This window comes from Budorcas taxicolor, chromosome 7 (genome assembly GCF_023091745.1).
Source record: "Budorcas taxicolor isolate Tak-1 chromosome 7, Takin1.1, whole genome shotgun sequence".
Classification (NCBI taxonomy): Eukaryota; Metazoa; Chordata; class Mammalia; order Artiodactyla; family Bovidae; genus Budorcas; species Budorcas taxicolor.
Genome location: NC_068916.1, coordinates 12,073,892 through 12,185,053, shown reverse-complemented (window position 1 = coordinate 12,185,053; position 111,162 = coordinate 12,073,892). Strand labels below are relative to the sequence as shown.

Below are 111,162 nucleotides of genomic sequence, written 5' to 3'. Positions count from 1 at the left end.
GCATCGGGCTAAGAATAAAGGGGTGGGGTCTGTGAGGTCGGGATTGGTTTGCTGCCTTAAAGCCTGTCCTCTGGTTAGACTAAAGTGATGTCAATCTAACCCAAAGGTTTGCCGCGCTCTCTAGCTGGCACCTATACGCATGCGCGCCACGCAGAGCCCCCTGGGAGTGGTAGTCCGTTCTTGCGTACTTTAAACGCCTTACCAAATGTAAAGAGCGAGAAAGGAAAGATCTCTTCCTTCAGACTTCTACCTTTCCCGGTGGGCCAGTTCTTGGTCTCGCGCGCTGACGTCAGGGGAGGAATACGGTGACGCAGCGCTGCTTGTCTGTGACGTTGGTGGCGGAGGCCGGGCTCCGGGTTCGATGACGTCACCGGGTGCTCTCTTCCGCCCCCCACGCCGTTGCCCTACGGCGGTGGGATGAAGGTGGGGACCCGAGACCAGGGTTCGATCCCGGGCCCCAGTCACAGAGCGACCCCCGCCACCGCTTCCGCTTAGGCTCGTCCGGCTATCTCCCGCCTCCCCGCCCCCTCGGGCCGGGAAAGGTTACGGCTGCCGGGGCGACCGCGGCTATCTCCGCCCCGCAGGAGGTGCGGGCTGCCCTTCGAAAGGTCTCCCACAGGCGGGGGACTTAATTAGCTGCTTCCACCGTGAGCGATAAGCAAAGGTCAGCGTCCAGCCCTTCCCGGGGCAGCTCGGATTGCTCAACCAAGCTCCACACGCTCTCCTGTCCCTCCGCCGTTCCTGCCCCACTCCCGACCTCCTACGTGCCTCAGTTTCTCTAGGGAAGGAGAAGAGACAGAAGCGGGGTCTGTATTAGGTTGAGCGTGTTTGGTACAAAAATTCATCAAGATGAATAATATTCTAATGCAATATTGCAGTTATGTTTTAAATATCAAATTTAATGGGGAAAAAATAAATCCATAGTGAACAAAATAGCAAAATTTTAAATAAACACAGAATCCGTCAGGACTGGGATTAGGGAGAAGTGAAATCATGCAAGTATAGGGTAGAATCTTACCTTTTATTTTTTTTTTTTTGGCATGAGTTTTGACCTTTAAAAATATCTTGATGACAGTTTTTTAACACTTTAAATTTTGTGCTCCAACTCCCACCAGAGAGCAAGGAAAAAGGAAAAAGAAAGCATAGACTCAGAACTTGACGTTCTAATTCAGATTCTGCTGTGTGACACTGAGAAAGTGGCTCCACCTCTCTGAGCTGCTGTTTCCTAGTTCGGCCAACATTACACTTCTTCTGCAAGGCCCTGGTAGAAAAAGTGAAAAAAGAAGACAAATCCCTAGATTCTGTGGTCTACTACAAATAAGAGACATGATAAGAGAATTACCTGGTGGTCCAGTGGTTGGGACTCTGAGCTCCCACTGCCTGGGGCCTAAGTTCTATCTCTGCAAAGGGCATTAAAATAACTTCCTGCAGGGTGTGGAATGTAGTCCCCCTTCCCCACTAAATGACAGTAAGCAGAGACATTAACACTTAAGAGTCTAGGATGGGACTTCGCCTTCCAATGCAGGGGATGCAGACTCCATCCCTGGTCAAGATCCCACATGCCTCTGCCAAAAAACCCAAAACATAAGATAGAGACAATATTGTAACAAATTCATTGAAATTCAAAGACTTTAAAAATGGTCTGCATTTAAAAAAAAAAAAAAACACCTTTAAAAAAGGTTCATAAGAGCTGTGAGGTGCTACTAACTGTAAAATAGATAATCAGCAAGGACTGATTATATAACACAGGAAACTGCATTCAACATTTTGTAATAACCTATAAGGGGAAATAATCTGAGAAAGAATATGTAGGTGGCTGAGTAGTAGTGAATCTGCCTGCTAATGCAGGAGACACACGTTCAATCCCTTGGTCAGGAAGATCTCCTCAATGAGGAACTGGCAACCTACTCTGGAATTCTTGCCTGGAAAAATCCCACGGACAGAGAAGCCTGGCAGGGGATCCCAGTCCATGGGATCGCAGAGTCAGACATGATTGAGCGACTGAGCATGAACGCACACACATAAATTTTAGAGAGAGAGGGAGAGAGAGATCTGGAATACATAGAGATATATCTGAATCACTCTGTCGCACACCTGAAACAGACACAACATTGTCAATCAACTATACTTTAAAAAACAGCAACAGAGACTCAAGAAAAAATGAAAAGCTGCGAGAGCAACATTAGACTGTGTGATAAGAGTGATGCTGGAACCCATGTAACCTGAGGAGTTCCATGGGTTACATTTGAACCGAGCCTGAGTGGTGAGAAGAAGCAAGCAAGCCCCCAAAAAACAGAGATGCAGGGAACTGCAAGAGCAGACATCTGAGGACAGGACCACACATCTGGCTGGAGTGGGATGAGCAGAGAGGAAAGCGCCGGGAGGTGAGTTCAGAAATGTAAAGGTAGTCAGATTCTGTGGAAATCCTCCCCAAGAACCCAGCAAAGTGGCATATTCCCCCCACTTGCCAGGTGAGCAAACAAAGGCTCAGGAGGGAAAGGAGAATCCTCTGGGATCATGTAACGGAAGGCAGCAGCGGGCAGACAGGCTGTCTTCTTTTCTGGGACTTCCCAGCGTGCTTTGCTGCCCCTGGGTGTGACCCTAGATGGAAGACAAGAAGCAGCAGTCTGCTTGGAAATGTTCACTGAGCCCCAAGAATTATTGAGACTTCCAGGAAGGAGTGCCCAGAATAAGTCCTGGTTGGCAAAGCAAGTCACTCAACCCGTTCAGCTAATTCTGTGAGACAGTTTTGGGTGTCAGAGCCAGCCATGTTGAGTGGTGGGGTGCAAGAAGCCCTATTTTTACTTCCCACCCATTTCCCCACCTTCCTGAAGTCCTGAACCCCAAGTTGGGTCCAACCAAACCTGGAACTCATTTCTTCAATCAAAACTACTCATTATATAACTTAATGGGAGTGGGCAGGGGTTGGGGTGGGGGGGCTTCCCTGGTGGTTTAGTGGTAAAGAATCCACCTCCCGGTGCAGGAGACATGGGTTCAGTCCTTGATCCAGGAAGATCTCACGTGCGAGGGAGTGACTAAGCCTGCGCGTCACAACTACTGAGCCCACGTGCTGCAACTACTGAAGCCCGTGCACCTGGAGCCTGTGCTCCACAGCTAGTGAAGCCACCACCACAAGAAGCATGCACGCACACACACACACACAAAAAGAAGCATGCACGCTGCAACTAGAGCAGCCCCTACTTGCTGCAACGAGAGAAAGGCTGCTCATAGCAACAAAGACCCAGCACAACAAGAAAAAAAAAGACAAATATCCTTCAATTAAAAAAAAAAAAAGCTGGCAAGGAAGGCAGTGGGATTAGAAATGCTCTATATTTTTATCCGGTGGCAGTTGCACAGATATATAGACGTCAAAATTCCCTGAGCTCTCTATTTAAGATCTGTGCACTTTGGGAATTCCCTGGCAGTCCAGTGGTTAGGACTCAACACTTTCACCGCCAGGCTGAGTTCAGTCCCTGGTCAGGGAACTAAGACCCTGCTGCTGAGCCAAAAAAAGAAAAAGGTCTGAGCACTTCATATACATTATACCTCACTTTGGAAGTTAAAACACACACACACATTAACCCATTGGAAGTAGCTTTTAACTAACTCCTTCCTGGAAACATTACTTATGAAAAGTAAGGAATTACCATGATCTGGCCGTCCCAGTAGTAGCTTTCCTTGATCACCAAAGAGCCCAAGAATGCCAGCTAAAAAATGTGGAAGGAAGGAGAGAATTAGAGAAAAAAAAAAAATCACCATTTTTCAAAAGCCAATGCAGTAATTAATTGGTGTTACCAAATATCAGGTGAGGACTTTCCTGGTGGCACAGTGGATTACAATCTGCCTACCTGGTGCAGGGAGCAAGGGTTTGATCCTTGGTCCAGGAAGATCCACATGCCTTTGGAGCAGCTGAGACTGTACATCAAAACTACTGAGCCCACGCTCTAGAGACCTACGAGCCGCAACTACTGAGCCCACATGCTGCAGCTACTGGAGCCCGTGAGCCTTAGAACCTGTGCTCCGCACCAAGAGAAGTCACTGCAATGAGAAGCCCGCTCACTGCAAGGAAGAGTAGAAAGTGGAGAAAGCACCCCCTCGCCCCCCACCTCAACACACACACACACACACACACACACACACACACACACGCACAAGCTGTGAAGACCCAGCACAGGCAAAACAAAAAATAATTACTTTTAAAAAGCCTCAGGTGAGAAGATGATGGAGCGAGAGTTTCAGAGGCTTCACTAGGTGTGTGGGTGCAGACTTCATCACGGAGGCCAGATTGTTACCAGCATTAGCTGCAGTGAAGCTCACAGGAGAGGGACCCTCCGGCCTCCTGGGCCTCCTGATTCGCTACCAAAGGAAGTTGATAGCTTCTCCCAGGACACCCCTTGTCAAAACATTAAACTTGACTCTGATCAAATCTCTCCACCCAACATCCAGTTTGCAGGAAATTGGAAGCATAGAGGAACAAGCTAAACGACATTAGGAAACAGCTGAGAGTGGCGTGTGCTGCAGGACAACTGTCCCGGTCTCTTCCACATGTCAGTCATGACAAAACGGAGTGGAGACTATTCTAGGGCAGGTGACGTCATTTACATTTGAAGCCAAATTGTTCTTTGTCCCCCCGGGTACGTTCTGTGCACCGTGGAGAACTGAGCAGCATTCCTGGCCACCACTCACTACTGCCAGTAGTACACGACCCTTCTCCATTCGCCAGGTGTGACAACCAAAGATTCCGGGTGTGTGTGCGTGCATGCGTGCTAAGTCACTTCAGCTGTGTCCAACTCTTTTCGACCCTTTGGACCATAGCCCACGAGGCGCCTCTGTCCATAGGATTCTCCAGGCAAGAGTACTGAAGTGGGTTGCCATTTCCTCCTCCTGGGGATCCTCCCGATCCAGGGATCGAACCCGTGTCTCTTACATCTCCTGCACTGGCAGACAGGTTCTTTAACACTAGCACCACCTGGGAAGCCCCAAAGATGTCTCCAGACACAGGCAAGTGTCCTTGAAGAGACAGCCCTAGAGGACGGTGAAGCAACTGACCAAAGGACCCAGGATCGCTAGACTGTCTGCCAGCAGAGACAGTCTCTCGTTTAAACTAGCCATTGTATTGAGAGCTGTTAACCTGAGAGAACTACAACTGTGCTAGCTCTGTTCCAAGTTCTATTTTACTTTATTTTTGGCTCTGCAGGGTTTTTGTTGCTTCTGAGGCTTTTTCTCTAGTTGCAATGAGCAGGGGCTACTCTCGTGCAGCGCACAGGCTTCTCACTGCGGTGGCTTCTCTCGCTGTGGAGCACACGCTCCAGGGCACCTGGGTTTCAGAAGTTGCTGCGCATGGGCTTAGCAGTCGTGCTTCCCGGGCTCTAGAGCACAGGCTCAATAGTTGTGGTGCACAGGCTTAGTTGCTTTCCCGTATGTGGGATCTTCCTGGACCAGGGGTTGAACCCATGTCTCCTGCATTGGCAGGCGGGTTCTATACCACGGAGCCATCAGGAAAGCTCAGTGGTAAAGAAACTGTCCCAGGTGTTTATGTTCACTGAGTTTTGCGCCAGATAAGAATGCACACTGAAATAGGAAGTTGGAAGCAATGAAGGTGTTCATCCCTAGGGGACCAGAAAGATGAAATAAGAACTGCATGATACAGAATACTAAGCCAACACTGAAAGCAATGAAGTAGCTCTCTAAAATCGTGGTGCTGAAACTCAGACACTACAGCATTTTAAAATAAAGCAACATCTGACCCAAGTGGCAAGAGTGAGAAGTCTCCATCAAATTTTGCTAAAAAAGAGAGAGAGAGAAAAAAAAAAAAATTAAGAGCCATCCACTAAAGTGCCAGCAATAATGAAATAAGAATCTGCCACTTGGTACATTGAAATACAAACAAGGTGTCCTTCTGTTACACTGGAAATTCATCTCAAACGCATGAGCATTTCTGTTTGTTAAACATGAGGTATAGTGAATGATTAGCAAGCTGGTTCTTCTAACTTTCCAAACTATGCACACAATAGGTATGTATGAATATATATATATACTTGATATATAAACAATAGGTATATATGAATATATATATATTTGATATATAAACACTGTGCAGATATATGCATGAATACAATGGAGTCTAATGTCAGGAACAGTGAACAGTGAAAGTTGCTCAGTCGTGTCCGACTCTTTTCGACCCCATGGACTATTAGCCTGTCAGGCTCTTCAATCCATGGAATTCTCCAAGCAAGAATACTGGAGGAGGTTGCTGTTTCCTTCTCCAGGGGATCTTCCCAACCTGGGATCAAAACCAGGTCTCCTGCATTGCAGGCAGATTCTTTACTGAGTCACCAGGGAAGCCCAGTGTCAGGAACACACACTTAATCAGGTTTGGGGAAACATATTGGAAGCAGGATTTTGATACACGAAGACAATCTTGTGACTCTGAAAGGAAGAAAGACCTGTGAAATGGACTGAGCTTTGAGAATAAAAACATGCTCTAAATCTACATGAACCAGTGTCAACCTATCGCCCACCCCTCCGTACTCCCACTCCCAGCAGAATTACATCTTTTTGTGGGGAGGAAGCTGAAGGAAAGAAGTTAGTAAAAAATGCTTTCTGTGTGCTTTTTTTTAAAAAAAGACAAAACAAAATAAACAAAAAAATCCCACAATATATCACTGAAAAAGATACAGGAGGAGATCTAGTAGACACCATCACTGTGCAAATCACAACACACTTGTATAAACATGCAAAATAAACTGTAGAAACGTACAAACTGATCCATCCTATTAATTTAAGAATATTTACCAGTGCTTCCCTGGTGGCTCAGAGGTTAAAGCGTCTGCCTCCAATGCAGGAGACCCGGGTTCCATCCCTGCGTCGGGGAGATCCCCTGGAGAAGGAAATGGCAACCTACTCTAATATTCTTGCCTGGAGAATCCCATGGATGGAGAAGCCTGGTAGATTACAGTCCATGGGGTCGCAAAGAGACGGACATGACTGAGCGACTTCACTTCACTTCGCCAGTTCAAGAACATGTAGCAAATGCCTTGCAGATGCTGGCAGTGGTTTGGAAAGGGCAAGGAACGGGGCATCTGGGATGGAAGTGAAAGTCGCTCGGTGGTGTCAGACTCTTTGCAACCATGGACTGTATAGTCCATGGAACTCTCCAGGCCAGAATACTGGAGTGGGTAGCCTTTCCCATCTCTAGGCGATCTTCCCAACCCAGCGATCGAACCAGGTCTCCCTCGTTGCAGACAGATTCTTTACCAGCTGAGCCACAGGGGAAGCCCTCTGGGATGGAGGAGGCAGAAATAAAACGAGTGAAAGCTTTGCGTGATGAAGGCATGACAGAGTTTAGGAAGAGGCAGAGATGGCTGAGAACTGGGTTCAGTGACATTTGTAGAGGCAGGGGCACAGTTGTCACACTGGGCCAAGTGGGAGGGGAGGAATGGAGACAGTGCCTACAGTTGAGATATATTTGGGTGAGGAAGTCAGATTCTAAACCTGCACTGTCTCACATGGTAGTTGCTAGTCCTGGGTGGCTATTTTTACAGGGGGGGGATGCCTTTTATTTCTTTTTTCCTGCTTAATTGCTCTGGCTAGGGCTTTCAGTGCTATATTGAATAAAAGCAGCAAGAGTGGGCCCCCTTGTCTTGCTCCTAATCTCAGAGGAAAAGTTTTCAGCGTTGAATATATTAGCTGTGGGTTTGTCACATATGGCCTTTGTTACATTAAGTGCGTTTCCTCTAAGTAACAGTTTGTTGAGAGGTTTTTTTTTCATCATGAAAGGATGTTGAAATTTGTCAGACGTTTTTTTCTGCGTCTATTGATCTCTTATTCCGGGTTTCAGTGTTTTAATCAAAGTTAGCAAGGTTTTGGGTGGGGGTGGGGTTACAAAAACAAAGTCAGCATTTTCTGTAGACCATCAAGGTTACAAGGTTCTTGATTTTTCATCATGATTGGAAGATTGTTTTGATGTGATTTTTGATATGACTTTTGCCCATCATTTTATTAATGTGGTATATCAAATTGATTAATTTGCAGATGTTGAACTTGCTTGCATCCTTAGACTAAATCCCACTTGATCATACTGTGTGATCCTTTTAATGTACTGTTGAGTTTGATCTGCTAATTTTTTTTTTTTTTTGACTGTGCCGCAGAGCATGTGGGATCTTAGTTCCCCAGGCAGGATCAAACCAAGCCACCTGCAGCAGTCTTAACCACAAAGTCCCTGATTTGCTAATATTTTGTTTACACTTCACATTTAGCTTCATCTGGGATATTGGCCTGTAATTTTCCAAGTAGCTATTAAAACTTAAAGAACTAAAATAAAATACAACGAAGAATTCTGTTCTCAGTCTCACTGGACACATTTTTTTTTGGCTGTGCTGGGTCTTCGTTGCTGTGCTGGGTCTTCGTTGCTGTGCTGGGCGTTCACTGGCTGCAGAGAGCGGGGGCTACTCTGTAGCTTTGCGAGGCTTCTTATTGCAGTGGCTTCTCTTGTAGAGCGTGCTGTATGGCATGTGGGCTTCAGTAGTTGTGACACGAAGGCTCAGGGGCTTAGTTGCCCGCAGCATGTGGGATCTTCCCAGACCCAGGGCTGAATCAGCGTCCCCTGCCTTGCAAGGCAGATTCTTAACCACTGGACCACCAGGGAAGCTCTCACTGGACACATTTAAAGCACTCAATAGCCAAATGTATTAATAACTAGTGGCTACTGTATTGGAAAACACATTCTTATCAGAGAAAGTTCAATTGGCCATCATTGCTCTAAAGTATCTCTAAAAAGACATTTCAGAGATTTGGGGAAATGTTGGTATTTGCTCTGGTGTTAGATGATACTGACAAATGGTCAAATATTTTGTTAGGTGTGAAAATGTCCTTATATAGGAAAACGTCCTTATTTTTCAGAACTTTGTGTTGTAGTATTTAGAGATGAAAAACAGTGGTAGTAAGATTGAAAAGAGATGATGTGGGGACTCACGTGGTGGTCCAGTGGCTAGGACTTTACATTCCCAATGCAGGGGGCCTGGGTTCAAACTCTGGTCAGGGAACTAGCTCCCACGTGCCATGAATAAGACCTGATGCAGCCAAATAAATAAATATTTTTTAAAAAGGAAAGAAAAAAGGGAGATAGTGTCTTTAAAGTATGTAAGACAAAACCAGACTGAACAGCAAATCCTCAATAATTGTTAGTGGTCAGTAACTTAAAAGTTTGGAGGAAGGACAAATTGGGAAAAAATATTTGGTACACATTTTGTAACCATATGGTAAGCTTCCTTAGTATGTAAAGAGCTCCTAGGGGAGTTCCCTGGAGAAGGAAATGGCAACCCACTCCAGTGTTCTTGCCTGGAGAATCCCAGGGACAGGGGAGCCTGGTGGGCTGCTGTCTATGGGGTCGCACAGAGTCGGACACGACTGACGCGACTTAGCAGCAGCAGCAGCGGGGGAGTTTCCAGGTGATCTAGTAGTTAGTGTCCAGTCCTGTCCCCAAGGCCACAGGTACAAGGCCTTGCACCAAGGCCGTAAAAACGGAGCCCAGAACCGAGGTCACCTTTGAAGCTGATTGAGCCCCTTTGTAACCATTGCCAAAAGCCCCCCGATATCACTAACAAGCTGCTATCAGTTAAGCAAAGATGCCCCCTGCAGTTAACACCCTATAGCACCCTGACCAGTCATCTAACACCACCCTTCCAGCAGGAATTCTCTTTGCCTTGAGTCTATTAACTCATGAAAGCTGTCAACTCTCCCTGGTCTGTCAGGAGGTTGGCCCCCTGTGCTCGCAGTGCCCACGTTTTCTCTGCTCTTTGTTCTTAATAAAAGCTCACTCCCTTCTGAAATGCTCTGTGTCTGGAAATTCTTTCCCAACCTGCTCTCGGACTGCCTCGACAGTTGGGATTCTGCGCCTTCACTGTCACGGCTCAGGTTCAGTCCCCGAGAAGGGTCTCAGATCCTGCAAGCCATGTGGAGCAGCCAAACAGACATTTTTAAATGAATAGCACAACAACAACAATTTATTTTTTTTTTATTTTTTTTTTTTTAACAACAACAATTTAAAAAAAACAAAAAGCCCTCCTATAAATCAGGAAAGAAAAGATCAGCAAAGAATAATGGGCAAGGAAGGTGGCCAGAATGGAAAAAGAAAACTATAAATAGCTCTTAACTACATGGGACTATGAAAATATGTTCTGCCTCGCTTGTGGTAAGGGAAATGCAAATTTTCTCTGTTCTGAGATAACATTCTTTGCTGGTCCTATTGGCAAACATCCAAGGTTTGATGATACTCTCTTGGTAAAGCTGAAGGGAAACAGGACTCTTACCTGTGTCTGGAGGGAGTACGAGTTAACCTAACCCTCAAAGGGGGAAATTTGGTAATATCTGTGAAAATTACAAATGCACATAGTCTTCGAGCCAGAAATCTCACTTTGTGGAATTTATCTACAGCTACACTCGCATGTGTGTGAAATGATGTTTGTGTAAGAGTCTTCACTGCAGTGTTAATCTAAGAACAAATGATGAAAATATGTTTGTCTCCAGCTGTGAAATTAACTATGGGGCGAGGAAGTGGCAGAATACTTTGTGGTTACAGAAAATGACGAGTGCATAAAGGCAGCTTTGGAAAGGAGAGATGGCCAGCATTTGTTGTTAAGTGTGTGGGGAGGTGGGGGAGGAAGAAGGTCTCGAAGAATATGTAAAACCTGCTACCTTCAACTGAAATTCTGACACATTCTACCACATGGATGAACCTTGAACTATTATGCTAAATGCAGGAAGCTACACACAAAAGGGCAAATATTGCTTGGTTTTAATTTGTAAAGTACCTAGAATAAGCAAATTCACAGAGACAAAAGGTAGAATGGTGGTGACCAGAAGCCGGGAGAGGGGCAGGGAATCGCTGTTTAATCCGGTACAGAGTGTCGGCTGGGGAAAGTTGAAAAGTCCTGGAGCTGGATGATGGTGAAAGTTACACCACAATGTAAATGTGCTTAATGTTGCTGAACTGTATACTTTAAAATGGCTAACATGGTAAATTTTTATGTTATATATATATATATATATATATAAAACCACAATAAAAAGAAACCTTTTAATGCTACCTTTAACATAAAAGCAGGTGTGTGGGAGGAGGGACTTCCCTGGTGATCCTGTGGCTAAGACTCTGTGTTTCCAATGCAAAGGGCCTGAGGAACTGGATTCCACATGCCTGCTGCAACTAAAGACCCCACTTTGCAACAAAGATCAAAGATTCTGAATGCATCTACTAAGACCTGGAGCAACCAAATAAATAAATAAAAGCAGGTGTGTGTGAGTGGGTGGGGGGATAAGGACTCACATTTGGATTTCTTTTTATGTGCCCAGAAATTCTAAAAAGATACTCAGGAAATCAAGAGCAGTAGTTACCTGTCAGGGAAGGGAGGGTAACTAAGACTTGAGAGGAAGATCCTGCAACATAACCTTACACTCTTTGTTGAAGCATGAGAATGTGTTAACTGTTCAAAAATAAAATTAGTTTACAAATCTGGAGAATGGATCTATTTAGGATTGGTAAGATTTTATTTTATTTATTTTTTTAAAAGTCTTTATTGAATTTGTTACAATGTTTTGTTTTTTTTTTTTAATTTTTTTGGCCACGATGCACGTGGGGTCTTAGCTCCCTGTTGTTGTTCAGTGACTCAGTCGTGTTCGACTCTGCGACGCCTGGACAGCAGCACAGCAGGCTTCCCTGTCCTTCACTATCTCCCCGATCAGGTATCCACTGCTTTGGAAGGCTAAATCTTATCCACTGGACCACCAGGGAACTCCCTGTTTTACTTTATTAATTTATTTTTTACTTTACATCCTCATGGCATGTGAGATCTTAGTATTCTGACCAGGGATTGAACCCTTGACCCCTGCATTGGAGGTGTGGAGTCTTAGCCACCAGACCACTAGGATTGGAAAGGATTTGAGTGCATTTTTATGCTGACCATGATAATGATGATGATGATAACAATAATGATATTGGTGTGTGCATGCCCAGTCTCTCAGTTGTGTCCGACTCTTTTGCGACCCCACACACCATAGCCCACCAGCCTCCTCTGTCCTTGGGATTTCCCAGGCAAGAATCCTGGAGCGGGTTGCCCTTTCCTCCTCCAGGGGATCTTCCCAACCCAGGGATCAAACCCGCATCTCCTGGGTCTCCCACACTGCAGGCAGATTCTTGCCTGGTGAGCCACCAGGGAAGCCTACAGTGAGATATGAGCAGATTACCTTTTGAAATTCTTCTGTAATTTCCTGTGGCTGCTGTAACCGTTCATCATAACCAGATGCCTCCAACAATGCAGATTTATTCCCTCACAGCTCTGGAGGCCAGAAGTTCAAAATCAGCAAGGTGTCAGCAGAGCCGTGGCTCTCTCCAAAGCCTCTTTTGTTTGCCGTTTTAGTCACTGAGTTGTGTCTGACTCTTTCAGGGATTTCGCAGGCAGGAATACTGGAGTGGGTTGCCATGTCCTTCTCCAGGGGATCTTCCCAGCTCACGGGTCGAACCTGGGTGTCCTGCACTGGCAGGTGAGTTCCTTACCGATAAGCCATCAGGGGGGCCCAAAGGGCCTAGGGAGGATCTTTCCTTGTCTCTTCCAGCTTCTGTGCCTCCTGGCATGACTTGGGCCTCTGTTGACTACATCACTCCAATCTCTGCCTCTAGCTCCACTTGGCCTAATCTCTTCTGTCTGTGTCGGATTTAGGGCCCACCCAGATGATCCAGGATGATGTCATTTCAAAGTCCTTTACAAGGTAAAGACCCTTTTTTTCCTGGGACTTCCCCCGGGGGCTAAGACTCCGAGTTCCCGATGCAGGGAGCACCGGTTCCATCCCTGATCAGGAAACCAGGTTCCACAAGCCACAGCTAAGAGTTCAAATGCTGCAGCTGAAGATCCTGAGTGCTGCAAGAAGACTGAAGGTCTTGTGTAATGCGACTGGGCTTCCCAGGTGGCGATAGTGGTAAAGAACCCGCCTGCCAATTCAGGAGACATAAAACTGTCACAAACCTAGACAGCGTGTTAAAAAGCAGAGACATCACTTTGCCAACAAAGGTCGGTGTAGTCAAAGCTATGATTTTTCCAGTAGTCATGTATGGATGTGAGAGTTGGACCATAAAGAAGGCTGAGTGCCAAAAAATTGATGCTTTCAAACTGTGGTGTTGAAGAGGAGATCAAACCAGTCAATCCTAAAGGAAATCAGTTCTAAATATTCATTGGAAGGACTGATGCTGAAACTGAAGCTCCAATACTTTGGCTACCTGATGGAAGGACCTGACTCATGGGTAAAGACCCTGGTGCTTGCGAAGATCGAAGGCAAGAAGAGAAAGGGGCAGCAAAGGATGAGTTGGTTGGATGGCATCACCGACTCAATGGACAGGAGTTTGAACAAATTCTGGGAGATAGTGAAGGACTGAGAAGCCTGGTGTGCTGCAATTCATGGTGTCACAGAGTTAGACAACAACAACAAAGTTAGACCGATTGAACAACAACAACAAAGAGGCAAGTGTTCGATCCCTGGGTCAGGAAGATCCCCTGGAGGAGGGCATGGCAACCCATTCCAGTGTTCTTGCCTGGAAAATTCTATGGACAGAGAAGCCTGGCATGCTACGACTGACTTAGCATGCATGCACATACGGCAACCTGGCACAGCCAAATAAATAATACTTTTTAAAAAACCCCCTTTTACCCAAATAAGATCACGTTACAAGTCCTGGGGGTTAGGGCGTGGATATATCTTTCTGCAGTTCAGCATTCAACCTGCTTCCCTTACTGGTTGCTATGCCCGGTGGTAAGCATTTACATCACTTCACCACAGCCCCATAAGGTAACACATGCTAATTATCTCCATCTTCCCAGTGAACTCAGAGAGGCGCCGTACCTTGCTCTCGGGAAGTGGGATCTGAACCCAGCTCTGTTGGGCTCAAAACTCTGATTCTGTGTGAGGCACAGAAAGAGGCTTCTGGTCTTGGGACAGTCCATTAAAGGCAAACAGTCAGAGAGCAAATATTTTCTGGTGTGTTTGTTCATCAGCAACCCCTGGGCCAAGATCAGGGATATGTAGAAAAGGGCAGAAGGGTGTGGCCCTGGAGAGTAGCCGGGAACAGAAGGGGCAGAGGAGGGGTGAGGATTATTCATCAGGCCTTTGGAAGGAGTACAGTCAGCTCTGACTCCTGCCTTCTGGAGTGTTGCCCTTGGCTTTGGGGGCAACTGAGGCCAGGAGTTTGTCATGAAAAAAGGACAAAGGAACAAAGTTAGAATCCAAAGAGGATGTGTCAAGTAGAAATAACATTTAATTAAGCAGCACTTACTGCGTGCCACAGAGTTTTACGAGAATTTGACGCACTCATTGGATCTTCCTCGTTTTGCCGATGAGGAAACTGAGGCCCAGAAAGGTTAAGTGACTTGTCAAAGTAGGACCTAGGACTTGTCACACAGCAGGACCTAGGCAGAGATGGGATTCAAACTCAGCTCTGCCCGTCACCAGAGCCCCTATGGATGATTTTTTTTTAAATAGAGGTGAAATTAAAAATAAATCAATTGAGGTGAAACTGCCATAATATAAAATTAACAGTGTTAAAGGGAACAATTCAGTGGTATTTAGTAGAATCCTAATGTTGTGAAACAATCACCTCTGTCTAGTTCCAAAATGGTTTCATCATCCTAAGATATACCTGGTAACAATCACTCTCGATTCCTGCCTCCTCCCAACCCTTGGCAACCACAGTCTGCCTTCTGCCTCTGTGGGTGTGCCTCTTCTGGACATTTTCTATCCACGGGGTCATACATGATGCGACCTCTGATATCTGTCTTCTTTCGCTCAGCGTTACGTTCTCAAGGTTCATCCACACCGTGGTGTGGGTCATTGCTTCCTTCCTTTTTATGACTGTGTGATATTCCATTGTTTGGGATGGACCACAGTTTGTTTATCCATTAATCTCTTGATTGGAATCTGGGTTGTTTTCACTCTGGCTGTTGTGACCAGTGAGACTCTGAACATGTGTGTACATGTAACACTAAAATGGTCAATGTGGAAACTTCCCTAGTGGTCCGGTGGCTAAGACTCCATGCTCCCACTTCAGGGGGCCCCGGTTCAATCCCTGGTCGGGGAAGTAGACACCACGTGTGGCGACTAAAGATCCCAGATGCCGCGACAAAGATCAAAGATCTCGAATGGTCCAACTAAGACTCAGTGCAGCCAAATAAGTATTTTTTGCGAAAGGTGGTCCATTTTATGTCATAGGAATTGTACCTCAGTGCTTATTTATTTTTGGCTCTGCTGGGTCCTCACTGCTGTGCGGGCTTTGTCCAGCTGTGACGAGCGGGGGCTACTTTCTAGATTCTGTGGGTGGGCTTCTCTCACTGCGGGCTCTAGGGCGTGTGGGCTTCAGTAGTTTAGCTCCCGGGCTCTAGGGCACAGGCTCAGTAGCTGTGGCCCACGGATTTAGTTGTCCCATGGCATGTGCAATCTTCCAGGACCAGAGTTTATATCTGTGGCCCCTGCACTGGCAGGTGAATTCTTAACCACTAGACCACCTAGGAAGTCCAATATTTCTCTTGTTTTTAAGTAATGATATCAGCTGAGAGGGCCCAGAAGCAGCAACGTCAACCTCTACTCCCAGTAACCACAAGCAGACTCAACATCCTGATCTTGACTTCTCAATCTTGCCACCACTCTCCAGTAAAGGAAACCCAGGAAAGGAATTCCCAAATCTTTGGGAAAACGGCTGATTCTAGGACTGCGGCAGGGAAAATGTAAGATGAGCCTGGAACATCGTGTGATGCCAGAAAGTAAGGAAGTACTCAAAAAGAAATATGGAATCATGTCCAAAGAGCAGGGCCTGAGAGAAAATGCTCAGAGCAGGGGCCAACTGAAAGAGCTCCCCATGGCCAAAGCTGGAACAATTTGGGTGGAGAAATAAACAATAGTAGTATTTGATTTTCACCCAAAGAATAAAAAAACTCTTCATGAGTCCATATTGGTATAAATAAATGATGGCGCAAGTAAATAAATGGAAATGAATCAGCTCTTCCTTACAGAAGAATTCCAAAGAATAAATAATAACAAATGCAGAAGGAGAGAGGTAAATGGAAACTTACGAGTAAACAGATAGCACAGTAATAATTTCTGCACACACCATCCACCAACGAAGGCTAAACTCAGTGGATGGAATGGGAAGCAGGATCTATGCATCGCCCCAAAGCGTGTCACTCAAAGTATTTCTTGGCTAGTATGGTTTTGACATTGTAGATGTTCAGTCACTAAGTCGTGTCCGACTCCTTGTGACCCCACGGACTGCAGCACGCCAGGCTCTGCTGTCCATCATCTCCCAAAGTTTGCTTGAATTCATGTCCACTGAGTCAGTGATGCTGTCTAACCACCTCATCCTCTGTTTAACATACGTCCACAAATTTTACCCTACTCCTCCTCCAGATAGCGGAACTTAACTCCCTCACTCTGGGTGAAGACTGGGAATGTTCTGCTTCTGGACCTAAGTAATGGATGCAGAAGTGTGTTCTGTTTGTGAAAATCCTTCTGATATCCACTGATGGTCTGGGCACTTTTCTGTATGCATATCACTCTTTGATAGAAAGTGCAACTTGGTGGAATGGAGGGGAAAAAAAGGAAAAAAAAAAAGAAACAGATTCAGTTTTGATTCAAAGATTCAGTTATCTTTTTCAGAGATGCCCTGTTGGTGTAAAAACTAATGAAAACCAGGACTTCCCTGTGGTCCAGCAGTTAAAAATCCTCCTGCCTATGTAGGGGACACAGGTTAGATCCCTCGTCCTGGAAGATTCTATATGCTGAGGGGCAACTCTAGAACTACTGAGCTGTTGTTCCGCAACAAGAAAAGCTACCACGATGAGAAGCCGTGCACCGCAAGTAGAGAGTAGCCCCGACTTGCTGCAACTAGAGAAAGCCCAAGAGCAGCAACGAAGACTCAGCACAGCCAAAAATAAAATAAAAAATAAACTAATGAAAAGCAGGGAATTCCCTGGCAGGCCAGTGGTTAGTACTCACTGCCAAGGGTCTGGGTTCAGTCCCTGGTTGGGGATTGAAGAGTCCAGAAGCCAGCAGCCAGGGGAAAAACCAAGCAAATGAAAGGCAGAGAAATGATGACAGCTGAAGTCAAGATGATGGTTACCTGGGCTTGGAAGAAGGACTTGTGATGGGGGGGGGTGGGGCGGGGGATATCAGTGGAGCCGGCACCATCCTCCTAATCTGGGTAATGATGACACGAGTGTTAAAAAATCATGACTTAATATATCCACTTATTTGGTTGTGCAAGGTCTTAGTCACAGCATGCGGAATCTTTCAGTTTCAGCATGCGACTTCTTAGTTGCAACAGCTGGGATCTCTTTCCCTGACCAGGGATCGAACCCAGGCCCTCTGCATCCGGAGGCTGGAGTTCTAGCCACTGGACCACCAGGAAAGTCTTTGAATCATTATTATTTTTTTAATTGCACAAATTGAGATTTTCTTTTTCATATTTCGGTGCTGTCCTAGAGCCGGTTTATACTGACTCATGAGAACTGATTAATAACTTTTCAGGAAATTGGCTATATCACACTAACATCATGTTGGTAGCTTGAAATTGGCCAGAAACCTGTAACTGCTACAAATCAGTACCTTTTTATTTCTGGAGAGGCCCTTGAGTTGTTTTTTCCTTCTTTTTTTTGCCTTGTTATTTTTTCATATTTTTAAAAATTGAACAATAGTTGATGTACAGCGTTGTGTTAGTTTCAGGGGTACATTCATATATACACATGTGCATATACATATGTGTGCTGTGCTTAGTCGCTCAGTCGTGTCCGACCCTTTGCGACCCCTTGGACTGTAGCCTGCCAGGCTCCTCTGTCCATGGGGATTCTCCAGGCAAGAACACTGGAGTGGGTTGCCATGCTCTCCTCCAGGGAATCTTCCTGACCCAGGATCGAACCCAGATCTCTGGCACTGGAAGCGGATTCTTTACCATCTAAGCCACGAGGGAAGCCCATATATAATATACATTCTTTTTCAGATTCTTTTCCCTTGTAGGTTATTACAAAATATTGAGCATTGTTCCCTATATGTAGTAGGTCCTTGTTGGTTATCTATTTTATGTACAATAGTGTATATATGTTCCCCTGGAGGAGGGCATGGCAACCCTCTCCAGTATTCCTGCCTAGAGAATCCCATGGACCGAGGAGCCTGGCGGGCCACAGTCCATGGGGTCGCAAAGAGTCGGACATGACTGAAGTGATTTAGCACGCATGCATTCAGGCTGTATATATTAACCCCAACCTCCCAATTTATCTCTCCCCTACTCCTTGGATGACCGTAAGTTTGTCTTCTATTTATGTGTGTCTATTTCCATTTTGTAAGTAAGTTCCTTTGTATCTGGAGAGCCCACTGCTAAGCATTGCCCCGCACAAGACAGTTCGTCTCTGAATGGAGTGGGTAGCCTTTCCCTTCTCCAGGGTATCTTCCTGACCCATGGTTCAAATCTGGGTCTCCTGCGTTGCAGGCAGATTCTTTACCATCTGAGCCACCAGGGAAGCCCATGTATGATATTAGTTAAACATATAAAAATTATTTTTAAAATTATGGTAACCTACACATAACATGACATGTATCATAGTAACCATTTTAAGTGTCCAGTTCAATGAACAGTTCATTCACATGGCGGTGTAACCATCACTGCCATCTATCTTCAGAACTCTTCATCCTGTGAAACTGAAACTCTGTCCCCATTATTTTTAAAAAATTCTTTACAAATTTTCCCTGGAGGGAGAGAGAAACTAGGAGGTTGGGACTGACATAAACACACCACCCTAAATAAAAGAGATAACTAGTAAGGACCTGCTGTATGGCACAGGGAACTCTGCTCAATGCTCTGTCGTGACCTGTATGATGAAAGAATCCAAAACAAGCAGTGGATATATACATATATATGTATATCTGATGCACTTTGCTATACACCTGAAACTAACGCAACATTGTAAATCAACTATACTCCAATAAAGACTTTTTAAAAACTTTTTTTTCCCCTTTGGAGAGCATGGGCTCTGGAGCCAGAGGCTCTGTTTAAACTTCAATCTCCACTTTCACCTACTAGCTAACCTTGGACACCTTACGTCACTGTTGTTTCCGTAACGTAGAGACAATCTTAGTCCTGATCTCATAGTCCAGTGATTATCTAAAGTGTGGTTTCTGGAGACTTCCCTGGTGGTCCAGGGGATACAACTCCACACGCGCAAGGCAGGGGTCCCAGGTTCAATCCCTGGTCAGGGAACTAGATCCCATATTCACAACTAAGAGTTCAGAGGCCACAACTATTAGTAAAAAAATCCTGCATGCTGCAGCTAAGACCCAGGGCAGCCAAATAAATAAACTTTTTTAAAAAGTGTGCTTTCTGGACCAGCAGCATCTGCACGGCCCAGAAACGTGTTGCCAATGCAGATTCTCAACGGGGTTTCCCCAGTGGCTCAGTGGTGAAGAACCCACCTGCCAACGCAGGACAGGCAGGACATGTGAGTTCGATTCCTTGGTTTGCGAAGATCCCCTGGAGGAGGAGATGGCAACCCACTCTGAAGGAAAGCTACACGGCTCAAAATAGCCTGGAGTTAAAACTTCCCTCCAGGTCCTCCCCACCATTCTATACAGAATAAAGAGCATTCTCCCCCCAAAGAAAGGAATGGACATTAATATTGATTACGTTCAGCTCCCAGCTGATCCCAGTCTCCGGCCCGTCTCAGGAATTCCTTACCCCAGTTGCTGAAAGCTAACTAATCAAAAATAATCATGAGGAAAAACAGACCCCCTCAGAACGATGCATCTCCGCATATATATGTTTCCTATATATACCTACTCTCTTCTCCACTAAGTACAGCAGCCCACTAATCTGACTGCTGCCCCTTCTCGCCTCAATAAGGTGATCTGTTCCTGTAGAGTGCCGGTCTTGTTTGTTTTATTTTTTTCTCGAATCTCGTCTTCTCTAACTCCCTTTCCTTACACACTCCAGTATTCTTGCCTGGAGAATCCCATGGACAGAGAAACCTGGCCGGCTGCAGTCCATGGGGTCGCAAAAGGGTCAGACGCAACTGAGCACGCACACACACACAGATTCTCAGATGCTCTGCAAATGGTGCCCAGCGATCTGTATTTTCACAAGCCCTCCAGATTCTGAGGCTGGCTCAGATTTCGAGAACCATTATCATAGGTTATGGAGAGGATTAAATTAATTAAACAATATCTGAAATATTTAGAGCAGTGCCTGGCCCCATACCCACACAGTGTAAGCGCTCACTATTGTTATTACAGAAGAGGCCCAGGACCCTAGCAGTAGGGGGGTAATGAGGGGCTGGTCGTGCCCTCCCTCCTGGTCTGGTGGGGGTCTGGTTCCTGCTGATAGCTTAACGGTGAACGGTGTCAGATTCATGATCTCCGAAGATTTAGTTTCGGGACCAGGTACCAGCTTTGTCACTGGGAGCTGTTGCATAGCAGAGTTTTATTAAAGTGAAAAAGAGACAGAGAAAGCTTCTGACATAGACATCAGAAGGGGGACAGAGACTGCCCCACTCGCTAGTCTTAGCAAGGGAGCTATATGCTTTTCAGTTGGTTATTAACAATAAATCAAAAGAATGTCTCAAGGTTGTAAAGGTCTTACCAGACCCACTCCCACAATATACATTTTATAAAATGATAGGATTAGTCAGAAGGTTCTCAAGAAGGAGAAACATGTCCTCAAGCAGGATACATTGTTGTTATATAGTCATTGGTACAGAATTAGAGGAAAAACATATCCTTGAGCAAGATGAGTTGTTTTGTTGTGCAATCTTCGGCTCAGGAAATGGCAACCCACTCCAGTGTTCTTGCCTGGAGAATCCTGTGGACAGAGGAGCCTGGTGGGCTGCTGTCCATGGCATCGCACAGAGTCAAACACGACTGAAGCGACTTAGCATGCATGCATGCATGCATTGGAGAAGGAAATGGCAACCCACTCCAGTATTCTTGCCTGGAGAATCCCAGGGACAGAGGAGCCTGGTGGGCTGCCTTCTATGGGGTCGCACAGAGTCAGACACAACTGAAGCGGCAGTTCAGTTCACAACTTAGCAGCAGCAGCAGCAGCAGCAGCAGCTCAGGGCTTAAAGAAAAAAATGTTTGTCTTTTTCTCCTCCTTGAGAACTCCAGACCCCTATCTCACCTTTAAAAACTCAAGACCCCTTTCTCCTCCTTGAGGACCCCGGACTTCTTATCAACCTACCTAAGAATTGATTCCCTCACTGGTCTCTGCTGAGCGGAGGCCTTCTCACCTCTCTCTGTTGAAGATGACGGCCGATGATGACAGCTGGGCCACGTCACCCTATTCCTTCTAAAGGTTATCGCTTGGTCCAGAAAACAGGAAAGGTCAGGATTGGGGGGGGCATGCCCGCCTCCCCTCTGCTGATGGAGATAAAGGAGGTCATTCAGGTCCTACAGGACAGGCGGGGGAAGCTAAGATGTATAAATGAGGGGCCAGGAGGTGGTAGAAGTACCAATCACCAGGAAGCTGCCTTGGCGTGCCCACTCTCGCCTCTCAGGCAGCCCAGTCCAGCATGGTCAGACATCTGGTCCTGCTGTTGCTGGCCCTGGGGGTGCTGGCCGGGGAGCTGTTGCCGAGGACCGAGGCCCGGGCAACACCCTACGGAGTGAAACTTTGCGGCCGTGAATTCATCCGAGCGGTCATCTTCACCTGTGGGGGCTCCCGGTGGAGACGTGCCCGCGACGCTGTGGGTAAGGCTGGGGAGGTAGTGTGTGTGGCCACGGGATTGATGGGACATGAGGTGGGTCCCAGAAACCAGAGACGGAGGTGAGATGAGGGGCTGGGACAGGAAGATCCCTCCTTCACCACATGCAGCCGGGGAGATGGGCCAGGCCCTTGAAGCTGTGCCAAGGCTGAGGGAGCTGGTTGGCAGAGCTGCAGAGCTGAGATGGGGTGGGGTGGGTGGCAAGCCATTTGAACCAGCTAGAAGGCTGGGACACTTACTACGTGTGAGCCCTGTGTTACGCAAGGCTGTTGTTTGCCCAACCCTGGTCAGTACCATTCAGAAGCAAAAACTAAAGTGCTTTCCAAGCCTCAGGGAAGGGAGTTAAAGGAGTGTGGTGAGGACAAGGCTAGATTTACCACCTAATAGGTGACCCTCCGTATATGGGGTTGCACAGTCGGACACGACTGAAGCAACTTAGCAGCAGCAGCAGCAGGTGACCCTCTACCAAGTTGCTTTTCTTCTCTGATCAGCTTTATCTACAAATAGGAGGCACAGCTCCTGTATCTTGCACATTTGTTAGGTGGCAAAATTGAGTCTAAACTGATTAGGACAAAACTGAGTGCTTACCGTATATCAGATGCTATTTTAAGTTTGTTTTTTTTTTTAATGCATATTAGTTAAGTCATCTACTCTGTATAAAACTCTACAAGGTAGAAGCTTTTAAAAAATTTTTGATGTAGACCATTTTTAAAGTCTTTATTGAATTTGTTACAATACGGCTTCTGTTTCAAGAAGCATGTGGGATCTTAGCTTTCCAACCAGGGATCAAACCTGCATTCCCTGCATTGGAAGGCAAAGTCTTAACCACTGGACTGCCAGGGAAGTCCCAGGAGTTATTATTACCCCCACTTTGCAGGCAAGGAAACTGCAGCTCAAGGATGGTAACTGGACTAGGGCTCAGTCAGTTCAGCTCCCAGACACGTGTTTTTCACCGTCAGGTCCTCAATAACTAAGTAGGAGGGGAAAGCTGGGCTTCCCAGGTGGCGCTAGTGGTACCCAAACTTGCCTGACAAGATGTGGGTTCCATCCCTGGGTCATGAATGTCCTCTGGAGGAGGGCATGGTAACCCACTCCAGTATTCTTGCTTGGGGAATTCCATGGACTGAGGAGCCTGGTGGGCTATGGTCTATAAGGTTGAAAAGAGTCGGACACAACTGAAATGACTTAGCACGCGGGGCAAAACCTATGACGGAAGAGGAAAGTCAAGCTCAGTGGGGTTAAGCTGCTCATCAAAGAAGGAACCCACGTCTGAGCAGAATCAAAGTCTATACTCACGAGGCTTATTCACACTCAAGAACAGAGAAGTAGCTGGGCCAGCCCAGAGCTGGGACTCTGGGTGTGACACAGTCCCAGGCACTAACTCTTCTCATCTTTTGCAGAAGATGCCTTCCCAGAGGTGGACACTGACTCAGAGAGTGAGCTGGATGAGGCAGTGGCCTCCAGCGAGTGGCTGGCCCTGACCAAGTCCCCTCAGGCCTTCTACGGGGCCGGACAGGGCTGGCAGGGAACCCCAGGGTCTCTGCGGGGCAGACGTGACGTCCTGACTGGCCTATCAAGCAACTGCTGCAAGCGGGGGTGCAGCAAGAGCGAAATTGGCAGACTCTGCTAGAAGCAGAACTGGGTGGCAGGGGGCCACCAGGGTGAATGCCCCAGCCCTGCCATCCACCTGACCGGCGTCCGGCTAGGCACTTGTTTCTGGTCCCTCACGCATTCATTCATCAGCAATTCACAGAGGTCCGGCACTGTGGGCTCAGAGTCCCCCCACCCAACCCCGATCTTTGAGCAGTCCATCCCACCCCTGAGCAAGCTATGCCGCAATCTGGCCAGATGGGGACCCTCACGTCTGAGCAGCCCATACGATGCCTTTCCTGGCCTGTTCTGTCTCCTATTGTCCCTACTTACCCAAGCTGGCCACACTCAGACCCTTGCCCAAGCTGTGACTCTCTCCTGTCCCAACTGTGACTCTCTCCTGTCCCACCTGTGGCCGTTCAACCCAAATTATGCCCCCACCCCATTCCAGCCTTCCTGCCTGCCTGCCAGCCCCTCTCCCTCCAACCCAGCCCGCTGTGAGGGGTTCTAAAGCTGTAGACCCCAGGGTCGGTGGAAGGACTCCTGGGTTTTTTTCATATCCTGGGGTGGGAAGCTCAGTGTGTGTGTGGTGGGAACGGATCAGAACCTTCTCTAGCCCCTCAAAATAAAAAGTTGCAAAAGACTTGGCAGTGTGTGATGTTTGGGGAGGGAACGGGCAGGTTTCAAGGGAGCTTCGGCCACGCCCTCAGCGCAGCCCCCACCCCCTCCCCAGCCCCTGCGAGTTCTGCCGGGAACTTTCCGGTGCAGATAAGGGGCGGGGACCCGCAGCGCAAGGTGCGGAGGCGGCCGGGAGGGGTGGCTCTGCTTCCCGTCGCCGCTCAGGCGTTGGTCCCCGAGAGCGCGGCGGGCGGCCCGGCCGCGCTGGGCCGGGAAAGGCCGGGCCGGACTGGGGGGGCGCGGGAGTGCCATGCGGGGGACCCCGGCCGCCCTCTTCCCACCGCGGCCGAAGCCGATGCTGCTGCTGCTGCTGCTGCTGGTTCTATGGTTGCTGTTCAGCCGGACTCGGCCCCAGGGTGAGTTCTGGAGCGAGCTCGTGTCTCACGCTCGCGAACGCGCCCATCACCCTCCAGCGTGACCCTCAAGTTTGCGGAATGAATGGCAGAGGTCCAGAAGTCACTTTGCTCTCCCAGGCCCCGGAGTAGGGGCCGGGCGATGCGAGGGGTTGGGGAATGGGCGGTAGCGAGGTGGGTAGCGAGGCCGGGGTTGGAGGCGCGGGGTAGGGTAAGGGCTTTTGTCCGGGAGTGGGGGGGTAGTTAACAGGATGTGGCTGGTGGGAGGGGAGGAGTTATGCCGAAAGCCTGGGGAGCGGTGGCCAGCGCCCCCTTTCTGCTGCTCGCTTTAGTAAGGGACCCTGAATCGCCCTCCACAGTTGTCAGAAGTTCTGGGGTGTGCCCGAGGCTGGGGGAACTGACCCCCTTCCTTGGAACCCTCCTGCCTCCCTCTCCAGGCAGCCCGGGGCCACTGCAGTGCTATGGAGTTGGACCCTTGGGGGACCTGAACTGCTCCTGGGAGCCTCATGGGGACCTGGGAGCCCCCTCCGTGCTGTATGTCCAGAGCCAGAAGTAGTGAGTACCGTAGGGTAACGGGGACACTGAAGCCGCTCAGGTTCTAGCCTTCTCAGAGGACCCATTGGTCCTGCCCACCCTCACCTCCCAGCCTGACCCCACTCTCTAGCCCTTCAGTTCCAGATTGCCTCATTTCCTTGCTGGTTAACATGAACCAGTCACTTTCCCTCTCTGAGCCTCTGTTTCTTCCTTTATCAAACGCTGATAATAATGGAACCTGGTTCCCAGCGTTGGTTCTGAGAATTCAGTGAGTTTAGGCACTTGGAAAAGAGAAAATGCTTAATGATTAGAAGTTGTTTTTTTATTGCTGTGTGACCTTAGGCAAGTAGCTTAACCTCTCTGAGAAACATGGAAAGATCATTTGAGGGAGTGACTGATATTGCTTCATGATGAATCACGCTTGGAAACTCAAATTCATTTCAAATTTGGCTGTGAGAGGAGAGGAAAAGGAGCATTTGAAGATGGGAACTGGCATGGGAGGTTGTATTTTTTTTTTAATGGTGGTAAAGTACACATAAAATTTACCCCCTTTTTTCTCAATCGTTTTCTTTTGGCTGTGCTGGATTTTCTTCGCAGCTCCGACTCTCTAGTTGCGGCTTGAAGGATTCTCACTAGTTACGGTGCATGGGCTTAGTTGCCTTAGGGCATGTAGGATCCCAGTTCCTTGACCAGGAATCCATCCTGCATCCCCTGCTCTGACAGGTAGATTCTTAACCAGTGGACCACCAGGGAAGTCCCCTCAATCTTTTCAAAAGTGTCCAGTTCAGTGGCATTAAGTACAGTCACACTGTTGTGCAGCCATCACCACCATCCATGTCCAGAAGGGTTTTAATTTGTAGAGAACGAGAAAGTTAGAGGGCTTTCCAGGTGGCGCTGATGGTAAAGAACCCACGTGCCAGTGCAGGAGATGTAAGAGACATGGGTTCCATCCCTGGGTTGGGGCAATCCCATGGAGGAGGGCATAGCAACCCACTCCAGTATTCTTTCACTCCCGTATTCTTGCCTGGAGTGTCCCAGGAACAGAAGAGCCTGGCAGGCTGCAGTACATAGGGCTGCAAATCAACTTAGCGTGCATGCTTGCACGAGGGAATAAGAGAAAGTCGCTTTTTGTTTGTTTGTTTCTGAAGAATAAACAGTCAGGTTTATTGGGGTCAGACTAGGACCCCGTGAGTCTTGAGGACCTCTGAATCTCTCAGTTTTCTTCTCGATGTTCTTTCCTGCCCGCTTTGGTAGCCTCATGAGCAGCTGCTCTCTCCGACCGATCGTGGATCTTGGCTTTCTTCTTTCTCTTCTCGTCCAGGGTGGCCATTACTGCCTGGTCCTTCCAGCCAACCTCATGAACCAGGTGCCCTAGGCAGGGAAACTTCCGAGTAGGCTTCAGACGCTCAACTTTGAGGGCAGCGGGGACCACCATTCGCTTCCTCTTGTTATAGGTTGGTGGGATCCCATCAAACACTTCGAGGTGCTCCAGAGCAGCCTGACCTTGCTTGGTCTTGTGGGGCAAGATGTCTCACACTGTCTGCCAGAAGATGCGGCTGGGGGCTCGGAAGGGGTAGGGGTCACGGGAGGGGTTGGTATTCATCCACTTGCAGAAAAAGGCCAGGTACTTCAACTTATTTCTGTAGAAATTGCCAGAAATGTTAATGCCCTCACAGCGCATGACCACACCCTTCCGGCCTAGAAGCAACTGCTTGGCCACGATGGCCGCCAGGCGGCCCAGGAGATGGCCTTGGCTGTGGAGCACCAGGACCTGCCCCTCCATCATTGGCAGCCCCAGGGAAAGCTTTTTTGTTTTTTTAATGAGGTGAAATTCACATAAGGTGAAATTAACCATTTGCAAGTGAACAGTTCAGTAGCTGTTAGTACTTCACCCTGTTGTGCGACCAGTGCCTCTATTTCATTCCAGAACATGTCCATTACCCCCGAAAGGAAGTTTCGTCCCTAACAGCACCTGACAGCTACTGATCTACTTTCCATCCCTTTGATTTGCCTGTCCTGGACCTTTCTCATAAGTGGAGTCATGCCTTATGTGGTCTTTGATATCTATTTTAGCATGGTTTTCAGGTTCATTATGTTGTAGCATGAACCAGAACGTCATTCCTTTTTTCGCAGCTGAGCAATATTCTACTGAAACGGATATACCGTGTTCATCTACTCACCTGTTGATGGACTCATCTGTTTCCACCGTTGAGCAATTGCAGCGGGTGGTTGTGACCAGCGCTACTGAGAATGTGTGTGTGCCCGTTTTTGAGTCCTTCTTTTCAGTTCTTTGGGGGTATATGCCTAGGAGTAAAATTGCTGGGTCATGCGGCAATTCTGTTTAACTTTTTGAGGAACCAACTGTTTTCTGCAACAGCTGCACCGTTTTATGTGCCTACCAGCAATGTAAGAGGGCCCCAATTTCTCCACATCTTCGTCAGCATATGTGGTTTTGTCTCTGTTTTAATGAAGGCCTTGATTTGAACCTTTGAAATCCAGTCCTTTGGGACATCCTCAACTCTTCTCTCTCTAGCCCGCGTTTGATCCATCAGTAGGCCTTGCCAACATTATCTAGAATCTGGCACTCCTTACTTCCTGAGCACCCCCTCGCATGATCCTGTCCCCATCATCGCTGGCCTGGACCCCACAGTCACCTCCTCCCAGGACTCAGGTTCCCATCCTCAGCCCCACAGTCTCTTCTCTACCATGGCATCCAGTGGGCGCCTGTGAACTTCTGCGTCAGAGCACTTCCCTCCCCTGCGCATAGCACTCCAGAGCTCCCTGCTCACTCCGGGTAAAAGCCAGAACCCTTCCTGCTGTCATCTGATCAATCTGCTATCACCTCCCTGTCCTCGCCTCCTCCGACCTCCGCCGTACTCACTCTATTCCAGGGTGCAAGCCTCTTCCTCACGGTATCTCAGAAAACACCGGGCACAGGGGCTTCCCTGCGGTCGTTGTTGTTCAGTCGCTAAGTCACGTCCAACTCTTTGCAACCCCGTGGACTGCAGCACGCCAGGCTTCCCTGTCCTTCGCTATCTCCCAGAGTTTGCATGTCCATTGAGTCAGGAGTGGGTGATGTTATCTAACCATCTCTTGCCTGGTGGCTCAGTGCTAAAGAATCCACCTGCCAATGCAGGAGACTCGGGTTTGATCCCTGGTCTGGGAAGATCCCACATGCCACAAAGCTACCAGGCCTGTGTGCCGCAGCTATTGAGCCTGTGCTTGCATGTGCTAAGTTGCTTCAGTCGTGTCCGACTCTTTGCGACCCCATGGACGGTAGCCTGCCAGGCTCCTCTATCCTTGGGATTCTCCAGGCAAGAATACTGGAGTGGGGTGCCATGCCCTCCTCCAGCGGATCTGCTCAACCCAGGGATGAAACCTGCATCTCTTATGTCTCCTGCATTGGCAGGCAGGTTCTTTACCACTAGCGCCACCTGGGAAGCCCCACTGAGCCTGTGCTCTGGAGCAACTGCTGAGCCCACACACCACAGCTACTGAAGCCGGCGCCCCTAGAGCCCGTGCTCCACAGCAAGAGGAGCCACGACAATGAGAAGCCCGCACACCGCAACTCGAGAGCAGCCCCCACTTGCTGCAACTAGAAAAGAGCCCGTGTGCAGCAACAAAGACCCAGCACAGCCAAAAATAAATAAATAAAATTATAAAAGAAAAAAAAAGAAAAAGCACCAGGCACAGTTTCGCCTCGGGACCCTTGCCTTGGCTGCTGTTCCTTCTTAAAATGTTCTTCGTTTAGGAAGATCCTTCACAAACTGCACCCACCTCCTTCAGGCCTTTATTCACGTGTCTCACCAGAGAGCTCTCCTGACCACGTTTACTAAAACAGCACTGTCACTGTTCATCTCAGCACGCCTCATCTTCCTCATCCCGCTTGATCTGTTTTTTTAAAAAAAGTTAATTATTTCCCTATTTTTGGCCTCACTGGGAGGCTTGTGGGATCTTAGTTCCCCTATCAGGGATTGAACCCCGTGCCCCCTGCAATAGAAATGTGGAGTCCTAACCTCTGGACAGCCAGGGAACTCCCTTGATCGTTCTTTATATTGCTTGTACCACCATCAATTATATATTTATATGTGTTTCATCTGCCGCCTCCACTGAAATACCAGCTCTGGAGAGTGGATCCTTCCCTGCTTTGGTCATAGTCCTTTTCTCAGCCTCTACAGCAGGGGCTGGCACACAGCATGTATTAGCTGACTGAATAGTTGTTTTTGTTGTTCAGTTACTAGGATGGGTTCGGATCTTGTTAACCCCATGGACGCCAGGCTCCTCTGTCTTCCACTACCTCCTGGAGTTCGCTCAGATTCATGTCCATTGAGTAGGTGATGCTTTCGAACCGTCTCATCCTCTGCTGCCCTCTTCTTCTCTTGCCCTCAGTTTTTTCCAGCATCAGGGTCTTTTCCAATGAGTTGGCTCTTTGCATCAGGTGGCCAAAATATTGTGGCTTCAGCTTCAGCACCAGTCCTTCCAGTGGGTATTCAGGATTTCCTTTAGGATTGACTGGTTTGATCTCTTTGCTGTCCAGAGGACTCTGAAGAGTCTTCTTCACCGCCGCATTTGAAAGGGTCAATTCTTTGGCACTCCATCTTCTTTATGGTCCAACCCTCACAGCCGCACATGTTAGTACTGGAAAAACCATAGCTTTGACTGTAGGGACCTTTGTCAGCAAAGTGATGTCTGCTTTTTAAACACGGTCTAGGTTTGTGGTAGCTGTCATTCTTTTCTTACGAAAAGCAAGCATCTTTTAAATTCATAGCTGAATCACTGCAGTGATTTTGGAGCCCAAGAAAATACAGAAGTAAATGTAGATATATATAATAGGTGCTCAATAAATAAAATAACCAATGCTTATATAATATGTATGTGCCCCTGATGCTTCCTATTATTTTCTTTAATGTTTTAATTTGGTTGCATGGGATCTTAGTTGTGGCATGAGGGACCTTCATTGCAGTGCATGGACTCTCTAGTTGTGGCACAAGAGCTCAGTAGTTGCTGTGCTCGGGCTGAGTTGCTCCACAGCACTTGGGATCTTAGTTCCCCATCCAGGGATGGAACCTGCCTCCCTTGCATTGCAAGGTGGATTTTTAATCATTTGACCAGAGGGGCTTCCCAGGTGGCTCAGCGGTAAAGAAATCCACCTGCCCATGCAGAAGACACAACAGACTCAGATTTGACCCTGGATCGGGAAGTTCCTCTGGAGGAGGAAATGGCAACCCACTCCTGTCTTCTTGCTTGGAAAATCCCATGGACAGAGCAGCCTGGCGGGCTACAGTCCACGGGGGCGCAAAGAATCAGACAGGACGGAGCAGCTGAACACGCGTGCATGGACCATCAGGGAAGTCCTGCTGGCTGTTCTAAATGCATTTCATATCTCATCTCATTGATTCCCCTCCCCTATTCAGCCCTTTGCGCAGGCACTTTTATCACTCTCATTTTGTAGGTCAAGAAACTGAGGCACAGAGAAGTTGCTTGCTCAAGGTCACACAGTTCTTAAGCAGAACTAGGACTTGAACCCAGGCAGAGCAGATGTTATCATTAAAGACTCGGGGCCCAGCCTGTTGTCTATCGCCTCTATTTCCCCATCTCTCTTCGCAGCCATTCCAACAAAACCTGGACCGTGGCGGTGCCCACCGGACAGAACTGGGTGACCATCCCACGGGAACAGCTCACCACGTCTGACGAACTCCTTGTCTGGGTGGCCAAGGCCGACCAGCCTCTCTGGCCCCCAGTCTTTGTGAACCTCGAGACCCGAAGTAATGGGCGGGAGTGTTGGGGATGCGCTGTATGTGGGGTGGGTGGTCCTGGAGGCCCCTGCTCAATGCATTTCCCCTTCTTCAGTGAAGCCAGATGCCCCCCACCTATACCCTGACGTGGACTTCTCAGAAGATGACCCCCTGGAGGCCATTATCCAGTGGGCCCCTCCTACATGGCCACCCCATAAGGTCTTGGTCTGCCAGTTTTACTACCGAAGGTGCCAGAAGCCCTGGGTGCTGGTGAGTGTCAGGGAACCTTTCCCCCGACCCTACTCCGGTGGGGCCTGGGACATCATTCCCAAATCAGAGATCCAGCCCAGAACTCGTTCCTCACCTGCCCCTGGAGTCTGTCCACATCGCTCACAAAAGGTCTGTACGTGCATCTTGCTCAGCTAAAAAATGTACCCCCACAAGATAATCTATAAATTCCATGCAGTCCCACTTGGGATTTTTTTTTTTGGCCATGCCATGCGCGGTGCAGGATCTTAGTTCCCTGAACAGGGATTGAACCCTGGCTGTCAGCAGTGAAGTCATGGAGTCCTAACCATTGGGCAGCCGGGGAATTAATTCCCTTCACTTGGAATTCTTGAGAAACTCAGTGAACTTCCTCAAACACTTTCATTTAATGAATTGTTGTTGTTCAGTCACTAAGTTGTATCCAACTCTTTTCGACTCCATGGACTGCAGCACCCCGGGTTTCCCTGTCCTTCACCATCTCCCAGAGTTTGCTCAAACTCATGTCCATTGACTTGATGACGCCATCCAACAATCTCATCCTCTGTCATTCCCTTCCCCTCCTGCCTTCAATCTTTCCCAGCATCAGGGTCTTTTCCAATGAGTTGGCTCTTCACATCAGGTGGCCCAAGTATTGGAGCTTCAGCTTCAGCATCAGTCCTTCCAATGGGTATTCATGGTTGATTTCCTTTAGAATGGACTGGTTTGATCTCCTTGCTGTCTCCTCAAATAACTTACATGAACCTTAAAGTAAGAGGTTAACAGCAGGGGACTTCCCTGGTGGTCCAATGGCTAAGATTCCATGCTCCTGATACAGTGTTTAATCTCTGGGCAGGGAATTAGATCCTACATATTGCAACTAAGACACAGTGCAGCCAAATAAATAAATAAACACTAAAAAAAAAAAAAAGGTTTATAGCAGATACTACTTAGCACTTACTGTGTGCCACACAGTGTTGGAGACTCTTTATCAAATCCTTATAAGAACTCTTTGAGGTAGATGTGTTTTGTGCCTACCCATTTTACAGATGAGGAAAAGAGCCTGGTTTTCAATAAACACTTGAAAGTGTTAATAATAAAAGAAGCTCATATTTCCAAGTACCAGCCACACATCAGGTACCAAGCTAAGCAATCTGCATGGATGATCTTAATGAGGACTCCCGACTTCCCTATCTATAGATTATTTTATGATCTCTCTTTCATAGTTGGGGAAACTGAATCTCAGAGAGGTTAAGCAACTTTCCCAAGCTCACACACAGCAAAAAAAAAAAAAAGGACAAAAGCTCCAGAGCAATGGGACCCCAGGAGTTGGGGAGCCTGCCCAAACACGTTAAGAGCACAACCCCAAAGTTGCATGTATCTTTCATCTCATATCTCATTGGTCAAAACGTAGTCACATTGTCTCACCTGATTGCAAGGGAGACTGAAATGTGGTCTTTATTCTTGATACACGGTCCTGACAGACACTCAGGTTTCCAAAAGAAGCAGCCGAGAATGGGTATTGGGGATAACCAACTATCTCAGTCACAGCTTGGGATGCAAAACACCACAAGGTAGGGTAGACTTGTTTTCATTGGGAATATTCATGCAGTTCAGAACGGTGCTAAGATACAGACGTTGAAATCCTACTGCCTGGGAATGAATCTCAGCTGTAGTACTCACCAGCTCTGTGACCTTGGGTATGTCACTTTCCCTCACTTGACCTTAGTCTTCCTCATCTGTAAAATGAGAACAATAATAGAATTTCCCACCTACTGCTATAGCTGGCGCAAAGGATAATCAAATTGTCTCATTTTGCCAGGGATTATCCCAATTTTAAAACTGAAAGCCCTGTGTCCTGAGAACCCACTCTGTCTCCCAGGCAAAGCAAGACAGTACTGGTCATCCGATTGGCAGCTAAGGGCTTCCCAGCTGGCTCAGTGGTAAAGAACGCAGGAGTTGCAGGAGACATGGGTTCTATCCCTGGGTCAGGAAGATTCCCTGGAGAAGGGCATGGCAACCCACTCCAGTCTTCTTGCCAGAAAAATCACATGGACAGAGGAACCTGGTGGGCTACAGTCCAGGAAATCCCAAAGAGTCGGACAGGACTGAAGTGACTGAGCACACACATTGACATATAAAAGGTCAACTTTCAATTCAGCCTTCAGCCTCATCGCTCACATGTCACTCCCCCAGCTGGAACCGGAAGTGAAGTCTATACCTCTGATGCCCATTGAGATCCAGGACCTGGAACTGGCCACTGGCTACGAGATGTTCGGCCGCTGCCAAGTGGACAAAGAGGAGGATCTTTGGGGCGAGTGGAGCCCCATTCTGCCCTTCCAGACACCACCCTCTGGTGAGGATCTCTGGGCTTCCCATCTTTTCCTCTCCTGGAATTCTGGCCATCACGCCATTCCCATTTATCTCTTCTTTCTCCATCCTTACCAGCTCCAAAAGATGTGTGGATCATGGGGAACATCTGCGGGGCACCGGGTAGACAGGAACCCCTGCTTCTGTGGAAGGTGAGTTGTGAAGACCCGTTTCTCTGCCTATGCCAGGAAACCCTGGATAACAATGCTGCGGTGACTTACTTGGTGGTCCAGCGGTTAGGACTCCGAGATTTCACCCCCAAGGTCGTGGGTTCAATCCCTGATCGGGGAACTAAGATCCCACGAGCTGCCCACTGCTGCAAAATCAAAAACACCCCAAAACCAAAAAATAATGATGTAAACAAAACGGAGGCTGCTATGCTGCCCTCTTGAGGCTGCTTCAGGGCTTCAAGGAGGGGGATCATCAGGGAGGTCCTGGCATGGCGCTGGGCTCAGAGCAAGACTCCACCAATGGCGACTGAAAGTAGGGGATCTGAACTGAGACATGAAGATGGCTACGAGTGTTCCAGGCAGGGGGGGACGCTGGGTGCAAAGATTTAGAAGCAATACAGGCTCAGCTCCACAAAGTATAGCTGGGTATGCTAAGGGCTTTGATGTTAGTATCAAAAGGGCATTGTAGGGACTTGTCTCATGGTCCAGTAGCTAAGAATCTGCCTATCAATGCAGGACATGAGTTCAGTCCCTGGGCTGAAGGTCCCACATACCCTGGGGCAACTAAGCCCAGGTGTCACAACTACTGAAGCCTTCATGCCCTTGATCCTGTGCTCTGCAATAAAAGAAGCCACCACAGTGAGGAACCCGAGCACCGCAGCTAGAGTAGTCCCCGCTCGCAGCAACTAGGAAAAGCCAGAGTCCAGGAACAAAGGTCCAGAACAGCCAAAAACAAAATAGATAAGGTGAAGGTAAGGTGAAGTCGCTCAGTCGTGTCCGACTCTTTGTGACCCTGTGGACTGTAACCTACTAGGCTTCTCCGTCCATGGGATTCTCCAGGCAAGAGTACTGGAGTGGACTGCCATTTCCTTCTCCAGGGGGTCTTCCCGACCCAGGGATCGAACCCGGGTCTCCCGCATTGGAAGCAGACGCTTTAACCTCTGAGCCACCAGGGAAGCCCCAAAATAGATAAATAATTTTAAAAGGTGGGGGGAGGGGGCATTGTAGGGATTTCCTGGTGGTCCAGTGGCTAAGACTCTGAGCTCCCAATGCAAGACAGCTGGGTTTGATCCCTGGTCAGGGAACTAGATGCTGTATGCTAAAAGACCCCACTTATTGCAATGAAAATTGAAGATTTCGTGTGCCTCAACTAAGACCTGGTGCAGCCAAATAAATAAATAAATATTTTTAAAAAACCAAAACAAAAACAGGGCTTGTGAGATGACAGACAGGAATGAAACAGTTCTCACTGACCCAAGTCTGTTAAGCCCCCAGTCGGTTCCATGCATTGCATGGCCCTGACTCACAGTAAACGTGGCGAGAAACCAAATAACAGGGCTCTCACTTTCTTGGGCCACACGATCTGATAATATCACTAACTTTAACCATGCATAATATTTCCAGAGCTCTTACTGTGTGCCAGGTCCTAGCCTATACACTTATTTATATTGACAAACTTTACAGATGAGAAAATGAGATATAGAGAGTTTGCCCCAAACCATAACTGGTACATGGCAGAGCTGATGTTTATTGGCTTTCAAAGCATAATTCACAGTTTCACTACCTTTATTTCATGTATTTAAAATTTTTTTTTCACTTTTTTTGGCCATGCTCCAGGGCCTGTGGGGTCTTAGTGCCCTGACGAAGGATCACACCTATGCTCCTTGCATTGTAAACACGGAATCTTAATCACTGGGCCACCAGCAAGGCCCCTCAGTGTCCCTGTTTTGTGACACATACCTTGTAATGCCCCTTTACTATACTGAACTGAAGTACAGAGCTCAGGGCTTCCCTGGGGGCTCAGTGGGAAAGACTCTGTCTGCCAGTGCAGGAGAAAGGGATTCAGTCCCCGATCTGGGAAGATCCCACGTGCAACTGAGCAACTAAGCCTGTGTGCCGCAACCGTTCAGCCTTACTCTAGAGCCCGGGAGCCACAGCTGAGCCCATGTGCCGCAGCTGCTGAAGCCTGTGTGCCTAGAGCCTGTGCTCCACGAGGGCAGCCACCGCAGTGAGGCGCCCGAGTGCCGCAACTAGTAGGCCCCACTGTCTGCAGCTAGAGAAAAGCCCATGAGGCAGCGAAGCGCCGTTACAGCCCCAGACAAATGACACACAAATAGAACTATAAAAAAGAAATAGAGTTCTTATAACCCATATATATATATATGCATTTTAAAATGGATACAGTGTATTGTGTTATAACATACAGTATACAGTGTATTGTAGCATTCAGTAGAAAATAAAGGGGAAACAAGGCTACTACATAATGGCAAAAGTGGTGTCCGACTCTTTGTGGGCCCACGGACTGTAGTCCGCCAGGCATCTCTGTCCATGGTATTCTCCAGGCAAGAATACTGAAACGGGTTGCCATGCCCTCCTCTGGGGAATCTTCTCACCCAAGGATCGAACCCGGGTCTCCTGCATTGCAGGCAGATTCTTTACCGTCTGAGCTACCAGGGACGCTCCATGTACCTCATAACATAGCTTTAAAAGACATAAAGTAAAAGTTGACAGAACTACAAGGAGAACTCTATGAATTCACAACCATTGTGGGAGATTTTTCATATGCTCCTCTAAGGAATTCCATAACAAGCAGATGGAAAACAAGTCAAGATCTAGCGGATCTGAGCATGTGACCAGCAGACAGCCGAGTGGACTCACATAGGAAACATTCGAACATGCATTCTTTCCATTCCAAACAGGACATTTACCAGAGTCATCCACATGCCAGGCTATTGAGCCACTTTCCCAGGACTTCAAAGGGATGAGACAAGGCAAGACACGTTGAGAAACTCTCTGATCAGAACACAGATCATGCTGGAAATTGATAATCACAACTGCCTGGAGAGTCCCTATATGTTCAGAATATTTTAACATTCAGTGAATATTAAAACCAGGTCCCCAAAGATTTTGTTTTTATACATCAAATGGTGTTTGGTCTTAGGATCAGCTAAAATTGCTAGATTTTTGTATCTACAGAAGTTTCCAGTTGGGATGACATTCTAAAGTCACAGGGAGGTAAGACAACTTTTTGTTTCTAGGAGAGGGTAGCGTCCCTGGCTCTTGAGCATCAAATACCAATCATTGAGGCAACCAGATATTCTCACAAGTTTCCCCAAAGGACTCTGGAAGGTACCATCCTCTTTGCTACACATAACCACTCCTTTGTACAACAGTGGGAAATTTGCAGTCCCTAAGAACCACACAGGACAGAATGGGGTAAGGTGAGTGAGGCAGGGTTATATAAGTGCGTGGCCAGATTTTATCTTTACTTAAAATATTTTTTTAGAAATCACTTTATTTTCTCTTGTTTTTGAAAATTTACTTTTGGCTGCACTGGGTCTTTGTTGCTGCATGTGGGCTTTGTCTGGTTGCAGAGAGCAGGGGCTGCTCTCTAGTTGCCGTGCAGGAGCTTCTTCCTGCAGTGGCTTCTCTTCTGGTGGCGCACAGGCTACAGACAGCTTGAGTGGCTGCAGCTCGTGAGCTCAGCAGCTGGCAGCTTGCTGGCTCTAGAGTGAACAGGCTTCAGTAGTTTTGGCCCATGGGTTTAGTTGCTTCGCGGCATGTGGAATTGCCCCGGACTAGGAATCGAATCCATGTTCCCCGTATTGGCAGGCGGATTCTTACTGCACCACCAGGGAAGTCCCTTACTTAAAATCTTGATAATTTGTTTGTCACGGTTTGCTTTTTTTTTGCATTAATTTTGATTGATTAAAATACTATGTTACAACAAAGTTCTGTAGAACAGAGAACTATATTCAATATTCCGTGATAAACCATTATGGAAAAGAGTATGAAAAAGAATGTGTGTATGTATATATGTGTGTGTGGGGGGGTCACTTTGCTTACAGAAGCAATTAACACAGCTTCATAAATCAACTATACTTCAGTAAAAATAAAATTTAAAAATATTGCATTAAACTATAATTTATCTTGATTGGATTTTTGGGATCCTTTCTTGTTTTGCACCCTCGTTCTGGCTCACGAGCTGTATTCTAATCTCACTTCTGCTGTTGAGCCACTCTGAGACTTGGTTTCCTCACTCGCACCGTGAAAAAAAAGAACCCACCTGCCAGTGCAGGAGATGCAGGTTCGATCCCTGGGTCAGGAGGATTGGCCTGGAGAAGGAAATGGCAACCCACTCCAGTATTCTTGCCTGGAAAAACCCCCTGGACAGAGGAACCTGGCTGGCTACACTCTCTGGGGTCACAAAAGAATCGGACACGACTTCAGGACCAAACAGCGGTGAAACCAACAAAAATGTTTCACTGATGGGTTTATCCAGTGACCTCACTGAGATGCACAGTGTGTGCCTGATAAGGAGAGAGATTCACCCCTCCTTCCCCGCATCCTTCAGGCTTCAGGGCTCTGCATGCAGGTGACCTACAGAGTCTGGATCCAGGTTAAAGATCAGGAGGTGATCCAGGAGGAGACCCCCTACTGCAACTTCTCCATCCCCACCCAAGCGGAGTGGGTAGGGGTGTCTGCCGTGAACGCCACAAGCTGGGAGTCTCCTACCAACCTCTCTTTGACCTGCTTGGGTAAGAGGCTGTGAACTTCCTTTGTGAGATGCCCTGGAGGCGCAAGTGGAGACTGCCCAAGCAGACAGGTGAGATTTCTCCTCCCCATCCTCCAGGTCCAGACTTTGCCCCCCATGGCGTGGTGGTCAAGAGCATCTCTGGAAACACAGAGCTGCTGGTGACTTGGCAACAGGAGCCTGGGGAGCTGCAGGAGCACGTGGTGGACTGGATCCGAGACGGCGACCCCTCGGAGGACCTCAGTTGGGTCCGGCTTCCTCCTGGGAACCTCAGTGCAGTGTTGCCAGGTGAGGCCGAAGGGCACCTGGATTCCCATTTCAGCTGCTGGAGAACAGGAGAGGCCAGATTTGCAGAGGAGGGCCAAGTATTATTAATTCATGCAAGAACTATTCATTGACTACCCACTGTGTGCCAGGCCCTGTTCTAGACACTGGTACACAACGATGGGCTTCCCCGGTGGCTCAGAAGTAAAGAATCGCCTGCAGTGCAGGAGATGCAGGCTCAGTCCCCAGGTTGGGACGATCTTCTGGAGAAGGAAGTGGTACCCATTCCAATATTCTTGCCTGGGAAATCCCCTGGGCAGAGGAGCCTGGAGAGCTACAGTCCGTGGGGTCACAAGAGTTGGACACGACTTAGCAACTAAACGACAATAAACACAGGGATGGCAGCTGATGTGTATTGGCCTTTCCGTCAGCATGAAATCATTCAGTCTTCCTTATAAAGCAGGTTTCTGCTATTATCATGAAGATAAAGAAAAAGGCTCAGAGAGGTTAAGCAACTCCCCTGAGGCCATACAGCAAGTATGTGGGGAACCAAGATTTGAACCACGTAGTCAGGTTCCTAAAGCCAAACCCTGAACTGTAACACTCTACTCTCCTCTCAACAGCATCCCTACCCTCATCCCCACCAACATCTCCATCCTCGTCTTGTAGGACCGGCAACCATTGGAACAAAACCCAAATGCCTCTGTGATGCAATTTGTTGTTGAGTTGCTAAGTTGTGTCCGACTCTGCCAGGCTCCTCTGTCCACGGGATTTTCCAGGCCAGAATACTGGCGTGGGTTGCCATTTCCTTCTCTAGGGGATCTTCCTGACGCAGGGATCGAACTTGCGTCTCCTGCATTGCAGGAGGGTTCTTTATCGCTCGCTGAGCCACCAGGGAAACCCCTGTAATGTAATTGGGGCAAAGTAAATCAGGGTAAGGGGGAGGAGGGAAGAATTTATTTTAGGGAAAAAAAAGAAGTCTCTCTGGGAAAGTGGCGTTTAAACTAAGACCTGAAGGATCCATGAGGATGTCTAAGGGAACACCAAGAGGGGACAAACAGTCCAAAGGCTCTGAGGCAGAAATGTGCCTTATGTGTTGGCGTGACAGTGGGGAGGCCAGTGTGGCTGGAGTAGAATGAGCAAAGGGGAAAGTGGGAGGAGGTGAGGGCAGGGAGGGGACAGGGCAGAATGTGCAAAGCCTTGTGGCTCATGGAGAAGACTGATTTTTTCTGCTGGTGAGGCGGGAGCCACACAGGGTTCTAAGCAGAGGAAGGGTGTGTCCTGACTTGGTTGCTCACAGGTGCCCCCTGGCTGCTGTGGGAGGTGAGGGCTGGAATTGAGGAACCCAGAAGAGACTGTGGGCTTCCTGGGTGGCTTAAACAGTGAAGAATCTGCCTGCACTGCAGGAGACCTGGGTTTAGTCTCTGGGTCTGGAAGATTCCCTGGAGAAGGAAATGCTGACCCACTCCAGGATTCTACCCTGGAGAATTCCGTGGACAGAGAAGCCTGGCGGGTTACAGTTCATGGGGTTGCAAAGAGTTGGACACGACTGAGGGAGTAACACTTTCCCTTTCAGAAAGGACTGTATTTGCTCCTCCGGGGAGGGAACAGAGGAAGGGAGAGAAGCAGGCAGGTTCTTGTTGGGGAGTCTTACAGCAGAATTTTGGGGACCTATTTGGATTTGTGGCACCAGACATGCTCCTCCAAGTCGGATTGTCCATGGGACTGTCAGATACTCAAGTCTCAAATCTAGCAATAAGTTCTAGGCTGAGATTTAACACTGGGGAGTCCGTCCTTGGTGTAAAGAATTTGGGATAGCCTAAGAAGGTGTCAAGGGAGAGACTTAGGATAGAGTCCCAAGACTATAAGTATATATGGACAGAAGAAGAGGAGCCCCAGTTCTGGAAAATTCCCAGTTGAGGAAGGCTATAGGGCACCACAGGTTTTGAGAAGGGATTTCAGGAGCCTTATTTACTGTGATGGATGATGTCAGGGCCCCACTCAGAGCCCAGAGTTTATCTCCCAGTCTCTGGCAGCTGCGTTCCTGGCCTGAGGGCTTTTTCTGGCCCAAAGCATCTTGCCTGCCTAGACAGCTGAAGTGCCTGGGAATCAAGGCCCCTCAGATGCTGCCCTTCACCAATGACTGATAATGGTCAATGGATAAATACCCCAACTCCCTCCCTCCTTGGGTGGGATGAAGTTCAGGATTGTCAGCTCTTCTGCCACCCACAGGGCACCAGTGGGACTGAGCCTTGGTTGGTCATGTTGGGATCTTGTTCTCTAACGCAGTTGCCTGGGAGTCTTTCCTTCCCTGCTTCACTTCCCCACTGCCCTATTGGTGTTCTCTATGGTTACCTCCCAGATAAATTACTTTTCCTCAAACCCTTGTAGCACAGTGTCCCTCTGGAGACACAAATGAAGATTCCTTACAAAATAAGAAACGCGTTGGGGAGGGGAGCCAGCTCTAACTGGTCTTTGCTTCTGCCCTACTCAGTGGATTTCAAGGAAGGGGTCCCTTACCGAATCACGGTGACCGCGATCTCTCCTCGGGGCTTGGCCCCGGCCCCCTCCGTCTGGAAGTTCAGAGAGGAGCTAGGTAAGTGGTGGGCTTGGAGGACGGAGGGTTCTGAAATCCTGGCAGAACTTGACCCACTGAACTTTCTCTCTCCAGTACCGTTATCGGGGCCAGTGGTCTGGCGAATCCAGGATTCCCCCTCAGGGACCCCTGCTATAGCGTGGGAAGAGGTCCCAAGGCAGCAACTTCGGGGCCATCTCACCCACTACACCCTGTGCACACAGAGTGGAACCAGGCCTTCTGTCTGCAAGAATGGTGAGCTCCACTGCCTCTGCCCCAGCCCCCATCAGACCCACCCATCAGTCTACCCCTCCCCTTGCCCCCAGACGGGAACTTTTGGCTCCTTCTCAGCCCCTACGAGAAAACCTGATATCCTGGGTTCCCTAGTGGGTAATAACCCTGGTGGCTGTCGGTGTAATAGACTGTCACGTGGCCATTTAAAATGAAGAGTCCGATCTATATTTATTGACATTGAAAGATGCCTGTCATATTTTATTAAGTGAAAAGATAAAAGGATTATAAAACTCTGTGGGCTGGTTCCACTTTTGTACAATAAACCCAGCACTGAGCAAAGCAGAGACACAACTATGAAAAGAAATTCCTCCACAGCATCAATAGGGATTTTAGAATTACATATGATTTTTATTTCCTTTTTATACCTTTGAATGTAGGCTAAATTTTTCCTCTGAGCACAGATTCCTTTTAAAAGTACCCTTCTTATTTTTGGCTACTCTGGGTCTTCGTCGCTGCTTGTTGGCTTTCTCTAGTTGCGGCAGTTCACGGGCTGCTCATCACAGCGGCTCCTTTTGGTGTGGAGCACAGGCTCTGAGGTGCTCAGGCTTCAGTCATTGTGGAGCATGGACTTAGTCACTCTGCAGCATGGGGGATCTTCGTGGACCAGGGATCAAACCTGTGTCCCCTGCTTTGGCAGGCAGATTCTTAACCGCTGCACCACCAGGGAAGTCCCTAAATTATCTTTTTTACCCTTTCCCCCACAGTCCCATTGAGATATAATTGACAAACACACTGTGTATGTTTAAGGTATACATTGTAATGGTTTGAGTTATAAATGTTGTGAAATAATTCCCAATATAAATTTTGTTAACATCCATCATCTCACATACATACCATAAAAAGTTAAAAAAGCAATAAAAATTCAAAATATTCTTTTCTTCTGATTACAAAAGTTATCTGTTCTTGTTTTAAAAACTGACACACTGGGGCTTCCCTAGTGGCTCAGTGGTGGAGAATCCACCTGCCAGTGGAGGAGGCAAGGGTTCGATCCCTGATCTGGGAAGATCCCGCATGCCTCGGAGCAACTCAGTCTGTGTGCCACAGCTCTGAGCCTGTCCTCTAGAACCAGAGAGCCTCAACCTCTGAGCCCACGTGCTGCAGCTACTGAAGCCCGATTACCTAGAGCCCACGCTCCGCAACAGGAGAAGCCTCCGCAGTGAGAAGTCTGTGCTCCACGACTAGAGAGTAGCCCCTGCTCGCCACGGCTAGAGAAAACCCGCTCAGCAACAAAGACCCAGCACGGCCAAAAATAAAGAAATAAAAGTATTTTAAAACTTGGCAAAGGAGTATGTATACTCAAATGTATCAGCGTTCTCATCACTTCAGTGATACTGATCACGCAGCTTCCATATTTTGCCCTGTGTACGTTAACACAAAGATGGGAGTTGTGTTTTTTTGTGTGTTGTTTTTGAGTTGTGTTGTCTGAAAGTTTTAAACTTCTTTACTAAAGAAAATTTCAAGTCAAAGTAGGAAAAGCAGTGTAGCAAACCCTTGTGCACCCACCATCCGGTCTCAATAGTGAACTGCATTTAATCATTCCTCTTTGAGTGTATCCCCCACACTTTTTACCTAGTGTGTCTATGGTTTCATTTTACCCTTAAATAATTTGGTATTTCTGCCTTTGTCTCTAACTGATAAAGCCTTTTGTTTTTAAAACATAGTTGCTTTGCCCTAACTGTACTTTGCATGAGTGCATAGATATCACTGGGTTAAAATCATATATATTTATGTGTTGTTCAGTTGCTAAATTATGTCTGATTCTTTGCGACCCCATGGACTGCAGCATGCCAGGCTCCCCTGTCCTTCATATCTCCCGGAGTTGGCACAGATTCATGTCTGTTGAGTCGGTGATGCCATCTAACCGCCTCATCCTCTGCTCCCCTTTCTCCTTTTATGAGTACATGTACCTATTATTATTATTAAAGGAGAACCATGTTATAGGCCCCTAAAGCTTATGCCTGATGTTTTGCAGCTCTCTTTTTCTCCTCGATGTTTTAGCTTGGATATCTTTATATGGCATATTCAGTTAAAAAGCACGCAAAACAGGGAATTCCCTGGCAGTCCAGTGGTACGGTCTTGAGAGAAGAATTTGGGGGACCCATTTGGATTTGTTGCACGTGACATGCTCATCCAAGTGGGATTGTCCATGAGATGGTCAGATACTTAAGTTTCAGATCTAGCAATAAGTTCCAGGCTGAGATTTAACACTGCAGTCTGTCCTTGGTGTAAAGAACCTGAGACAGCCTGAGAAGGGCGTCGAGTGAGAGATTAAGGATGGAGTTCCAAGACCATAAGAATAGGAGCCCCAGTTCTGGAAAATTCACAGTTGGGGAAAGCTATATGGCACCACAGATTTTGAGAAAGGATTTCAGGAGCCTTATTTACTGTGATGGGTGGCATCAGGGCCCCACTCAGAGCCCAGAGTTTATCTCCCAGTCTCTGGCAGCTGCGTTCCTGGCCTGAGGGCTTTTTCTGGTCTGAAACATTTTGCCTGCCTCAACAGCTGGAAGTGCTGGGGAATCAAGGCCCTTCAGTTGCAGCCCTTTATCAATGACTGATAATAGTTATTGGACAGGTGGTTAGAACTCTTACAGCTGAAGGTCTAGGTTCAATCCCTGGCAGGGGAACGAAAATCCCACATCTGTAAGGCATGGTCAAAGAAGTAACCACAACAGTTCTGGGAGGTGCAGACGTCTCCCCCTGGTCTGAAGCAAATTTCCCTTCACTGGGTCCTGTGCATTCCGAGGGATATGATATTCATGGCATTCTTTTATTTGTTCCAATATACGCTTGACCCTTGAACAACACAGGTTTGAACTGTGCGGGTCTAGTTATACATGACTTTTCTCCATAGTAAATTTTAACAGTACTATCTATGGTTGGTTGGATCTGCTGATGTGGAACTAGGAATTACAGAGTGTGTGTGAGCTGCTCAGTTGTGTCTGACTCTTTGCGACCCCATGGACTGTAGCCCACAGGCTTCTCTGTCCATGGAATTCTCCAGGGAAGAATACTGGAGTGGGTAGCTATTCCCTTCTCCAGGGGATCTTCCCCACCCAGAGACCAAACCCAGGCCTCCTGCATTGCAGGCAGATTCTTTACCATCTGAGCCACCAGGGAACCCCTATTGAGGAACACAGATAAGGAGGGCATCCCTGGTGACTCAGTGGTAAAGAACCTGCATGCCAGGGCAAGGGATGCAGGAGGTTCGAGTTCAGTCCGTGGGTCGGGAAGATCCCCTGGAGGAGGAAATGGTTACCCACTCCGGTATTCTTGCCTGGAGAACTCCATTGAGAGAGGAACCAGGTGGGCTACAGTCCATGGGGTCGCAAAGATTCGGACTTGACTCAGCAGCAGCAGCAGCACAGACAAGGAGAGCAGACTATAAATTATACTGTACTCGGATTTTTAACAGAGTTAAGAGTTGACACCCCTAACCCCTGCCTTGTTCAGAGGTCAACTGTATATCATTTTTTAGTGCTTTCTATGTGCCAGGCACTGACTAGAGTTGGACACGACTCTAAGAATATGACCCTCGTGGCCCTAACTTTCTCATGAGGGGCATGCAGGCATAGATAAAGTAAATACTATCTATGCAGTGTGTCAGATGATAGTAAGTGCTGGGCAGGAATAACGTAAGGAAGATGAATGGAGAAGCAAGTGCTGTTTTAATTGGTTGGGGTAGGGGGGAGCAGTCAGGAAAGTTCTCACTAAATAGGTGACCTGTGAGCAAAGAGCTGAAGGAGGGGAGGAGGGAACCATGTGGCTATCTGGGAGAGTGTTGCAGACGGCATGGCACGTGGAAAGGTCCTGAGGCAGGACTTGACTGCCTCCCTCACCTCTCTGGGTATGTCCTCCAGTGACTGGCAACACCCGAACCATCACCCTGCCTGACCTTCACTGGGGTCCCTGCAAGCTGTGGATGACTGCCTCCACCATCGCAGGACAGGGCCCACCTGGTCCAAGCCTCCAGTTTCACCTACCAGGTAGGGGTCTGGGGTGGGACTACTATGGGAGGGGCCCCTGTTCCCCTGGAGGGGAGTTACATAATCCTTACTGAACTTCATTGAGTAGACAACCTTTTGACTTGGGGATGTTGATGATGCATTTTGATGCTGCTGAACACTGCTGTGGGTTAACAGGCAATGTGTGTCTTTGACCCTTTGACCCATCCCTGACCTTGACCTTCTCCCAAGTCCCACTCTCACTCTGAGCCTCCCCCTGCCGATTCATGTGGGCATGCTCAGTCGGTGAGTCATGTCTGACTCTTAGTGACCCCATGGACTGTAGCCCACCAGGCTCCTCTGTCCATGCGATTCTCCAGCACGAACACTGGCGTGGGTTGTCTTTTCCTTCTCCAGGGGATCTTCTCAATCCAGGGATCGAAACCGAGTCCTCTGCGTCTCCTGCATTGGCAGGCAGATTCTTTACCACTGGGCCACCTGAGAAGCCCTCACCCCTTCATGAGTCCTGCCCATTTATCCACTTCCTTACCCGTTCCCTGCCCCACCCATGAGCCTTCCCTGGGCGCTCCCAGCCTTCTTGGTGTCCAAATGTTCTTCTGCCCCTCCCCCTTGCCCTCCAGATAACACCCTGAATTGGAAAGTTCTGTCAGTCGTCTTTCTGCTGTGGGGTTTGCTCCTGACCGGCTGTGGTGTGAGCCTGGCCACCTGCAGAAGGTGAGGCTGTCAGACACACGGGTCTCTGCCCAGGTGGGGAGGGCAGCTGGGCATCACTGAGCTTGGCTTGGCAGGGGGGAGAGGGGAGAGGAGTGTGGGGGAGGTGGCGGGGGCTTCGGGGATAAGGGGATGATGCTTCAGAGCTCTGGGACATTCCTGGACCTTGCCATCTGGGCATGGGTATCTAGCCACCCGGCTTCCCTGCCCTGACTCCTAACCTGCTTGCCAGGTGTGTCCATCTGCGGCACAAGGTACTGCCCCACTGGGTCTGGGAGAAGATTCCTGACCCTGCCAATAGCAACTTCAGCCTGCGGCACGTGAAGGTGAGTGAAAAGCCGGGCTTCTTGGGGCCCTCTAGGGGGTTGAGGAAAGCTGGACAGTGGGGGATAGTTGAGAACTGGGGTGGAGGGTATGAGGGGAAGGGGCTTCCCAGGATTTAGTGGTAAAGAATCCACCTGCCAATGCAGGAGACGTGGGTTTAATCCCTGGGTCGGGAAGATCCCTGGAGGAGGGCATGGCAACCCACTCCAGTATTCTTGCCTGGAGAATCCCATGGACAGAGGACCCTGGCAGTCTATAGGGTCACAGAGTGAGACACGACTGAAGCAACTTAGCACACACACTCACAGGTACAAGGGGAACAATCTCGGCCTCTTCTCTCCCCAGGAGGTGCCCCAGGCCCAGCCCCCTGGTGACTCACCCATCCTGGAAGTGGAGGAAATAGAGCAGGTTCCAGTTAAGGAGCACCCCCAGCCCTTGGCACCACTGGACTCTGGGTATGAGAAACACTTCCTGCCCACACCTGAGGAGCTGGGCCTTCTGGGCCCCACTGCAGGCTCCAGGCTACAGCCTGAACCGACCTCAGGAGAGGAGAGGGGAGCTCCTTTGACAGATGAAGACATAGAGGCTCAGAGCTGAGTCACTTGCCTGAGGACACCCAGCCAAGGAAGAGCTGAGACTGAAGGACCCCTACAGAGAAGGGCCTGGCCCTAAAGGGAAAATGTGGATGGATGGGGGAGCAAAGGAAAAACATGTGATAGCCAGAGTGGCAGCTACTCCCCAGATCTGTCCTGCTGCTATAACAGAACTGTAGTCGGATGCACTCCCAGCCTCCCTTGCAGCTAAGTGTAACACCAGACTGAGTTCTCACCGGTGAAACATAAGCAGAGGTGGCGTGCCAGCGCTGGGTCTGGGTGGGGGTCTTCCACATTGCCTTCCCTTTCCCATGAGCTGGAGCATTGATACGCCCTGTGATACAGCTTTGACCATACCCAAGATGAAGGCAGAGCAAGAAACAGAGAAAACGAGGGTTTCCAAGTGATGCCATAGAAGTGTCCAAAGAAATAAATTTTTTTCACTTTTGATAGCTACTCTAGTTGAGGTCTTTTTGTTAGAGCAGCCACATCTATTTAACTCTGACTGAATCTTTGCTTCTAGCAGAGTCAAGCCCTCCACTTCCCACCAGCAGACGGTCAGGTGGTCGTGGGCCAACAACACACACATTCACGCTGTCCGAATGCTTAACATTTTATTTTCAAGTATAAAAGGCTTTGTCACAGAAGAGGGCCAGGGTCACAGGCAGCGGGTGAGGGGTCCGGAAGCCCAGGTGGAGGTGGACGTGTAGACCAACTGGCTCCCAGGTGCCATGGTCAGTCCCTTGGTGCCCCGTCTGCGCCTGGGACTGCCTGCTGGATGCCAAGAGGCCGAGGTAGCTGTGAGAGGAGCTGGGAGTCGGTGGAGGGCATGGGCTCACATGACCACACAACACTGGCACGTCTTCTGCTTAGGGCCGCTTGCCTCTTCACCTTCTGGAGGGGCAGATGGCTCTGGCTGCCGGGCAGGCGCGTAGGTGGGCACGGGCCGGGCCCTGGGGTTGGCCCTGGGCCCCTCCATCTGCAGCAGTGGCTGGCACTCAGCAGGCTGATCCTGAGCTGACGTCTCTGCCAGGAGTGCGGTGGCGTCTCCAGTGGGGTCCTGGCCCTCAGCAGGAGTTTGGGGCTTCACTGCTTCCACTTCTGCTTCTGGGGAGCCTTCCTCCTTCTCCTGGGGCTGCTGTCCTTCATCCTCCAGCCTTGGCGCCTCCTTGGCTTCTGGGGGAGCCCCTGCCTCACTCACGTCCTCTGCCTGGCATTCCTTTTCTTCTTCGGACTCTCTCTGCTCTTCCTCGACCCCAAGAGTCCTCTCTGTCTGCAACGGCTCTTCACCTCCCATCCTCTCTACCTTCAGTGAGTCCTCGTCTTCATTTTTCTCTGTTTCTGATGGCTCCTCACCTCTGGTTCTCTCTACCTTCTGTGATTTCTCATCTCTTGTCTTCTCTGCTTCCAGTGGCTCTTCACCTCCCGTTCCCTCTACCTTCTGTGGTTTCTCGTCTCCTGTTTTCTCTGCCTCCGAGGGCTCCTCATCTCCCATTCTCTCCACCCTCTGTGATTTCTCATCTCCTTTTTCCTTTTCCTCCAATGGCTTCTCACCTCCTATTCTTTCTGCCACCAGTGACTCCTCCCCTTCTTTTCTCTCTGCTGCCAATGTTTCTTGGATCGCCTCTAGCTTTTCCTCACCTCCTTTCTGCTCTACTCCCAATGGCTTCTCATCTCTTCCCCTCTCTGCCCCCAGAGGTCCCTCAACTTCTCTTCTTTCGGCCGACAATGGTTCGTCACCTCCTCCGATCTCTGTTTCCACGCGTACCTCACATCTCTCTGGCTCCACGGAGTCCGGGCTTCCTTTCCTCTCTAGCGCCAGTGATGTCTCTGCTCCTTCTGGCTCTGTGCCTGCCTTCCCCTCACTGCCTCTCTTCTCTGCGCCTTCAGGTCCCTCCACCCGCCTCCTCTCCGCCTCCCGTGTTTCCTCCTCACCTCTGCCCTCCCCCTGCAATGGACTCTCATCCTTTTCCTCCCTTCCCAGTGCCTTTGGCCCTTCCAACCCCTCCACCTCCAGCTCCTCCCATTCCTCACTGAGGGTCACTCTCTCCACCCAGATGAAGGACCCCTCCTCTCCAAAGACCCCCTGCCCATCACCATCAGGGCTGCTCCTGGGGGCACCTTCTCCAGGAGCTGCTCCCCCCGATCCCTCCCGGAGCCCCAGGGATCTGGTCTGCACGGCCTCTGGGGCCCTGCCTGCCTCCACCATGGCCTCCAAGTCACTGCCCTCTGTGCCCCCCACCCCCTCCCAGACCACCTCCACGATGGCCCTGTCCTCCTTGACCCACGAGGGGAGCTCTGGACGGCTGGCTTCCTGTCTGTCCCCGATGGCCTCCAGCACCATCTCCTCCACCTTAGCCTCCAGCTCCAGGCCTGTGGCCCCAATGGCACAGTCCTCCGTGGGCCTCAACCCCTCCCACACCACTTTCACCATGCCTCCCCCTCTGGCCTCATTCACTGGCCCCTCAGGTGCTACCACCCCCTGACTCGGCTCCTGCTCCAGAGGGGGGCTGGATCCAGGGCAGGGGCCATTGGCTTCTGAGGAGGTCCCTGCTGCCCCAGGGACCCGCCTTGGGGCTGCTGGAACCCCGGCAGCCTCAGTTCTGGGCTCAGAGGGGGACTCCGGGTATGCGCCCACCGGTCCGGCTGGTAAGGAGGCTCTCTTGTTTAGATCGGTCTGGCCTGGGGGAGTCAGGGAAGAGGAGAGATGGGGCAACAGAGTGAGAGTCAGGCCCTTCCTCTTGCGACCCCCAGACCTCAAAACACCCACCTGCAGGACCTGACTCCACGTTGGGCTGGGAGAGAGGACGGTGACCCTGCAGGGATGGCAGAAACAAGGTCAGGGCAGCCCCCATCTCACTTCCAGCCTCCAGCATGCCAGCACCCCTACCCTGCTCAAACTCCCCTGATGGCTCCCCATTCCTTCAGGACTAAAGCATGAGGCTTCCTCACCTGTCTCATCTCCCTCCGCTGCACTGCCGTGCACATCACATGTACCCAGTCAGTCCTGTGTCCATGCAGCCACTCCCTCTACTGGGGATCTACTCTGCCAGCTACTGAGGTTACTTAAGGGACATGCATGCGTGCTCAGTCGTGTCTGACTCTTTGCGACCCCGTGAACTGTAGCCCGCCAGGCTCCTCTGCCCATGGAATTTTCCAGGCAAGAATATGAGATCGGGTTGCCATTTCCTACTCCAAGGGATCTTCCCGACCCAGGGATCAAACTCACATCTCCTGCACCAGCAGGCGGATTCTTTACAACTGAGTCACCTAGGAAATCCCACTTAAGGGATATTTAAGACTTTTGCTATTAGAACTTAAATTCCAGTGGGAGGAAGCAGGTAATAAACATAAAATACAAATCTATAATTCAGGAAGTGAGAAGGGCTGTAACAGCAGGGGGAACAGGGGCTAAGAAATGCCTGGGAGGTGATGGGGTGCCTCCTGTAGGTATAAAATGCAGGAGGGGGACCTCCCTGGTGGTCCAGTGGCTAGGACTCCATGCTCCCAACTCAGGGGCACGGGTTCGACCCCTGGTCAGGGAACTAGATCCCACATGCTGCAACTAAGATCTGATGCAGCCAAATAAATATCAAAAAAAAAAGATGCAGGAGGGCCTCTCGGAGGTGGTGACATTGAACAAAGGCCTGAAAGGTGAGAAGAGCCAGCTTTGAGTCAAGAGGTGGGAAGGGCATTCCAGGAAGAGGGGAAAGGCAAGAGCAACGCCCTGGGCCTATAATGAATTAGGCAAGTTCAAGGGATAGGAAAGGGTCAGGGTGGCTGGAGTGGAGTGAGGAAGGGATGGAGGGAAAGATGAGCTCAGGGAGGGGAACTGGGGACCTGGCCATGCAAGCCACCTTAACCAAACCCCACAGATCTCACTGTTCTCAATCCTACCCTCCTCTGTCCAAAGTTCTCCTCTCCCCCTCTGTCCTGAGACAGGCACCTGGGAGCCAAAGCAACCCACAGCTTACTGTGGCCAGGTGCATCAGTTACTGGATCTATGATATGAACTTCAAGGACAACCCAGAGAGCCAAATTTTAAGTGCAGTCATATCGTCTTGGTTTTCAATGTGGATTATATCTTAATAGAGGCATTACCAAACCAAAACCCCTCAAATCATGGAGATGCCTCAAATCATTCGACCATCTCATGGGGACCCTTTTCCCATTTGGGGGGCTGAATTCTGAGAACACATCCCCACATTTTCTTTTCTTTTTTTTTGGCCAAACTGTGCGGCTTGTGGGATCATTTTAGTAGTCCCAACCAGGGACTGAACCCAGAACACTATAGTGAAAGCACCAAGTCCTAACTGCCAGGGAACTCCCAGCCCCAGCCTCCCAGCCCCAACCCCGCCCCACAACAGTTTCTGACTACTTTCCTCATTTAGGTCATATTGGCAATCAAATATCAAAATAGGGCTTCCCTGGTGGCTCAGATGATAAAAAATCTGCCTGCAATGCAGGAAACTCCAGTTCAATCCCTGGATCAGGAAGATCCCCCTGGAGAAGGAAATAGCAACTCTAGTATTCTTGCCTGGAGAATTCCACAGAGGAGCCTGGCGGGCTACAGTCCATGGGGTCGCAAAGAGACTCGACTAAGTGATTAACACAACACGACAACATAGCAAAACATTCCCTTGTGCCTGCTTCCGGTACCAAGCTATGATCTCATTGGCCTTCTGTCACGCCTCTTCCAGCGGTGTGTTATTGTTATATATCCCCATTTTAAGGATGAGGAAACTGAGGCTTAGGCATGGAAAGCAACTTGCCCAAGACCACAAGAGGACCCAGCATCTAAACTGTGCTTGGGTACTTCCCTGGCGGTCCAGTGGTTAAGTACCTGCACTTCCATTGCAGGGAGCACAGGTTCGATCCCTGGGCAGGGAATTAAGACAGCCACATGGCAGGGTCACAAAAAAACACAACTGTGCTTGGAGAGGTACTGCCTTGAGCTCTGCTGGCCACATCCCCTAGTTCCTCACCTGTCGTCGCCAGGTGGGCCTGCCTGAGGGCTTGTGCTGGGCACCTGTGGACGCACTCTGCAGCAGCTGCAGCTGGGATTGGAGTCTGGGGAAGAGAAGGGGCTGCTGGGAGCCTGGACCCCAGGCTCAGTGGGCCACCCCCACCGGAAATCTCAGCGGAGTGGGCGGATGGGCCTGGCCAAGTCAGACAGGCAAAGCCACCAGGAAGGGGGCCCTACTCACGTGAACAAGCTGTCCTCCAGGTTCCGGATGCGGGCCTGAGCTTGGTCTTCAGGTGATTGGGGGTCCTGTGAGGTGGGGTCCTGGGGCCGCTCTGGCTCCTCAGCTGCCCCGTCCATTAGCCAGCGTTCCCGGAGAGACTTCCTCTGGCCATGGGAAGGGGCATGTGGACGGAGAGGCTGGGATACGTGCCCTAATAATGCCAAGTGGGAAGCCACCCCGTTCCCAGCAGACAACTTTCCCACGCTGGAAGAAACACCCATCAATCTCCCCAACTTTTCCAGAATGGGACAGACACCCCCAAAGGGGAAATCAACGTCCCTCTTAGCCCCTCTCTACCCCAAAGCGGAACAAACACGTTCCCAAGATCTTCCCAAAGGTGGAACAAACGCCCCCCATCACCACCAACCACTCTTTCCGAGCTGGGGAAGATGCCCATCCCCGAAGCTGGAACCAACTCCCCCAACCCCATGTCTATAGAGAGGCTCCTTTGGTTCCCAGAACTGACTCTCACGGACACCCCGACTTCATTGCCCGGGCGAAGCAGGCTCCCCCGGCCGCCCCCAACCTTGAGCCGCTCCACGCGGAGTTTCTCTTCCTCTAGCTCCCGGCGCGCCGCGCGTATCTCCTCTTGTAGCCGCCGCTTCTCCTGCGCACAGAGGACCCTGAGCTGCCCGCTGGCCGGGTGGGGCCGGGCGGGGCCGCCGCCTCCCCTTCCACCCTCCCTTCTCCGCCGGGTTAGCCGGGGCTCCCGGGACTCCCGGGGCTGCAAGCCGCAACGGGTAGCGGAACACACGTCGGGGCCCCGGGCGGGGAAGAGGTTCGGGGGGCGGAGGCGCTGAGTCAGCAGCGGTGGGGGCGGGGCCGGCGGGGGCGGGGCTGGCCGCGCCCCAGATGCTGCGGAGGTCTCGCCCCGGCGGGAGGGGGGCGGGGCCTGTGGATGGGGAGGGCCCCGGAGTGGGAATCCAGAGGGGGAGGGATCTGAGGTATGTGATTGATTAAGACGGATGCGATTCAGAGAGATGGGGGTCCAGATATGAGGATCCAGTGGAGGGGGCTACTGAGGGGGGGAGTCGGAAATGAAGGTGCAGTCGTGAGGATCCAGCGAGGCTAGGATGTAGAGATGGGCCAGAGAGATTCGAGTGCAGCAGTGTAGGAGCAGAGAGATGAGAGTTAGTGAGATAGGGATTCAGAGATGGAGCTTCGGAGAGACGAGATCCAGATATGGGGGTCTGAGAAAGGGGGCTTCAGCCATGGTGTATTTGGGAGACGGGGTTCAAGAATGGAACAGACGCTGCAGATTTGAGAGTGCGGAGTCCTCCGAGCTCCATTCTGGGGATGTTGATGATCATACAGAAGAACTGAGGAGCAGAGGAGCCTGAGGATTTTGGTGGGGCGCCCCAGGCACACCTGGAGCTGAGGGTGCTTCCCGCACGTTCAGAGCGTTAGGCCTGCTCCCTGTGATAGGAAAGAGGTGAGGAAGAGGCCTGGGTATGGCGAGGGGTGCCCAGGGCGCAGGGCGCCGCGCACTGGTAGGGCGTCACTTACCGCGATGACCTCTAGGCGCTGCCGATAGAGGGAGCTCTCCGCCATGGGCCTGCAGGGAGGCGGCGGGGATTGAGGGGGAGCAGGGTAGAGGGGAGGCCGCCTTGGGCTGCGAAAGGAGCCTCCCCGGGGCCCAACACTCGGCAGACCCATCTCTTGAACATCCGTCTTTGAGCCAAGATCCCTGAGCTGCTTGGAAATCAACCAAACCCAGTACTTCCCTCTATTTCCTCTTTGCACCTGGGAGGAGTCGGGGCAGAGGGCAGGGGTCCTGTGAGGGGGAGAGAGCCCAGGCCGTGACAGGCTGAGCTAAATCCTTTCTGAGGCTTGACATCACCCCTCTGAGCCTCAGTTTCCCCTATCTGTAAAATGGACCAGAATAGCTTGACCCTTCCTCACCTTGCAGAGAGAGATTCCCTTGCAGGGAAGTATCTATCCATGCAGGAAAATCTTAGGACATTGTGCCCCAAAAACAGTAGCATGGTTTATATTAATAATAATTTTAGGGAATTCCCTGACGGTCCAGTGGTTAGGACTGGGCTCTTACTGCTGAGGGCAGGGATTCAATCCCTGATAGGGAAACTAAGATCCCACAAGTCAAAAAGAAAAATGATGATAATTTAAATAATTCCCATGACTAATAATGTTTTTAATTAATTATAATAACCATTCCCAGAAGCTCGGATCCCACCAGGCCGAAACATGCTCTGTATTTTTTCCCAAACCCACACCCTCTCTGGACCTTGGCTGTTACCCAGCATCCTTTACGTGCAGGTTGAGGGAGGGGGTGAGAATCTGGGAGAGAAGTGTCCATCTCACTGTGGACACATGTCATTGCCATGGTAACTCCAGAGCTGCCTCTTCCACTTGCAAATCACCCTCCCAAGGGGCAAGGATCACCAGGTCACACTGCCTAGTACTGGACTCCGAACTGGGGGGGTGGGGGGGGGCTTGCCGTTTAAGGTTTAACCTGCAATTCCCCCATCATTGTCCTCCTCAAAGCACCCCAGGATCCCCAATTCTCAGCCTCCGGGGCACCTCTAGTCCATTTGGGCTCCCCCTGGAAGCTGGAGACTGGTTGGTACTGCAGTGCACGTCGGGGACAGTCATCGTCACGACAGCTTACCATCACAGAGATGCACTGAGTGCCAGCTACATGGAGGTGCTTCCAATATCTAGAAGGATATATCTATCTGCCTGTTGGTCCTGACATGTAGCCCGGGGTGGGCACAGAGCAAGCCCTCAAACATTTATTAATTTGAGCACTATCCTATCGGATGAGCTTAAACCTCATTGCCCAGACTCTGGTGGGGCCTCCTGGATCTGCTCTGGCTTCACCATGAAGGCATAAAAGTGAGCTGGCATTTAGCACTTACTATATATAGCTCTCTAAGTGCTCTACGGGGCTTCCGCTAGGCTCCCGCAGCCATCTCCGCCTCCTCCTCCCTGCCCTGATCTTGAGACACTGTAGTCAACTTTTGGCTGAGTTGACGTTCCAACTGAGAAGAAAATCAGCCAACCATTAGCCAGTGCACACCATGTGCTGGGCACCGTTAAATGCTTTACTCCTAGTAACTCATTTGGGGCTTCCCTGATGGCTCAGATGGTAAAGAATCCACCTGCAGTGCGGGAGATCTGAGTTCAATACCTGGGTTGGGAAGATCCGCTGGAGAAGGCAACAGCTACCCACTCCAGGATTCTTGCCTGGAAAATTCCATAGAGAGAGGAGCCTGGCAGGCTATAGTCCATGGGGTCGCAAAGAGTCAGACATGACTGAGCACCTTTCACTTTAAAAAAACTTTAGTAACTCATTTAACCCTCTCGACCATCCTAAAAGGTAAATAGTACTACTGTCCCCATTTTACAGAAAAAGAAACTGAGGCTCTGAGAAGTGGCAGAAGACTTGTCTAAGGTCATTGAGTCAGGATTGGAACTCAAGGCTCTTAGAGCCCAAATACTGGGAACACTGTGGAGAAATGGATGTTCAGGCATCTTCATCTTGACAGCCAGGGGACCAGAGATCAGCTTGGGGAGGTGGGTCTTCGATTCCAGTTAGGGCAGGATGCTGAAGTTCATGCTTTAAAGGGTGTCCCAAAGGAAGCTCAGATCCCTGCTAATAGGTTTGCCCTGGGGGAGGCTAAAGTACCCTCTATGTTCTCCCACGCCCAAGATGTAATCACCCTGCCTCTTCCTTGCTGGGGGGGTGGGGGGAGATCAGATTCCCATTGCTAGGCAACCAGGTTTGTAGTTGGTGAATAATGCAACGGGGAACCCAAAAGAGTGAGGGACCCAATTGGGGTCCCTGGAGGGAGCCCCTTTTCCAGAAGTCTCTACAAACCTCTGGAACCCCCTCCATCCTCTGACTTTCAAAGGCCTTCACATCTCAAATATTAAAACAATCTGCACACTTTGTTCAATGTTGCTTGTCTCTAAATCTTCAGCTTTTTGCCCTGCCAGGGACAGTTGGTGGTCATTTCATTAAGTAGGTAATCATTTCCCTGTTTAAATCCTCTTTTTCAGTTTGGGAACTGTTAACTTTTTTCCCTTTTGGATCTCAAGCATTCCTTCCCACCCCAGACACCAAAGGATGAATTTAGAGGCAAAATATGAGAGTGAGAGACCCTGACATTCCCCATCCCCCATTCAACTAATAGCCCCACCCCGCCTCTGGCTGGACTTTGGGCTTGAAGCCTGCCAGTGGAAAATACCAAAAAAACAAGGGGGTGAGAATTCACATCTCCCAGCCGACTTTCTGGGGAGGGGGCCATTGAAGAGGTTGCAGGGTTGACTGCCAGCTGCCCTTCACTCTTCCTGGCCCCCTTAGGAGAGGCTAGCTGGAGCTCTAACCAGCAACAACCCCCACCCCGCCGTCCCTCCATAGGAAGGCCAGCGTCTTCCATGAGCCCCTCCCAGGCCCTGCCCACTGGCCCCCTGACCCCAGACACTTACATGGGTGTGGCCAGAGACCACACATGGCTCTGCAGGGCCATCTCTGCCCAGAAGCCCACGTTCTGATTTCCGAATTCCAGACCTACCACCCCGGGTGCTTGCCGAAAGTGCCCCGGAGGCTGTGACTTGGCTGTCGGGAGTTGGGGGGGGTGGGCGGCAGCAGGCGGGCACTGGGAAAGCTGGTCCAGCTGGTTTGGGCCAGGAGGCGGGAGACGCCTGGGCCGGGCTGAGGGGGGCTGGGGGCTGGCGGGCAGTTCTGGGGAGGTACTATCAGCTGTCCTGATCAATTATTTACCAGCCACTGGCCTCCTTGCTGCACTCGGCTGCCTCCCGGCAAACACACTCTCACATGCCTGGTCAAGCCTGTGGACTGGGGCTGGTTCTCCCAAACTCCCTCAGACAAGGGCACCTTTACTTGGCACCCTAGACATTTCAAGTCCAGTTGCCCACCAAAGGTAACCTGCCTTCGAATACTGTTGCTTTTACATACTGCTGCCCTCCCTTCTTGGACCCTGATCTCTGGGGTGAGGAGGAAGGGCTGATCCCACCAGAAGATTCTGGAGACCAGAGCCTGTGCCTCAAGAGCACCAGAAGGCTTGAGCTCTGGACAACTCAGGGCAACTTCCCTTTCTGGACTTCAGTTTCCCCTTTTGGAAAACGAGAGAATTCGATCAAATAGCCTCCAGGACACTGGACGCCCCTTAGATGTGATAACTACCCGGGGAGTGCGGTGATAAGAAATGTCTAGAGAACTTCTTACCCAAGTCTTGAAGGTCCCTATTCAATCCTCCCACCATCCCTTTCTTAAAGGAGCAGCGCCCCTTTTCTCAGCTGATCATGTTTTATCCAACCATCCTCTTGGGGAAATCATCTCCTACTCTCCAGGCTGGTCTGCTGCAGCCCCCAGCACTCTTGTGGTCAAGCTGTACAGCATGCAGGGTCTTAGTTCACCCCACCCAACCTGGGGTTGCACCCATGGCCCCTGCAGTCTTAACCACTGGACCGCCAGGAAAGTCCCCTAGGCCCCTTCCTTGTTTCAGAGGGTCTGCTCCCTCTGAACAGAACAAAGGGAATGTGCCCAACTAAATCCTTCCTCCCTGCTCTAGATCCTACTCAGGATGGCCAAAAAGTGGCAGAGGAGTGAGGAAAGAGCTTAGGTACATGTGGCGGGATCCCTAGGTACATGTACATTGTGTAGGACAGACTTGGGGGTGTAAAACAAACGGGGCCGGACTGAGGCCTGGGGTTTTCCTATGCCAAGTACAAAACTCCTGGGGATTCAAAATAGTTTCAGCTGAACCTGGTCTTCTATTGGGCTGGTCAAAATGTTCCTTTGGGACTTTTTTTTTTTTGTAACAACAACCCGAAGATGGTATGGCAAAACCAAAGTGAACTTTCTGGCGAACCAAATAGATCCTCCTAAAAGCATATTTGGGGGGCTTCCATGGTGGTTCAGTGGTTAAGAAACCCTCGCCTTGCCATGATGGGGATATGAGTTTGCTTCCTGGCCTGGAAACTAAGATTTCACATGCTGTGGGGCAACTAAGCCCACACGCCACAATGAAAGATCCAACATGAGGCACGAAGATCTCTTGTGCCACAACTAAGACTCAAGTCAGCCAAATTTTTCTTTTTTTAATAAAAGCTTATTTGCCATGATAGAAATAGAGAACACATTTTTAAAAATTAGTTTTTAGTTGTGGTAAAATACACAAAATTTACCATTGGTAGCATTTAATACATTCACAAGGTTGTGCAACTTGCCACTATCTAGCTAGGTCCAGAACCTTTTCATTACCCCTGGAGGAAATTCTGTACCCATTAAACAGACACTCCTTCCCCAAGACCCTGGCAACCACTGATCTGCATCTGTCTCTGTGGATTTACCTATTGTGGACATTTTTTAAAATCAGTGGAATCATACAATATGTGGCCTGTTCTGTCTGGCTTCTTTCACTGAGCATAATTTTTTCAAAAGAGAAAGTGTTAGTTGCTGAGTAGTGTCTGACTCTTCAAGACCCTATGAACTGTAGCCCACTAGGCTCCTCTGTCCGTGGGGTTTCCCAGGCAAGAATACTGGAGTGGGTTGCCATTCCCTTCTCCATAATGTTGTCAAGGTTCATCCATATTTTAGCCTGAATCAGTGCTTCATTCCTTTTTCATGGCTGAATAATATTCCATTGTATGAATGGATCACATTTTGCTTATCCATTCATTTGTTGATGGACATTTGGGTTGTTCCCACCTTTTGGAGGACAGTGTATATTTTTCTTCATTGCTTGTAGCTTGATATTATAACTGTTAACTATTTAGATCAACACTTATATAGGCTTCCCTAAAGGGAACTCTTGTCCTGGGTTCCACCTTGAGGCAAGATCGTTCTGTTTACAATTGTGTCTCTCTTAAACTCAATGGCAACTTCCAAGTCTATTTCTTTGTTCCCAAATTTGGGAACATTCTTTAGTAAGTGTTATGTGTTAGGCACTGTTCTGGCGTGAGAGAGCTGGGTGAAGATGACAAACAGAAAATGCTGTAATACCACTCACTCTCCAGCTGAGGTGGGGGGCAGGCAGAGATAGATAATATACAAATAAAGAAACAAAGGTAATTGATGATAACTAGAGTATTGTGAAAGTGTTAGTCGCTCAGTCGTGTCCAACTCTTTGTGATCCCATAGACTGTAGCACACGAGGCTCCTCTGTCCATGGCATTCTCCAGGCAAGAATACTGGAGTAGGTAGCCATTCCCTTCTCCTGGGGATCTTCCCAACTCAGGGATCAAACCTGGTTCTCCTGCATTGTAGGCAGATTCTTTACCGTCTGAGCCACAAGGGAAGCCCAACTGTAGTACCGGGTTAATTACAAAAAATAAAAAAGGCAGGGATAGAGTTACGGAGAAGAGCTGTGTTTGAGGTAGGCTAGGTGATCAGAGACCACTTCTCTGAAGCAGTGACATCTGAATCAAGTGACATCTGAATAGCAGAAGCCAGCAATATGCTGAGTCATTCCAAGCAGAGAGAAAGGCCAGTACAAAGGCCCTGGGGTGGGAATGCAATCCAGAGTTTGAGGAAAGCATAAAAGTTCAGATGGAGGAGGGATCAAGGGAGAGGGTGTCAGGAGATGAGATCTGAGAAGTGGGAAGGGGTTTTGAGCCAGGGTAGGAAATTTGGATTTTTCTCCTAAGTTTGGTGGAGACACATCGGAGGGCAATGAATGGCTGGGAAAAGGGTGGAGAGAAGTGGACAACTTCATAATATGTGTTGGAGGTAGAGCAAACAGCAATCCAATATATGAATGGACTGGGGGTGGGTAGGGAAAAAAAGAAATTGAGGCTGAGTTCCACATTTTGGGACATGAAAAACAGAATGAGTGAGTTGCTATATGTAGTAAAGAGAAGTAGAGTTGGGGGAGACCAAGAATTCAGTTTTGAAAGTGTTCAGTTTGACCTATCTATTAGACTGGGGACCGTTGGATATGAGTTAAAACTCAGAGGAGAAATTAGAGCTAGAGATATAAATTTGGGAGACATCTGCATAGACATGGTGTTTAAAGTGTGAAACTGGAGTTTGTCAAGGTCTGAGTGTTGGCAGGAAAGAGACTGTATACTTAAACTGAGTAATTGATCAGAACTCAACAGAAGGAAATAAACAAGGCGTAGTGCACTCGCTGGGTTAGCATCAGCTGGGAGCTCTTACCACCCCATAGCCCTGGAGAGAGAGAGCTGTTTGGAACTGCTGCCGGCAGTGGAGAGACACAGCCAACAAAGCTTGGAAGAAGAACACGTGAGATAAACATCCTGATCTCTCATTCTCCTCTCTCCCATCAGCCAAACCCAATGGAAGCCAGAGGGGAAGGAACCCCATTGATGCAGGTGAACCAGAAGTCTGAAAACGGGCACTTGGGAGGTCAGAGGAAAACCATAAGTGGGTAGCATTCTCCAAGACTAAGGAGCTGGTGGAAAGGAACTCAGGGCAAAGCCAGTGACCAGGTCTGGTAAATGGAGGTCACAGGGGTCCTTGGACAGAGAAGGGTCAGTGGTGTGGTGGAACCAAGAGCACAGTGTGCATGGCTAGAAGAGAGATGCACATACTCATGTGAAGTCGTTTTTGACTCTGTGACCCTTTGGACAGTATCCCGCCAGGCTCCTCTGTCCATGGGGATTTTTCAGGCAAGAATACTGGAGTGGGTTGCTATTTGCTCCTCCAGGAGAGCTTCCTGACCCAGGGGTTGAACCCGTGTCTCCTGCATTGCAGGCGGATTCTTTACCACTGAGCCATCCGGGAAGAAGAGGAACAGGAGGTGATAAAGTGGAGAGTCCACTGTAGAGACAACTCATTCCAGAAGCAGAGTTTTCATCGTCATCACCTCCCAAAGGGGTAAGTACTACCATCCCCATTTTACAGATAAAAAAACTGAGTCTTGGAGAAGACTGACACTTAGCTCAGGTTCTCAGTGGGATGGAACCCAGGTGGGCCCAATTCCAATTGGGCCAATAGAGTCAGAGGGAGGAGGGTAGCAGCTTGAGATTGGGATCCAGGAGAGAGCGGAGCGAGAGGGCGGATGGAAAAGAGAGTCACCAGGGTAGGCAGAGAGTTGGATTGTTGGCACTCCTGAGACTGTGTAGCCGCCCCCCACCCTTTCTTCAGGTAACTATCTTTTCCACTGGTCATCCCAAAATGGAGGGGGGGGGGGCAGGTTTTGGCGAAAGCCCAGTGGAAGAGAGTGGAAAATGTCGCTGGGAGTAGGTCGCCTGTTCCTGGCATCAATCCTGGCCAAGAACACCACAATCTGGCCCCAGCTGCAGAGAGCTACTTCCCCCACAAGCCTGGATACTTCCCTGGGTCTCCCAGTCGCCTGGGCCCAAGGTGACCGCCCTTCCAACCTTAGCTGCTCTTCTGGGTCCTGGGCGCGCTGTGTGTGCATGCCTGCCTGGTCCCTCGGTCTGGGAGTGCGCTTGGCAGCGGCCGGCTCGCGAACTTTTCCGGGTGGGGTGAGGGGAAGTGCCCTATGGGCCTGGCGCGGGCGCTGGCTCTCGGCTTGGAAGTGTGAGCCCAGGCACTAGAAGACAGACTTGGGCGGGCGGAGAGGCGGTTCCTGGCGCCCCCTCCAGCCCGAACTGTGCGCTGCAGGGGTGGAAATTGAAAGGACAGCCCGGAGCCAGTTGCTGTCGCTGCCAGGCGGCTGACACAGGATTGGCGGGCCAGGCCAGGCCCCGGAAAGATGATTTCAGAGGACACCCCACCAGAAGACAGTGGTTCAGAGGTTCAGCCAGGCGTGCAGCTGGGTGGGACCAAGCCCCCTGGTAACGCCGGGGACGTGAGCCCGAAAAGGTGCCAAGGTGGCGCCCATTGAGTGAACACTGCATCTAGACTGGCGCCCCCAGGTAGCAGGCTAGGTCTAGGGAAGCTCTCTTCTAAAACATCCAGTGCCCCGAACTGACAGGCGCGTCAGTGGACCAAACCCATTGCCCAGCTGAGGCGCCCCCCCTCGGGGGCGGGGCCAGGGCGGGGCCCCGAGTCCGGCCGGCAGGTGCAGGGGGCGGTGCCCGGCCCTGCCCCCGAGGGCAGTTCTTGGAGGCCAGGGGCGGGTCAGAGAAGTGGCCCGTGCGGGCGACGCCTTGGAACCCGCGGACGGCAATTGCAACCACAGGTGCTGCGCGGGGCAGGGTGTCCCAGCTCTAGGCATCAAAACTCCAGCGCTGGGAGCTAAGGCTTCCGAGCTGCTCCCAACCCCGGACACCTACCTAGGCCCCTGGGCGGCAGAACGGAGCCCTGGGGTCGTCCGAAGCGCGTGGGCCTGAACCCCCCGGCTTAGATAGCGAAATTCCCAAGCCTGCCGCAGAGCTGAATACCGACGTCCCCGTGCCCTCCCCAGACCAGGGCGCGGAGACGCCCGAGCAAGAGAGGGAAGACCTCGGACCATCAGCGAGGCAGGACGCAGAGCGTCCTGGGCCGGACCGCAGCTGGGGGCTTTGAGAGTCCTGGGCAAGGAAGCGACGACCCTGAACCGTCTGAAGCGCTAGGCACGGGGATCCTGGAGCAGTGTCTCTCTCAAGGTCCGGAAACCTCCTCTGAGTCGAACTCGGAAGCCCTCCAGTTGCGTTCGGCGACCCCACAACATCCCCTAGAGGAGCCACTCATGGAGACGCCCATCGAGCGCGAAATTCGCCGTAGCTGCGAACGCGAGGAAAGCTTGCGCCGGAGCCGGGGCCTGAGCCCAGGTCGCGCGGGCAGTGAACTCGTTGAACTGCGCGTGCGGCCGGTGCTCAGCCTGCCGGGCCCCAGCCCCGCGCTCCCGCGCGCGTTGGAGCGCGCTCGGGCTGGCGCGCAGATGCAGCGAGACATCGAGCGGGAGGCCCATCGGCAGGCGGCGCTGGCGCGCCCCGAAGTCCCGAAGCAGAGCGCCCGGCCGCCGCCGCAGCCCCTGGGCGAGCTCAAGCGCTTTTTCGAGGCTGCTGGCGGGTGCTCCTCCTCACCCGCGGCGGAGGGCAGCGCAGACACGCAGCGGCTGTCCGAGCCCGGAGGCCGGCTGCATTCAGTCGTACAGGGCCGGTGTCCGGTGCTGTCTCGCGCCCCGCCGCCCATCGCACCGTCGCTGCTGGAGCAGGAGGTGCGCGAGGTGAATGAGCGCGAGCGGGAGCTGCAGCGCCAGCGGCTGAGCCTCTACGGCACCGCCGAGTTCAAGGAGCCCGCGCCCAGCCTAACGGGTAAGCCACCGGCGTCCCAACGCTGGGGATTTCCAGGGCTCCAGCCGCTTTCACCGACTCCCCTACTCCAGTGGCCCTCTAATCCTCAGGGTCTTCCTTCCTGGCTCCCAAACTCCCCAGACTCTCCTCTCTCTGCCCACCCTTTCTGGACTGACCGTCCCTATGCTCCACCCCCAATCCCGTCGGACTCCCAGACACACCCCACCTAGGCTTGTGGTGGGGGAAGGGAGGAGGATCCCAGATGTGTTTGTCGGGTTCCCAGGGACCCTCCCTGGGTTCTGGCACACCTGGATCTCCCCCTCTGAATTTTCTGGTTCCTACCTCCTCACTCTGGTTTGTTCGCCTTCCCCCTCCCTGGGGTTCCTCCCTCCTCCCTCGGGACGGAGGCCTCAGCGGGGAGGAGGGGGGTGAACGCCTGTGTGTGTTTAAGGGGTGCGGCCGCTCTCCTTCGTCCTGACTGCCTCCTGCTGGTAAGGCGTGGGGGGCGGGGGATGTGCAATCCCAGCTGAGCGCCCCTTCCTCCTCAGTGAGCAGGGGTGACGGAAAGCTGGCGGTGATCTGGCCTCCTCGCAGAAAGGCTTCGGAGAACGGTCTGGAACAGGTGGGAACCCTTTTCCCCTCCTGCCCCTACCCCAACCCTCTGCGTGGGAGAAAACTGGGCTAGCGAAAGGGCTCCCTGGGAAGTCACCGGGCTAGGACCCCAAGTCCTGGGCGTGGCCCGCGAGTGAGAAGGAGGCAGTGGTCGTGGGGCCCATACTGCCCCATCCGGCGCCTGGGTGTCCCCATTCGCGGTGCCCGAGCCGCTGAGATTTGCCTTTGGTCTGGCCCCTTCCCCTGGCAGGAGGAGCCTTGAGGTTCCGGCCCTCTGGGGTCCCCCGAGGAAAGTAACACGCTCCGCAGACGCTCAGGCCCGGGCGCTCAGGAGTGCCCTCCGGATCCGCGGAAGGCCTGAAGAAGGGCCACAGGTCTGTGCCGGGGAAGACGCAATCGATCAGCATCCTTGAACCTGACTTTGTGAAACTGACCGGAATCTTCTATAAAACTGTTAGTCCCCATTGGGAAACACCGTCGTCACAACCTCACCAGTAAAACTGCCCAGCCTTTCTCCGCCTAACTGCAAACGGCACTTAGCCTCTCCTGGCCTTGTCTGTTAGAGGACAGGGGTCCTCGGCTGTCCCTGCTCCCCAATAAAACCCTTTCTTTCTGGACAGTGCAGGCTATTTTCTTCTGGGTTCTCTTCTCCTGGGGTGGGGCAGGAGTGCGGTGAGACGAGGAAGGCCTGAGACACAAGGGAGGCACCAGCCGGAATGCAGAATGTCCCCTTGTCGCCGGGTTCCGTGGCCGCTGGTCTCCCTGGCCTTGCCGGGGTCCTAGTGCCCCCTAGCGATGCGGGCGCGACCTGCGGACTGCGGCTTTGGGACAAACGAACTCATGCCCTCCCTTTATTGGTGCCAAACGACGTGCCCCGCGCATGGTGCTGGCTAGACAGAAGTAATAAGAGGTTGTTCCCGCCCTGGGGATGTAAACAATAGCTACCAAGGAAAAAAATGTTGGTAGTTCAAGCTCCTTAGCAGGGCATGTAAGGCCATTTATAATCTGCCTACAATGGCATCCCACTCCAGTACTCTTGCCTGGAAAATCCCATGGACGGAAAAGCCTGGTAGGCTACAGTCCATGGGGTCTCGAAGAGTCGGACACGACTGAGCGACCTCACTTTCACTTTTCACTGTCATGCATTGGAGAGGGAAATGGCAACCCACTCCAGTGTTCTTGCCTGGAGAATCCCAGGGACAGGGGAGCCTGGTGGGCTGCCGTCTATGGGGTCGCCCAGAGTCGGACACGACTGAAGCGACTTAGCAGCAGCAGCAGCAGCAATTGTAAACCTCACATGCTTACAGACCCCAGTGTGTGTGTGTTACTGCTTAGGCGTTTCTGACTTTTTGAGATCCCATGAGCTGTAGCTCGCCAGGCTCCTCAGTCCATGGAATTCTCCAGGCGAGAATACTGAGTCAGTTGCCTCCCAACCCAGGGATGGAAGCCGGGTCTCCAAAATTGCATGCAGATTCTTTACCGTCTTAGCCACCAGGGAAGCTCTTATAGACCCCAGACAGATATTAAAAGAGAGAGAGGGTGTGCTGTAAAACAAAGACCTTGTTTCAACAGGAAGGAGGTACGGGTTCCTCCATATCACTAGCGCTTTGAGTGAGTGAGCTCAATGGTGTCAAGTCTCTGTTTTCCAAAAGCAACTGGAGGGAATGCCCTGGCAGTCCAGTGGTTAGGACTTCATGATTTCATTGCCAAAGGTAGGCCCTCGTTCAATCCCAGGTTTGGGAACTAAGATCCCACAACCCCTGTGGTGCAGCCAAAAAATCTACAATAAAACAAAACAAAAAGCCCCAAAGTAATTGGAAATCATCTTTAAAAGAGAAATCTACTGAACTTTAAATAATTGTGGCTATTTAGAAAACTTTAATTGGTGGGAGGTAGGAGCAGACAGCAAACAATACCTGTTGCAATAGGGCTTGTGGCTTAGTTGGCAAGACCTTCTTAACTTCCCTTGGTCCCAAGACAAGGGGTCCAAGGCCCCCCAATGGGGTTCAAGATAAGCTGTAAAGCTGCATCAGTGCAGTATATTCTGAAGTTTTAATGTATCAAATTCTTAGAGGTGTGCTGAGACCCAGAAAAGACTGTTTTAGAATCATTGTTTAAACTCTTGGGTTTATGCCTGGGTCTAGCTCACACAGCATTGCACCCCAAAAGTAGCTCAGCCCAAGGACCCACCCCCGACCCCATCATCAGCACACTGACCACATCTTGACTGTGAGTCTGGGAGGAATGGAGAGAAAGGCAAGAAAGAGCCAGCATTTATTGTTCAGTTGCTCAATCATCTCTGACTCTTTGCAACCCCATGGACTGCAGCACTCCAGGCTTCCCTGTCCTTCACCATCTCCTTGAGCTTGCTCAAACTCATGTCCATTGAGTTGGTGATGCCATCCAATCATCTCGTCCTCTGTTGTCCCCTTCTCCTGCCTCCAATCTTTCCCAGCATCGGGATCTTTTCTAATGAGTCAGCTCTTTGCATCAGGGGGCCTAAGGACTGGAGCATCAGTCCTTCCAATGAATATTCAGGATTGGTTTCCTTTAGGATTGACTGGTTTGATCTTTCAGTTCGAGGAACTCTCAAGCCTTCAACACTGCAGTTCAGAGCCAGCACTGCCAAGGTGGAAAATGGAAACACCAAGAACCTGTTCTTAATCCCCTGCAGAGGAGCTAAGAGCTAAGGATGTTGAGTTGACAGAACTTAAGTGTAGACCTGGGTTCATGAACTTTCTTGAAGTTACCTGAGGCATGCTTATGTCAAATAAATCAGATTCTGATAGAGGCTTTGGCATCAATAAAGTTCCTCAGGTGTTTCTAACATGGAGCCAAGTTTGAGAGCCACGAGGTCGATGTAGGCTCAATATAGGTTGATACAGGCTCAAAGTGTGGTGTCTGGACGAGAAACATCAGCATCACTTGGGATCTTGTGAGAAAAAAGTTCCAGCCCAGACTTAGTGATCAAACCCTCCAGTGATTCTAAAGTTAGAGAAACATGGGTATAGACAGTTCCTGAGCAACTACTGGTTGCTTAGTCGCTAAGTTGTGCCCGACTCTTTTACAATCATATGGACTATACATCCCACCAGGCTCATCTGTCCATGGGATTTTCCCAGGCAAGAATACTGGAGTGGGTTGCCATTTCCTTCTCCAGGAGATCTTCCCCACTCAGGGATGGAAACCCCACCCCCCCATCTCCTGCATTGGCAGGCAGGTTCTTTATCGCTGAGCCACCAGGGCTTCCCTCCTGACCAACAGGACCCAGGAAATCAAACCTGTTTCCTTCTCCCAGTACTGCCACCACCCACCAGAAATATAGTTTTAAGTGGCCTGTGGATTTGTCTTAAGGGAAGATAAATTAAAGCTGCATGTAGCTAGTCCAAATTGAGATGTGCTGTAAGTGCAAAATACACAGATTTAAAAAACCTAGTGCAAAAAAAGGGGGATACCTCAATTTCTTACATTGACTATATGTTGCAAAAATATTTTGGACATCTGGGATAAAATAAAAATATCAATAAAAGTCTGACCTCTTTATTCTTTTAATATTGCTCTTAAAAATTTGCAATTACGTAGGTGACTCGCATTTGTGGCTCAAATTCCTATTGGACTGGACTAAACAGTTTTCCAGTAGTCATGTTATGGATGTGAGTTGGACCATAAAGAAAGCTGAGCTCCGAAGAAGTGATGCTTTTGAACTGTGGTGTTGGAGAAGATTCTTGAGAGCCCCTTGGACTGCAAGGAGATCCAACCAGTCCATCCTAAAGGAGATCAATCCTGGGTGTTCATTGGAAGGACTGATGTTGAAGCTGAAACTCCAATACTTTGGCCACCTGATGTGAAGAGCTAACTCATTTGAAAAGACCTTGATGCTGGGAACGATTGAGGGCAGGAGGAGAAGGGGATGACAGAGGATAAGATGGCTGGATGGCATCACCGACTCAACGGACATGAGTTTGGGTAGGCTACGTGAGTTGGTGATGGACAGGGAAGCCTGGCGTGCTGCAATTCATGGGGTTGCGAAGAGTCGGACATGACTGAGCGACTGAACTGAACTGAGTCTAAACAGTGGTGGTGGTGAACTCAGAGGGGCCTTGACTCAGTATTAGGGAACTTCAGAACCCGTTTGGACTCATTCAAACTCCTGGGTTGTGGACTAAAAAATCCTTGGTGCAGTCAGAAATTGTTACCAAAAGCCTCTACTCCCACTCCAAAAAGACAAGGGTTTTGGTTAATCATGATTCACTTCACGTTTCTATTTTTATAATTCGTAAACTGGGATAATCATGACACATGATAATACTATGTGTCAGGGACTATTAGGTAAGCAGGGCTCCAAATCTCGCCTCCAACTCTGAAAATGCTAGAGGGAATCAAAAGGTATCCGTTAGTTTAAGGGGAGAGGGGTGGGTAACTCGCAGCTGAGTGACAGCCGAATTGAGGACACTCCTTCCCTGGCAAGTGACCAGTTGCTGTCAGGTCCAGGCTCCACCACTTGGCCTCTGAAGCTCTAGGTAGGCGGGCTCACCTCTCAACCCGGTCTCCTTTTCAGTCCAAGGCTGGGAGCGTTCCCAAGTTGGAGTGCCTCACCGCTCTCCCACCAGCCCGCGCCCCGGACACCTCAGGAGGGTACAGCGACCTGCCCAAGCCATGACCCCAAAGCTGGAAGAGAAAGATTAGGAAACTGATCGGCGCTTAGGAAACTGATCGCTGGCCCTTTCCTGGGGGCACGTCGGGAAATAGAGTCTTTTTTGGTACAGGGAAATAATTTCCGGGTCAAAACATGAGAGTGGGCGTAGCCCTGCGTTCCTTCTCACAGTGGGCGTTGAATTTCCTCGCTACCCGAAACTTGCGGTTATCTGGGTTCCGGTTGTTGACAGGAGCCGCTACTTCCCTTTTTGCTTTGTACCAGCCCCTACGCATGCTCTGAGCTCCCGTCGGCCAGTCAGTGGACCACAGTTTTGTTTCCATAAGACTACATTACCCAGAAGCCACAGCGAGTGGGCGGGGCCTCCTCTCCCCGGGAGGGAGGGGAGCGGCGCACGGAGCGGACGCTGAGCCTGTGACCTCTTTCTTTCTTTTATTTAACACAAAACTGGTGTGTTCACAAGCAGGGCTCCGCGGCCGGGCCGGTTCCAGTGCGGACGGGCCAGCTCGACCTGGCCCCTTGGAAGGCAGGCCGAGCCGCACTAGGATAGCTAGTGAGCCCCTCCCCTACCCCATCTTCTGGAGTTTGGAACTGTCAAGCTCCAGCTCCCACCCTCTCTCCAGGTTCAAGACTCCTGCGCGGCCCACGCCGCGGGCCCGGCGGCGCTCGGGGGCCGAGCCATGCCTGCCTGGCTCGTGAGGATCTGCACCAGCAGGTCGGTGGCCAGCATGTGCGACGGCTCCTCGAAGCCGATGGTCAGCAGCTGCTGGTAGTCCCCAGGCGGCTGCGGGCACAAAATCCTGGGGGCCAGGGACAGACAGGCCAGGACGTGAGCGTCCCCTGCTACTCGGGAGCCCCTCCCCTTGAGCGAAAGGCTGCGGCTGAAAGAGGCTTTGTTTCAGCTGGGGGTGGGAAAGTGGTTTCCTTGTTGATGAGAAACCTAGAGGGTAAGGCTCTGGGAGGCTGAGCAAATTTATCCCTGACCTGGCTGATGGCTCAACGAGCTGTGTGTCCTTCGGCAGGTAACTTAACCTCTCTGAACACCTGTTTCCTTTGTAAAATGGGGCTAGTAGTGTAGACCTCAGAGGGTTGTTACATGAGTCTGCATAAACGCTTTTCAGGGCACAATAAAATTCATTATCATCAATGGTAACAGTGTTGAGGGAGGCAGATGGTCTCTGGTTGGTTTCTGTCCCTCCCTCCAGATCCCACCCACCTTACCATTGCCCTGGCTCCTACCACGAATAAAGGTCATCCTCGGCTGGTCCTAGGGGCACCCATCGGCCGATGGACCACAGCTTCTGAATCTGGGGGCAGGAATTGGCCGGACTCTTGCCTGTGTCTTCCCATGTATCTCTATAGCATAGGAAGTAGCTGGGAGGGGAAGGGGCAGCAATTTAAAGTGAGCAGTGAGTAGTTTCTCAGTTCTTCTGTTTGAGGGCTCTAATTTTGGAGGTAAAGTGGAAACTCATCAAAAGTTGCCTTCAGGTTCTCAGGTAGGCATGTGACAATACTGAGGCCTTTTCTCCCTATCAGCCTAGTTTTTTAAGATAAGTACTTCTATTTTGATGGGGGCATCTATGTATGTATGTATATTTAAGGTGAGGATGACCTTGCAAAGGTTCTTGAATTCTTGCTTGGCTTTCCACTTTGGTGGCGGTTCAGTGGCCCAAACTGGCATTCTCCCATAGCGAGGGGGAGGACTTGGATTCTGATAAGGGAACTCACTAATCCACGTGGGAATCTTGCTCCCGGCTGCTGGGCTCTGGGGTGGTTTCCAGGTTCCAGCGCATCTTCTTATAGAGGTATCGGGGGAAGTGGCTGGCGGTGTAGGCGGCAGGGGCACAGTATCTGAAGATGGACACTTCATGGGAAGGACTGATGGAGAACCTCCCGCAGAAGAAACAGGAGATGCTGGCAGGAGATTAAAGAGTAAGGAATGAGGCTGTGCCCTCGGCTCCTCCACCCCTGACCCCAAGCCAAATCTCTTATGCTTTTACCTTAGGGGGTCAGTCTCCTCCAAGTTCACGAACCCAAATGAGGCATACATTAGGACCAGCTGTTCCAGGCGAAGAGTGAGTTGTTGGGAGATCTCCAGTAGCTGTACGGAAGATAGGGCATAACGAGATTAGTTGGCCTTCCAGGGGCATCCTCCCCATCCCCCAGGCCTGAGGGATGCAGAAAGGGGCATCAGGGTCTAGGAAATCTGCTCCACACACACACACCCCCTTTCGGATCAGCTCCTGCAGGGCTCCATAGACAGGGGGCACGCTCCGAGCAGCTGCCTCCAGGTACAGGAAGTAGGGCTCACACATCCGCAAGAAGGTGGGCATGGCCTTTGCCAACTGTTCCTTCTGCACTCGGTCCCTGCTGAAGGGAGAAGCAGGCCTTTGCTTGAGTCCTTGGCTCCCCCACCAATTTCTCCCATTCTCCTCACCCCTCCCACCTGTATCCCTGGCCTGGATTCCCACTACAAACTCCTGCAGTCAGGCCTTTCTCAGAGGAACTTTCAGGACCACCATCATCAAAGACATGTGAAACACTTGTTAAAATGCAGACACCTGAGTCCCACGTCTGACTTTGACCTACTACTATTCCCTGGGTGAAGCTCAGAAATCGAGGATTTAAACAACCTCCCAGGGGATTCCAATGAACATTGATCTGTGAGCATCACAGTCCCCTTTCCCTCCGTCTGGGAATCATATTATCCTCTGAGGTCTCAAACTGGTAGCCAGCAGGCCAAATCTGGCCCAGATAGGTTTTGTTTAGCCTGCCCAAGGTTCGAAACTTAAGCCAACCGTTAAAAAGTGGGAGACCAGTTCTAGCAGTTTGGCAGCCTCAAGAGCCCACATAGCAGTCCGCCCTCCCTAACCCCAAATTTCTACACAGTTCTCATAACTCTGAAATTGGGTTGCTAATCAGCTAGTGCCATTTACTTCGTCTAGCTAACCTAGTGTATTTTGCCCATTTTGTTAAACCTTCCTGTCTCCTTATCCATGGTAGAATCTAGGACCCCGTCGAGCATCACCTGTAGAGCAAGTAGCTCTGGAAATCATCTGCCTTCTTAAGCAGGTAGCAGAGCTGCTCGGTGATGGGGCTGAACATGGTGTCCAATGGCAGGCGAGGAGGGGTGGGCCGGGGGCCTGGGGCCAGACGCTCCGGGGAAGGCGTAGAGGTGGAGGCCTCGGGCAGCTGTCCCTGAACCCCGTTCTCGGGCTCCGCCTCGGGTGGGTTCCCAGGTCCGCCAGGAGGAGGCGACCACGAGGGGTCTTCGCAGGGCTGTGCCCCAGATTCCAAGTCGTCCAGGGGCGGCGTTTCCCCAGAGCCCGCGGGGAGCGGCCCCACAAACCACTGTTCGGTGGCCATCGTGCGGCAAGAGGCGGGGACCACCGGAGCTCTTTAAGCCTCCGCTGCTCACATTGGCCGCGGGTTCGACCCCGCCCAGGGTACTTCGGGCCTGCTTGGCCTGGGAGCGCGTCCCTCCTCCACTTCACCCCAGCCTCGACCTCCCTGCCGGCGCCGCGTGGAGGGAGTTCGCCTCATTTGAATTTCAACACGCCGGAGGGGCGCGCCGCTCCTGCCCGCGCTGCGCGGCAGCGGCGCCCCGCGCACACGCGCGCTCCCGGAACCTGACAGTGGGGTGCGCCTCCGGCGGAGGTGACCTGGGCTGCTGCTGGCGCGGCGGTGTCCTGGGGGCGCAGCCTGGGGCCAGCGCATCTAACTCTCGGAGGTTTCTTAGGGAGGAGGGATCTTCAGCGCTCGTCAAACCCGCGGGGTTGCAAGTATAGAAATCAAGGAAGGCCCCGCCCCGCTCGCTGACTCTGACCCCCAGGCCCTGGAATCTGTATTAACAACAAAAAAACCTAATGGAATTGAGAAACTGCATTGGAACTTACTAGGCTCTTGTGATGTAGTAGTCGTCACTAACAATAAAAATCTTCACTTGGAAAAGATTTTCCCATCTCATGATCTCATCTGATGGCCCAGTCCCTCCTGTCCCTTTTATGAAAAAGACCTTGAGGACTGGGGACCCTACCATGGGCCCAGAACAGACTTCTGCCCCCCCAAGTTGTAGGCTGGATTCTTTGTTAACATGCATACAGAAGTCTGAAGCCAAATACATTAATTATACTTAAAGACGCTGGGTAAAGAATGACAGGTGTCCAACTCCACCCTGTGTGACACTGAGCCAGCATCTTTGCAGTGATGAGCCAGTTGCCAGGTCTATAGTTTTTTTTTTTTTTTTTTAATGAGCTTTGCCTCATGGGGCTCTGGTGAGAACCCAGAGAATGCTCATAAAACCTAGAGTTAACTGCTAGTCACTTAACAAATATTTGAGCACCTACTGTGTGCTCAGGGACTATTCTGGGAAAGGAGAGATGGCAGAAGAAACAAAGAATCCTGTTCTTCTGAACAGTTACTGTCAAAATTACAGCCAGCTCTGAGGCAGCACCACTCACTACCCAGTCTCCCTCCTCACACAGCTTTGTCCTAAACCCAAGACTTCCAGGGGGCCGGGGTGGCTCTTCTCCTCCCCGGACTACTTTCATGAAATGGACTCCATTGCATTTTCTTCTTCTCTCTTTTTTTAAAATTTTATTTAAAAAACCTTCGGTGCAATATTAAAAAGCAATACGGCCAGCTGGAGCGACAATGAACAGAAAGAAAAGGGGAGGACGGATAGGGAAGATCCAGGGACCCCTTCCCCAGCTGCTCCCAGCGGCTGGAGGCCAGGGCCAGACTGGGGAGGGGCCTGGGTGGTGGGGGAGAGAGGAAAGGCCACCCACCAAAATGAACAGGCAGAATAAAACACTGATATAGGAAATATCTGGCTGAACTGAAGAGGATCTAGGGAAGATGGGAAGCCCCCATTTTCTTTCCCCAAAATGTCCTAGACTGGGTTGGGGGTGGGGAAGGGTTGGCCTCCTGGGGTGAAAGGAATAGGCCCTGTTCCACCCCATACTCCTTTGTCAGGGAGTACAGGATGTGCCGGGGGGGCCAGAGGCATGTATATTGGGGGAGAGGTGAGTAGGAATGCCCCCTCACTAGAATCTGTTAGGAGGGCTGAGGGTGTTCCCCGTCCAGCTCCCAGACTCTTGGGGGTCTTGGGTAAGATGGAGACTGGAGTGGGTCGGGGCAGGGGTGTGAGGCTGGGCGCTCAGCCTAGAAAGCCGTCAGGGTCGTCCTCCTCAAAGTGGCCTTGTTGCAGCACCTTGATGTGGTGCTCGTAGATTTTCAGGGCTGGGCCGAGGCGGATGGACAGGCCTGTCAGCACGTCTGTGCGTTGCATGAGCAGCAAAGACTTGCCATCGATTTCCTGGGTGGGACAGAGGAGAAACGAAGAGAGAGCAGGGTCAGAATGCATCCCCACTGAGACACTGAAACCCTGGGGCTAAGTTGAGGGGGCGGAACCCACCTGTTCTTGGAAAGCTGTGGCCTGCTCCGGGAAGCCAGCCTCGGTGAAGTACTCTACCACATCCGTGACCGTCCACTCCACAGGATCAGCCGGCTTCTCCTTGCGCCCCGAACTGCGTTGGAACGGAGGAAACCAGTGAGCAGTGATGCTCCTGTGGTTCTGTCACACACACCTGGGCAGCACCCCCACCCCCCACCCCGAGTCTCAAACACTGCAACTTACGGACAGCCGAAAGGGGTCCCATCAGCCCCAGGTAGGGCTGGTTTTCCTGGGGGCAAAGGCACGGGGGATGGGGAGTCTGGCCCAGTGGCAGCAGAGGCTGGGAAATAAAAAACAGATGCCTGTGGTTTTGTCTTGGGGCTCAGTTCGTTCCCACCAGCCACCCTCCCCCACCCAGAGGGATCCTTACCTGATCCCCCTTCCTTATTCATGGCGGCCATCGAGAACACTTGACGGGTGCCACTGCCTGGTGCTGGCCCGCGTCCTTCATCCTGGCCCTGGTGGGGTCCACAGGGCGTCCACTCCTTGACTCTCTCCTTGGCACTCTGAGGGCCGCGCTCGCCATTAAGTTGGTGGTGTTGGGCACCTGCAGGACGGTCTCCTTCGGGCACTTCGGAGCCCTCAGACACTTCATCTTCATCATCTTCATCTTCGTCATCTTCATCCTCCTCTTCCTTCTCAAGCACTCGCTCTTCTCCACCCCTCTGGTGCAAGAGAAGGAGGCCCGTAAGGGCATTAGCTGTTCTAGCCCTGGGCCCGACCCGGGGATCCAGGACCAAGCGGACTGCCTCACCATCACCTTTAATACCAACACGGACTAACTTTTACACATCCACTCCGTGCCAGCTCTGTGTTAATAAAGCTCTCAGTAGCCAAATCTCACTAAACTCGCTCCACAACCCCAAGAGGTCGCTACTGCTATTAAGTCGCGTTTTACAGCGGAGGAAACTGAGGCTGGCGAAGATCAAGTCACTTGCCAAGGTCACCACCCCCCGAGCCCGCAGGGAAGAAGCGCAAAGCCCTGGCCGCCCGCGGCCCGCTTCCTCCTGGGACTCTCGCCCGCCACCAACTTCGCCAGCACCTGCCCACCGCACGGCGCCCCCCTCCGCGGCGCGCTCACCTTGCTCCGCGACGCGCGGGCGCTGGCGGCCGGGGGCGCCCGCCCGGGCCTGTCCCCGCGGGGCAGCGCGAGCGCTCCGAGACGAGTGCGCTCCAGGCGGCCCCGAGCCGCCGCCTCCTCCTCTAGCAAACCCTGCACGCGGCCGCGGGTCAGGCGGCCGCCGGCGCCGCCGCTACCCCCGAGGTAGCGCACGACTTCCCGCAGGCTCACGGGCCGAGCCGGGCCGCCGGCCCGCGCCGCGCCCCCCTCCGGCGGCTGCTGTGGCTGCGGCGGCGGCGGCGGCGGCTGCTGCTGTGGCTGTGGCGCCGGCGGCAGCGGCGGCTCCCGGGCGGCGACGGCGGGCGGGGGGGCGCGGCGCGGGCCGGCCGGGGGCGCCACTGCCGGAGGAGCGGCGGGCGCGGGCGGCGGCGCGGCCAGGGGCGCGGCCCGCTGCGCGCGGGGGCCCGGTTGCGCGGGGCCGGGCGAGGGGGGCGCTGTGGCGGCAGCAGCGGCGGCCGCGCGGGGCGCCCGGGCCGGGGCGGCGGCGGCGGCGACGGGCGCGGGCGGTGGCGGTGGGGCGGGCGTGGGCGGCGGCGCGGCGGCGGCAGCGGGGCCCCCGCGGGGGGCGCGCGGCGGGGCCGGCGGGGTGGCTCCGCGCCGGGGCGGCTGGACGCGCGCCGCGTTGCGGTACGAGATGCTCCCCTTGTAGCTGACCCGGAGCACGGCGCGTTGCTGGATCAGTTTCTCTAGCTCGGCGCGCGTGCGCTCCGGCTCCGGGCCGTGCCGCCGCCGCACCATCCGGCAGATGCGCTCCAGGTCCGGCCGCGCCTTGCGCGAGCGCAGCGAGTCGATGGTGTCCAGGATCCACTCTTGGTAGTGCGGGGAAGCGGCGGACGACGAGGCAGCGGCCGCCGTGGTGGCGGCCGCCGCCGTCTCCGGCGGGGGTAGGGCCGGGGGCCCCGCCATGCCTCCCGCCCGGCCCGGCTGCACCGTGCGCGCTGCCTCCCTCCCAGCGCGGCGCCCCCCTCCCCGGCACCCCTCCCTCCGCCGCTGCCCGCCTCCTCCGCCTCCCCCCCCCGGGGGGCGCAGCGCCTCGGCGGAGCGGCGGCGGCGCTGCTGTTTCTTTGCAAAAAAAAAAAAAAGAACGAGAGAGAGAGAGAGGGAGCGAGAGAGAGAGAGGAAAAAAAACAGTGAGAGAGAAAGAAAAGAGAGAAAAAAATATGCACACACTCACTCACTCGCACGCACGCACACACAGACCCGCTTCTGCTGGGCGCGCGCGGGGCCGGGGATGCGAAGAGGGAGGAGGGGAGCGCGGCGCGGCCGGCCCCTCCCCGCCGCCGCCGCCGCCGCACGCGCGCCCTGCGCCCGGGACACTCCGGCCCCCCTTCCTTCCCTCCCTCCCTCCTCCCCGCCGCCCGCCTTCCTCCCTCCCACCCCCACGCGCCCGCTTTTAAGGTGGAGCCCGGGCCCCCCGCCCGCCCCCTTTACCCTGCGCTCTCGCTCACTCCGGCTCGCCCCGGCCCCCCCTTACAACTCCCGCGCGCTTTTTAAGGAGGCGCCGCGGAGTTGGCGCCGGGGCGGGGGCGGGGGAAAGCGGCGGGCGGGGGAGGGGGAGGGGAGCGCCGGGGGGAGGGGAGAGGGGGCGGGCGGGGCGGGCGGGCGGTGCTCGGCCGCCCTCCAGCCATTGGGCGCGGGACCCAGACGTCCCCGGCGCCCAGCCCCCCTCTCCACGCCTCCCCGGCGCGCTCCGCTCTCGGGACCGCACTTACCGGGAACTCGCCGCCCGCGGGCCGGGCGACTGCGCTCGCCCGGCGCCGCAGGGACCTTCGGACCACCGCCGCCTCCGCGCCCCTTGGGCGTGCTTGGCCTGCGCGGGGAGGGGGGCGCACACGGTCTCCACCACCCCATATCCCCCCTTGCCAGGGCCGCCCCCGCCGCCGCTCGGCTTCCAGGCGCGCCGGCCCCAGCGTCTCCCTAGAGCTCCCGCCCTTTCGGCCTCGTTGGACGCAGAGGGGGTGCACCTCAGAATGTCGGGACCCCTAATCTTGGGTCAGAGGGCAGTTTGGCGCCCCCTTCTCCGGCAGGGCGGAGGGGAGTGGCGGAATTCCAGCTAAACCCAGCTTTACAAGGACTCCAGGCCAGGTGCTGATCAGCTTGGACGCTGGGGTCCGAAATTCTCTTTCCAACCCCCTGGGGGTGCGTGGGTGGGTGACCGAAGTCAGGAACACCAGCGACACTTTTTTTTAAACAAAACTTTATTGATAATAGTTTTCAAATATGTTTACAACAGCACACTGTTCAAGAGGAAGTTGCGTCCTTCGCAGCACACAGGTTGAATCACCCCCGCGCCCACCCGGGGTCCCAACCCCAGGCCTGAGAGCTCCTCCTGGGATGGGGAGAAATGATGAGAGGAACAAATGTGGGGATGAAAGGGGTGACTCCAGACTTTTCTATTAAGAGAGAAAAAACCACAAATGGGTGGTGGCGGTGGGGGGAGAACCGGTGATTGACAGCTGACAGCTAAGCAGAGGAGGGGCGCCCAAGATGGGGGGTGGAGGGCGGAGGCTGCTGGGTGAATAAAACAAGCAGCCCCTCGCCAGCAACCCTGGCCTTGAACCCGGGGGAGGGGGCGCTCTACCTCCTTTTGCGGTGATTGCCTTCCCAACTGACAGGAGGCTGGACATTAAAATCTAGCTGAGAATAAAATCAAGGAGTTTGGGGAGAGTGTTACTGGGAGGGACGACCCTGAGCTCGGGGCTCCCCCTCTTGTCTTTTCAGGGGACGACTCCTCTTTGGCAGGGAGAGGGGCAGCTGCTTTGTCTGGGCCCAAGGGTGAAGAAAGGTCTGTTGGGGGCAGAACAGAGTAGGGGCTTCCTAAAGGGGCTGAGACCCTTTCAGGCTTGACAGGGGATCCTGGGGGAAGGGGTGGGGGGAGGAGGCAGGAGAGTAGCAGCTTGGGGGAGAGGTTCGAACCCCAGCTCCTTCCTTTATAGTCAGTCTGCTTCCCAGTTTTTGTTAAAAAAAAAACAAAACAAAACGATTTGAAGAGAGGGGCATGGGAAAGGGTGGGAGAAGAAGGAGGGAGGGAGGCATTGGTGGAACTTAAATAAGATTGTAAATTGTATTTTTTAAAAAAATTACAGCAAGTGGCCCACTGAACATGTCACTAAAATCTCTCCTTCCCTGGCAGGATTATTCTGAAGGCAAGGTTGGCTTTTCATTCATTCACCGTTAGAGAGTGGTGCCTGTCGGGTTTTTTTTTGGGGGGGGGAGGGGTGGCTGTAGTTAAGTTTGGGCCCCTCTTGCCACACCCTGTCCCTGAAACCAGGGAGACCTGATCTAACCTGAAGAAGGGAAGAACTGAGATATTCGTTTAAAACAGGCAGAAGTGGGCTGGGGTGGGGGGCTGTGGAAGGAAGGCAAAAGCAGTGGGTAGGGGTGGGCAGGAGGGCAAAGGGGGTGAGGGGGAGCAGCTGGTGTTTCGCCCCAAATACCTGGACTTCCTGCTCCCCCTACCCTGGAGGGTGGGGCTGGGCGGGTTAAATTAGATGCAAGGAACTCTGGGGCCCTCTGGCTGTTCAATCCAACCCTCCCACCCCCCCACCAAAAAAAAAAAAAAGAAAGGAAAGAAAGAAAACCCATGGGGGCACAGTCACACCCCTAGAACTCAGAAAACTCCTTGCCACACTTCTCATTGATGGAGACTCGGATCTCTTCCTCCTCATAGTCGTCAAAGTTACTTGTGTCCCCAGGGCCTTTAAACTTTGGTATGAAGGGAGCTTCCACCTGGAGAGGGGTCAAGAACCACTCAGACCTCAGCAGTCAACATAATCATCATTACAACAATAAATGTGAATGGGCTAACATTCATAAGATAACTTACTCTGACCCAGGCCTGAGCTTAGCATTAGAGATTGGACTCATCTTAAGAATCTTATAGAGACTTCCCTAGTGGTCCAGTGGCTATGACCCTGTGCTCCCAAGGCAAGGGGTCCAGGTTTGATCCCTCGTGGAGGAACTAGAGCCTACATGCTGCAACCAAGACCCAGTGCATATGAATACATTTTTTTAAAAAAAGAATTTTATAGCCAGCACATTGATGGGCAAATTATTAATACTTTCCAGAGACAGTAGTCTCCTGCCCAAGGTCAGAGTGGCCAAATGATTCTGCAATTCTGTTTCTAGACCCCCACGGCTCTAAGTTGCCACATCTAGATTCACCCAGAGCCTGAAGGCTATTTTAAGATTCCCCTTCCCTTTTCATCTCTCCATTGGTAATACTTCTCCCCAACCCCCCAGAGCACCTGAGGAAGGAAGGGGGTGCCCTACCTTTCTCTGGTAGATGGCAATCCAGTCAGTTGTGGCAAACCACTTGTGGTTCTTTATATCATTGACCCCATTCTTGAGGTTCCCAAAGCGCTTGGTGAGGTCCACTTGTAGGAGGTTGCGCAGCAGATCCTTCAAGTCAGAGCTGAAGTGGGATGGAAACCGCACCTGGAGAGCAGGTAACACAGAAAGACTGGGAAACCCCTCTGGGGCTTGGGGAGCCCAAAACACTGCCTTCCTCACCCAACAGTCTTATTGGGTGGAGGACCCCAAACTGGATGGTGTGTTGGAATCCCATTTAAAACAGCTTGTTGGGCCCACTGGAGTTTCTGATTCAGGAGATCTGGGTAGGGCCTGAGAGCTTATATTTCTAGCCAGTGCCTGGCCTAGGCTGATGCTGCTGGAGAGGGGACCACTTTGAGAACCGCTGCAGCAAGGTAAGAGCTATGATGTTCCCATTTGATTTTTTATTTTTCTGGCCTCACCATGAGGCTTGTGGGATCTTAGTTCCCCGACCAGGGACTGAACCTGGGTCCTTGGCAGTGAAAGCAGAGACTCCTACCTACTGGACTGCTAGGGAATTCCCGAGGTTCCCATTTTACAGAAGAGGAAACTGAGGCTTGGCAGGGTTAAACAGCTTGCCCAAGGTCACACTGAGGAGCAGGACAGGTTGGTTCCATATGTGGGGTCTGATGGACTCCAAAACTTGCATCCTTAGCCACTGCGTCTTAAGGCAGCTCTGCTGGGGTTGGGGGACTTCAGAAATATTCATGTTTCAGAGAGAAATAATTGTGTTTCTATTTCTCTCTCTCGGCATAGCTAAGGCTCTTCCATTTTTTTAAGGCTCAGTATAACTTTTCCAGCAACTTCCCCCAAATGCTTTGAGGCCATAGCCTTGTATATAAGTAGCCAGTGGATTTACAGCTACAAGAACTGACTTCCAGCACCGCTCTGCTTCTTACATGCTGTGTAACCCTGGCCACCGCCTTAACCTCTCTGGACCTGTGCCTGCCTCTCTGGCACGGGGCAGATATCCCAAGGCTGCATGAGGGAGATAATCCCGCTGAGGGTGCGTGGGAACTGTAAAATGCTACAAAGAAGGGACTCAAGCTCATCTTCTCCTCTCCCCCTCAGAAACTTCTATGACTTTTTCTCCCCACTCTGGGCCATTTTCTTGGCAACCTCTATTCTGCCTTGTGGCAGACACCTCATCTTTCCCTTTTTAAACAACTCCACTTTGTAGTTGGTGACTCTCTTAAACCTCCCTGAGAGGCAAGTGGCTTGTTCCCCAGTTCTGAGGTGGATGAGACTCAGAGAAGCAAAGATATTGGCATGAGGTTTCAAAGTTGATGGATGGCAGAGCTGGGACTTAGAACCAGGTCAGCCCACCGAGGCTGAGCTGGGAGCCACTTCCACCACTTTCTGAGCCAGGTGGAGGGATGGCTGGTCCTCCAGGGGAGGGGGGTGAACCGAAGGCAGACTTGGGGCCCTCAGCCTCTTTCGGGACAGCAGCGCTGTGTGATCTTGAACCAGACATGTCCAGTCTCTGGGCCTCAGCTTCCTCCTCCCTCACAGTGCTGTAAGACCCAGGGGGTACATGGGGAGTAGGCACTTAATGCACTCCAGGGCTCTAACAGTCCACCCACCCCTTACCCACACCAAGCTAGAAAGTCTGCATTTGGGAAAGGAGGTGGGGCTATATGTCCTGGGTGACTCCCTGTAGGGCCCTAGGGTAGCGCCTGGGAACTGAACACACTTGTTTTTCTGCTGCCAAACTTATGGAAACTTAGGCTAACGGGGTCATGTAGAAGTGAGATGAGGCTCATGTCAGGCAGGGCAGGAGTTTGAGCGAAGCCTGGGGTTTTTGGAAACCCGTGGGGTTTTGGCACTGAAGGTCCAGAGATGAGTGAGGCTGTGTGAAGTGGTGGCCTCAGTGTGGTGGGTCTGTCTGGTATCACCACCTGGCCTGACTTCATGAACTTCTAGATTGTTCTTTTGGTTTTCCTTTGGCTGTCCCTTGAGGCATGTGGGACTTAGTTCCCCGACCCAGGGATCAAACCCAAGCCCCCTGCAGTGGAAACAAGCACGGAGTCTAACCGCTGGGCCATCAGGGAATTCCCGAGATTGTTCTGACAGTGATGAGTGGGGCTCCACAGTGGGCAGGGTGGACGGGGAAGTGGGCAGGACGGTCTTAGGGCTGAGCCCCCTACATCCGGGCCTCACCTTCCCAGAGACAATCTTCTCGTAGATCTGGATGGGCTGGTCGGCGAAGAAGGGCGGGTAGCCTGCGGCCATTTCGTAGATTAGGACCCCCAGGGCCCACCAGTCCACAGCTTTGTTGTAGCCCTGGAGGGAGAAGGGTGAGGTGCAGGTATGGGGAGAAGGGTGAGGAGGGGGCGCGGGCGGAACCGGCCTCCGGGGGGTGGGAGGGGTCGAGAGGCGCCTACTTTACTCAGGATGATCTCAGGGGCCAGGTACTCGGGGGTCCCACACAAGGTCCAGGTGCGGCCTTTCACACGCTTGGCGAAACCGAAGTCTGTCACCTGCGGGCACAGGACGGGCGGTTGGCTGGGAGGGCGGGAGGGTTCAGGCCGGGGCCGCCTGGGGCTGCCCCCTCGCCCGGCCCAGTGGGCACCTGAATGTAGCCCTGCTGGTCGATGAGGAGGTTCTCCGGCTTCAGGTCCCGGTAGATGAGATCAAGCGAGTGCAGGTACTCAAAGGTCAGGACAATCTGGGCGGCGTAGAAGCGCGCGTGGGGCTCACTGATGGAGACAATAGAGGAGGGGATGGGTGAGTGGGAGCGGCCATACCCGCAGCGCCCGCCCGCCCCGGAGCAGTCCAGCAGGTGGGCCTGAGGAGCTGTCTCCAGCCTAGGTGATCATGATGCATCAGCAGATGGAGGAGGGGAACGACAACACACTCCAATATTCTTGCCTGGGAAATCCCATGCACAGAGGAGCCTGGCAGGGCTGCAGCCCAGGGGGTTGCAAAGAGTCAGACACGACTGAAGCGACCAAACAACAAGGAGGCGGATTTGTCAGTTTCTCTTGTGTGAGTACTGTAAGAAGCTAAATAATGAAAAGCCTTATTTTGTGATTAAAGAAAAAAAAAAAAGCACCCACAGAGCAACCTTCTTCATCTACAGCCCCAGGCTGGAGACAGCCCATGTGTCCACCAGCAGAGGAATGGAATCACAGGTTGCAACAGATTCATACAATGGGATCGGACCCAACACCACCACCAGGACATACGAGGAATATACCCAACAATGTGGCTGGGTCTCAAAATGATTATGTGAAGCAAGAGAAGAAAGGGACAAAAGGATATGAACTGTTTGCGTCCATTTATATGAAGTCCAGACCCAGACCAAACGCACTTATGGTGTTTGAAAGCCAGAAAGGACGTTTGCCTTTGTTGGGCCGGTGATTTGCCAAGAAAGGCACTGGAGGTAATTTTCCAGGATGATGGCTACACACATGTATGCATCTGTCAAAACTCATGGGACCGGGTATTGAAAACCTGTGCACTTTATTGTACATAAAATGTATTGCTATATAAATAAGTAAAATAAAACGAGAGCATAAATTTAAAGGACATAAAATCACCCACTCACGGGGTGACACTTAAGTCACTGTGTTTGTTTTGTTTCGTGGTAGTTGAGACATTGTAGATTCAGATTCCTCAGCTCAGGGGGAACAAAATCCCACTGGGACCCTGAGAGACCACTTCCACGGATGATGCCCATGGACAGCCCCAAGGTGGCGGGGTGGGACGTCAGGCTCACCTGAACCTCCCGATCCGTCGCAGGTGTGAGAACATCTCCCCACCGGGCACGTACTCCATGACCATGTATAAATTTGAGTTGTCCTGTGGGAAGCAGCAAATGATCAGGGCTCTGCTCCCCAAGCCCTGGGCCCCATCTGCAGGCCTAGTGCCCTGACCCGGCAGGTGTTCAGAAAGTGACAACAACCATCTTGGCTCCCAAGCAGAGCACGTTCCAAGTGCCAGGTGCTGTGCTCACCAATTACCTGTCTCATTTCCTTCTGCCTGCAAGAAACTAGGGGCAGCCGTCATCCTGCTCACGGGGGCCCAAAGTGAGGGCTGGTTAGGGGTACATGAGGGAACTGGCCGGCGTGTTTGGGCTGCAGTCAGAACTCTGTGGTGGCTCATGTCTGTGACTGTCTTGAGCAAGGCTCTTAGGGCCACGGTTTTATCATCTCTCAACTGGGACCAGGATGGGCTACAGAATTTGTGGGGCCCCCCAAATAAAAGTGTGAGGCCCCTTGCTAAAAAACATGATTCTCAATTTCAAGAAGGTGGCAGCAGAAGCTTAAACTAAGTGCAGGGCCCTTGTGACTGCAGGGTTCACAGACCCTGAGTGGCCTTTCCCAGCTCTCGCAGTCAAGGCTTATGATGATGCCCAAAACAGCTCACACAGCGCTCATGCTGTGCTTTGAACTGTTATGGCAACCCCAGGTGGGACTGCCATGATACCCATTTTACAGATGAAGAAACCAAGGCTCAGGGGAGTAAAGTCCCGGGCCAGAGTCACACAGCCAGGAAGTACAGAGCCGGCATTGGAACCCAGGCTGAGTGGCATGGCTTGTGGCCATGTGTCAGGTTCTTGCTATAAACAGAATGATGATTTTGAGGGACATTATCCAGATTGAGGGACTAGCCCCAGGTTATCAAGCTAGAGGCTGGCAGGCCCAGTTGAACTTGGGGCTATCAGAGCCCCAGGCTGATTTGCACGCCCCCGCCCCAACAGCGGACACCCACTGGTGGTGATCGGCCCGGCCCCAGCTCTGGAAACCCAGAGGCTGCACTGCCTGGCAGCGGCCCCGGTCTGCCACCACTGGAACCCCACCTTGAAGGAGAACTCGAGTTTGACAAGGAACGGAAAGTTGACCGCCTGCAGGATGCGCTTCTCGTTCAGGGTGTGCTCAATCTGTTTCAGCTTCACCACCTGCAGGAGTGGGATGGGAGAGTGGGGAGGATGGGGTGTGAGCGAGTCCTTTTCCTCCTGACAACCCAAAAAAAAAGGAGAGGTGCCAGGGCCGGGCCAGGTCCTTCATCTACAATTGTACGAGTGGGGACTTCCCTGGTGGTCCAGTGGTGAAGAATCCACCTGCCAATGCAGGGGACACGGGTTCGACCCCTGGTCTGGGACAATGCCACATGCCACGGGGCAGCTAAACCCACGCGTCACAACCAGTGAGCCTGCGAGTCCCAACTACTGAAGCTCGCATGCCCTAGGGCCCATGCTCCGCAACAAGAGAAGCCATGGCAATGAGAAGCCCGTACACCACATAGCAACTAGAGAGTAGCCCTCACTCGCCGCAACTGGAGAAAACCTGTGCGCACTGCACAACAAAGACCCAAATGCAGTCATAAATAAATAAATAAGCTTTGACCTAAAAAAAAAAAAAGCACACTGTTTGAGTGGCTGGGGACTGTCAAGCCCTGGGCCAGGTGCCTGTCCCCACATGGCATGCAGTCATGCAATTCAGGGGAAGAACACATGAGTCACCAGGCCACAGGGGTCAGAGCCGTGGTGGGGGAAGCTGGGGGCCTGTGGACGCCCAGATAAGGCACCCGGGGAAGTCTGAGGAGTCAGAGAAGGCTTCCTGGAGGAAGGGGCAGCTGAGCTGAAACAGAACATACAGGCAGAAGGGGCACTCAAAGGGCGGGGGGTTTAGAAATACCTTCCTTGCAACTAGAGCGTGCCCCTCCCCACAATCCAGCTGAACCTGGGGCTAATCCCTCCTCGGCCCTCAGCCATCCCCAGCAGCCGCCTCACATACTGACAGGAGTCCTGAGGAGGATGCCCTGGGAACATGCATGTCTGGAAGCCCAGATGCCGAGAAGGGAAGTGTGGTGCCCAAGGTCACATGCAGCTAATCAACCTCAGACCAGCTTGTCACACATACGCAGTTGGGCCCCTCGGTCAGCTCTGAGCCCCACTGCAATGGGGCTTCCTCTGCTTTGTTCACAACGACATCCTCTGGGTCTACACCTGCACTGTCCAGGGCAGTCCACACTAGCCACGTATGGCTGCTGAGTACTTGAAACATGGCTGGTTGACTGACGGATCGAGTTTAAAATGGAAAGTATCTTGGGGCTTCCTTGGTGGCTCAGTGGTAAAGAATATGCCTGCCAGTGTAGGAGATGTGGGTTTGATCCCTGATCCAGGAAGATCTCACCCGCCTCAGAGCAACTAAGCTCACGTGCCACAACTACTGAGCCTGTGCTCCACAACAAGAGAAGCCCCTGCGATGAGAAGCCTGTGCACCCCAACTGGAGAGCAGCCCCCGCTTGCGACAACTAGAGAAAAGCCTGAGCAGCAACAAAGACTCAGCACAGCCCCCAAAAGATGCTTTAAACAATAAAACTCAGCGTATTTACAATGAAAATTAAAAAACTGATACTCAATGCAACTTTCAAGCCTGTTTGGAACAACTTGGGCTGTGTGAATCTGCCTTTTCAACTTGTCTTTTTCTTTTCTTTCCAGTGAAAATGAACATCCAAACGAAGATGTGTTCTAAGTGTAAAGTACATTCTGGATTTCTAAGACTTAGTACGGAAAAAAAGGAATGTAAAGTGTCTCATTAATGATATTTTTACACTGGATACATGTGTTGAAATGATAATATTGGAGATATACTGACTTAATTACAACACATTGTTAAAATGAATTCCACTTGTATTTTTTTTAAAGCTCTTAAAATGAGGGTTCTAGGGAATTCCCTAGTGGTCCAGTGGTTAGGACTCCATGCTCTTATGGCTGAGGGTCCGGGTTCCATCCCTAGTCAGGGAACTAAAATCCCACAAGCCGTTTGGCCAAATAAATAAAAATAAAACGAGGAGTCTAGAAAATGTAAAACCATATGTGATATTTTTCCTGGACAGTGCTGCTCTAGAGCATTTTGCCTGGCAAAAATATTTACAGAAAGGAGGTCTGCGTAGACATCACTCCTCTCACGCTGGAAAATGCTTGGCTTTCTCGAGACAAGCTAGGTGTCTGATGCCGCATCCATGCTGGGATTGGCACTGGTGGCTCCCCGGGAGAGGACGCTTTCTGAAGGCAGCATGGTACCCTTCTTGCCCCTGGGTCTGGCATGTTATGGAGGTGCTCCAGGCGGTGACCACTGCCCGGGCAGAGCCCTGGTAGCCAGGACCTGGGCCATGTTGCAGGGCCAGACTCACCTTCTGTTTGTCGAGGATCTTCATGGCGTAGTGGTTCCCGGTCTCCGTGTGCTTCACCAGCATCACCCGCCCGAAGGAGCCCGTGCCCAGGGTCTTAATTCGTTCAAACTGATCCAAGTGGGCTGTGTTCTGTGGGCAGAGGGCTCTGGAGGGTCAGGGACCACCCCAACCCCTGCAGCCTGCGCAGCCCAAGTTTGGGGCCTCCCCTCTGCCACCAGCAGAGGGGGCCGTGGGCACCAGGTGGAACGAAGCCGGTAAGGATGGCGGCGGAAAAACAAGATGGCAGAGGGCGCATTCCTCAAGGCTGGTGGCAGGGTCTGGATCCAGCCCTGGCCAGGGGCCCAGGAGCTTCTGGCAGCTGCCTGGAGGGGCAGGGGCCACCCGTTGGAAGGGGGTAGTGGGGTGGAGGAGCCTGGCAATGTGTGATCAGGTGCCCCCATGAGCATCGATGGGTTGAATGAGGGCAGGTGAGGCAGCTCTACAGGGCCCCAAAATCCTAGCCATGTCACTTGGATGTGGTTGGGGGTGAGGAGGCCGTCAGTCACCCCTCCCGGGACTCTGTACCCAGGGGGCTTACCTGAGCAGGATTTTCCCATTTTTTAAGAAAATCTTCTTTGGCTTTGGCTAAGAACTCTTTCACTGAAAGAAAGACAGGAAGACAGTGAGGTGAAGACCCCATGTTGCTGGCGTGGGCCCAGGCTATTCCTGGGGAGATGCCGATTTGTGGAAAGTGGGGTGCAGTCACCTTAACCTAGAGCCTGACCTTCTCCCTGTGCCTTCGGGTCTCCTGGCTGAGTCTGAGGGTAACCCTGGGTGGGTGGGGGCACCTGATCTGGGCTGGGGCGTGGGTCCCCTTTACTACAGAGAGGAGGGGTCCAGTCTCAACTCTGTCCACAATGGGGGACAGGGCGACTTGGGGGGTCACTCGTTGGGGGACAGAGAACAGTGCCTGGGCCAGCCCACCCCCACTCGCCCCAGTTCTGACCGACATTCCAGGGCCAGGGACGACGCCAGCCGAGGTATTTATAGCCTCTGGATTTGGCGGCTCCTCTGGTCCCTTCTCTGGGGAGGCTGGCCCGGGTGGAGGCCTCTGGGGCTCGGGTAGCAGGCGCCCTTGGGGGGTTCAGCTGTTGCCTTGGCCCCCAGCTGGCTCCATTCCTGCCTTTGCCAATGGAGGGCCCCTGGCTCCTGAGCCGCTTCAAAGAAAGCCTCGCCTGATGCCTGCCCCCTGCAGGCCCCTCAGCAGCCCCAGGTGAATACCACCATCCAGGAGCACTGAAGATTTCCCTGCAGACCCTGGGCTTGTTACTTTGTGTCCACTCCCTCCTTTGTTTCTCTTGCCCGGCCGGGCCCCCGGCCCTGGCTCCCACCCCCCGCCCCAGATTCCTTTTATCTGTTTTCCCTATTCACCACCTCCCCCCCACCCCGCAACTGAAGCCTGAAAACAGGCATTCCCACCAGTGTGGAGCACCACCCCAGCAAAGTAGGCAGGGGCCAGGACTCTGGGATACGATCAAGTTCAGCTCCTGGCCTGGTCCCTAAAGAGCTGTGTGACCTTAGGCAACTGACCTCTGGGCCTCAGCTTTCCTCATCTGTAAACTGGGGATAATAATAGTAATGACCCAGTAGGATAGTTGTGGGGACTGAAGGAGTTAATCTTGGCAAAGGGGGTTTGGATGGTGGCTGGCACAGGGTGTTAGAGCTATGTAAATGTCAGCTATTAATTTTGCTGTTAAGTATTTTTTAAGTTTTTGGGGCCTCATGGCATGGCAGGCAGAACTTCCCTGATGAAGGATGGGACCTGCGCCCCCTACCTGCAGTGGAAGTGTGGAGTCTTCAGGGAGGTTCAAGTATATTTTAAAACAGAGGTATAAAATACAGGTAGAGCACTGAATGCTCAGATCTTGAATGCACAGCCTGACGGACTCTTGCGGTATGGACCTGTCCTTGCAATGGCCCACCTGGGGCCAGCCGTGCTGCTGTTCAGGGACCCTCTCTGTGTGTCAGCTCTGTGACACACTCAATGCTTTCCACGCTGATGGCTCGGAGCTGCTATTATTCTCATTGGACAGATGAGAAGACTGGCCTCTGATCACTTTCCAGACAGTCTCTCACACCCACGAGATTAAGTGCTTTGTTTCTGACGGGTCACAGGGCACCAGGGTGGCCCATGGACAGAGCTATCCTCAACCCTGATGTCCCTGGGACGGGCGCCACCCTGAGAGGGTCCTGCACACTTGTACTTTGGCTTTGCCTGTCATTTGCCTATCTCACCCGTAGGCAGTGCCAGGAATGCCCACAGCCTTGTGGGTAGCCACACCCCTCCCCCCATCAATCTTAAGACTCTCCCTCCGTGTTCCAAGAGAAGAGCCTTCTGTGGGGGGCCACAAGAGTGGCAGATGGAGGAGAGATAGTTGGCTAGGAAAGCCCTATGAAGAATGACCGGGCAGAGAGGGGGCAGTCAGGAATGGCTGAGGGTCCTCGCTTGGTATGCCTGGCTGAGCCACCAACTTGTCTGAGAACTCTCTGAGCCTGGGGGCTGCACCGCTTGCAAGGGTTTCACTAGTGGAATCTTTCTTGACATACGACACCTTCCTTGGAAACCTCCAAACGTACACGCTGAATTCTGGATGAAGGTGGGCAGGGGGGTGAAGTACCCTCTTGGGACTCTACCGTCACCCACCCAAGAAGGCAGAGAGGAGTGCATTTGAGAGGAATCCAGGAGAAAAGCAGGTCCTGCTTCTTCTTTTCCTCTCAGTTGTCCCTGAGAAATGCCACATCCTGTTTTTTTCCCAACGTGGTGGGTCAGCGTCTCTGTCTGTTGTTACCCCCCTAAGAGGCTCCACAAGGACGCCTTGATCCTGACACAGCCCTGCTCCAGCCTTTCGAAAGTGCGGGAGGGACCAGGCTGTGCGCGCTCTCATCAGCTTGCCAGATTTGGGGGTGAGGGACAGGGTGTGGCAGTGGCAGGAAGAGAGGGCAGATAGAGGAATAATGATGGGGGGAAAACCCAGCCAGGAGTCCCCATACTCACCTCTGCTTCCTGCCTCTTCCAGCAGAGGGTACAAGGGCGGGGAGTGGAGTGGGATGGGGTGCTCAGGGGCCCATCTGCCCGTGGCCAGGGAGGCTCAAGGTGCTGGTTGCGGCTTAGGTGCCCAGAGGGTATGGCGCAGGTAACCCAGGAAGCGGACAATCAGATGGCCCCAGAGAAGGAGCTGCAGCCACAGCTGGAAGGTGGTCTCTGAGTCCCCATCCCAGCCTCTGCCTGACCCCGGATCCATCCCAGGCCGCCCTGACTCTCCCAGGAACATTCCCTTTGCAGGGAAACCAGGAATACAGCAGAGTCTCTGAGCTGACTTCCTTGGGAGGGCCTCGGGGTGGGGGTGGACAGGGGAGGAGGAGCTGGTTGCTAGGGAAGCATTTAAAGGTACCTGCTCCTGGCTGGCCAAGGTTGGTAAAGGCCCTCTTTGGCAACAGGTGGTGGGAAGAGTCTCCTGAGGGTGTCCCTCCTGGCTGGCCTGCCTGCCCTGGGGGCGGGGTGCTAAAGCTAACTTCCCGTTCCAGGGACTTCACTGCTCCCCACTGCCAGGCCCTGCCTTTCTCAGTGGGTGCTAGACTGCCCAGAGGATGGCATCCAATGTGCCCAGGGCAGTGCCCACTGGGGAGGGGAAGGAGTTAAGGCTCAGGCCCAGGCAGCAGCCGGGGCCTCCCTGGGGGTCAAGGAGGCCCCAGAACTCCCATTAATTCGCTGAAAGAGCAGCTGGAGAGAAAGGCGGAGGTGGGGGGGGGGCAGTGAGAAACACCCTATCTCCTCCCCCAAGTGCTCTTTGAAGCTAGAGCCCTCAAATTTGGCTACTTTGAGAGAGGAATGGGTAACACTAACTCAGCCCTGCTCCTGTGCAGGGGCGGAGAGGGGCATGGCATCCCGGGATGTCCTTGGCCTCTGTCAAACCTTGCCCTGTGCTTGGCTCTGCTCTCAGCCCTGAAAGTCCAAACCGGAAACGAAACGCTAAACCCAGGGGTGGGGGAGGGGGAGGCAGCTTTGACCATCTTCCTCCTTCTTTCCAGATCCCCAAAAGTAAGTGCAGGGTCAGTGGCAGCTACTTATTCCCGGGAGTGCCCGGCAACCTCGGCCCCTGCTGACAACAGGAAGTGGCAGAGAAGGGAAACCCAGCTAGCTGCTGTCTTTGGAGACGGTAGGCCTGGCCTGCTCCTGTTTCCCACAGAAGGGGTACCAGCTTCCACCCTGGTCTAGATTCCATTTGGGCTCACAGGGAAAACAGCCCCCAGGGCCCCAGCAGGAGGCAGGATCCCAGGCTCAGACCTCCTCCCCCCCCAAAAAAAATCTCAGGACCCTCTGTTCCCTGAAACCGGCTCCTCCTGGAAAGTCTGCGACAGGAAGGCCAAGCCCTATGCTGAGCCACCCCCTAGTCTGAGTTGGACCTCAACAGTGGACTGGACCACTGCCTAGTACCACCTGGACTCCATCACTGAGTTGGACCAACCCCCACCCTGAGCTGAACGCCATCACTGAGCTGGTCTACCCCATTGCCTGGGTCTGGGTCAGATCCCCACTCTGGGTGGATCATCCACCCCACCCCCCACCTCCTTGTCTGAACTAAACCACCCATCTCCACTCAGGGTTGTTAGGAAGGGTTTCCAGGGCCAGTCAGGGGTCCACAGCCTTTTCCTCTCCACTTGCTCCCTAAACTCTACTGTAATCCCTCCTTGACTTGAGGGTCAGAGTGTGCCTGGGAAGTTGCTATAGCAACAGGGCTCAGCCTCACCATCGTTGGGGTTGGAAGCCATCACTGTCTTCCTCTCAAAGCACCCGGACTACGGTGGCTGGGAAGGCTCATGAGACCTGCTGCACCAGCTTAGCTGCTCATCACCAGAGCCCTGCCTATAGGGGGAGCCAGGGAGTATTGGGGTGGTGGCAGAAGAGAAACCCAACCTGGGGGCCAGTAGGTGCAGGGGAGGGGCAGAGAGAACCCTCAAGCTTCTTTAAGCCCAGGTGGACTTAAAGGAAAAACTGTCTTGGCAGGACCCTCTTGGGCACCTGTACAACTGCCAACGCACAGACGGTGTTTGGCCCTCTCAGGCTTCTGTAGTATGTCATGAAGGCCACAATTCTTCTCATCTATGGACCTCTTGCGGAGAAGGCAATGGCACCCCACTCCAGCACTCTTGCCTGGAAAATCCCATGGACGGAGGAGCCTGGTGGGCCGAAGTCCACGGGGTCGCTAAGAGTCGAATACGACTGAGCGACTTCACTTTCACTTTTCACTTTCAAACATTGGAGAAGGAAATGGCAACCCACTCCCGTGTTCTTGCCTGGAGAATCCCAGGGATGGGGGGAGCCTCGTGGGCTGCCGTCTATGGGGTCGCACAGGGTCGGACACCACTGCAGCGACTCAGCAGCAGCAGCATGGACCTCTTGGGGGAAATTCTCATTCTCAGGGCATGAATCTTCTGGTCTCTGGGACCTGGGGTAGGGGTTGAGGGAGGTCTGGAGGGCTTCCTCTTACCAGTCCTGTACCTTCTTCCATGAACCAGCTCTTAGGAGTACCTTTTTGGCCAGGGCAGCCAAGGCTGGACCCCCAGTTGGCACCCGTCCCCAGGGCCTCTTGGGGCCACTGCCCTCTCTCAATTCCTCTAGCTCGTTCAGAGCCCTGGGCTTGATCTTGTTTTTCCTCTGCCCTCTTAGCATCATACCCAGGCTACCGCCAGTGGCTCTGGCATCTTTGAGTACAGATTTCCCCCTTCCTTGGTGGCGCAGACGATAAAGAATCTGCGTGCAATGCAGGAGACCCGGGTTCGATCCCTGGGTCGGGAAGATCCCCTGGAGAAGGGAATGGCTATCCACTCCCATATTCTTGCCTGGAGAATCCCATGGACAGAGGAACCTGGCGGGCTACAGTCGATGGGGCGGCAAAGAGTCTGACATAAGTGACTAACACTTTCCCCCACCCCATCCCCGGGCTGGTTCTAAATCCCTGCCCTCTTGAGAGGAGGCCAAGGCTGTCCTGCCCCAGCATGGAGACGGCAGCACAGGGGGCTCCAGGATGCCAAATGGTGCCTACTAAGGTTTGGCACTTTCCTTACTCTAGTTGGGCTGATGTCTGGCAGATGAAATTCAGGTGCCCCCTGAAGGTTGGCCTGGCTACTATCCCCACCCCCACCCCATCCTAGTTGCAGGAGAGGGCAAATTTTGCCTAACTCCATCCTCTCAGAATAGGAGCTTTGAAGCAAAAAGGGGCTTCTTTCCTCATCCTGTCTCCTTCTCCAAGAGCCCCTGCAAATCTCTGGAAGGAAGTACAGCTTAGGGTGTTTCCCAAAGTGTAACCAGGTCCCACTGGCTGGGGACGAACTGATGTTAAGGATATTTTGCCTTTCTAGTTACATTGTATCTTAAGGTGTACCAGAGAGAATATAACTGGTATAGCAATCCCATGATTTCATTCATATTATTTCTCAGGACGGATCAAAACTTACATCTGAACAAAAGTGAGTCAAAATTTTTATTTCAGTTAACAAAATAGAAGTGAATATAGTGAAAAATCAGGGGGGCAGCTTGGAAATGTTTGAGTTGGGAAATTCTGGGGTCCAGGAATTTGGCTGGTAGATGGAAATGGATGTGAATCCTGCTTCTGTGGCATCATCTATGTCAAACTCAGAGAGCTCATTTGTAAAATTCAGGTAACAGCCTGTTATGAAAAATCACTTGAGCAGAAAGATCTATGGAGACCATTTAGCCTGGCACATCCTAGCTGCCCAGTAAATAGTGGCTCTATTTTATCCTGATAGTCCCTTCCTGGGTGTCCAGCCTGTACTCTGAATTAGCGGTTCCTTCTGGAGCTTCTGATCTTTTTCTTGGGAATCCTTTTCCCTGTGTGGCTTTGCCACCCCACCTCTCTCCACTGCATGTGTTTGATACGCCTTGAAAGTTTTCCAGGACTATGTCATCTCCCCAACTTTCAACTGAGTCACTGAAATATACAACTGCCTGCCTCTACCTTCCACCTCTGGGCCGGCCTCACCTGCTGGGGGCCCAGCCCCTCCCCTTCTGTCTAGTCCCCTCCAAGCTCATGCCCAGACCATTTTTGGTCACTACCCACCTGCTCCTCTGTCATCAAGCGCTCAGCTACAGGCACTTGCCTCCCTTTTCCCCGCCCATCAGTGACATGTCAGGCTTCTCCATGGCTGCTCAGCAGCTATAAGTTCTGCTATTTGAATCTGGGTGGAAATAAAGTTCCCTGGCTTCCATGCTTGGGTCTTTCTGGGAGGGAGCATTCAGGGAACTCAGACACTGGGATCTGAGACAAATAACTAGGAAAGGCATATTTGGATGTGGCCATTCCTTTTCAACTCTATTTCTGGGTAACTGGAAGGGGATCCTAGTTGAGGCCCAACTTTAGAGCTGGAGTGATGACAATTTGAGAGCTGGATGACTTGAGGAAGGAGCTCAAGACCATTTCTGAAGGCATTTCCAGGTACAGAATCTCTTTCCCTGGCTGGCTGGAAAAGGCCTATATGATTTGGGGGCTGAAGGTGGAAACAGGGCCACCTCTGGGTGAACCCTGGGGATGATCAGAATCTGTCTCTTGGCAAAGCGAGTCATTAGATGTCACCCACTACTCTTCCCAACTGTCATCCCTTGAGTCCTCTTTCTCACCATCCCAGCTCTAGTTGAATGAGCCCTGGTAAACTCACTCTTAATCCCCTACTTTTCATCCCAAGCCAGGAGCAGGTAAAGAAGCCTGAGGGACTGGGTGAATGATCAAGCCTCAGTTGTGACACAACCATTTATTGAGGGGCCCGCCAAAGAGCCTAGAGCTCACTGCACAGCAGGAGATGGGAAGGGGCTCTCTGCTGAAACCCCTCACCCCTAAAGCCAAGAAAGAGGACGCATGGAATTCCAGCACGATTGGCTCAAACCTGGCTTTGCAAGCACAGAAGCAGTTCTCTAGGTTCACCAACAGTGTGCAACCCCAGCCAGGGACAGACGCTTGCTTGGAGAAGGAAGCACAAGCAGAGAAGCAGTGACAGTGACAGGATGAGAGAGGGGCAGAGGGACCCAGAAAGATCCTGTCCCCCATGCCAAGTGACACAGAAGGGAAAAACAATGCTGGAAGTGGCTCTGGGAAATGCTCAAGGGTGGGTTTGAAGAGGGGCTGTGATAAGGTGAAGAGGGGAAGGGCAGGAGAAAGATGGCGGGGGCTGGTGGGGGTAGGGGTGTGGTCACCAAGTGGCCAAGGTCCCTGTTGGGCGGAGGCAGACCCCATAGCACTCCCAGGCTGGCAGAAGCCTGGGTAGGGATTTGGCAGTGAGTCTCATCTGTGGAAGAGGTGAGTGAGGAAGTGGGGGGATTAGAAACTAAGGAGAGGGACCAGGAAAGTAGGGAGTGGGGTGTGATAGGGCCCCATGTGGGGGCCCAGCGGTCATACGTGCCATGGTTGGCAGTGACAGCTGAGGGGGGAGCACAGTCTTTGCAGTGGAGGGGAGGTTTTTGGCAACGGCGTTCCTACGAGGTCTTCTGCGGGCCCTGGGCCCCAACCTTGGACAGGCAGGGGGAAGGGGCGCCTGGGGGTAAGCAGAGAGAAATGGGGGGGGGGCGTGGGGGGAGGGGCCAAGCAGTGATGGACAGGGAGGAGGCTGGCAGCGCGAGGCCGGGATCCGGGTCACGGCCCGGGCACTCACCGCTCTCTTGCTCACTGCCCTTCTTGGCGGCGGCGGCGTTGCCCATCGCGGCGGCGGCGGCGGCCGGGGCCGGTCCCGGAGCTGCGGCGCGGCGGGTGCTGGAGGCGGCCCGCGGCCCCGGAGCACGCTGGGCGGCGGCGGCGGCGGCCCCTCGGGTTGGCTGCGCTGGCTGAGGCGCCGCGACCCCCGCCCAGCCCCTGCTTCCCGCGTCTCTCCGCGCCCGCCCGCCCGGGAACCTCAGCCCAAGTCCGCTGCTGCTGTCCGTGACGCCCCCGCAGCCCGCAGCTCATTGGCCTAGGCCGCCCTGACTGACGGCGCTGCGCCGCCATTCATTGGCCCTTCGCGACCCTCCCGCGCTGCCATAGGCTCTCGGCCTCATGACGCGCTCCTAGGACGCTTGGCCACTCGAGCGCTTGCGAGACCCCAACCGGGCGGGCCAACACGTCTGATTGGCGGAGGCTTCCGACAGGGTCCGGGGTCCGCCCAGTGAGGATACCAATTGGTGGAGGCGCGCTGTCCGGCAAGCCCCGGCAGAACGTTCAGTGTCAATCCCTGGGTGAGAGGGCGGGGCGGAGGCGCAGTCTGCTGCCCCGGCGCGCCGCCGGCGGCTGGCCGGCGGCCGCGCAGCGCTCCGAGGCCCAGGAGGCGGTCCAGGCAGGCGTTCGCCCGGCCCCGTGCGCGCCGCAGTCCCCCGCCCCCGTTCAGTGCGGCAGCGGCTGCGGGCCAGCCAAGGTTGGCGCCTCGGCCCCCCCAACCCCAACCCCGGCGCAGCCGCTGTCCACCTGCCAAGCGGGGGAGGGGCGCGGCAGGCGCCGCGGGTCATAGGTCGCCGGGCTGCCGGCCGTCGTCATTCATAAGGCCTGGCGCAGGATAGCAGCAGCAGGGTCGGGTCCAGGATGGGACCCTGCTGGAGGACTTTCAGGAGGATGCTGGGCTCTGGGAGTGGGGCGCTCAGTAGACACCTCTTTGCTGGGTGCCTACCCTGGCCTCCTGCCAGTAAGAGCTGGCACTTGTTAAATACATTACTTCGCACCACACTCCTTTCACGTAGGTATTATCATCATTCCCATTTTACAGATGAGGAATCTGGGGCACAGCCAGGTTGAGGATTCCCTCTGGGCAGTGCGAAAGGAACCTTATCTCCTGAAACAGAGTAGCAAGATGCCTCTTCCTTCAGCGTGCGTGCGTGCATAATTAGTCGTGTCCGACTTTGTGACCCCATGGAATGTAGCCCATCAGGCTCCTCTGTTCATGGGATTATCCAGGTAAGAATACTGGAATGGGTTGCCATTTCCTCTGCCAGGGGAATCTTCCCAACCCAGGGACTGAACCTGCGTCTTTTGTGTGTCCTCCAAAGGCAGGCAGATCCTTTACCACCTGGAAAGCCCCTCTTCCTTCAGGGTCCCCTTTAAATACAGACAGCGTGAGGACGGTCAGTTTCCCACCGCCACGTTTGTGACATTCGGGTCTGGCTCAGTCTATGCTGGGCTGGGGGTGCGGCGCTGCCTTGTACATTGTAGAGTGTTCAGCAGTATCCCGCCACCCCCCACCCCCCTCACCATGCCAGTAGAGCCTCCTTTTCTTCTGCTACTTGTGACAGCTAAAACCATCTCTGCCATGCTGAGCCGCTTCAGTCGTGTCCATCTCTGTGCAACCTCATCGACTGGAGCCCTTCAGGCTCCTCTGTCCATGGGATCCTCCAGGCAAGAATATTGGAGTGGGTTGCCATTTCCTTCTCCAGGGGATCTTCCTAAGGGAGAGATTGAACCCTCATCTCTTAACCCTCCTGCATTGGCAGGTGGGTTCTTTTACCACTAGTGCCACCTGCCACCAAAACCATCTCTAGACATTGTTAAGTGTGCCCTGGCTGGGTGCAAAACTGCTGCCCCGTTGGAACCACTGAGGTAGAGGAAAGCCCAAACAGGAAGTGATGCCAGGGGCAGGGAACTGGATGAGCTAGCCTCCCTCAGCTTGGGGAGGCTGACTGGTCTCAGGTCTACAAGCCAGCTGGCTGCTCTGAGCCTGGACTGGTATGACCTGTACACCCCACCCAGGAGCCATCTAGACCCATGTTCCTAAGTCCACCTTTGTTTCAAGGAGAGAAGTCTGGGTTTTCCTGTGAATTATGGGGAAATGGCTCACCACTTCACCTGGGGATGTGGAGTTACGAAGTAAGTTTAAGTAAAATTTAATACAAGTATTGATATGTGGGTCCTCAGAGAGCAATGCTAATTTCTTCTGGTGGGTCAAGGTCATGACAAGTCTGAACAATCACTGGTTATGCTCTATCTACAGAACAGCTGGGTTGCTGAAGTTTTGACAAAAGAATCTTCCTGGACCTGTCTGGAATAAAACTATGACAATAAAAAGAAGCGAGTAAGGGAGAAAGGGGCAGTCAACCTACTGGTTGAGGCAAGAGGGCCCCCTACTGCCCCCATCATGAGGAGAGAGAGACAAAACCACCTCAGCCCACTGGAGACAAAAGCAGAAAGAATCTAGATGAAGTGCTTTTTATTTTCAGATCAACCAAACATTTAATATAAAAACCCTTTAATACACAAACTGCAATCACAACAGCATCCACGTAGCAGCGCGGGAACGGGTCAGGGTGAGGAGCATGGCAGGGGAAGGAGGGCTTTCAGGGTCCCTACTGCTTCCCTGGTCTGCACTGTGGCCTGAGAACATGAGGTCTTGGCAGAGTGCAGATCAAGGCAGCCAGAAGCAGAGGAGTCCTGACACCAATATTGAGACAGACAGAACAGCAGGCCCCTCCAATGCACCATTGTCTCCAAGGGGCAGCCTCCACGGAAAGCCAGATCCAGTTGGGAGGCAAGAGGAAGGTGGTTGTGACCCAAAGGAGAATCAGCCATCTTACCTCAGCATCCTGCTGATCACCTTTTTGGGAACAGAGTTTTCCAGAGGGCTGTTGAATTGAAAAGTCTTAAAAAATCATCCTGGCAAAAGGACAGAAATTGTGTCCGAGTCTATCTTCTACCAAGACTCCTGGCCTGGGACTCCAGGCAGCTGGGTGGCTCTGCTCAGATGGTTGGGAAGGGAAATGAATGGCAGAGCCTTTGGCCCAGCAGGGTTGGAGCCTTGCCAGGCATTGACCAAGAAAGCCTCAAGGCAGGCCAGGGAGGTCTGTGGGAAAAGTGTTGGGTCAGTGGCACTCCTGGGACGACGGTGGCACAATGGCCCGCAGGTGGAATATATAGTGTGTGTAGAAGAGAGAAAGGACACAAGACAGAAAGAATTAAGAACTGAAGTACCAGGTTCTTTCAGGCCTGGGCAGTAGAGGGAAGATGACCCTCTGGGCCAGGGCTAGGAAAGACCAGAAGCCCCTTCCTTCCTGGGGGCCGAGTCTGACTGACCTGGATATAGCTGATGGCCCCAAAGTCCTCCATGTGGCCTTCCCAATGCTCTCCGGGAGGCCTGGCTGCCCCTTCCAGATGTGCCAGGAGAGACTGGCCGTGGTCCCAGCTGGGCCCAAGTAGGGCCTGGAGTCCCACAGTTAAATGCAGTCCATGGAGTTCTCAGGGAGGAGGCCCGGGATGCAGCCAGGGAGACCCAAGCCCTTGATGGGGGTGCAGCTGAGGGGGAGACCGCAGCCCAGGGCAGAGTCCTGGTTCTCTATGGCCTCCAGCCTGTCCATGTTGTTGTCCCAGTTGATGTGGAAGCGGGTCACCCGGGGGTTTGAGGCCAAGATGTTCCGCTGGAGCTGGGGTAGGAAAAGGAACACCAACCCTCGTTAGCATGCCCCTCGTGTTCTCCCACAAAACAGTGCACTCTCAGACCCCCTCCCAAAGCCCAGGAAGAGCCGACTTTGCTTATTCCATTACCATGAACAATATGCGTTCAACTCCAGGGAAGGCCTGTGTGCCATGACTTAGGGCTGGGGCCTATCTAATCTTAATTTTATCTTTTTTTTTTTCCTTAATATATATATTTTATTGAAGTATAGTTGACTTACAATGTTTCAGGTGCACAGCAAGGTGATTGTTATATTATTTTTCAGATTATTTTCCATTATAGGTGATTGCAAGATATTGACTATAGTTCCCTGTGCTATATAAACCTTTGTTGTTTGTAGCGTATCTATTTTTTTTTTAATTGGAAATCTAGTATTCTATTCATACTAAGTCAAACAAGTGGAATCAAAATGTCATAAATTTTTTAGGCAAAAATTCATAAGTTTTCTAAAATATATACATGTATTATATACAAAAAAAGCTTTTGTGTGTGTATATATACACAAAAGCTTTTCTACTACATTTGATAAAGGCTTGAGAAAGAATAATTATTGTTTTTATTTGGCTATACCGCATGGCATGCAGGGTCTTAGTTCCCCAACTAGGGGTTGAACCCATGGCCCCTGCATTGGAAGTACAGAGTCTTAACCACTGGACCGTCAGGGAAGTCCTGGGGCCTATCTAATCTTGACTCTGAGGCAAAGTTCTGAGAAACGAAGACCTTTCTCTCTCTTGTTCCAGGTGCTGTGAGAGCTGAGCACCACTTGAAAACTTTAATAAGTGACCTTGGCTCCCAATTCCAGGGACTCAGCTACCCCCAGGGGGAAAGGAGCCAGCCTGTCTGAAGCAGGAAGTGTGGAGAAGAGCCCCACCTGAGAGAAGTCTGGTTTCAGAGGCGGGTTCTCGCGCAGCTCGGGGCTGAGGTACTCATTGTTGACATAGTAGCCGACTCGGATGAACTCCTGTCCATGGTATGTGCAGGTGATGAGGACCACGGTCACTCCCACAGCATCGGTCTCCGGGATGAGGGATGGGTTGGGGGCGTCCGCCTGGGGAAACACATGCTGGGCTTGAGTACTGACAGGACCATCTTCCCTGGTAATATGATTCTCAAGCAATGTGTATTTACGGATTCAAAAGGGTGGTCCCTGCTCTGAGGAGGTTTCAGTTGAGGGAGGAAGACAGAATCCATCATGCCCATGCCCACAAAGTGCCGAATGGAGCAGATGCCACCAAGGAGACGTACATGGCACAGAGGAGGAACGCAATAAGCAAGAGGGTTGTTGTTGCTTAGGTGCTTAGTTGTGTCCGACTCTTCTGTGACCCCCTGGACTGTTAGCCCGCCTGGCTCCTCTGTCCATGGGATTTCCCAGGCAAGAATGCTGCAGTGGGGTGCTGTTTCCTTTTCCAGGGGATCTTCCCAACCCAGGGATCAAACTCGCATCTCCTGCATTGGTAGAGGGATTCTTTACCACTGAGCCACCTGAGAAGCAAGGTGGAGAGCGGGATAAAATGAGGCTGAAGAGGTGAGCAGGTAGGTATCAGTGAATTAAAGGCTTGGGAAAGGTTGAGGATGTTTAGCAGGAGATAGGTGTGGCATTGCTCATTCCATCTGAAAATTCGACTCTGGAGGTCAGTGCAGCTGCAATAGGAAAAGAGCTAAGTGGGAGGTGGGAGACCAGGCAGGGGGCTACAGAAGTCATCCTGGAGAGAGGGCAGTGGCTTAGACCAGGCCTTAGAGAAGGACAGAAGTGGACAGATTTCAGGGGATGTTGCTAAGGACAGAGCACAGGTGGGATCTGAGTAGCTCAGTGTGCATGCTCCTACTTGAGGCAGGACGAGGCAATCTCAGACTAAACGTGTTTTTTTTTTTTGCCATCTCTAGGCCACAGTTTCTTCGTTTTTGTTGGTAATTTTGCTCTTTAAAAGGGCCCTAAACGTGGTGCCGAGTGAGGGCTGCCGTGTTCCTAAGAGCAAGAAGCGATGTACCTTATAGAGAAAACACATATGTTAGGTAAGCTCTGCTCAGGCATGAGTTATAGTCCTGTGGGCCATGTGTTCACTGTGAATAAATCCAAAATAAGGTGTCTTTAAACAGAAAAACACATAAAACAAGGTTATGTATTGACTGGTTGACAAAAATGTTGACCTGCAGAAACTTAACACTGTATTTCCTCTAGGGCAGGGATTCCCAACCTCCCGGATCTAATGCCTGAAGATATCTGAGGTGGAGCTGATAATAGAAATAAAGGGCACAATAAATGTAACGTGCTTGGGTCCATGGAAAAATCGTCTTCCCGGAAATCAGTGCCTGGTGCCAAAAAGGTTGGCGACAGCTGCTCTACGGGCAGTGGTTTGGGATTCATTAAATTCAGTGTCCACAGCAACTTTGCAGAACTCCCGTGAGTAACAAGAATCAGCTATAAATTGGTGGCTCACGGTAACAGCTATGATGTAATAGAGATGGGAGATGTCTGAACTGCCTTTGAGAGGTCGGACAGTGCTTGAGAGGATCTGAACCTGAACTTGGACCAGTGAACCATCTGTGTGCTTTTGTGTCAGAGAGGACGTTTCTAGGTGTCAGGGTCCAAGGCCGAGTCTTTCTTACCTGAAAGACGAACATGTGTCTCCCTGCCGGGACAGGGCCAACCAGTACTGAGTCTAGGATTTGATCAAACTCCTCGCTCTCAGCTGAGCCAACGTAAATGATCTTCCACTCCAGGTCTGCAAGGATACGAGGTGTTAGGAATGGAAATAATTTAACAGCAAGAAAGCTGGGAAAGGGCCTTCTCGTGGTAGTTTTGCATCGGTCCTTAATACATTGCTGCTGCTAAGTCACTTCAGTCGTGTCCAACTCTGTGCGACCCCATAGACGGCAGCCCATCAGGCTCCCCTGTCCCTGGGATTCTCCAGGCAAGAACACTGAAGTGGGTTGCCATTTCCTTCTCCAATGCATGAAAGTGAAAAGTGAAAGTAAAGTCATTGAGTTGTGTCCAACTCTTAGCGACCCCATGGACTGCAGCCTACCAGGCTCCTCCGTCCATGGAATTTTCCAGGTAAGAGTACTGGAGTGGGGTGCCATTGCCTTCTCCGCCTTAATACATTGGTAGATTTTAATTCTCAAGGACACCTGACATCCACTGGAGGTAACCTGCCAAGGTCTGAATCCCCATTTTGTCCTGTGACCTTGAGAAATTCTTTAACCTCGCCATACCTCAGTTTCTGCATCTGTAAAATGGGGAAAACCTGGGAGGGTTGCTGTGAATAATAAAATCTATTAAAAAAATTGTTTTTTAAAATTTTAATAAAGAACACCTGACATCCACTGGGTACCCAGTGCCAGGCACTGCGTCGCTGGGCACCAGGGCAGGCGCGAAGCTCTATTTCCAGTGGGGAAATTTCTCCTGTGGGCCTAGCTTGGCCAGGTGACCTTGACTCTGCACCTCCAGGGCAACTCAGGCCTCTCAGAGCCTGAGGGTGAACCGTATGGCAGAGGCTGAATTAAGGGCCACGTGACAGAGGCTCGGAGACATGCTGAGGGAAGAGAAGGGAGCTGGGACAGGAGGCAGCATCCTCTTTCACACACACGGACTGGTGCCACCGAACTGAGTAGATCCCTCGACAACTGGGGCAGGGCAGCGGGTAGCAATCTGGTTGGAGAGCCAGCCGGCAGGAGGGGGACATGAGGTCGCTGGGGGAGCTGGCCATTCCCTGGGTCCTCCAGATCCAACACCAAGTCACACCTGCTCTTGGACCTTTGGGCGACAGCGACTCAGTCCACAACCGTGGCACCCTAAGGCCATCCTGAACCCCAACTCTCTGGCATCCCCTCCAGTTGGGGGACCCCCATTCCTGGCTCTCTTCTGGCCAGATAAAAGGAAAAGCACTCCGTGAGACCCCACCCGTCAAACAAAGGACATTCCCAGTCACTGAGGGCTCTGGCAGGGGGGCCAAGTGTATCAGGGGCAAGGTCACGCTAGTACAGGGAAATCTGGCCGGAGACCTGAAACTTATTTTAGGTTCTTTGAAATTACACAACCTACGGGCTCCAGCAGCCTGGGGAGAAGTTTCACAAGCTGTGATTTTCGCAGGAAGCACACTGTCTTATACGTTGCCCTGTTCCTTGGTCTAGTGTCCCACAAGAGCACCCAACTTTGGTGCCTTTTTAAGAAAATATTTATTTGGCTGCACTGGGTCTTAGTTGAGGCCTGCGAACTCTCTGTTGTGGCATGTGGAATCTAGTTCCCTGACCAGGGATTGAATCCGGGCCCCCTGCATTGGGAGCTCGGAGTCTTAGCCACTGGACCACCAGGGAAGTCCTTCTAAAATCACTTGGCCCTTCAGGCAGTATGGACATCACATGCGTCTAAGAGGGCTCATCCTAGGAAATGAATTGGAGTGCATTTTGCCAAAGGAAGACATGTCTTCCTGAGACAGTTCCTGACTGAAACATTATTGTTTCTGCTTTTAAAACGCACAGGTGAATTAGAAACACCTGTCGTTTGAATTGACTGTTTACTCTGAGGGAGAGGGCAGTGAATGAGGGCAGGGCTGAGAGTGGATAAGGTCACCCCCATGTCTATAAGTGGTGCTACTGGTAAAGAATCTGTCTGCCAGTGCAGGAGACGAAAGAGACCTGGGTCAGGAATATCCCCTGGAGAAGGAAATGACACCCCACTCCAGGATTCTTGCCTGAAAATTCCATGGGCAGAGAAGCCTGGAGGGCTGCAAAGAGTCAGACATGAGCAATTGAACACTTGTCTACAAGGGCCTGAGAAATCTACCCCCGACTGTTATTTCAATTTTCCGAGGTGTCTGTGGAGGCGGGGAATGGCCTCTCATAATCCTTAGACCCCTGTTCCTTATTAATCTTATCATGTCCTGAATCTAATTTAAACCCGTGGCAGTCTCTTTTTTAACTTTTATTTTTGGCTTTGCCACACAGCACGTGGGATCTTAGTTCCCCAACCAAGGATTGAACCCTGAGCCCCCCGCATTGGAAGCTCAGCATCTTAGCCACTGGACCACCGTGGAAGTCCCAGAGCACCCAACTTCGGAAGCACAGCAATGCCAGGCCACAGCTATGGAGGTCTGTCACCTGAGCTCCATGCCCTTCCTCGATACACTGGTTTCCTGCCCTTTCACAGCTGACACCCGGCCTTCTACTCAGGGACCTTATCAGGTCTACAGGATGTGGGTGGCCATTGGACTGAACTGGGCTTCAGTCAAAGCCCATTCTCTTATTTGCAGGAAGGAGTTAAGCTTACTGATTTATTTTTGCTACAAGTAGTGACACAACCGGAAATAACACGTTTTTGGATGAACAGAAAACAAGCTAGCCCTGTTCTCACCTTTCTGACACAGTTCTATCATCTGGTATCTTTCCTTCTGGCGGCCTTCCCCATCAGCAGTGGAGTCACATACGTGTGCACTTAACTAACGTGTTGCATATGTGCTCAGTGGCTAAGCTGTGTCCGACTCTTGTGACCCCATGGACTGTAGCCCTCCAGGCTCCTCTGTCTGTGGAATTCTCTAGGCAAGAATATTGGAATGGGTTGCCATTTCCTCCTCCAGGAGATTTTCCCAACCCAGGATCAAACCCGAGTCTCCTGCATTGGCAGGCAGATTCCTTTACCACTGAGCCACCTGGGAAGCATGACTAACGTGCTGAGGGTGGATACAAAAGGGAAATTTTAATAGAATAGGGCCTAGTGTATGCGACTGGCACTCAGTTTTCAACGCTGTTGGCAACGGAGTTCCCTGGTTGCCTAGTGGTTAGGATTTCCGTCTTCCACTGCTGTGGCCTGGTTGTCAGGGAACTGAGATCCCAAATTTGGCACGGAATGCCCCAAACCCAAAAACACCTGTTGGCAAAACCTAAACAAGCCTGTGTGGGTGCAGACTGGAAGAGAGAAATGCAGGTGGTCAGGCGAATGGGTTGAAGTGGTTCCCAGTACTCAGGTCAGAAAGAAACCAGAGAATTAACCAAGGACGACAATACTCACTCAGGAATTAAGGAGCTGAGGGACTTCCCTGGTGGTCCAGTGGCTAAGATTCCGAGCTCCCAATGCAGCGGGCCCAGGTTCAATCCCTGGTTGGGGAACTAGACCCCACATGCTGCTAATAAGAGTTCGCATGTCACAACTAAAGAGATTCCGCATGCTGTGACTAAGACTCGGGGCAGTCAAATAAATAAATAAATATTAAAAAACAATAAGTTAAAGAGTTTATAAAATTATCTATGGAAGACAGAAGATGACTGAAACAAGGACTCTTAAGCAGAGGCATCCTGAAATGACTTCACTTTTTTGAATGAGCTGTGAGGACGTCAATCACAAACAGCACAAATTCATTCCTGCTGAATATGAATTAAGGTCGCACATGTGTAACGTATGCCTAGCCTTCTAAGTAATTCCAAGGGTAAATGGATTCCATTGTTTTGACTTTATGCCTTAACTTTATCATCTAACCACTGCACAAAATGCTCCTCCACTATGTATGAAAACAAAATCCAGACCAACGGTATGATGAAAAACATAAAAAAAATTATGGTAGTTGAACTAGCTGGAGAATCTGTTTCCTGTCCCCCCCAAAACACAAACAGGACTACCCTGGTGGCACAGTAGATAAGACTCCACCTGCAATGCAGGAGACACAGGCTCCATCCCTGGTCCAGGATGATCCCAACAGGTCTCAGGGTAACCAACTCCATGCGCCGCAACCACTGAGCCCGTGTGCCACAGCTACTGAAGTCTGCTCATCCTAGGGCCCAGGCTCCACAACAAGAGAAGCCTCCTGCAATGAGACACCCAAGCACTATGACGAAGAGTAGCTCCTGCTCACCACAACTAGAGAAAGCCCAAGTGCAGCAATGAAGACCCATCGTAGCCACACACACACAAATCCCAAACAATCAAAAAACAACAAAACAACCCCAACCCCAACAACTTATCTAGTAGGCCTTTTTCTGTTTATCACTTTCCCTTTGTTCATAATACAGGTGAACCTTGGCCTGACCACAGCGTGTTCGGTGTAGGTCAGAAAATCTGGCTCTAAGACTTATTCAGGCAGTATCTCATGAATCTCTCAACTAAACTGGGGGAAAACACACCCAATGTATTGAATACAGACCCAGGCCTTGGACGCATCTATTTCCACATGCTGCTGAGGGGAGAGAGAGAGAGAGAGAGAAAAAGCAGTTCAGAGCCCTTGAGAAACGGCTCAGAGTTGGGGCTGGGTGTTCAGATCTTCAGTTGCCAGGTAATAAGGCTGACTGAGAATTTCTCCAGAATCTAAGAGACTTCTAAAGCCAGGCCTACTCCATTTATTTGGGAGGCAGGAGACAAATCCTTTCTGCTCTGTGGGAAGAGGCAGAAAGCATGTTGACAGGTCAGAGTGAAGCACAGCCCTACAGGTACAACCAGAGAGTCTAGACTTCCAGGCCAGAGTTGGCTTTCCAATTGGAATTCTTCTGAGCAAAAGCTTTATTGTCCAGGTATAATTAATAATAAGACCCTGTTGCCCTCTTCTGTCCTGTTTATGTCTCACTTCTAAAATAGTGGGTGCATTCTTTTCCAGTTTATAGCAAAGATAAAGAACCCTGGACTTAGAACTCAGAGACAAGACCTAGTGTGAATAATTCTACACACCAGCTGTGTGACCTTGGAAAAATCATTTTGTTTCCATAAAAAATAATGACCTTGGGGAAAGAAAGAACTGTCTTTAGGGATTTCCCCGGTGGTCCAGTGGTTAAGAATCCACCTGCCAAAGCAGGGGACATGGGTTTGATCCCTGGTCCGAGAAGACCTTAACATGCTGTGGAGCAACTACTCCCGAGTGCTACAATTACTGAAGCCTGCTCACCTAGAGCCTGTGCCCCTCAACAAGAGAAGCCACTGCAGCAAGAAGTCCAATGCACCACAACGAAGAGTAGTCACTGCTCACCCCAACTAGAGAAAGCCTGAGCAAAGCACCGAAGATCTAGCTCAGACAAAAATAAATAAATCTTAAACAAAATATAACACAAATAAAAAACAATGACCAGCAGGTTGACTTTAGACTCTCCTGATTCTATAAACAGATTAGTAAAGTAACAGGGCAGTAGCTTTGCAGGAATGAAAGTACTAGATAATGACCATGCAACCATTTTTAAATGCCAGGAGCTCAAACAGGCTGATTGAAACCCGATCTCCTGCCATCTGGGAACTATGAATCCCTTGAACTATTAGCTCCTTACATCTCCTGGCTTTAAAATTAAATCTTATTCCACAGGGTCATTCTACACTTTATTTATTTATTTACACCCCGCCTTGTTCCAGAAAGGATTTAACTGGGCATATTCTATAGTTAGTCATAAGTAGAATGACTCCTTGATTTAAAAACGAGAGAAAGCAGGGAGTGATCCAATGGCCCCACCCAAGCACACATCAAAACTCTTCAACCCCATGTTAGTTGGAGAAGCCCATTTGTAGGCAAACCACCCACCAACCACTGAGAATTACTAGTTTAGCACACCCTTGCCTTCCAGATCTCTACCTCCTTAGAGGCTGCCTCTTCTCTTTTAACCACCAAGTAGAGAAAACATCTAATGGAAGTACTTCCTCCTGAAAGTGGTACCAAGACTCACTGAACAACCTTAGCTTTTCTGGTTTTTATAGACCTTTACTTGAAAGGTCTTTTACTCTGTCTCCCGCCTTCTCATCTGTGAGATGAGAGCCATGTCCGCCTTTTGTCACAGGGATGAATAAGCACATCTGTGAAAGAACCTTGGAAAAGATGCACAAAAGGCTGTGACCTCCCAGATTGAAGCCAAACATCACCATGGCTTGGCCTGGCACACCCACCCCACACCGCGCAAGTCGAGGTCAGGCCATCAAAAGTGTTGCGAGCTTTGCTGCAGTGGGTCAGCAGGAATCCAGCAGGCCAACAGCAGGAACCAGCTAACGTGTGCCTGGCCATGCCACTCCTCAGATCTGAGTGTGTTCATTGAAGCCCACAGTCAGGGAAGAGGAAGGAAGAGGAGCTGGGGAGACCAGATCATCCTCAAACACTGGAGCAGGAAGCTAGGTCATGCCTCTCTTGAGGAAGTAGAGGGTTGGGGCCAGACTAAGGAGGGAAGCCAGGTTCTAGGGTATGTGCTTTGAGGCAGGAAACAAGCAGAAGGGGGGTGGGGTGGGGTTAAGTATGAGCAGGTAGGGGATATTATGGGGAGACAAATGGGGAGATAAGGATGTGTGAGGTCTTGCCAGAGGGGGAGGATCTTCACAGGGAAAATGAGGGAGGAGGCTGGGGTTTTCATATTGGGACATGGGAGGGGGCTAGGGCTTACATCTCCACAGGAAAAGAGTGAGGTGGAAGTGTCTCACGGTAGTCTGTCCATACAGAAATAGAAGATGGGGGGTTTCTTGCTACAAGGAAGATGGGAAGGCTGAGGGTCTCTGCAGGTTAAAGAACTGAGGCTGAGGTCTCTACACAGAAAACAGGTGCTCAGGAGGAACGCCCAGGAGAAAGAGGAGGATGAAGTGGTCTCCATGAGGGGAAAAGAGGAGTAACCATGGGGGTGGGGGGCGGTGGGTAGTCTCCAAGGGGCGGGGTTGGGGCTGGTGGGCCGGCTTTGGTTCAAGGGAGATCGCGGTTGGGGGAGGGGGAGAGGGAGTGTGTTTGGCAGGGTTGGCCTCGGGGTTGTCTGCAAAGGGAGGTCGGGGTTAGCTCAGGGGAGTGGGGTCTCCACAAGGGCCCAATCTCACCGTCTGCCAGGGCCTCACTGCACTCAAAGCTGATCTCGAACCGGAAAGGGCTGTGGAAAGGGCTCGGATTCTCCAGCACCGCCACGTTCAATACTGACACTTTAGCCATCGCCTCGTCGGGTCACGGCTGAGGCCAGAGCTGGGGCCGAGCCCGCGGCTGGGTCCTGTCGGATCAGCGGCGAAGCTCTGCCCAAATCCGCTCCCGCCTCCTCTGACCGCGCTCTGAAGTGCGTATCTAGTCCGCGCGCCTCCTTCAAATAGCCGGCTCTCACCCTACGGCCAATCACCGTCAACGCTCCACGACTGCGCGAGTGCTTCCTCAGCCAATCCTGGAGCGCCGGTCGGCGGGCGCCGAGACTCCCGAGACCAATCCGTGGAGCTCCAGCTCAGGGATGAGCGAGGGAGGCGGGACCGTCTCTAGGCTTCTTTGGTGTCCGCGGGGAACCAATCCCCAGAGTCTCCGACTCGGATGTCCAGGGAGGGGTGGGCGGGGTCAGAGCGCCTGGCTCTTCTTGGCCAATCCCTAGGGTCCCCGCACCAGCGTGGTCCGCGATTAGCCCCGCCTTTCCGGGAGACTCTTCCAGCTGGGGGCAGCGCAGTCAACCGCCGAGTGGTGGCGCACAGCTCTCGCTTAAGCGGGAAGGAAGGGAGGTGCTGGACTTGCAGTGATTGGCAGGCAGAAATGGGGCGGAGATAAAGCAGGTTTTCTGAGAGGTGATTGGCTGAGTTGGCTGCGGGGGCGGGAGAAGAGAAGACGCGGCCGGGGATTCGTGGAAGTGGAGCGGAAGTCGGCAGCTGACGCGGTTGAGCAGAGTGTGAAGAGAAAGGAGCAGCGTTTGCGGCATCGGCGTCTGTCAGCAGGTGAGCGTTGCCGGAAGTTTCTCTAAGGGGCTCCTGGCCCCGCAGACCCGGCAGGCTGGGCGTCCGTTGTGAACGTTGTGAACGTTTAACTCACCCTTGAGCGGAGCCGGTGCCGCGCTAACGCGGCGCTCTGGGGCCCGGGACCCGGTAGTCGGGCCTGGTTCGAATCAGGTTCTTACTTGAGAGCCTCTGGGGAGGTTTCAGGTGGACGGCGCTGAATGGGATTTCGAATCCGGCCTCTGCCACGCACCACCTAAGGCCTCATTTCCCTGCTCCTTGAACGGGGTCATGGAAATTTACTGGCCTGACTTATGACTACATAATACATCTAGAAACTTCTTTCCACTCCCAGGCGTAGGCGGGACCACCGTCGCCCCCTGTCTGGAAGACTCGAGGGGCCGCCGCGTTCCCTTAGTCCGCTTCCACGGGCGGCAACAGACCTAATCTTAAACTTTTGTATAGTAACCACGTTAAATATATATATATATATATATATATGTATATTAAACTTAATGTAGTATAGCCACAATATCATTTCAACATGTGATCGGTATTAAAAAAAAAAAACACGAACCTGAGGTATCTTTTATTTTGTTACTTAGTACTAACGGTTTGAAAACCTGTGTGTTTTACACGTTACACCACATCTGTGATCCGGACGCTAGGTTTTCACTGGAAATAGTTGAGGTTTCATAAAATTTACAGTTGAAATGGAGATTCACATGCCCAAGTGTTTCCCAGCATACGTTAAAATTTCCCATGAACTCAATCTCATGTCGGTGATAAATTGAAATATTAATTGATGAAAGTTAAGCGACGTGGAATGTTCTGTTTCACAGTGGCACTAGCCACACTGAGGTGCGTGTCATCCCCTGTGGCTTCCGATATTAGATAGCCAAAACCAACTTCAGCCAAACTGACCTTTTTGTTTCATAAAATCTGACATGACACCCCCCACCTCTTTTTTGGTGCCTCCTTGTTATTCAAGTCTCTGCTCAAATTTCTTCGGAGAATCCAAGAGCCCCCTGAACAACATTCAAATTCGTGGAACTTAAGCCTGAACGGTACATTTCAAGCCACTAGTATTTCTTATCCATCCTCCTCTGTGGCCTCGTGATGCTCAGAATATTTTTTCTCTTTTTTTTTTTTTGTATCTCCATCTCAAGTAGGATTGAAAGGATTCTTCCCCTCATTGAAACGATTTGGCTGCAAGAAAATTCCCATTATGATTGGCTTTGGGTTCTTGGCAGTCATTGGGCATCCTTAGGAATTTTTGTGACTTGAGAAGGTCAAATTTTCAAATTATTTCCAAATGTAATTCAGTTGCTTATGCATATGAACTTTGATGAAGTTGTTATATTTTGTTTTCTAGATATTAAACATTTTATTCATTACAACTTTGTAGTTTTCTTTCTGCATTGTGGAACTTTTTTTCCTTTATTGTCAGCCCCAACCTTTTCATAGCCCCTGAAAAGTTCATCAGTTACAAGTATTATGTCTCTGTCTATAATGCCTTCTCCCTACAGCTGGCTGAATAATCTTCAGTTGTAAACTAGATCATGTCATTACTCTGTTTAAAACCTTCAAAGGCTTATCATACTTAGGATGAAACTTAAGATCTTCACTGTGGCTTAGGAGGCCCTGCACAGTGGCCTCAACTGACCTCATCTGCCAGTCTCCCTCTTGTCACCACTCCCAA

The 111,162-nt window shown here is 51.7% G+C and overlaps 8 protein-coding genes and 1 pseudogene across 8 annotated transcripts; 3 read left to right on the top strand and 6 right to left on the bottom strand.

Moving 5' to 3' along the window:
* The first annotated feature begins 21,554 nt into the window (after positions 1–21,554).
* Positions 21,555–23,406, top strand: RLN3 (relaxin 3). The gene is made up of 2 exons (XM_052643229.1): positions 21,555–21,762; positions 23,177–23,406. Exons 1-2 carry the CDS (start codon positions 21,585–21,587, stop codon positions 23,404–23,406), a joined length of 408 nt encoding a protein of 135 aa, XP_052499189.1. The 5' UTR covers positions 21,555–21,584.
* An 888-nt stretch (positions 23,407–24,294) lies between these two features.
* IL27RA (interleukin 27 receptor subunit alpha) lies at positions 24,295–47,125 on the top strand. The gene is made up of 14 exons (XM_052643228.1): positions 24,295–24,400; positions 24,835–24,952; positions 30,539–30,696; positions 30,782–30,936; positions 33,106–33,265; positions 33,358–33,431; positions 37,804–37,987; positions 38,083–38,271; positions 40,742–40,843; positions 40,919–41,077; positions 44,977–45,102; positions 45,702–45,795; positions 46,025–46,118; positions 46,462–47,125. The coding sequence occupies exons 1-14, from the start codon at positions 24,295–24,297 to the stop codon at positions 46,711–46,713; spliced, it is 1,971 nt and encodes a 656-aa protein (XP_052499188.1). The 3' UTR covers positions 46,714–47,125.
* On the bottom strand, positions 26,104–26,717 carry LOC128050826 (60S ribosomal protein L13a-like; annotated as a pseudogene).
* Positions 47,126–47,544: 419 nt separating the features above from the next.
* PALM3 (paralemmin 3) lies at positions 47,545–56,448 on the bottom strand. The gene is made up of 7 exons (XM_052644262.1): positions 56,408–56,448; positions 53,462–53,510; positions 52,482–52,562; positions 51,917–52,059; positions 51,695–51,779; positions 49,480–49,525; positions 47,545–49,391 (listed from the first exon to the last, which is right to left on the bottom strand). The coding sequence occupies exons 1-7, from the start codon at positions 56,446–56,448 to the stop codon at positions 47,545–47,547; spliced, it is 2,292 nt and encodes a 763-aa protein (XP_052500222.1).
* A 6,096-nt stretch (positions 56,449–62,544) lies between these two features.
* Positions 62,545–64,300, top strand: MISP3 (MISP family member 3). The gene is made up of 3 exons (XM_052644223.1): positions 62,545–63,112; positions 63,640–63,713; positions 63,954–64,300. The coding sequence occupies exons 1-3, from the start codon at positions 62,545–62,547 to the stop codon at positions 63,963–63,965; spliced, it is 654 nt and encodes a 217-aa protein (XP_052500183.1). The 3' UTR covers positions 63,966–64,300.
* Positions 64,301–68,982: 4,682 nt separating this feature from the next.
* C7H19orf67 (chromosome 7 C19orf67 homolog) lies at positions 68,983–71,723 on the bottom strand. Its single transcript, XM_052642421.1, has 6 exons — positions 71,386–71,723; positions 70,583–70,727; positions 70,358–70,458; positions 70,086–70,271; positions 69,597–69,731; positions 68,983–69,157 (listed from the first exon to the last, which is right to left on the bottom strand). Exons 1-6 carry the CDS (start codon positions 71,721–71,723, stop codon positions 68,983–68,985), a joined length of 1,080 nt encoding a protein of 359 aa, XP_052498381.1.
* A 1,229-nt stretch (positions 71,724–72,952) lies between these two features.
* SAMD1 (sterile alpha motif domain containing 1) lies at positions 72,953–75,875 on the bottom strand. The gene is made up of 5 exons (XM_052643661.1): positions 74,894–75,875; positions 74,183–74,477; positions 73,996–74,092; positions 73,774–73,885; positions 72,953–73,674 (listed from the first exon to the last, which is right to left on the bottom strand). Exons 1-5 carry the CDS (start codon positions 75,836–75,838, stop codon positions 73,516–73,518), a joined length of 1,608 nt encoding a protein of 535 aa, XP_052499621.1. The 5' UTR covers positions 75,839–75,875; the 3' UTR covers positions 72,953–73,515.
* A 1,247-nt stretch (positions 75,876–77,122) lies between these two features.
* PRKACA (protein kinase cAMP-activated catalytic subunit alpha) lies at positions 77,123–95,202 on the bottom strand. The gene is made up of 10 exons (XM_052642565.1): positions 95,108–95,202; positions 86,985–87,046; positions 86,408–86,536; positions 84,069–84,167; positions 82,986–83,068; positions 81,837–81,963; positions 81,649–81,744; positions 81,425–81,547; positions 79,205–79,369; positions 77,123–78,661 (listed from the first exon to the last, which is right to left on the bottom strand). Exons 1-10 carry the CDS (start codon positions 95,151–95,153, stop codon positions 78,536–78,538), a joined length of 1,056 nt encoding a protein of 351 aa, XP_052498525.1. The 5' UTR covers positions 95,154–95,202; the 3' UTR covers positions 77,123–78,535.
* Positions 95,203–97,705: 2,503 nt separating this feature from the next.
* ASF1B (anti-silencing function 1B histone chaperone) lies at positions 97,706–108,711 on the bottom strand. Its single transcript, XM_052643968.1, has 4 exons — positions 108,603–108,711; positions 101,465–101,580; positions 99,729–99,905; positions 97,706–98,825 (listed from the first exon to the last, which is right to left on the bottom strand). Exons 1-4 carry the CDS (start codon positions 108,709–108,711, stop codon positions 98,619–98,621), a joined length of 609 nt encoding a protein of 202 aa, XP_052499928.1. The 3' UTR covers positions 97,706–98,618.
* Between the last annotated feature and the right edge of the window lie 2,451 nt (positions 108,712–111,162).

Excerpts from the sequence above, each read along its gene's own strand:
- RLN3 (XM_052643229.1), top strand. The coding sequence starts at position 21,585 with ATGGTCAGACATCTGGTCCTGCTGTTGCTGGCCCTGGGGGTGCTGGCC. Across the intron at positions 21,763-23,176 it reads ACGTGCCCGCGACGCTGTGG|AAGATGCCTTCCCAGAGGTG; the intron begins GTAAGGCTGGGG and ends CATCTTTTGCAG.
- IL27RA (XM_052643228.1), top strand. The coding sequence starts at position 24,295 with ATGCGGGGGACCCCGGCCGCCCTCTTCCCACCGCGGCCGAAGCCGATG. Across the intron at positions 24,953-30,538 it reads TATGTCCAGAGCCAGAAGTA|CCATTCCAACAAAACCTGGA; the intron begins GTGAGTACCGTA and ends CTCTCTTCGCAG. Across the intron at positions 45,796-46,024 it reads AGCCTGGCCACCTGCAGAAG|GTGTGTCCATCTGCGGCACA; the intron begins GTGAGGCTGTCA and ends CCTGCTTGCCAG.
- PALM3 (XM_052644262.1), bottom strand. The coding sequence starts at position 56,448 with ATGGCCCTGCAGAGCCATGTGTGGTCTCTGGCCACACCCAT. Across the intron at positions 53,511-56,407 it reads TGGTCTCTGGCCACACCCAT|GCCCATGGCGGAGAGCTCCC; the intron begins GTAAGTGTCTGG and ends GCCTCCCTGCAG. Across the intron at positions 52,563-53,461 it reads AGCGCCTAGAGGTCATCGCG|GAGAAGCGGCGGCTACAAGA; the intron begins GTAAGTGACGCC and ends CTCTGTGCGCAG.
- MISP3 (XM_052644223.1), top strand. The coding sequence starts at position 62,545 with ATGGAGACGCCCATCGAGCGCGAAATTCGCCGTAGCTGCGAACGCGAG. Across the intron at positions 63,113-63,639 it reads GCCCGCGCCCAGCCTAACGG|TGAGCAGGGGTGACGGAAAG; the intron begins GTAAGCCACCGG and ends CTTCCTCCTCAG.
- C7H19orf67 (XM_052642421.1), bottom strand. The coding sequence starts at position 71,723 with ATGGCCACCGAACAGTGGTTTGTGGGGCCGCTCCCCGCGGGCTCTGGG. Across the intron at positions 70,728-71,385 it reads CAGAGCTACTTGCTCTACAG|CAGGGACCGAGTGCAGAAGG; the intron begins GTGATGCTCGAC and ends TTCTCCCTTCAG. Across the intron at positions 69,732-70,085 it reads CAAGATTCCCACGTGGATTA|CTACTTCCTATGCTATAGAG; the intron begins GTGAGTTCCCTT and ends TTCCCCTCCCAG.
- SAMD1 (XM_052643661.1), bottom strand. The coding sequence starts at position 75,838 with ATGGCGGGGCCCCCGGCCCTACCCCCGCCGGAGACGGCGGCGGCCGCC. Across the intron at positions 74,093-74,182 it reads GAATAAGGAAGGGGGATCAG|CCTCTGCTGCCACTGGGCCA; the intron begins GTAAGGATCCCT and ends TTTATTTCCCAG. Across the intron at positions 73,675-73,773 it reads CCACAGCTTTCCAAGAACAG|GAAATCGATGGCAAGTCTTT; the intron begins GTGGGTTCCGCC and ends TGTCCCACCCAG.
- PRKACA (XM_052642565.1), bottom strand. The coding sequence starts at position 95,153 with ATGGGCAACGCCGCCGCCGCCAAGAAGGGCAGTGAGCAAGAGAGCG. Across the intron at positions 87,047-95,107 it reads GGGCAGTGAGCAAGAGAGCG|TGAAAGAGTTCTTAGCCAAA; the intron begins GTGAGTGCCCGG and ends TCTTTCTTTCAG. Across the intron at positions 83,069-84,068 it reads AACTCGAGTTCTCCTTCAAG|GACAACTCAAATTTATACAT; the intron begins GTGGGGTTCCAG and ends TGCTTCCCACAG.
- ASF1B (XM_052643968.1), bottom strand. The coding sequence starts at position 108,711 with ATGGCTAAAGTGTCAGTATTGAACGTGGCGGTGCTGGAGAATCCGAGC. Across the intron at positions 99,906-101,464 it reads GACACATGTTCGTCTTTCAG|GCGGACGCCCCCAACCCATC; the intron begins GTAAGAAAGACT and ends GTGTTTCCCCAG. Across the intron at positions 98,826-99,728 it reads TGAAACCAGACTTCTCTCAG|CTCCAGCGGAACATCTTGGC; the intron begins GTGGGGCTCTTC and ends TTCCTACCCCAG.